We start from the raw sequence: 143,406 nt of genomic DNA on the forward strand, positions 1-143,406 counted from the left end.
ATATTTTTAACTAAACCACATTTTGTAGTTTTCTTACATTGTCAAATAGTTTAGCATTATACATTTTCATGACATTTAAAAACTGTAAGGTTAAAAACTGTAAAGAATCTCTACAAGTCCGTTAACACCTTAGGCAAATACTTGCAACTCCTAATCCTAAACAAGATAATCACATTTCTGTCTGCAAAACCTCAAAATTGGCAGCTGTTATGCCCATCAGCGGCCAGCGCGTTTGTCCTCAGTGCTTGTATGGCACAGTTGTTGGGCTGCTCGCACGCATTCCATCAGTGATGAATAATGTAAACGTAAAGTGAAAAAAATAAATAAGGTACCTACCGAATCCTATTAAAAATTCGAATCCACTGTTCTAACTTGCCCACCCCTACAGTTATCAAGAATTGTTTCTATTTTTAATCATCAAGTGGTTGCCAAAAACAGCACTTTTAAGCTGTTGTAACTTGTAAGCTTCAATCTTTTTTAGTTATGTATCTGGGCATTGTGACCACTACACCATGCAAGATGCTGGTCATTCAAATAACGAGTCATTATTTGCAATAAACTTAAAGTTTACACTTTACTTGTATTACGTATGCTTAAAGTTTGTACCAAGGAAGACCAGCACAAAAGTTTATGCGAAGGCTTGATCCCTTACAGAGCACAGCCCTGAAGAATTATGACCAAGGCTAAGAATTGCCAATAATGGAGACTTTTTACTAACGCTATTTTGCTCCCAATTGGTGTAAAATAAATTACTATTATACTGCACCACAGCATCATGAAGACTTGTTCTGTTCAAATTTGCTTAGGATGATCACTATGTTTACAATAACTTTCTGATTTTAGAACTTGGAGTGTAGTCATCTTAGTTGATAAATTTGATACAGTTTTCAATTTTTCTTCTAAATTAAAAAAGAAACAGACCATCATGTCAACCACCCTAAAGCCATACTTGAATGCTGTTCGGGCCACTTTAAATGCAGCAATGTGCTTGGAGAATTTCAACTCCCAAGTTGTTGAACGTCATGTCAAGCCAGAGGTTGAAGTTAAAACCAGCAAGGAGCTCTTGCTCACTCCAGTTGTGATTGCCAGAAATGAAAAAGAAAAGGTTTTGATTGAATCATCCATAAATTCCATTCGAATCAGCATTGCTGTGAAACAAGCAGATGAAATTGAGCAAATTCTCTGCCAAAAATTTATGCGTTTCATGATGATGAGAGCAGAAAATTTCATTGTTCTTAGAAGAAAGCCTGTAGAAGAATACGACATAAGCTTCCTCATAACCAATGTCCACACAGAGCAAATGCTGAAGCATAAGTTGGTTGATTTCGTGATTCATTTTATGGAAGAAATTGACAAAGAAATAAGTGAAATGAAACTCTCTGTGAATGCCCGAGCTCGTATCGTAGCAGAAGAGTTTTTGAAAAAATTTTAGAAGCAAAATATTTTTATTCTTAGTAAGATATTTAGAAATTATCATGCAGACCCACCGATAATTGAATTGCAGTTTACAAAAGTTTATCTTTGTTGCAATGGTAAATTCTAGCAACTTCAAACAATGATTCGGTTTGATGTCCAGTTTTATAGTTGTTGTACCACAAACAATTTTATGCTATCGCTATCAAAACGACCATTCCCTATCGAATGTACTGCATTCATCAACCGTATGTGCAACTGCGTTGAAACATGGTTTGTTAAATTGATCATTTTGAACATTTAAAAAGTATAACAATTACTGAAAAGCAGCAAGAATCCTTTTTGCCCAAGAATATAACTTTTACACAGAAACTATTACACTGAACCGTTCAACTACAAATAGCCATTGTATTCTTGTGGAGAGATTCTTGTGCCTATTGACAAGTGGAAAGTTTACTCGCTTGACATGATGTGTTAGGGAAAGATCACATTTACTGTTATTGTAGTTTCATAATTGTAAGTTATACCTTTAAAATCGTTAATTGTTGACAAATTTTTCTTTTGGTTATTATCATGGCATATAAATTTATTTAAGATCGATGAAATGGTGGTCTTTGTGTAAGTTGTAGACGACGATGTGGGCAGTGTTAAAAAAATCATGCATTCCAACTCCCAACTTTGTTAGCGTTTAGCACTTATCATGCACTCTGCACTACTAACATCCGAAGATTTCCTGCAACTATTCACATTTATACTTCATTTATGGGTTTAAGTGAATGACGTCACACAATTTTATTACGTCATTTTTTATTTGATTCAACGCAAAGCTTTATGTATATACTCAGTATTGCATTTTCTAAAAGTTCAATAGGTAGTTTTATGACGTGCAAAATTATATTTCCCAAACTCGCTTGACGACTTGAAATGCTTGCAAGCACAATTCCGTGATTTGGTATTTTCGGCTTTGCCACTGTTTGCCGTATCCGTATGTACTGTATGTATCTGCTATAACCAAAGAAGTGCATATCTAATAAACGGCCAGCCTTAAATCATGTTGTTATGTGTGTGACGGTGTGCAACACCAACAGAGTGTCATTTTTTGAGTAAAGTTGCATTTTACGATCATCCGTACAAAAGCTGCATTGGGCCAACACGTTAACCGTGTGCGCGAATGTACGGGGCCTGTTATGACGCCAGTACAGTGCCAATATAAGTTGCCGATATTGGCCGTGTACGGACATTAGCCTATGCAGTCACATGTACAAAGACTACATTGGGCCAACTGTATGCACAAATATACCGGGCCTGTACAGTGCCAATACAGGTTGCGTGTAGGCCTACCAACCGGCAATAGGGTAATGTTTGTGTAAGGATTGTTAGTCATTAAAAAAATTAAGACAGACTAAAAACGAATAGGCCTTTAAACTAATTAACAGAGACCATGAGTTGTCACATTCACAATGTGATGCTGAGCTGACTTTGAAATGCGTTGCTCAAGCGCATACCTCGAGAGTCGTTTATAAATTCGGCCGCTTAACCAACTGAACTATCGGGGAGGTTTTGCAGTGACGTTTTTTTGCTCTGTTGTATGCCATTGCATTGTCGCGGTAATGCCCAATATGGCAGTTTACAAATGCTGGTCCTAGTCCATAATTTTGTCAAAAAACTAAATCGCCTGCAGCTATATTCTATAGCTAAGCATAGCCTACAAGTCAAGTTGCATATTAAGCTAGCTTATTTACCCCGCTGACAGCATACATTGGTCGTCCTAGCTCTACGATGGTCAAGTAGGCTAAGTTAGGTTGGCTAATGTAGCCTATAATATGTCGCGGGTCGCACGGTAATAATTTTTTGGGTGTTCACTTTTATTCGCATGAACAATGCACAGGCAGAAAAGATTGACGCGGCGTGATTTAAGGATGGCAATGCACTCTGGAAGAGGTCCACCAGCGGGAGCCAGACTGGGGAGTCGAGGTACCTGTCAGTGCCGGTCTTTGGGGTGTGCAAACCGTGCGATCGCACAAGGCCCGCAAATTAGGGAGCCCGCAATTTACTCAGAAAATGCAGTAATTTTTGTCATTTCCAATAGAAAAATTCAACAAAAGAATTAGCAGCAAGAAAACATAGAGACACAACCTATTTCGTCCCCTGAACATTTGGTACCCTGAAAAGATCGAGAGAAAAAAACAACAGAGCCGAAGTCGCTGATCGGAGTTGCCTCAAGCATTTTAAAATTTCTCTCGATCTTTTCAGGGGACGAAATAGGTTGAAATTCGATTTTGTTGACACCGGACAGCACCATTATACAGCAATATTCATACCCAAATTTTTGTTGAACATGCTCTCAGAATGCCCCACATTCAAAGTAATTGTTCAAACTTTTCTGAGGGAGGTCCCCCCAAACCCCCCGCCGCTGGGTGTCGCCTTCGGCGAACGCACCATCAAGCATCGTCCACCGACCGTCAAACCACGCCCTCCTATTTCAAAATGCCTAGCTACGCTATTGAATCGGATCATTGTCATTGGGGCCCCGCAAAGCATATTCCGCACAGGGCCCAAAATATCCTAAGACCGGCACTGTACCTGTGGAGGGAGAGTCTGGATCGAAAACTCTACATGACCAGTCCGCTAATTTAGAATGGCTGCCAGGGAGACAGGTTCTTTTCACCTATTCCAGAAAGTCGGTCGTGTTGTGGCTGGAGCCGACAATAGGCCTAATTGGCAGCTTCCACCTCCCCTTCACGCGACCTCAGCACAAGTAGACTAAGCTACGTTTGGCTCTTATAGGCTAAACGGTCTGCTTGTCTTAGTAGCCTAAGCCGAACGGATAAATTTGGGGTCTCCCACGAGAAAGAAAAGTTATGCATTTAAGGGAAACTTAGCTTTCGTGCAAGACAAATGAAAATCTGGAGACGAGGCTCAATTGATCAATGGTAAAAACTATCGATTAGGCCAGGGCTTCCCAAACTGGGGGTCGCGACCCCCCAAGGGGTCGCGTAACGAACTTCAAGGGTCGTAGAAAGTATACCAATTTGCAAAACATTTATGAGGTGAAATGGAATCGGAGTTAAAAACTCTTTTACTGCATCGTAAAGTGAGGTATGGCTTTCAAAAGTCAAAGCTTTAAAATGGCTAGCCAATTAATGCTGAAAACCGAAATCGTATTTTTTCCAACAGAATAAAATTCAGTCTTGGTCCACTATTTTCGCAATAACGGTGGGATAGCGCAGCGGGTAAGGCGTTGGCTTTCCAATCATGCAATCCTGGTTCGACTCCCGGCTTATGCTGGTTGTTGACAAACGCCGCTCACCTCTACCCAGGGTGTAATAAATTGGGTGGGCGTAGTTGCTGAAATAAAGGCGGCCGAGAGAAAGGAACCGGCCACCCTACTCTCGTTAGTGCCGATGGCTTAGTATAATGAGAACCTTATTTTCTCATGCCCGATGCTTGGATTCAAGTATGGGACTCACTTTGGTCCACCATTTTCGCAATAACATGTAGCTTTGGAAATTATGTCAAACGTCAGATTAGCTTGAAAAACTAAACAAATTAATTTGTCCCTCCGAGGAGAAAACATCAATATTTTGCATTGAAATTTAAAATTGATGCGTTCATTAAAAAATTGAACATCTGGAAACCAAAATTTCGAAATGATTTATCTGAAATGTTTTCACTTCGCATACCATTCCAACCTAAACAACATTGAAACCGTCTTGAGACTTGCATTAACAAACCTTGAGCCACGGCTGGACTTGCTTTGTTCACATAGAATAAATGTGTTTGCTTTTTTGCTTTGTTTCCAGTAGGCTACCCATAAGCTTCGTCGTTATGGTCAGACTCAGAAATAAATAAAAACAAACTGAACTGAGAACGGTAAATTGTTTTTGATTTTCGTTACATTTAAGCTTTTCAATAAATATCCACAAATGTATATTTCGCACTGTTCGTTATTTTAATCGTAAGGGGTCGCGAAACATTTTAGAAGATTAAAAAGGGTCGCGAGCAAAAAAGTTTTGGAAGCCCTGGATTAGGCTACTTCCTTTAACAAAGGTTGTTTTTTGAATCTTTATCGTCGGACTGACAAAGCCTTGATAGGTTATTAATGGTAGTTTGTTTTTTTTGTTTTATTTATCTTTGTTTGTTTATCTTTATCCTGCATTGCGGGAAAGCGGACTTGAGCGCTATGCATCGGTGTACGCCTTCCGACGTAGGCTACACCTGACCCACGCTGCAGCCGACTGCAATGTCTGTTTCCGGTTGTCTACTCTACTTATGACTTAAATTTGGTACTACCCATTACTCGAAATCGATCACTGGGTAGAGGCAATTATCGTAAAGTTTCTTGCCCAGAGAAACAACAGCAAGTGCGAGTGGCTGGAGTCGAACATGTAGGCTCTCGACTACGAGCCCAACGCGCTAACCACTCGGCCACTGCTGCCGATATAGCCTACCGTATTTGATTGATTTATTTTTCATCCTTGGACTGGGAAAGTTTATTGCAAAGCTTAATTCTGGCAGTTTCGCATGCTTGTAAAGGCTTTGAATCACTGACGCAGGCCAGGTCACCGAGATTGACAGAGTGAAGCTTCCGATTGTTGAAGTCTTGTTGCTGGGAATTAGCCTATCCCCATTCCATCCATTAGATGCCGCTGAATAGAGAGCATGCATCTGGTTAACAGAAAGTTTTATTTTAATTTTTCATTACAGTGTAGGCTAAAGCTGAAAATACAAGGGAAGCAATGAAAGTGGTGGGGGGTTAGAGCGTGCCGAAGGCACGCGTAATCTAGGGGGGTCCGGGGGCATGCTCCCCCGGAAAATTTTTGAAAAATTACACTCAAATAATGGATTATAGCGCTTTCTAGAAACACTTTTAGGGTAATATTTGTATGAAATTTATTAGCAGATAAACAGCTATTAACTTATTAAAGGTAGCTCTTACACACCAACGGGCAAACACTGCGGCTAAAATTAGAGAACACCAAAAACTCAGCTACACAAAAACTCAATAACTACACAAAAACCCAACAGAGTAAGCCTTTCTGAAATTGCTTTCACAAATTAGTACAAAGAAACGTAAATCGCGTAAATTTTGCGCGATTTACGATTTGCAAAATTTATTATTGTCTTTCTGTGTGTCTAAAACAAGTCCTTGGAGGTGTTAATAGCCAGATGTCTTGGAAAACGTTACAAATTTCTACAAATTTTATTACATTTTCAACAAAGGGCTCAAGTTCAGAATCCAAACTTGGAAAATTTGGGGGGGCCATGGCCCCTTTCGCCCCCCCCTGGCTACGCCTATGCTCTAGACCTTCCATTGTTTTGCTCATCTTCATTAGCTATAGCCTTAGTCCTTCGTTTGTGCTCAGTCCACAAAAGCCACGATTTCGTGACCTTTCCTTCTTGTCACTTTGCAAGAACAATTTTTCCACTCTTGAACAGCAGTGGTCCAAGCTCCATTTGCTCAGCTGGAAAGAAATAAATGATTCGCAAGTAGAACAATTTTGGGCTGATGTATTGCTGTAGGCTACACTGTTGCAACAGGGAAACACCCATTGGAAGGCATTGCAAAGTTTGCTTTGACGATATTGTCCCTCCCATTCAGGAATGCAGCTGTTGAACGAAAGTTTTCTCAGATGGCCATGATAAAGACTAAACTTCGTGACAGGATGCAGCAACCGCTATTGGAAGCTATACTACATGTCTCTACATCAGACATGTATCAGAAGGCGAAAAATGGTGCAGACAATGAACTTGACTTTTAGACTTTTGAGTGACAATAACGAAAAGCTATTCGTTGCAATGGTTATCGTTGTTTTGAAGTACTATATATTTGATTATTTGGCAACTGTGGTGTTGTAAACTGGGCTAGTTTGAAGTTTTGAAGGTGTTGTAAACTGGGCTAGTTTGAAGTTTTGAAGTTTTGATTGTTTTGAAGTACTATATATTTGATTATTTGGCAACTGTGGTGTTGTAAACTGGGCTAGTTTTTGTCACTAATTGGGCTAGATAAAATTTCAACATCTGGCAACACTGGCGAGAAATGCTTTTACAGTGTAAGAGTTCCTAACTTCCTGTTTTGTGTTGTTAGTGTCATTGCATTATGTAGGCATTTATTGTGCGTTTTTTACGGGTTGTTTCATTAGGTGGGTCGCGCAGGATTATTCTGCCAGAAAGACTGTTGCTTGAATTAAAATATATAGCTGGTTTACAAGCTCCCCCTTTGGTTAAAAAGGCGATGACGTCACGGAGGAGGTATCCGCCAAAAAAATAGTAGTAAAGTGGGGTGAAATCAGTCAACCATGACGATAAAAAGCATGCAAGAGTCCGCCTTTAGTAAATTAGTTGTGATTTGCTTGTTTCTGCTTCAAAGGCGGATTCTTGCATGCTTTTTATCGTCATGGTTGACTGATTTCACCCCACTTTACTACTATTTTTTTGGTGGATACCTCCTCGGGACGTCATCGCCTTTTTAACCAAAGGCCAAAGGGGGAGCCTGTAATTTGTAAACCAGCTCCAAAATGGTCACAAGTACAAGGATCATTCTGCAGTTTTAAACAGTCACTTCTGTCCGTTTTTTTTTATATATTTTTGTGTCATCCGCAAATAACTTAATTTTACACTTTCGGTCATGTCATTAATAAACATGCAAATAAACTTGGTCCCAATACACTAATACACTACGTAATGCAATCCCAATACTCTACGTAATGCAGTTAAAAATTATGAAAAAACTCTAGCAGCCAATATATCTTGTAATCCAAAAGGTTTCTGGAACTATGTAAAATCCAAAACAAGGTATCAAGAAGGTGTTGCAGACATTGACACTGCTTATGGAAGAACAGATTCTGATGATCTCAAAGCTTTGTCAACAACCTTTTATGAGGCACAGTGTCAAATGCTTTCTTTATGTCCATGAAAGCAACATCTACATTACCACCTTGGCCCAAAATTTCAGTCCAGTTGTCTAGTGCTTCAACTTGTTGAGTCATACATGACCTTCCAAGCATGAAACCATGTTGGTGTTGAGAGAAAAAGCCATTTTTTTCATGTGTAGTGTAATTTGATTTCTCACAAGTGATTCCAGAATTTTACCAACTACTGAAGTGAGACTAATTGGTCTGTAATTTATTGGACAATGCCTGTCACCCCCCTTGAAGATGGCTGTTACGTTAGCTTGTTTCCATTCATCTGGAAGTTGTCCTGTTTTCAATGATTTATTAAATATTTTTTGTAAGGGATAGGTGATTTGACACCAAGCTTCCTTTAACAGTCTGGGATGCACTGCGTCAGGTCCCATCGCTTTGTTAACATTAAGTGCTTTGAGTTCAGCTCCTACCGGTACTTGCTCAATAGTTATATGGATTGTTTCCATTTCATGAGTGAGTGATTTAGTGCTGAATGAGGGAAAATCTCTTTCATTCCCATCGCCCTCCTCATTTACAAATACACCACAAAAGGCACTATTCAGTTCGGCAGCTTTGAGATCATCAGAATCTGTTCTTCCATAATAGGGTGTAACACTTTTTGAAAAATATTTTCACTTTGTTTCAATAATGTTTCTAACAGGTGGGAAATGCCTCACTGATAGCAGAAACCAATTTTTAGGGATTAAAAACGATTTTTTAAAGTTCCACACTTAGGTTGAAATATAGTGCTTTCGGATACGGTATGCAAATTAGGTAAAATAGGGGCTTATTTATGTTTTACACTTAATTTGTTGTTTACAAATAATTGCAAATTGTAGGAAAAGGGTGTATAATATCACGTAACATTATATTATCGAAATGTTATAGGCTACCTATTCAATAATACTTATCAAATCATGCTTTGCAACATATATTTTGTGTGTACCTACTGTATTATTCTGTAAATAACCTAATGTGCATACAACATTTGCAGTATTTTTTTTACATTTTTGCACTATCTTTTTGTACAATTATCATCAACACTGAAATTTCTACAAACATACATTAATAGCAACTGTTTGTCATTTATGGTTCCTTGGTTTGGTTGAGATAAGTATATGTATAGTTACTACCGTCAACCGGGGCAACTTTGTTCTGCGGGGTAACTTTGTTCTATTGGGGTAAGTTTGTTCATATATGACAACATAATGGAAAATTAAATAGACATCAAAAACAGAGACTAAAACATAATGGTATACTAAAGAGACAATAAGCAGGTTGATTTATTGCTTTACTGACGTTTCGTCCACCTTGACAATGCGCATCCTCAGCGATTAACACACAAAATAAAATTTACAAAGTTATATACCGCAGTGCGGTGAAACGCAAGAAAAAATGAAACACACATTATTTTAAAGATTGGCCAAGATGTGTGAGCGGTTATTTTCGACGTTAAATTACGTAAAAACTTCCAATAAATATAAATTCGAGACGAAAATTAAATTACAATAACGTTTCCAACTGTGTTCAAATAGGCATGCAGCCTGCCTGTCAAGATAATAACGATTTATAAGCTTTTGGTAATAGATTTCCATTGTTCCGGTTGAGTACATTGCAATGTTGATGAAGCAACTTTCTGCCATGGTGCGTTTCACTTTCATCAGATGAAGGATGCAACTAGTGCTAGAAACGATAATTGTCCTGATGAGCATTCAAACTTTTCAGTTTTCATACTAAAGAGAATCAAAATTTAGTGAGATAAATCTGTGTAACGCTCAGGTATAAGCTTCATTTTTAAGTTTATTTTTATTTTCAGGAGTGTATATAGACTATAATCGATTACGGTACTTTTGCTTTGAAAATGGTTCGATGCTACAAGAGGAAAGCCGGTAGCAGGAACTACTGCACCGGATATACAGAAGACGCATTGCAAGCTGCTCTGAATGACGTCAAAACTAACAAGATGTCGATTCGAAAAGCAGCAAAACAGTATAAGATACCATTTGGAACTTTGCGCCACAAAGTAAAAGGACTTCATTCGGGAAAGATTGGACGCCCACTTAGACTCTCTCCCGAATGTACAGCGCAGATTTTGGAGTCTATAAATTGTCTAACAATATGGAAAGTTCCACTGACCGGGTCCGATATTCCCTTGCTTATTAAAGGGTATTTAGATCGTCGTGGTGTTACAGATAAAGTCTTCAAAGATAATCTGCCAGGAAGTGATTGGCTGAACAACTTCATAAAAACACATGGTTTAACCAAACGCATTGCCGATAATGTGAAAAGTAACAGAGCAGAAATCTCAACGGACACCATCAACAACTATTTCGATAGCCTGGAGAACACTATAGAAGGAATTCCACCGGAAAATTGCTATAATTACGACGAAACAAACATAAGCGACAATCCAGGTTCAAAAAAAGTGATTGTACGTAGAGGGTTGAGAAGAGTGGAAAGAAAGGTGGAGCATTCCAAGCAATGCATCAGCGTGATGTTTTGTGGCAATGGCAAAGGTTCTTACCTGCCGCCCATGGTCGTATATAAAGCTCTAAACCTGTATACAAACTGGACCGTGGGCGGCCCTTCTGGAACAGTATATGAAGCAACAAAAAGTGGTTGGTTCGATTCTCGAACTTTCGAGGAATGGTTTATGAAAGTGTTTGTTCCAAACGTTTGCAATGGAGATCGTGCATCAAGTCCGATACTATTGATAGGGGACAACTTGCCGTCGCATTTCTCTACGCTGGTGATAAATGAATCTCTAAAAAATAATATCATCTTTGTGACCATGCCAGCAAATTCGACACATTTATGCCAACCATTGGACGTGGCGGCATTTGCTCCAATTAAAAGATCTTGGCGTCGAATTCTCGACCAATGGAGAAGCGAAACACGTTCCAAGGGAACCATTCCGAAAGCACAGTTTCCAGGATTGCTCAAACGTCTGTATCAAACTATTTCATCATCAAATCTTGTTGCTGGATTTCGTGCATGTGGAATATGTCCACTGGATCGTAACCAGGTGCTGAAAAGGTTACCTTCAACCTCAGCAACCAGAGATCCTGGTGGTGAAGGTACTTCATCTGCTTTGAATGAGTCTGTACTTAGTCTACTGCAGACTCACTGTGGCTTGAACCAACAACCGACTGAAAAAACTCGCAAACGAGGAAAAAAGATTGTGCCTGGAAGAAGGATTGTATCGTTGCCAACCCGTGATACTCCTACTTCACTCAACCATGAAGTATCTACTGATACACATGAGGAAGAATGGGTGTGCAACAGCTGCAATAAAGCATGGGAAGAAGATGGAGACGACCGTTGGATCGTTTGTGATGTTTGTCACAAACAGTACCATCTTCAGTGTTCTGGTATCGATTATGAAACTCAAGATTACTATTCGTATGATATTGAAGGAACGGAGTTCCAATGTGAAAAATGTTAGAGGGACATTATATGAACCAGTTTTCTGTGGACTTGATGATCAACTGTTGATCTTAATATGTTGTGTTTTGTAGACTACTTAATTTTTATTGATTGCATTTCATTAAAATGTTTTTTTTAATGCTTTTGTTGATTTTGTTGAATGCTTTTGTTGATTGATAAAATGCTTTTGTTAAAACAAAAGCATTAAAAATACATTAAAAAGGCTGCTTTCTTCAGTTATTGAACTCATTCAATTAAGGTAACGAGGTCCGAATAGGCTAAGAGGAGCTCTCCCTCTGCGGTGCTGTGCTCTACCTGTCATCGTTCATGGGCTTAATCGCTATGTAGCCTATGCTAGGGTAGGCTGAAGTCAGTCCACTTCCACTCTTTTCAAGTGATAGGCTATATGGTACCCCTGTATACCTCACGTCGTGATAGGAAAGCATTGCAATATGCGTTTGCAATGATGAACCGTACCGTTACAAAACATACGCTATCACGCATACCGCTGCATATCGCAAATGTTATTTCTATGTTAGAATGTCACGCTCCGCACGTAGCCTACGCATTTCTTTTATTTATTTCTAAGTTAATTTAATTCCATCATATCGATTTTATTGAAAACAACAATAATATCATTAAGTAAATAAAAAGAAAGTGATGCTTCTTGTTTCCCTTCTTCGCGTTGCTCCAGAGATACCGGTTGGCCTACATCATCTTTCCAACAATTCTTTGCCATTCTTCGATCACCAAGAAGATATTATCTCAAAGATTGGCAGCAACTGCAAATAAAGTTACAAGTAAAATAGATATTTTAATGATGTAATATCACATGCAACAATGGTAGTTGCTAGTACCCCTACCCAACCCTTTTATTGCCTTAAAATTATCATCCAACTATTCTATAGTGATCACAGTAGTCCCTTACGCATTTCTAAATAATGTACAGGTTTCTATTTTCTGATGCAACGAACAAAGTTGCCTCAAAAGGCAGGTTACTTTGTTCACCTAGAGGTTTCAAGTTAGTGATCAAAGTTGCCCCAACGATAGGGGTAACTTTGTTCAGTAGAAAACTAGAAATTGTGCCGTTATGTCACTAGGACGACGAACGCAAAATTTTTTCTTAGATAGGTGGGACCTGTAATGTTACGTTTAGCATGGCAACACTTTTTTAAATTTTGTTCAGAGGAAATTAGAAACCGAAAACCTTGAAAACTGAACAAAGTTGCCCCGGTTGACGGGTATAGTATATACATATTAGAATATATGGTATACACTACTACTGTACAGGGTCATCAATAATTAACGTTACAAGAGATCCAATTCAAAAACTGGCAAAGGAGGCCAACGTAGCCTATGGAATCATGTTCACAGTTCTCAAGAAGGGTTTGAAGATGAGCCCATTCAAATACATGGAGAAACAGTTGCTAAATACCAATACCATTGAGAAACGTCTTTTCAGAGCCAAAATTCTGCTCTCGCGCATTGAAGAAAGAGGCACGCTGCCAAATCTTGTGTTCAGCAATGAGAAGAAATTTGAAGAAAGAGGCACGCTGCCAAATCTTGTGTTCAGCAATGAGAAGAAATTTGATGTCCAGCATCATTTTAGTAGTCAGAACGATCGTGTTTGATCAAGAGATGGTGACGTTGAACCCCGGGTAGTCATTCGGAGACAAGGGATGGCATCAGTGATGGTGTGGGCCACAGTCAATGAATCAGGAAGGAGTCTATTGATTTTTGTGGACCAATGAGTGAAATTGAACCAAGAAAACTATCAAAATGATAGTCGTGAGGGTTCATTGTTGCCTTGCCAGGCAAAGAAAAACTTCAAAAAACGGAATTGGCCATTCCAACAAGATTCTGCCACTTCACATGGAGCTAAGAAAACACAATTACTGGCTTTCAGCCTATGTGCGGTGCTTCATTTCCAAGGAAGAATGGCGTCCTTCATCCCCAGACCTGAACCCCCTAAACTTTGGCATCTGGTCTTACCAGGAGAGCAAGGTTTTGACTAAACACCACCAAATTAGACCAACCACCTGTTAGTGTTGAAAATGTTAAGAAAATTTCTGTTCCATCAATTGACACCCAGAAACTAGTTTGGAAAAATAGGCCTATGAAATCGCTCTTTGATATTACAAGTAAATGTTCTCCAGCTATTTCAATTGGTTCACCTGGTGATTGGAAATCATTCAAAAACAATCAAATAGCAAATGAAAGGCTAATTGGGTGTGTAAAAAAATGCCTAGAGGAAAAGAAGGTGAGAGCTTCGCTGAGCTTCGACAAGCATGACAGCTTCGTTGAAGGAAATAAAATAAGATTTGATTTGTCGTTTGATTGCAACTGGATTTTTTGTTGGTTACTTTTCTCGGACATGTTGTTTTGTGCAAATTAAACATATCTGCTGCCTTAATATTCGTTTTATTTTAGATTATTATCACCGTTTGCATTTTACAGTAAAATGTTGTTAAATTAAGAGTTTTTGAAATTCTTTATGCCTTTAAATTTAGGCCAAGAAAGCTAGGAAAATGTCAACTTAGTTATTTTTAATGACCAGACAAACTTAAAACTCTCTTACACATATACAACTGTTCTACAATGACAAAGACTTTGTCAAAAACGATAGTATGAATAGGTCGCGCGACATTTCATAGCTAAAAATATGAATATTTTCAAGTTAAGTGTGGAACCTCAAAAATTAATTTATTGTCAAAAATCTTTTTAGAGCATTTTAGTATCACCACTTCCCATCTATAGAACATATTATTGACATACTTTTGGAAAAATGTTACACCCTATTCCATAAGCAGTGTCAATGTCTGCAACACCTTCTTGATACCTTGTTTTGGATTTTACATAGTTCCAGAAACCTTTTGGATTACAAGATATATTGGCTGCTAGAGTTTTTTCATAATTTTTAACTGCATTACGTAGTGTATTAGGATTGCATTACGTAGTGTATTGGGACCAACTTTATTTGCATGTTATATTAATGACATGACCGAAAGTGTAAAATGTAATATTAAGTTATTTGCAGACGACACAAAAATATATAAAAAAATAACGGACAAAAGTGACTGTTTAAAACTGCAGAATGATCTTGATGCATTGAATGAGTGGTCCAGAAAATGGAAATTGAAATTCCACTCAGAAAAGTCCTGTATTTTAAGAATGGGAAAAGACCCACCAACATTCAAGTATATATACCATGATTCAAGACTATACTGACAACTCAAGAAAGGAATTGACATTTGTAAGTGACTATAAGGACCTTGGTGTAGTTATTGATCAGGACTTATCATTCAGAAAACACATAGAAAAAATGGTTTCTAGAGCTACCAGTATGGTAGGACTGATTCGACGTTCTATATCTCATTTTGATACCACAGTAGTTGTCACTCTTTTTAATGCATTAATTCGTCCAATTTTGGAATACAATTTATTTAATCTGGTTCCTAACATATAAGTAGGCTACTCTGTAACTGTAGTAGAAAATGTTCAAAGGCGTGCAACCAAATTGGTTCCTGGATTAAGGCATTTGTCATATTCTGAAAGATTAGAAAAATAAACTTGCCTACTCTAGCATTCCGACGTCTTCGCCATGATATTATTCAAGTGTATAAATATTTAAATGGTTTTTATGATGTAAATTATACTGTATTGTTTCAAATGAATCCAAATACCTATGATACAAGGGGCCATAACTTAAAATTGTATAAGCCACAAACTATGTCAAGGCTGAGAAGCAACTTTTTCACAGTACGTGTAGTAAATGCCTGGAATAATTTACCACCAACAGTCATAAATGCACTTAGCTTGAATGCATTCAAGGCAAGGCTTGACAAGCACTGGAGCAGTGATCCATTGAAATTTACCTTGAAATCATCTTATGATGTTATGTATTAAGTGACAGTACTATTGTGTATGTATTTTTCATGTACATATGATCGTATTTTTTTCATTTTCTGCTCCCACTAATATGTCTTCTAAAAGTTTATATATGTTATCAGATGTTATTGATGGTTAGAATTATTAGTTATGAAACTAGCTGTTAACCTAATTAACAGCAAATGCGTTATGTATATCAGAATGATGAAAAAACACCTCGGTGCTTACAACATCAAATATATATTTATTATTTATTATTATTAGTACACACATGAACTGTATGTTACTGCAGACAGTGCACACCATTTTGGCCTTCCGGCCTGGGCAACACTAAAAGGCGGAAATAAGCTGAAATAACTTTAGAATTAAAACAGTCATAGTATTTAATGATCTCACAATTGCTTCTAAATAATATCTTTCAATGATATTTCAACATAAGAAAATGTTCGGTATTGAGTTGTGGCTAAAAATCGCTTTTCCGCCTTTTTCCTATTTCAATAAATTCCATTAAATTTCGAAATTTAATCCAATAACTGTGGAATTAAAACAGTCAAAGTATTTAATGACCTCACAATTGCTTCTAAACAATATTTTTCAATAATATTTCAACATAAAAGTAGGTTCGGTGGTGAGTTGTTGTTAAAAATCGCATTTCCGCCTTTTTCCATGTTGCAACATTTCATTCTTTCATGATGAAGTTATCGCTATGTTAAACAATATGGACGCCAAGATCGTATTTCCGCTTTTTCCACATCGGCATTAAATCGCTACTTCTGCGGACAATACGCCATTTCACGCCTGGCTTATTTCCGCGTTTCCGCCTTTTAGTGTTGCCCTTCTGGCCTACTCAGTACAGTAAGTACACTGGGTATGGCCACGGAGATATATACTTCAGTGTGACGTTTTCCCATTTGTGAAACCTAAGCTCCAAAAATGGTATTAACAACCTTGCCAAAGTGCTCAAACTGCAAGCAGTGAGCTTTGCGCAATGCACAGCAAGGTGCCTCCTGTAGAACTATCTATAACATAATATTATTCCAGGATTTTGATTTTTAAGGGTACAGGTACATACTAGGTAACTAGCCTAATATGTTGTAAATGTGTCAGTCTGGTTATGCACACTTTTATGACAAACCTTTAATGAACTACGGACAATCAAAATAAAGATGCAAGACCTTGACAGTATGCCAGTTTTGCCAAAAAAGGGATACTTGAAATGTTGCTCAGTGTTAAGTCATATAACTGTGGAGCCAATTTTTTTCATAAGTTCATTTACTTTTGTAATGTATAGCACTATCAGCAAACAGTACATCTACAACTATTTTTCCAACCAATATCATTTAACGAATTCTAGTCATGGAAGTGAGTGTTCCTTGCAAAACTACACTAATGCAACCATTCATCTCGAAGCAAAGGTATCAGCAGCCTCTAGCAATTGGGTACTTTATCTTAACATTGCAGGTAAGACACATTTCAAATCCATGTAACGTTCCACCGAAGGCTAATGAAATGAGTTTATTCTTGCTCAGCAGCAAGGTGTCCAACTGTCCAAGCTGGGTCTGCTACTATTCGGTGAGTCCGATTCGGTGAGTCTGATTCGATGAGTTCCTAACCTCTAACCCCTAACCCTAACTCCTAACCCCTAACCCTAAAACGGCAATGATAATTAGGCCACGGTACCCGATAATTAAAAAAAAAAATTGAAAAAATCCCCCGTTAAGGGATCGGACTCACCGAATCGGACTCATCGAATCGGACTCACCGAATCGGACTCACCGAATCGGGCCATTCCGGTCCAAGCTAGCATTGAAAATGTTGCTATGTTTATAAATGCAATGGAAGTATATTACAGTAAGGATTTGTGCTTGTTATGGTGTAACAGCATTTTTAATTAAATGTCTCATGTTGTTTGCAACAGTCAGTTATTGCTGGTATTAATTACACTGGTCTACACGATTTTTGCTCTGTGAACTTTGAAAACTGATTTAGAGTAATTTTGGGGTGCTGAATCCGAATATGACCTCAGATTTATGCTATCACGTCAGGTTTGTGAGATATGATAACAGCATATTGTTACTTTTGTCAAAAGTGGAAGATTTGACGTTGCGTTTATTGCACATACACATTGTGCAAGATCCAGAAATCCAGGCCATGTGGTGCATAAGTAGCTGAAATACTCCTACCAATTATAATTTTGATACCAATTTGTTTTCTAAGCAACATTATTAACAAGGCAGTAATAACAAGCTAAAAGGGAGGCTATAAGTGTAACTGACCCCCTCCCCCCGTCAATGTTTTGCATGAAACCACAAAGATTTAAGCAAGCCTATGGCAATGCTTGTTCAGTAACCATATTTAGGCTGTTTTGGCCTGTCTAATACTAACCTTTCGTTACAGCACTGCATATGTTGGTGGTAAACGCAACGCCAAATCTTCCACTTTTGACGAAAGTAGCAATTTGTTGTTATCACATTTCACAAACCTGACGTGATAGGATAAATCTGAGGTCAGATTCGGATTCAGCACCCCAAAATTACTCTAAATCAGTCTTCAAAGTTCATAGAGCAAAAAAAAATTCTTTTTTTGTAGACCAGTGTTATCAATCAAAATTTTAGTTAAGGCCAATTTCTGCCTCTTTGGATGTATGTAACATTGTTTGGTCAAGTAATAAAAGTGCTTTGGGTGTTATCACCTTATCTTTAGTGGGTAAAAAATCGTATTGTCACAAAGTATTAAATGTGTATCAATAAGCCATTTTATTTGATTTAACTTTATTTATGTTTTTAGGTTTTATTCCTGGTTTCTTTTCGACAGTTCTTATGGGGGCATGGGGTGATGTTGTTGGAAGAAAGCCCCCATTGTATTGCAGTCTTTTTGGGTTTTTTATGTTAACAATTATTTACATAATTGTTGTTGAGTTAAGTCTGCCTGTGCATTACCTGCTTGCCGCAAGACTGCTGTCAGGACTGTGTGGAGATTTTGGTGTAATTCTCTCATCATGCTATTCATACTTTGGTGATGTTTCCACACAAAGTAGCAGAACATATCGTGTTGCAATTGGGGAAGCAAGTTCTGGACTAGGTGGGGTTATTGCCAGCTTAGCAAGTGGCGTGTGGATTGATGCACAGGTATACTGCTAGAGAGTTTGATAATATATGGATATGTTAAAGGGGTTTTATTATACTTGCTCAAATGCTCATGCTCATTTGTTTGCAGAAAACAACCTCAATACAGCACAAATAAATCTATTCAAAGGCATATTACATTCAATTTCCCAAACATTATTTGCATTTTCTACATACTGATTGTGCAATTTTTCATATCAGGTTTTGTGTCTATCTCAAAGAGAACTATATATGCTGCAGCTTAAACACTTTTGAAAAATATGTGTTTAAACGTAGTCTTTTGTAGTTTAAGCGCAATTGATTGTGCAGGTACTTGCTATTAGGCTCCGCAATGACTGACAGCGGTTACTGAGGTTTTTGTGATTCATTTGAGACCAACATTTGCTAATGGGAATTTATTTCAAGAATGATTACCAATTAAAGTTTCACTATGCTTTGTTTACATGCAACCATAATTTGTTGTTTTGACTTTAAGATTGGTAACATTTTTTGCTGTCTTTATCATAGTTGGATGTATTGTATGTTATTAGTTTACCATACTCTCTGTTACAGGGCTTTGGAGCACCTTTATACATGCTAGCTGGTCTGATGTTTTCTGCACTCATGTATGTGATGTTTTTTCTCCCAGAGTCTTACAGCTTGGAGCCTTTTCCATCTTTATGCCAACGCATGAAGTACAATATTCGTTCTTTTGTTTGAAATTATATTTTTAAACTGGTTTGCTGTTTTTCAATTAACTGGGTTTGATTGATGCTTATGAGTAGCCTACATTTAAATCTTGTCAATTAGACCTGTTTTGTTTTATCATATAACTTTGTCTAAGCAGCATAGTTTATAAGTTCAATTACACTGGCCAACAAAAAAGATAAAAAATTTTGTGTCTGCAATGTAAGATGTGATTTGGGGTATATTGAGGCTGCTGATTTCAAAAATCACATCAGATTTTACCCATCACATCAGGTTTTTGCATGATATTTTTTCTCATAATATTGGCTTTTTGGCGGAATTTTCTCTTACTGTTACCGTTTTATAAAGACCTTATGAGCCAATAGTGTTTTAAAATTTGTCATATAATATTCATGGAAATAATTTTATTTTGTATCATTTGGAGATGTATGATGACACCATGACCATTGGAGTGACCGACTTACCTTCAGAAGGTACACTAGTCAGAAGCCCCCCTAGCTAGATGGTCCACTGGTCAAAAGAGTCACCTAGACCATCTGGCTAGTGGACCATCTGTCTATGGTAGACCATCCAACTTATGTACCTTCTGGGAACTGTCCATAAACCACCCCTTACAGGCAGGGTTACATTCACTTTCGCCTGAATGCTTAGTACCATTCTACTTTTTGATATATAACATCGGTTTTATCTTTTTTCCTGAACGTGGAGATTTAAGCTTATGTGAAACTTGTCTATGACTCATTCTTATTTGAGTTTTCATGTATTCAGATTTCTTCATATTAGCAAGGTGTTAATTCTGTTTGTGGTGTAAATAAGTAGCAGCATGACATCTTCAAAAAAGTGTGAAAATGACCCTGATGTTCTTTGTTACATATGTGGCAGTTATAGGCTACTGTGCCTAAACAAAGGCAAACCATAACAAGTTTTGTGAAACAAGCATAATTATATTACATACTTTAAAATTCGCCTGGGTAATCAGGACAAATCATGGGCTCAACACATGCTGCATGTAAAGCTTGTGTGGAAAACCTAAGACGATAGATCAATGGAAATCCTAAATCCACTCACAACATTCACAAAAATCATGCAAGCGAAAGTTTGTCCAGAGTAACGTTTCCCAAATGTGCATGTGAATTTCCTTTTTTCTGTAGAATTGAACCTATTTTTAAGTGTCTATTCTATTCAATTTCTTCAATTTTATTTTTCTTTGCTGGCGCAAACATAATAGCGAATAACATTACAAACACACAACTGTAGCACCAACAAAAGGAAAAGATGGCAGAACCAAAAGGTTTAAAATATGTACTGGGGATTTGCAAAGCTACCAAACCTACTTCTTAACACGAAAAAAATAACAATGTAGCCTACTCTCATAAAAAAATGACGTTGAACGTTTAGTGTTAGCAGATAAACTTTGAAGAATTAGGTTCAAGTTACCACACTTCAATAAAATAAAAAATAAAAAAAATAAAACAGGTCTTGAAATACCTCAATGTTTTCATTAATATTATGTTTGTATCTCTTGTGTAGACTTTAGACTTTATCGTGATGAATTTAGACATTATCACAGACCTTGTTGACAAAAAATAGTTCAAATTCCATGAAACGCCATAGTCTACCAATATAGATCAGGAGTCGATTTTACCCATTTTTACCAAAACAGCATTCAGATATCATAAAATCCTGATGTGATACAAAAAATCTGATGTGATTTTTTAATTCAGCACCCAAAATATACCCTAGAATGACATTTACTATGCTGACATAAAAAGTGTGTTGGCTTGTGTTATGGATAAAAGGCATAAAATGCAGTATATCATATTATTATAATAAGTTTGTTTATTCATATTAGAATGGAATTATAAGAAATCTTGATTCTCAAACTTCCAAATATTGAGATCTGTGTTTGTAGACACTACGGTACACTTGTATTGGAGTATATTATCACGAAACATTTTTGCATGAAGTTAATGTAATAATCAGTAAACGTGCTGTGCTTTTTCCATAGCTCATGTCAGTAACATGATGCATTTTCTGCGTAACATATCAAACAGCAATCTTTTCACTTTGTTTAGAATCTTGTTTGCCTGCAAACGTTTTACCGGAATATGGAAGATGTTATCTCATAGTTGGGGAAAGTGTTGGAAGATTTTAGGAATGGTGTTTTGCTACTTTTTGTCTTCTGGCACTTTTGCTGGGGTTTTCAGTTCAATAATTGTATATGAACTAAGTCCACCACTATGCTGGTCATCAACCTTGGTTGGGTAAATATATAGGTTTGCTTTGGACTCTGTTAGTTTTCGCTGATTGAGCACTTTGTTGAAGATACCTTGCTGTGGCATTGCGCAAAGCTGACTGCTTGCAGTTCAAAAACTTTGGCAAGGTTGGCGAAAGTACCAATTTTGTGGCCTTTTTAGGGGCCACAAATTGCTAAATCGCCATGTGGGGTTTATAAAGCTCCTTGGTCTTACCCAGTGTATCAGCTGCACTGATGACTTGATGAGGCTGTCAGGCCGAAACGGTGTGCTACTGTTTGCAGTTAGGTTTGGTTATGAATATAATGTGATGTTGGACTATGTCAAATTGGCTGGATCAAGCTATTTTTTGTATCACTTGAACTATTTAAAATATCAGTCATTATTTTCAAATTTATCATGGCGAGAAAATTATATCACTGCCTGAAATACATCGCAAATACTTTGAGTTAAAAAATTTGTAATTTTGTTTGAAAATGTATATACTTGACTTGTGATTGTTATAGCTTTCTATTTTTGCAGGTATGGCACAGCATTGATATCTGGTCAGTTTATTACCGGAATGATAGCCATCAAAGTTTTTAAAGAACACTTATCAGACGTGTATTTGGTTTTAATGGGAGCAATATCGACAGCTGCTAGTCTTATTATTTATGGGTTTTCTTCTGTGACATGGATGATGTTTTTAGGTAAGATAGTAGCTGCTCATGCATGGATTCACTGAAAATGCTTCAAGCATAAAATGGAGTTATTATATGATTTGTTGCTTTTTGTTACATTAACGCACAGAATCCAATCCCTCATTGGACACAGTGCTATTTCCTCACAACTATTTAACATTGCGTGTGGTGAGAGGATGAAAAATTGTCATCAAAGGTTTCAGCAGGTATAATATTATATAATGAAATAACAGCATGTGCTGCTTATTGAACAACTGTTGTTTTTTAAGGTTACGGAGTCGCTGCTTTTGCTACAATAGGTGTCACTGTCATTCGAAGCACAGTGTCCAAGGTAGCAGGACCACAAGAGCAAGGCGTTGCTTTTGCTTTTCTGGGTTGTTCAGACGCAATTGCCAACCTTGCCGGGTCACTGATGTTCAATGGAATATATTCAATGACAGTTAATACAATCCCAGGAATGATCTTTTTTCTCGGAGCTGGAATTCAACCCATATTTTTTCTTCTTTTTTGGTGAATATGTTTTACTTTATTTTAATGTGTTTTCTTTTTATACGTGATGCAGGCAAGTCGAAAACGTTTTGGTTGAGTCATTAAGATTGGGCAACACTGCAAACGTGCGAAGATTCTGAAGCCCACTTACGAGATGTTAACATTTATCAAATAAATTCACCTTTATCTAAACAAGATTGTAAAGCATAAAAGATTAAATTAGTCACAAATTCACAGTGTCAAATAGAATCCGATCTTTACGTTGAAATGTTTTGCTTAGTGACAAGATGAGTTCTGATCGCTGTTGAATGAAATATCTGACGAAGTCTGGCGTTATTGAAAATGTAATGAAATTTTTAGGCTCATCTACAAAAAGGTACGAGTTGATTTGAATGCTTCCCGAATGGAAGAATATAACAGGTTCATGGATTCATATCAGCCACAAGAGGAATGAGTTCAGGATCTGAATTCTGCAAAAATTCCTTCTAAACTTACCCCAGCTTTAGAAATATATATTGATATTTCTTGCATTTCAATGTAGAGTACGAATGAAAAATTGTCGGTTTGTTTTCAAAACCACGTTTTTAGATGTATTTAATTTGACATTTTAAGGCACAAGCCTTAAAAAGTAGCCTCAATATGAAGTGGTCGTCTACGAGTACGACAACTGAGATATTTAATTATCTCGTGGAACGATAACTTACATTAGAAAATTGTATGTGCTAGCGGTCCACATAGGATGATGTATATATACCATTTGTGGTGATGTTTGAAACACAATGAAATCTGTAAATAAAATGAAACTTTGGTACAGTATATCCTTATCCATGTTCGCATCATTCTGTAAGTGGCTTATTAGTGCAATGACATCATGTTACCTGTCTTTGGCCATGCAATGTTTTATAGTTACAAATGCTGTTTTATTTCTGCAATATAGTTTGTGCAATTCTATTTTACCGACGCAGTGCAAACTTCACGTTTTTATAACACAGATCGCGTTTGTAGCACACACAAGCTTGTGCGTTGACTTTTTTTTGCTGTTTTACTTTTAATGCTAACAATAAGAACAATCTTCCACGTCAACCGAAGCAGCCTGAGGCATAGAATACCACAGTGCCATTATCGTCCTGATATCTTCTCACATTAGTTGTTTTTATTCCTATTTCCAATAGGGATTAGCACTTTTCAGTATTACTTATTCCTTTCAATATTTGCGACGTCGGCATACCTTCTATTCATATTTTGACACAAGACCAATCGTATTCATTTTCCATTTTATTCCGAATGAAATGGTGTTTCGTGCGGTTACTTTGTAATTGAAACCCTTACTGCTGTCCTTAATTGATTGAATTTGTGTGCTTTAAATAAGAAAGTCTCAGTGAAAGGTTAAACCTGCAGTTTCGCATGTTTACAGAAGCTGAAACCACTGACGTAGGCCCCTCCATCGAGATTGGCAGAGTGAAGTTTTAAATGGTTGTTGTAACAGCCTTTGAACTATTTTCATCCACAAGATGCCGCTAAATAAAAAGTTGTCCTTGAATAAGGGTAGCCACTTTAACAAGAAAAAACTCAGCCGAAACCTCGAACCAATCAACCAATCATAAGGCACGTTTTCCGTGACGTGAAAAAGAAGATGCAAAGCAAATCAAGTGATGGATTCTCTATCAGCTGGTTGGCTTGGGCGTTAGGGCTAGAAAGTATTTATTTCCACGACATGGGTTCGATTACCACCCTTACCATTAAGCTACTCTTTTTTCTTCTGTAACTACCAAATAAAGCTCAAAACAAGAATCAACTCTCTGGCTGAGTGTCACAATTGGACGGTAGCCTCTTACAACATTTTCTGATTGGTTCGAGGTTTCAATGGCAATAGCTCAATTCCTTCATGTTAAAGTGGCTTTCTTGAATAAGTGCGTTCCCAGACAGCAAAACAACCGTTTTTTACATTAAATTAACGTCTGCATACGTTGAACCAATGTAAAAAACGATTGGTTTGCTGTCTGGGTTGGTCTAACGCCAAGACCAAAATCATATTTGCTTATTTTTTCTGTTTTTTTTTTTTTGCAAAGTTGGTTGCTTTTGCGCGTGTCTAGTTTGTCGCAATAGGAGTTTCAAAATCTCTTGCATAGAATCGAGTGTAGTGCACGTTATAACATAATACTGGCTACTTTGTCATCTTCTGATTTTAATCTGTAATGAAGAACTGCTATCTGCAACTGTCACAGTCGATATAGGCCTACGCCTTTTCTTTGTTGCATTTTCATATGGCAGTAGGCTAGCCTACACGCAACAACGAAATCCTTGAACAACCTCTTATTTTTCATGTGTTTTGTATTGCATTATCATTCGCCTTTTGTGCCACATTTACGTTTTATAATACATCTCAAAGAGCATTTGCTGCTTTGTGTCGTGTTAAAATCTGCAAGTTCACAAACGCTCAATTGCCAATTTTTTTTTTTACAAATTTAGCTTTTTATTTTCTGTCCATTCCAAGCTCCAGTTCCGAAAAACGGAAAAGTTTTCCAGATTGGTCTTGAATATAAGCGTATTGGACAATTGCAAACGTCCAAGTTTTTTTTTTCTACTTTACAAAAGCTACTGAGTGGCGTGTGTTTGCGGTCCTGAGGTTTTCATCAGAAAATTAAAGTTTTGTAACAGTCTCAGAGTTAAATTCAACCTTTCCATTGATCTGAAGCTTTCAGACGTCGAATCAATGTAAAAAAAGGACTTATTTCCGGTCTGGGGTCAGGGATATATCCAGATTACATCATAGTTCACTTAAAGGCAGTTTTTTGGATGATTTGCAGTCAGAAATACACAGAAGGTCTATAATTCCTTTCTTTCGCTCTTCAAGGTAAGCGCTATATATTTCTTGTTCGTCATGAAGATCGACATAGTTGTAGCACATGATCGAAAATCTAGAAATGCAACAACAACAAAAATTCAGACCAATTTTTAAGTTTGTTTGACCCTGCATAAGCAAGAATTGCCGTTGTAGCGGTGGGTTGACATCCAGGATAGAAAAATCCATCATTTACATTGATTCAACCATCATAGCATGGGCAGTTAACCTGATGTCTGGTAGACCACATAGAAATGATCAAATTTACGTGTGTATTGTAGGCTACCTGAATTCATAAATCTATCATTGAGTTTTTATTTGCTCAAAGAATTCATCTCCAAATATATACTAGACCTACATAGAGTTGGAACCTGTTAAATATTAGCCTTTGAGGCCATTTTGCAAGAATGTAAGGTAGAGTTTAGTGTGGCTTAATGGCCTAATTCAACATAGTGCTGGCCGCTCTAACAGTGACGTAGCCTAGTTGGAAAGAAAATTTTAGAGGGGCGAAAAAACTTTTAAGCTGGCCAACGTCAATCAATGTGAATTACAGTGGTACCGTATTAAAATGTTGCAATAGTAGGCTAACAAACATTTTTTGTTTGGCAAGATATAATTTTCCCCATGCTCCCCGAGGTTACGTCTTTGCTTTCTAAACTTCCAAACTGGAAAAATGAAGGCTAATATAAACATTCCTGCAATTGCCAAACCCTTCAAGAGCGGCATATAGTATTTGAAATGTCTTAGCTAGCCTAACTGCTGGAGTTGTGGAATATCACCAGGCCTACTGTGTTTAATGATTACAAACTAATCATATGTGGGCCTAATTGAAAAAACGTGTTAGGCTAGGCTATTTGCAGCCTGCAGAAGTAGGCTAGGCCTATTGGACCACTCTAACTAGAAAAAGGATAAAAATGATAGTTTAAAGACTAAAGTATTAAAACCTTTTAGGCCAACGTCCTTTAATCCGAGTAACGCCTGGTGTTTGGTAAAATTCACTCTCAGGGTAATGTAGATGCTTCACACCATCTATGTCTTTCAATCCATAGTCATCCGTCCAATGTTTATCGCCACAAATTTCTTCGAATATTTCAATCAGTCTTGCTTCACTAATTTTCATTTTGCCAGCTCGAATAGATTTCGTCTTATTGCTTTCTTTCTGAGAAAAAAATAAAACACAAATTTGGCATTGATGTTGTTTGTTCAGTTTGTTTTTATTTCTAACCATCACAGCGAAAACAGTGCATGCTAACACTGTAACACAGAAGAGGACTAAGAAAAGATGGAAGCTACAAGGGAGTATGGACGTAGAGCAGCCTAGGCTAGCCACTAGCCTACTTAGCCCCCACCTACCTGCAATACTGCCGTATATCTTGATGCAATGGCCTTGCAAGCGTCACAACGGAGATACTGAGGCATAAATTTGGCATGCTCATCCTCATCAGATACGTTGTGTGAACCTGCAGATGTTACTTTTGCTTCTAGTTTGTATCCGTCAATATTTGGAGCGGATTTGCTTGCTTTTTGACCATAGCATGCCCAAAAATGACACAGTAAAAAAATAAACCGTGTGTTATCACTGATGATTACCATTCCAATAAAAAAAAATAAGCCTGTAGCCTAATCAAGCAAACTGCAATTTCCAAACCTGTCTACATGTAATAAGCCATCAGTAGGCTATTAGGCTACAGCCAGGACCGTTGCTTGCTTAGCTTCGAAACGAGTTGTGAAGAATTTCTATTCAAACTTCTAGCAATTTTGTTTCATTAAGCTTTCGAAACAAACAAGAATTTCGGAAAGTGCCCTCACATCAAAAGTTGGTTGTCTGGTGCGAAGTCTGTACAGGAAATGATTATTGAAGTATTCAAGCTTACAACGATTGAAAGCAAAAATATTCGCAAATTCTCAGTAAATCAATAATTAAATTTTTCTTTGAAGAATTTCTTTTTTTTTTTCAAACTGATTTTCACAAGAAAAACATCATTTTATTTCAAGGAAAATCAAAAATAATGTTTAATATTTATTTATTTATTTGGTTTTTGTTTCAGACACAAGTAGAATAAATTGGTCCATAGGATACAAACCAGGGATACCTAGACACTAAGTCTAATATCTCTAATACAAACACACAAAGAAAACGAAATACAACACCACACAGAGAACGAGTAGCAGCTATCGGTACTACGCAAATATTAACCACAAGTTTCAGGCTGGAGAGCACGATCACGATGCTGGAAGAAAGCAGATTGATAATAATAACACTCGGAATTCATCAAATGCTGAATCCACGTATTCGATGTGTTAAAGCAGCGATCAGTAAATTGATATATACTTTTACGAAGGAGAGCATGAAACGTCGTAATTTTGTTAGTTACCATCACAGAGCTTATACTTATACGTCTCGGAAGATGAAATATAATTCTATAGCTGTTATTATACGCTACACGTAGACGATTGATTGTAAGAAAAATATTTACACCACAGCTGAGAACCATACATTGGCATACAGTAGGATCGAAATAGTACGTTTTTGACAGTGGTAGAACACCTGGAGAATCTTGCTCTCAGCATATTGCCAGAGCAGTAAAGTGACCAGAGCTGTCTTTTCATGTCTTCATCATCAGACAGCATGTTGTTAATCACAATGCCCAAGTACTTTACTGTCGTTTCAAAACGAATACATTCATCACCCAGATAAACAAACGGTTGGAAATCAAGTTTTAAGAACTTGATTTTGAATATTACTCTAACAGTTTTATTACAATTAAATATAATGTCATGCAACATAGCATACTGCTGGCACGCATTAATAAAACCGTTCCATAAAAACAAATAGCGTGCTAAACTGAAATATAAATTATTCAAGCACATAAGTTATCCTACTTAGATTATAGATTTCTGCCTTTAACTAGGCTACTGTAAGCTTATAACCAGGGGCGTTGACAGGGGGGTTTAGGTGGTACTTTTAGACCCGGGCCCGGAATATTTAAGGGGCCCGGATTTAAAAAATTCCCCGCGACTTCAAACATTATCAAGATCTTAATATAATTAAATCTAAAGGAATTTCCATCAGAGGTTAAAACAGCCCCTTCAGCCGTCAGATGGTAAAGTACCGGGCCCACTTCAGCTTTCTGGTGGTAAAATAGCCACTTCTGCCACTAAACAGTAAAATAAGAATTTAGTCTAATATAATGGTTTCCCTAACCACGAATATTAGGCTACCCGAAACACGAATTTCAAAATAAACAGGTTAATATTTGTTCGAACTCAAAAACTGAAATGGCACAGGTAAGAAAATTACTATCTCTATTTCTGCACTAAAAATTAGATCAAAACCGCTTTTCCGATTGCAGCAATCAGCAAATGTTTGACCTAGGCCCAAACACCTTTCCTAAATCATATTGAAAACTTTCTGACTGTCTGCAGTGCTATAAATTCTCTTCTGGTGAGCCCAGAGTGACAAGTGAAACATCAATGGAATCGGGAAGTAATACTCTAGCGCCATGTGACAAATAAAAGTTCAAAAAAGCAACCGCTAGATAGAGATAGTAAGTTTTGCGGTTCAAGAAATTTTAAGATTGCTCAAGGTTTGTTAAATGACCATGCTTAAACGACATCAATAAAAGTTTGTACACAACCTTTATTCATAACTTTGTCGATGAAGGGGGCCCGAAAATAAATTGGTACCGGGCCCGAGATATCCTGTCAACGGCCCTGCTTATAACCTGAACTGTGTCATAACGGGTTTCTTTCTGAAGATTAGGCTACACATACAGTAGCCTACGTAGATTGATCACTGCGCATGGTTGATAGAATAGGCTATACGACTGACATACTAAAACAATAGGCCAATCAACAATCATTGAATGAAACGATCGTTTTATGGTAGCCTATTTCAAAGGAAATTGCCACGCTACTGTAATATAACAATTAAACAAAATGTACATCGTAGCCTAATCTGTAGGTTTGCTGAATTCGAATGACTAAGAGCTGCTATGAAATCGAGCATGTATAATCTATCGGCCAGTGGTTTATATTGTTAAACAGCGACTCAAATTGTCTATCAGTAACCTATAATAGATCCATCTTAGCGTCCACTTTGTAAAAGCACAAAACATTTAGCTTATGGTAGGCTACAAACATTTACTGGCCTATTTGATTCTTTTAAAAAGTAAACCCGAAAAGATCGAGATGTGTTTTATAGAGATCAGATGCCGAACTAGCAACACGTTTCAAAGATAGGCCTGCTGGGCTACAGCAGCCTACTCACACCAGCTGCATTTTTTAATTTGATGCATACCCATCACTCAACTCCAGGGCCGTTGAGAGGATTATTTGGGCCCGGTACCAATGAGATCCTCGATCCCAAAATCAAAACTTTCTAAGAAAACACGCTATAACCAAAAATTAGGCAACACGTTAATTTCTTCAGGTTCCCGGGCCATTTGGAAAGGTTACGTGCTTCTAAAATCTTCCCGCTTCCAGGTCCAAAAGTAACCTTTAAAGTCTAAACCCCCTTTGTCCACGCTATTGTTCAATTAACTCAAACACCTAGCCTAGGCCTAGCAGAAATCAGGTGTGGACATCCTAGCCAGTTTTGATAGGCCTTTCAGGCCCGGAATTAGGAGGGAGCAGAGGGTGCAGGTACACCGAGCCCCCCTTTTAAAGGGCCTCCCCGCCTCCCGACGTGGAAAAAATGTGACTTTGTGTTTTTTTTTCAGCCTTTGAAGTTTCTGCAAAATGCTGTAGGCTACAGTGCTGGATTAATGCTACTGTGGATGTAGAGGTAGTTTTTCGCGCCGACAAAATTTTTTTTGCGCGGGGCCCCCCGATTTAAAAGTGCTCCGGGCTCCCCATCAGCTAAATCCGGCCCTGGGCCTATTGGGTCAGATGTCACTAGACCAGGACGTTGGCTAGGCTATGAAATAAGTGGCTTAAGTTAAGATAGGCTAATAAATCAATCGGCCTGGCCGACTTTTCTGGTCGATGTGAATACGATAAAACTTAGCCTACTGACCTTTCCAAGGATCGGTGGCCTAAATAGCCTATAAGTTCATGCAGTTTGTTTTTACTTCTGAACTGGTACTGTTAAGTTTTTTTTTTTTCAATTTAATTCAGCCTACAATTTATTTTTCTTTGTTGGAATGCGGAAGAAATGATATTGTGAAAAAGAAATAGCCTACAGTAATAAAACCAACAAAAGGAAAAGGTGGCAAAACCTGAAGACGTGCAAGAAAAGATCTAATTCTACGGCACGGTAGCCCATATGCATCAATAAATATAGTTAAGCACGGCCACCAAACCTGAGACTTTAAACAAGTAGATGAATTAGTCAAGAATCAGTCGCCTCCTCGTTCCTGAAACAACTAGAGCTCCAATTGTTGAAGCAATGAGAACACGACTGAACCAAACAACAACATCACAAGAACAAACTAATACACACACACATATTGTAATTAGGTGATTATGGAAACTAACGAAGTATGAAAACAAGGACTATTTACAGATTTTAATCAGAAACAAAGTGTTCGCAGCAACGGTAAAGTAGCCTGTAAATTGCAGAATAGACTAAATCCACAATGTGGCAGCTCATAACCAAGATAAAATAGTTAATAAAGCTTTGTTTTTTAAAAACAATTTCCTGCACATGTAAGAGCATAAGAAGCATGATGATATAGCAACGTGTTTTTGGTATCGCCAACTTGATTGATTGATGATTGAATCTTTATCTTCGGACTGGGAAAGCTTCTTGCAGAACCTAATCCTGGCAGTTTCGCATAGCCTACTTGTAGAGGCTTTGAATCACTGACGCAGGCTTGGTCACCGAGATTGACAGAGTGAAGTTTCCGATTGTTGAAGTCTTGTTGGCGGGGAGGTATTCAATCCATTAAATGCCGCTGAATGAAGAGCAGTCCTTAACGTGCGTTGCTCAAGCACACACCCCGAGAGTCGAACCATCATCTTGAAGCTTCTTCGTTCACGAAGCCACGCTCTAATCGAGTGAGCTATCGGAACTTGGATTACATAAACCTGTCTTATGCAGCCACTTTGTAAATGGGTAGACTTACTCATATTTGTCTTCATAGCTAAATTTTACTAAGATGATGGTAGGCCTATAGGTATCAAGATTTAAATATTACAGAAAGATGATAAAGTAAACAAAGTCGAAATATCATATGGTATAAAATATTTTGTTGAAGTGCAATAGGCTACTTTTCAAAAGTCAGTAGCTTATAGCCAGCTACTTCAGTTCTTGATTAAACTTCTTAGCCTAATCAGCTGAGTGTAGGCTATTATTTTGACATTCAGAAACTTGGTTAGGTGTTCCGTGTTTCAAATTTAGTACCGTACTTCTATTTTTTGTAGCAGGCTTTTCTTCCCAAAATCCGCTATTTTATTGTTTGGTTTTTGTTTGGTTTATTTATTGGTTTTTCTAAAAGTTTTTTGATGTTCAACCATTTTTATTTGTATGTATGATGCTAACTTATTTATTATTACTTACAATCAGGGCTGGATTTCAGCCGAAACGGTCCGGAACGCCGCTCCGGAAGCTCCATCAAAAAGTTGACTTGTCCTGAACGGCGTTCCGGAAGCTCAAATATTTTATGCTCTTATTATGCTTTGCCCTGTTCAGAGTAGCGTTAAGATGGTATTTGTAATTTGTATCATTCATTTGATCCGTTATTGTGCAACCTTGACTGTCCTAGCGCCACACCTTGACGTTTACACTTCGATATTTTATTGAGCCACCTTACTACGTCACAATTAGTTTTTCCTGTATTGTTCTAATTTTATTACTGTTTCCCGCTGCTTGGCACCACTCTTAGTATGCCTTGCCCTATTCATAGTAGCCTTGTATGTCTGAGCAGTCGTGGTATCAATTGCAAATTGCCCGCCAATCAATCCCGACATCTTCTATCATCACTTAGGAAATTCCATCCAAGATCGATTGTTGAATTCAACAGACTCGTCATTAATTAACGCATGCAAAATAAGTTACTTGATCCAACTACTTGGCCAGAGGACACACGGAGAAAACGAAATCATTCGAGTGGCAAAGAGATTCCGCTTATGATGAACGCGAAGCTGTGAGAGGACTTCGTGATTATCGTGAATATGTAGCTGCGAAAAAAGATCTCAGAGTCTTCAAAATCTGATGTCACTAAAATTCTATCTAACTTCATCGAGCGAGTGTGAGCGCGGATTTTCTCAAATGAACCTCATATAGGCTACTGACATCTGACCGTGCTTCTCTACACATTGTAACTGTTTCAAGTTTACTCTTTATATGAATGGTCGGTCCTCCACTGAAAAAGTTGAGACCCGAAGTCGTCAAAGGTCTTATGGTTTTGAATGCGATGAATGTCTTGAAAAATTGTGGGTAATGGTTTCACTAAAATACGAATATTTGCATTGAACAACGTTATATCATCTATAGACTATGATACTTACTTCAGTAACGTTTTAAATACGTAGCCTACATCAAGTGTGTTGTTTCAAAGTCTTACAAGGAAATAATTCTTAATTTCTTGTACGGCACCTAGCGCATTTAGAAAGTAAAAAAATAACGTTCCGGAAGCTAATCTTCTGGAAATCCGCCACTGCTTAGGCCTACAATCTATTTTCGTAGGTTATTATTTCATGTGTCCTGTCAGAGAGCTTGCAAATGCAATATGTTTGTGATGTAACCTTGGCAATGGGCCGTTAGCTTATAGACTACAAAGTGAACCAAGAGCGAAACAAATTTCACTGAAAAAGTAAAAGCCTATTGCCAGAGACAATACATAGATTTCATTTTGACTTTCATGGATTTTTGCAGTATTAACAAAACCAGAATAGTCAGTTTATTTTGCTTCAACAGCGCCACATTTTATCAAACAAGCAGAGTAAATATAATTGTCAAAACAATGCATTGTACAACTGTTGGTTGGCGCAATCAGGATGTCAGCGAAAGACCATAAGCAGTCATCAGGTCAGCCACCACCCCATATCAGTAAATCTAACTCCACATTAGTACACGCAGGTGTGCATCGAGTTCCTGGTGCAGAGGCAGGGACACTTTCAGTGAATAATAAGTGTTCGCAACTGAGATTGAGAAACAACTTCTATTGGTTTGAATCTCCATTCTCAGACTGAGTAAGCCGAAGATGAAGACTCAGGGGCGCCGGAACGATTTTTGACTGGGGGGGGGGGCAAGATTACGAAAAAAGGGCACTTTTGTTTACTAAAAGGCCAATTTTTTTTCAAATTGTAAGATAAGATATAGCGACAATGCTAATCTATCAGCTCACTATGTATTGAGTAATGATAGCCTACAAGTGTCCGGTATATAAAGAAAGGCATCATGCTATGTTATAATGATGTAACCTACTGTCAAGCCTTAAAGCAGCCTGCGGCCATGGCCGCTAAATAGTGCTTGAATGACCGCCGGTGCTACCTCCTCAATCGGCCAAGTTTGGCCGCCGGTCTCTTCTAGCCAATTATTTAATTTCGCAATAGAATGATCGTGGATTAACTGTCGAAAATATGTACTTATGTAGTATCAAAGAGTGACGCAGAATTAGGTCAGCGCGTCATAATCGCTACTGTTGGGTTAGCTACTGTTCTGTTCGCTACTGTTCCATCAGACCATCAATATTTGTTATTGATGGTCTGATGGAATATATCCATCTGCGATCACCAGCGCTGTAAGTCTTGTTTGTAATTCCCGACGTTTATTTTAACAAAGTCTTAATCCGAAGTGCTAATTTACGTCGGCTGGCAATATTGTCGTTTTTATGTCGATTCGATGTTGTCGGACATTAAAAAGCAGAACTAGGTTAGTTAGGAAGGAGAACTAGGTTAGTTGACATCCGAGGGGAAAACATTTTTTGATCATAGGCTATTTTGCAAAAATTATGCTTCTTTTAGTAATGTCCTTCACATCATTGAAATACTTATTTTATTACCTTGCCGTCATCGTCAACATATGTCGAACGTTATATTTCGTTGCTAAAGAGAATTCTAGGGGAGTGGCGAACTTCCTTAAAATCAGCCACATTGGAGACACTCGTGCGAGTGTCGTTAGATAGTCCCGCAGTAGCCTACTGGGTTACAATCCCGATAAAGCAGTTATTGCGTGGTGCAACGATTCTATTGTAGGACGTCGCCCAGGCCCAGACTTCAACAACGCTAAGTGATCATTTTTGCATTGTTTCAAGTTTAATTCTATTTACTTGTGCTATCGTTATTTTGTATTTTGGTCTCCAAGCACGCAGATTTGGCCGCCGAGAAGGAGCACCCGGTAGGCCACGACGGCTGCCGAAAAAAAAAACGAGTTTTAAGGCCTGTAGCCTACTGTGTTGCAAAATTTTGTGCTGTAAATATTATTTTGAGGCAAAAATGAATGATTATAATTAGGCTAAAAGCGAATAGCAGAAATTGTTATATTGCAAAATGTGCAGTAGCTTACATGAATTTGAAAGGGCACCATTGCCCCCCCTGCCCCTCCATCTGCAGAAAAATTGAGGGCAGGGGGGCGGCCGCCCCCCCTGCCCCCCGCTTCCGGCGCCCCTGTGAAGACTTAAACCAGCGACCAAGAATTAACGAACGACCAATATGTGATTGTGTGGTAGAATAGGCTACAGCACTCGCGAAAGTCCCGGGCGAAGGTTTTCCTGAAATAACGGGGAAAATACAGAATAAACTACAGGTTCGATTTGTTACAATTATTTCCAAGCTAAAATTATTTTATGGTCAACCAGTGGGGATTTTCTTCTTTATTAGCTGTGTTGGTTCGTGACAATTAATGTAAGTTTTTTTCCGTTTTAAATTACCCCTAAAATTTTATCCGCATTTCCGTCTATTCCTTTATATTATAAATAGTAATTATTTTCTTGATTTTGAGAACCAACGTCAAAGTTTATTTTCGATTTTTTTTGTTTCTGGTTGTCATCAGACGGTACGGTAGTAGGTTGACTGGGCACCGAATACACCAAACAAAGAGAAATCAGTGCTCTCTTAATTGCTTAATATGTGGTCTCTGAAGAGGGCCAAAAGGTACTTACCTCACTGGGCCAAATGCAAAAAGCCGACAAGTGTTGGCTACTGCACTGTTTGTTTGTTTGTTTGTTTATCTTTATCCTGCATTGCGGGAAAGCGGACTTGAGCGCTATGTATCGGTGTACGCCTTCCAACGTACACCTGACCCACGCTGCAGCCGACGGCAATGTCTGTTTCCGGTTGTCTACTTTACTTATGACTTAAATTTGGTACTACCCATTACTCGAAATCGATCACTGGGTAGAGGCAATTATCGTAAAGTTTCTTGCCTAGAGAAACAACAGCAAGTGCGGGTGGCTGGAGTCGAACATGCAGGCTTTCGACTGTGAGCCCAACGCGCTAACCACTCGCCATTGCTGCCGACTTGCAAACAGCCTCACCAGATCAGCATGCATTGACAACCAACAGTGTATGGTAGGCAAGAGAGACTACGTAGCTTTCCATGATAGTAACGCTCATTAAAAGCAATAACTGCAATTTAAGTGTTGGCCTAAGCCAGGAAAGTGTATTGTAAAATTAGAAGGCAAATTTATAATTGGCTAGACTAATTTTAAAACTGTGTATTTTTATACTTTTTTGATGAAAAATGGTAAGGTAAGTGTAGATTGTTTCATACAAATGTCACAACTGTGATCACATTTTGGTCATATGAGTCTTGAAAAATCCAAACACTATTAGGACGGATTGAGTCAGGTAACTTTATACTTTAACTAACTCAGTAAAGCTTGGATAGTATCAGGGCCTATGAGAAGGGGGTACGGAGGGTACGGCGTACCCTTAAGGGCCCAGGCCTGTGTTTGTTGGGGGGCCCAAAATTGTGCTAACCCAGTTTACGCGCAAAAGTGTTTGATTAAAACCATTTTAAACAACTGATTTCAAGCATAAAAGTTGTTATTCTTTAGTCTTGGAGGGCCCGTAATCTAGCAAAAGGGCCCAGAAAGGTAATCGAGTGCCTTTCGAGGAAATTAGGAGCCCAAAGTTGTAATTTAATACTTTACGTGCAAAAATATTCTGCTAAAAGCACCCTAAATTAAATCATAAGAGTAAGTTATTCTCCTGTCCTGGGGGGGAGGGGCATAGTGTAGCAAAAGCAGGTTTGAGAAAAACCCAGGCAAAAAGCCCGGGTGTTTTTTTTTTTTTGTTTTTTAAAAACTATTTGACAGAGTTCACGCTTATTTTACTTCAAAATGAATTTCGGAATCAGATGATTAACTTGATTATGTTTTAACAAGATGTTATGTTTGAGCCTTGGTAGAGAGCTTGGCTTTGTAACAGATACATAAAACACCCAGTAGGCTAACGTTAATGGATTTAACATTAAACACACAAAAAAAAACATGAAAAAACTACTAAATCCAAATTTTCGACATGACATACCGGTAGTGTCCTCTTCAGATATAATTATAAGCTACATCTAAGAGAAATAAAAAAATGATTATAGAAATTTTACGTTAAAGATGTAGCCTGCAATAAGCGACACCTCAACAGTAGGGTGGCCAAAAAAAATTGAAATTTTTTATTTTTGTTTGCACACCCTCTCATTTGAGGAGGATTCATGAAAAAATGACACTGTGGAAATTTGAAGTGAATCCGACAAGAGGAAGTGCTTTCCCACCGACCTCTAAATTTGCTTTCTTCGGCATAATTCGTCAAAATTCCTTGAATATTTGAGGTAATTCTTTTTTGACTTATCCACAGTACATTGCAGTTGCAGCATTTTTGTTTTAACCATTGTTTTACTCTGAATTTATGATATAATAAGTGTTTCCACATGCAGAAAAACAGAAATAATGCACATAATAGATCACATTAACAAGCGTTTGGTATGAAATTAAATGCACTAAACTTTAGCTAAAACCGCATAAAAGTACGTTCACCAGTCACGATCGCAACACTTCAGGTGACAACACATTGCCCAGAAAAAGCAAGAGAAATGTTTGTAAAGAGTCAAGCCATTGATTTTATTTAATGGAGCTGTTGGCTTTTACTTGCACTTGTTGGAAGCAGCTTTCTGTGGTGCTCGACTACCTGATAGAGGAGCTGGCGCTGTTGTTCATTTTCCGTAAGGACTTCATTGAAGTCAGTAGCTAATTTGACTGCCCAGTGCCCGCTCTGCACAATCATTGACGACTTTGAGATCATGGCATGCAAGAAATAGCAGCCTTCGATTAAATGCCTGCTGCACAGTGCACAACAGTGATAGCTCCAGTGTGGATTCTCGTATTGCTTGATGTCGTGTCAAAACAAAGTGCAGCTAAATGCTCTGCTACAACTCGTGTATGAATTCCACTACTTTTTGGCCCATTAGTGATCCCGTTCCAACAGGCAGCTTCGGAATGCCAAGCAGTATCTCAACATGCGTACCAGAAACTACAATGGCCAAAGAGTCGCACTTTGTGCCATTGACATTAGTCAAATGTTTACCATGAAAATGAGCAACAAGTGGAACTGTTGGTTTAAATTTTTGCCGCACTGCAGCTGCCAGGCTTTCACGTGAGGTGTTTTGAGCATTCATGACAAAGGAATGTGACATTGTCAATTCATTTATATCAATTCCAGCTGCAGCAACAGCAAGAGTGACAATCATCATTGCTTGACGACTTGATGTTATAGTTCTGATCAGTGCTTCATTAAACAGTGGATTATCGATAATGCAGCGTTTTGGTAATGGCTGCTCCTACTGGGTTTTCTTTTGTTTTGGTGTTATTTGGATTTACGGTGCTAACAGTGGGTCACTGGAAGAATCTTCATCATCTGCTGATCATTTTTAGATGAGAAAGCAGCAGCACTTGATGGTACTGAATCAATGCGATTTCTGTTGCGTCTTTGTTCATCATCTTTGTGCTTTCTATACTTTGCAGCAGCTTGCCGATGCATTGGGTCCTCTGTTGTCATCAGTATCTGTCATGCACCACATTGGTCTATCAAAAACTGGCAGTCTTCTGGTATTGTTGTGCGGCATTCCCAGTTAGCATGTGCAATATCAAATAATGCACTTAAGCTCAGGGTGAAGTCAGCTTCTGAGGTCAGCTGGGAAGCTGAATTTCGCCTCTTTTTGTGCTTTGATTCTCTTATATGCTCTTGATGGATGCGTTTTAGTTTGGTAACAAGGTGAGTCTTTGCAGTGGTAGCCATAATAGCTTTCACTCACAAGAACTGTACTGCAAGCAAGTGGCAGTGTAACCTTATTGATCTTCATCTTGTAGTAGAGGTGGTGAAGAACCACACGTCCCATACAGGCAGCTGACATAGCCCCTCAAGAGAGTCAACACTAGAGAGTGGGTGTCCATTTGTTGACTCTCTTGAGGGCCATGTCAACTGCCTGTATGGGGTGTGGTTCTTCGCCGTCTCTACTACGAGATGAAGGTCAATAAGATTACACTGCCACTTGCGTGCAGTACAGTTGCAGATGAAGTAATATTAACTACTAATTACTATGCCACTTTTTGGTTTGCAGCACCTACATCAATATCTGCCCCAACAAATGACCTAGCAATGTTACCACTCACAGAGAATTATAAAGAGGTTGACAATGCAATTTCTCAAGTGGCAGAAAAAAGTTGAGGTTGCGCTTGTGGTACATCAGTGAGGATCTTGCTGCACTGCCTTTATTCAGTGATAATAACACAGATGATGAAAAGAAGGCAATCGTTAATGCTCTTGAGAAAGACCCATTTCCCGAAGATGTTGGTCGTGTTGCCCCAAACAAAATTGTCAAGTTTCAACGTCTCTCTTTGGCACAGTTTGTAACACAGCGTTCACTTAACCTTTTCGAGTCACTGCTTCTGTCGACACATGGCGTGATTGTGACGATTATAAAGAAGCATGCAAAGTTTGGCGTCATCTCAAAGCCGTCAATGATTGTGCAGAGCGGGCACTGGGCAGTCAAATTAGCTGACTGACTTCAATGAAGTCCTTACAAAAAATGAACAACAGCGCCAGCTCCTCTATCAAGTGGTCGAGCACCACAGAAAGCTGCTTCCAACAAGTGCAATATAGTCAACCAATGGTTTAACTCTTTACAAACATTTCTCTTGCAATTTCTGGGCAATGTGTTGTCACCTGAAGCGTTGCGATCGTGACTGGTGAACGTACTTTTATGCGGTTTTAGCTAAAGTTTAGTGCATTTAATTTCATACCAAACGCTTGTGAATGTGATCTATTTTGCGTATTATTTCTGTTTTTCTGCATGTGGAAACACTTATTATATCATAAATTCAGAGTAAAACAATGGTTAAAACAAAAATGCTGCAACTGCAATGTACTGTAGATAAGTCAAAAAAGAATTACCTCACATATTCAAGGAATTTTGACGAATTATGCCGAAGAAAGCAAACTTTGAGGTCGGTGGGAGAGCACTTCCTCTTGTCGGATTCACTTCAAATTTTCACAGTGTCATTTTTTCATGAATCCTCCTCAAATGAGAGGGTGTGCAAACAAAAATAAAAAATTTCAATTTTTTTTGGCCACCCTACTCAACAGCAGTAGGCCTACAGCACCATCAATAACTGACACACGAATTCAATGCAGGATACAGAAATTGGCGAGGGTCAAATCACATGATATGCACAACACAAAATAATAGTTTTATTGCAGCCTGATACTATTATTGCGCACAGATGTCCAATTCTGCAGTAAAATGTTGTGTGGTGTGCAATACGCCTAAGCAAACATCACACTTTTTGCCCAAGACAAAGGGGGCCCGGAGTGAGAGGGGGGCCCGGAATGACTCTTCGTACCCCTAGTGAAAATTTCTCTCAGAGGCCCTGGATAGTATAAGGCTACTCCCAGAAATCCATCTGTACAATTGCGAAATCCAAGTAAATGAATCACATATGAGTGTATTCTTTGCAAAAAATTAATCTGTTAGAAAGACTCCACTAACAGATGTAGGCTACTGACTCTGCTTCACTGTGAAAACAATACGATTATGATTTTTTTCAATATAATACAGTTTATTTTTCAAGTTACTCTAAATCAGTGGTTCCCAAAGTGGGCGCCAGCGCCCCCCTGGGGGCGTTGGCGACCATGAAGGGGGCGCTGGCTATAAAGTGGGCGATTGGGGGGCGCTGGGAGTAAATCAGGGCAAGAAAAAGTCTGCAAAGGATTTTTGTCATGCAATCATGTTGGCAACGTCGCTTCGCAGTGCCTTACAAGTTTGTTGAGGTCGTAACGCATGACTTACTTTGAAGCACTGCGAATATGCAAACCCGATCTTTTGAGCGCTTACTGCTCCACACCGAAGTACGATGGCTTTCCAAGGGAAATTGCCTTGCACGATTTTAATCGCTGTTTGAAACTGTCGTGAAATTTCCATAGAGTTGTAACCCTGGCCTTGCGAATGACGTCTTGGTTGTGAGAAATGATATCGCCTACTTGTCAGACATATTTTCCAAATTTAATGAGTCTATCCCTTCACGGTAACGAAGTAAATCTAATCAAGGTGAAATCGGCACTGTCTGGGTTCAGTGATAAGCTCGCGTTCTATCAGCGAAATTTAGCTAGACGAGAATTTTTCCAAATCTCAAGCTTGCATCAATTTGATACCAGTGACAGAGGCATATCTGATGTTGATGAAGACACGTACAGCAATCATCTTCAAGAAGTACACAAAGACATGGGAGTTCGATTCCATGATGTATTTCAGTTGTTTGTTTGATCTTTATCCTGCATTGCGGGAAAGCGGACGTGAGCGCTATGCATCGGTGTACGCCTTCCGACGTACACCTGACCCACGTTGCAGCCGATGGCAATGTCTGTTTCCGGTTGTCTACTCTACTTAAATTTGGTACTGCCCATTACTCGAAATCGATCACTGGGTAGAGGCAATTATCGTAAAGTTTCTTGCCCAGAGAAACAACAGCAAGTGCGGGTGGCTGGAGTCGAACATGCAGGCTCTCGGCTGCGAGCCCAACACGCTAACCACTCGGCCACTGCTGGCGAGTCTGACTGGATAATCTCTGACTGGATAATCGACCCATTCTGTGATATTTCCCAACATGGAATTCTTGAGAAGGAACTGATAACATTGCAAGGCGATTTTGCACTCAAACCGAAGTTCAATATCTCGCACCAATCGTTCTGGTTACAGAACCAAATCAAAGAGAAATACCCTCACGTGTGGAATCGGGTCAAATTTTTTATCATAGTCTTTCCCGGCTCATACTTGGTGGAGCGTGCTTTCAGTGCCGTGACAACGCTTCTGGATAATAAAAGAAACCGTCTTGACATACTTAGATAGAGGGAGACTTAAGATTATTCCTATCCAAACTGGAGCCCGATGTCAAGAGGCTGATGACATTGCACCAACCTCATCTGTCTCATTAGAGTTGGACTTGAATGGAAAATAACTTTGGTTTTACTTTTTTGTCGAGGGGGCGTTTGATACTCTGTTTGTTGTCCAGGGGGGCGCTATTAAAAAAAAGTTTGGGAAACACTGCTCTAAATTGTTAATTTTATATAGACATTATAGAATTATATTCACTAGGTGCTGCTGAATGGGGAGCAATTTTTGAAATGCCCTGAGAGTGAAACTAGCATTCTAGAGCTTGTATTTTTTTGCTTATGGAGTGAAACACTTACTTATTTACTTACACACTTACCTACGTATATATCTAAACCATCTTAAAAATAAAAAAATAATGAAATTTATACCTACTGAAGATTCAAGCTGTTGTTGGTTTATTGTTGTATATATCTCATAAAATTAACAATTTCTGGCTAAATATATATTTTTTATCATTGGTGAAGGTAGTTTATTTATAAAACTTTGGTAAGTTTGGAAATATGAAAATCTGTTTTCATTTTTTTGAAATGCTAGAGCTTAAACCAACAATAGATTGTTAAAAACCTTAATTTATAAGAGAACAAACAATAAATGAATGTCCAGCTCCTGCTCATCTAACTCTGGTTTATGATAATTCTTATGTTATCATGAAATCATCAACAATGGATGATCCTACATTAGCTAAAGGTAAGACGGTACAGTGTGGAATCGTCTTTTAGTAAAATTGTATGCAGATTTGTTCACTTGGCTATAGCTGGTTATTGTTACTACGGTAATACGGTATGTTTTTAAAGTACCAACATGCTGATTGCTGAGTTGAATTAGGTTTTCAGACATTTTTTTCTTAATTTGGAAAATAAAAAAAACTATGTCCATCCAGAAACTGTAAAGCAAAATAACAATGATTTTGGTTGGTGCTCATTGTCATTGTGATAAGATAAAATACAATTGAAAATGCAGCACAAAACACAGTAAAAAAGCACTATCATCATCCAATGAACAAAAAGCCCTTCCAAGCTGTGGCAGACTGCAGCTTCTATATGACAAAAATAGCCCCTGTGTTAAAAATAGAAAATGTTTATATCATTTAGCAAAGTTAACTATTCTTAATGCATTTGTGTTATACAGATTCTGACTGCTTGGCTGAAGGTATGACATGTGAAACAGCCAAAAAGCAACTTGCAAATACACAAATACTGATTGATGTTATGGCAACCAAACTGGTTGCCATCCGTCGGTTGAGGCTCAGTGATTTCACTTTGAAAGAAATTCGTCTTTTGGAGGTTTGTGGGCAATTGCTTCATCAACATCATAATTACTTGTGGATTTTTATCACCAAGTCATTTTGTGGTTAGAATTGAATGTAGTTGCTTAGTGCTGTAAAATAATGCTTCATGTTCTACAAAATAATAATAATAATCAATCACATTAAAGTTGAGTTTAGTCAATCATATTGTAAAGGCCCGTTACCCTTGGTTTTATAAGCTGTTAAGATATTTTCAAAACATTCCCCAAATCCACAACCATGCTTAGATGAAATATGGATCTAAATGTAATTATGACAATGCTTGAACAAAAAGTCAAGCTGTCTGACATCAATGGAAAATTTTGACACAGAGTGTACCTGTACCACAAATAATTGCTTGTGAGATGAGGTTGATTTTGCAAACAGTTGTACATGTTCTCCAAATTATAAAATCTGCAGATATTCTGTCAAATATGTGTCTTTTCAGGGGAAATTGATGAAGCATTTTAGCCAACAGCTGGATGCAAAACAAAAAGTGGATCCTCGCGACAAACACAACCTCAATAACTACCCGTCCATTGCACAGCTCTTTATTGTTGCTGGAGTTGAATCCATATCATTACATGTGAGTTTTAGCCAGCCATGCACTTTCTAGTGCATTTGATGATACTGGGGTGTATCCTTCTCAAACTTTATTCAACTTGCATTGCTGGTTGATCACATTCTTTCTGAATAATGACCAAGGTTTATAAGGGATCGTGTCAATGTTTTTTATTTTTATTAGTAATTAATCTTATCCTTCTAGCTTTTAATAAACTTTTTTTTTCTATTTTAACTTTATCTTAATCAATACGGTACATTTTCATTTCAAAATCAATGTAGGCTGTGGTGTTTGGTTTTGTCCTTTTTCTGTATTATTGTTTCTAGTAGTTTTTATGTGCCGTTTGTAATTGGCTATTTGTATTATGCTAATTTCTTGGTTTGTGTCATATATATATTTTTTTTAAGTTCAGGTTAAACAATTCAGTTTGATAGTGAATCCGTTTAAAGACCTAGCTCTTGGCCATAACACACTTGTTTTTCTTATGGTACTATATTCTTTTATATCAATAAAAATTATGTATTTTTGCTTTCTTGATGGTTTATAAAATTTTTATAGTTTTTCGATACACCCAGATTAATATTTTTTTGTATTCTTATTTTTTCAAAGCGTCACAACTCACATAATATTCTATAGGGAGTGAAAGATCAAGGCCATTCTGTGGAAGATTTAATGAAACTTTCAGACGTTCAGCTGCAATTAGTTGTAACCAAGATGGGTGGAAATGCTGAAGATAGTCGTAAATTGACTTCTGCTCTTACTCTTCTCAAAAATTGCCAAGGTCAGTCTCATATTACTTAATTGTACTTCGCTTGCACAGTTGATGTTTATGTGTCTTCTTGTTTTAATGCCCGCGTTGGTTGCAGATATAGTATATTTAATCAAGTATGAGACTATTATAGAAATCAATACATGTCCTTTTTCTCAAAAATATATTTATTTTTCAGGTAAAATTATATTATTTTTTATAGAAAATCTGGGTAAAGGCGCAAGCAACCAATACTTTGGTACTTGGTCAAAAGACGATGAAGTGTTTAATGCTGCCGATGCTAAAAAGCATGATTTTAATGAGAATTTAAGTAATCAACCAAATCCTTTGAGAAACGGTATGTTGCTAAGATTGCAATGTGTTGATAATAATTTTACCAACCATAGCGTTACCATGTTCCCAACTTACTAAACGATTTCTTCAGAAAGATTTCATACCTTGTTAGTTTTGAGCCAAGTATTTGCTTATCATGTTTGTATGGGTTCAATTGTTTCACAATAAAATAGTGATTCTACTGTAATCCTGGCATGCATTTGCCAGTTGGATAGGAATTCACAGCAACAAAAAAAATAGACTGCAGGATAAATTTACAAATCCTTGCCAATAGCTCGTAGTCTAAAGGTGGTTTAGAAACTTTACAATTGGATAGACAAAACTTTATTAATAATAATAAATCTTTTTATACAACGCAATGGTTTTTTAATGCCGTTGTAGTTTTGTTACTTTTACGTGTATTTAGGTTTGCATGGTACTTCTCGTCATGAATCAGAGACTTCTGGTTCACTTCCTCCGGACAGCAGCTCATTATCAAGACTATCTTCGAATAATGATTCATCTGATGCCAGCCTTTTCACAACACATGGCGCCCAAGGACAGCACGGTTCTCAAATTTCTTCAACAGACAATTTTAGTTTTTCTTCACCCAGCCCCTCCCCAGGATCAAGTACTTCTCTGGAATCGGATCTTGACTCTGGTGGAGTCCATTGCTCCTCTACCATTGGTGCATCTGCGACTCACACACTCAGCACCACGTCTTCCTCCACGCCTGGTACTCCTCTCAAAACACCTCTTGATGCTGCCCCACCTTATTTTAGAGCAAGCCTGACTTCAAGCCCGAAGTCGCTGTCGCGTGCACGGTTTTCTTCTTCCGGAAGGTCGCTTGGTCGCTCAAACAAATTAAACCCAAACGCGGTGGCTCCTCCGTTCAATCATCTAAAATCATCCAAATCGTCAGAGTGGCAGGTGGGGAATCACCTCTTTTTCAAATTCGTTCAGCCTGCCTTCCGCTCCGCATCAACGTTTTTTGATATGCAGTATGCACATTGCTTAGAAGGGAGCAACGATTAATGATTTACTGCACAAATAAATTTGTTTAAAGTAAAAACCTTTGTTGAAATATTCTGTGCTTCGCAAAAGAACATAATAATATTGAACAGAGCTCATACGTCATAACCTGTTTTTTTTTTCGATTATTTATCGGTCATTGACCGATTTTTTAGCGAAATGTCGGAAAAAAATATAGTCAATTCGGTCAAAATTTTCGAAAACAATTTGAGGAAACGTTGAAAGAAACGTTTGTCTATTCTAACTTTTCTCAGATAAAACACGACAACGTTTCTCAGCGAAACTTAATGTTGTAGCTAATCAGGAAGTGCAAATTTTGGTTTGCAATCAGCTACTTGAAAGGAAATATTTTCGTTAGAAAAAATGTCGTTTCGGACAAATGACCGAAAAGTCTCAGCGAAAAAAAAAACAGGATGACTGATCATGTCACAGAATACAAGATGAAGAATCTTTATACCAATGAGCAATGACGGAGCTCTGATAAAGAGTTTACTTTTACTGTGTTGTATTCAATAACATAAAAGCAAGTATAAGAATGAGCTGTTTTAACCGGGTTTATCTTTTGTGCTTACAGGTTGGAAACCGAATACATTCAAGCACTTCTTCAGAACGTGCAACGTCCACCAACCAAAGTTCAGTGCCAATTTCGACTAATTTGTCTGGGGGATCTAAGCTCTTTTCTTCAAGACAAGCCAAGAAGAACTCACGCCCAAATGAAGATTTTGTGTTGCGCAATGACAACTTTCCGGACTTCATTGCCTTGTCGCGCACAAGTAACAGCTTTAGCTTTCAAGTGTTATTTTCGAAGCAGTGACTGTTGGACTTTTAGCTTGTACCTATAAATAAACCTTCGTACATTCCATGACCTCTTTAGCCTTCGTGCAAGGAAGTAACATCGTTACCAAAAGCAATATGTTGTCATGGGAAGAAAGTCGAAAAATATTGTTTTCAATCATTGTTAAAATAACGCTTAACCAATCCTATATTTTAGACTGATTTCCATAGATACCCTTCGCCATTTTATTGAAGATTATGACTTTCTTGATAAAACAATCAAGTCACTGAGCCATGATTATTATTAAACTTCTGCTATCTACCGCGATCATTTATTGACCCTTAAAATGACCTCATCAGTCTTTAAAGGCAACATTTACCACATTAAAAATTCTTGCTTTAATGTTTCGAACATTTGCACACGTCATCATATGTAAGGTCAAATCATTTATGGCGTACCTTGATGGCCTGAGCTATGTTGCGGTTTAGCAATGCTTTTGCACTTCCTCAAAAGCACAAGCCAATACATGTTGAATGTAGCCGGCTGCGTGTGGTTTGTGGAATAGCTTATCATTACGAAATTTAAAATTCAACGAAAAACAGCACTGAAGTCACCACAACTTACTGGCCGTGAATAGCATGGGGATTGTATTCGCAACAGGATTGTCTATCCATAAAAAACCTAATTTTGTTGCACTGGTTCCATGCTTTGCTTTGCCATATTCCAACTTCAACCTCGAGTGAGAAGTTATTATTAGACTTGAAGAACACGTAATGTGTTTTAAAAGCTCTACTAGACCACTTACGAATAACAGTCACTCTCAACTACATCAAACCAACTACAAATTTGTCACCTTAGATCTATCGCTATCTGTGGTTACGTGATTCACTTGCAAATGTTGTCACCTTTTTTCTAGCTTCTGCAAGGCGCAGTTCCATTACTGCGTCGCCAGACCCGAGCGCGTTCAACAACGTATCTCCCATGTCTCCCAGGTATGGTGGCGATGTTTTTATTAAAATTCTTATTTGTTTCTGTATAGTGCTTAATCAAATTCCCGTACTGCTTTTCCTCTCGTCTTGGTATTCCATTTGCAATGCAAAATCATTTTATGTAGACACCTTGACAGATAGAACTGTTATTACCCAGACAGCAAATGCAGCGTTTTTTGCATTGATTCAACGTCTGTAAACGTAAAAAATAACTGATTGCTGACTGGGTAGAAACTGACTCTGTTGTTTATCAAACACTTTGTATTAACAACTTTTGTGATCAATTTTCTGAAAGTTGACTGACTCGGATTGACTTTTATATTCCAGGACACCTTTGACCCCGACCACACCAAGTAATGTTGATATGTGGTCGAAGAATCGTGAGGTGGCCTCACAAGTGATGAGTGTTCCATCTACTCCTAAGACGCCTAAGTCTGGCCTGAAGTCAATTCGAGCCTTTTTCACTAAAATCGGAAGAAAACCAAAATTAAAGAGAAATCGTAGCTCGGATCAAATGCTTGGTTTGTGTTGTGGTTGTACGCAGTTCCTGTTTAGATTCATGCTTGACGTGCATCAGTATGTGTAGTTTTAGGAGCAAAATGTTTTAATTGTAGCTTTTGGAGCTATCAAACATTTTCTCGTTTCATTAGAAAGATTTTCATCGAAACATTTAAAAGCGTTGATTTACCAAAGCAAAGACAGATAATAGTATGTTGCGAGTGCTCAGTTTACTTTTGCGCAATCTTTATTTCTACTTGTCTGAGAAATTTTTGTTTGTACCTACTTGTTTCAAATACAGTATTTGTGTGGAATAGAGACAACGCTTTTGAATGCAGTCTATGTTTAGGGGACGAACCACCTCTCCATCTGTCATTATCAAGTCCACATAGAAGGAGATCAGATACACTCCCCTCATCCAACAACCCTTTAACAATTGCAGCCAAAAAAGTATCTGCACCAGACACGCATTCTTTGTGCTCTCCGGAAACTAGCAAGCCCCCTTCAAGCTCAAGTGGGTCACAAGCAGTAGCCCACCAAGTTTCAAAAAAATACATTTATTAATCAAATTTTTAACAAAATTGTTTTTTCTTTTGCTTTAATGTTCGGTTTTGAACATGAAGACAAACAACTGGTCAGTATGTGACAGTAGCGGAGCAGAAAGAAAAAATTGGAGGCATGTGACCAATTGCCCCCCTCTGGACCCATTACGGGTGTGTAGGTTTCTTAGCAAGGTAAAACAGAAACGTTGCGTCATTACTCATTAGTTGGCAAGTTTTTATTGACCTATAAATCTTAAAAAATTGACTTAACGAAAATTTAACTACCGGTAAATGAACCATTGTTTCTTGCATTTTATGTTTAAAATACGGCTGCTTGAAACGAACAAAACTCAATGAAAAAACATTGAAATTCTCAACAGAATATATTAGGCACAACTGAAGGCTGTACAAGCAGGCAACTAATTCCACAATGAACATCACGTTCACTAATAACAAAACTTGAAATGTGACATAATGTTCAGCTCAGTAGGTCGTAGTCCAACGAAGGGCTGTAATAATTTCTCCCTAGAACAATGTACTGCTCATATTCATGAAAAAAATCTAGGGCTATAGTCGAATGGGTGCCACTCCTCAATCGATGGCTCACCTTTCGGTGCCTTGCCAAAGACACAGCCACATGCTCTTAGCGGTATCGAACCGGCACTCAATCAACTTTCTGGTCTTTTTATGTCCATTATTTTGGAAATGTTGTCATTGTTTTGAAGCTAAATGAAGCACAGTTTAAGACTGATAAACAAAAAGTTGTCAGTGTTAGTTTTTATCAGCATTTAAAAGAAAAGATTTGGATTGGACATGTCAAATACATGAAATTGACTTTATTGATCTAAAAATGACCAAACGATAAGAAATTGACTTTTTTTGACCTACCAAATTAAGATTGTGAAACCTACTTCTTGTGTCTAGAACTCTTACCTAAAACCACACCGCATTAAGTTGCTAAAAATACGTGACTTTACTTGCCCTATAGACTAGTATAGTCCTTAGTAATTCTGCTTAAGTTTCTTGCAAACACTAAAGTGAAAATGGTAACCTTCATACTATGTAACATTGTTTTGGAATTTTTCATTTGGTTGCTCAAAACGATTTTGCTGCAATGCTTTGACTTTGATTTTAATCTATAACTTAGAATTTGTAAGTTTATAACCTATTTGTTTACCCTGCGTTGTATTTCTTTCATTTTTCAAAACGTGTAGTAACAGTAACAAAGATTTCATATAGATTTAAAGCATTTCAAGCTCCAAGTTCCTTAGGTTCACAGTCTGCGAGTCGTCCACCTAGTCTCATCGACACCGACAAAACATTGGTTTATGATGCTGCTGTTGGTGACCAATCAGATACGCTGGTGACAAAAACACCGACCAATGAGATAGAGTCAGAAGTTGGCAGCACCTTGAGCGAAGATAAAGACGGTCTGGATAAACACGACTTGTTCCAGAAAGGAAATGTGAGTATGTTGTTGTTTTGTTAGTGGCAATGGAAACGGACGAAACAATCCCCGGTTCTATTAACCTTTCGTAAGCACAGAAATCTCAAATCGCAAGACAACGTAGAACTTGTTATTCCATGCCACACACACATCAGTAACGTTACTGGATATAACATATTTATTAATGCTTTTATGATGCATTTTTTTGACCCGGTAATGTTATTTGGCTTGATATGTTGGTTGGTCCTACAAGGCGAACTGTCTACCAAAACTCTGCTTATTCTGTGCCGATAAAGTTTGGTCTTTGGAAGCTGTTTTGTTTGTTTCATTATCCGTGTGCACAAAGTTGTAAAGCGTAGAAACGAAGCCTTTTTGTTCAACAACTATTTATAGAAAATGCTTCGATTCTATTTGAGCAGTTCAACTTTCAAAGTGTTGTCGGAACTCTGCAATCAGACGGGTAGCACTTGACGTGGAAGAACTTTTGGCTTGATACTCGCTTGCACTCGTGACGGTTTTGTCACGTGACTACGTTTGGCGAATGGGCGTTTTGGACGGCTGTGGAAGGTTTTATAAAACAATAGAAATGTCGCAATTTGGTGTCGCTGTCTTGTAAATATTCAATTTTACATCTAAGAGGTTACATCACATCATTAACACTGCTGAAAGTGCTCAATGCCACGCAAAGCGAATGAAATCGAATATACAGTAGTTGCAATTTTCTTAAACACCGTAACCGCGTGATTCATCCTTGGTAGGATCCTCAGAAAGTTCTTAATCAAACAGAATGAGTTTTTATTCGAATTCTATTTGAATAAAAATTTTAGAATATCTACAAAATGCGAAATAGGCTGTCAAGGTTTTTAGGAGAGTGGGAACTATGTTTGTGGTAAAGTATTTTTGTGGAGAGTGGTAACTATGTCGTAAGAGATTGCATGTATTGTATAGTTATATACTTTTGTATCGGTTTCACATAGAGCCAATACATTGTCTGTGCAAATAGACATTAAGAATCTGAGTGAGAATTCAATAAAATAATAGCTACTCGGCTCCAGAGAGAACTGGCTGATTCAGGAGTGCGGTTGAAGCGATTACCACCCTATAACATTGAAGAGTAATTTTATCACGGATTAACTCGTGGTCTTTATACTAACCATTTCGTTGCTGGTTGTTTCATCTTGCAGCATTATTGTACAATCTCTGCTTCTTTGCGCCCTGCAACGCGTGGAAGAGCCACGCTCCAAGCATCACTGCTTTGACACATAAGCGCGATTGCTATATATATATTATATATATACTCAAATTTCCGGGCACAGGCTATAACATTGATTCCAGGCTTTGGTTGTATTCGAAATGTTAATTATTTCCTGGACGACCACGTTTCAGGTCTAGCGCAATTGTGTTCTTTTTCAATCGAATAAAACATACGAAAGCAAAAAAAAAACGAACAAAGTAATAGCAAACACAAAGAAGACAACTGTGCTAGATCTGAAATGTGGTACTGCATTATATTTTATTTCATGAACTCAGTCTATTTTTAGGAAAACATACAGTTCTCTTAGTATGCTTTAACCTATTTTAGATTTGATAACGCTGAATATCGTTTCTGACTCATTTATTGATCCATGCAATATGTTAGCTCTTAGTCCGATCATTTTCGACTGTGATACATATGCAATGGTTTCAGTTTCAATTTGTGGTTTCGACAGATGATGCATTCAGAAGAATGGGACATTCCATTTTCCGAACTCGAATTCTGCGAGAAAATCGGTTCCGGTCGAGTGGGTTCTGTGCACAGAGGTAACTGGCATGGTGACGTAGCTATTCGCGTCATCGACGTCGACCACAATGAAGAAAAACTAGAGGCCTTCAAAAAAGAGGCGAGTTGCATACGTTTTTGTTCTAGCCATGACTCAGACAACAACTCAACCGTTTTTTACATTGATTCAACCACATTCATCGACATCAAACCGTGTTTCGCTGATCACAATTTCCACTTTGTTGCAATAATACGACAATTGTGGTCGACTAAATAGGCGAGTGGTGAGAGGTTTGGTACGGCACTCGAAAGGTCGCTGGTTTGACTCCGCTGAAGAGCATGCGGCTATGTCTTTGGAAAAAAACACTCAAAGGCATGCCTGAAGGTGGACACAAAGACTGGCTTTCTTGCCTTCCCGTCCGCTTAGTATAAATTTTCAACTACAAGGCTTGGATATATAAACCTGGATACGACAAAAAAAGAAAAATTGGTTTAAGGCTTACGTCACAAGATTATTGGGTCTTTGCACAGACGTCAAATGTTTACAACTGTTGTCGTATCTTCTGAACTGGCTGCAGTGACGATTCTTTACACTATTTGTGCTTGAAGCAATGTTATTTGTGAGTTTAAATAGGTCTCACAAAGGTATTCGGATCGTAAGAGCAACAGAATAGGTACATTTGCAGGGCTCCAGAAACTCATAGTAGTGCTTGGTGTAAAAACACGACCTGACTCTGACGAATCCATTATATTTTCAAGAATTCGAGTGATATTGTTTTTGTGATTTAGATTATGATCTACAAAAAGACAAGGCACGAAAACCTGGAGCTATTCATGGGCTCTTGCATGCATCCGCCCCGGCTTGCCATCGTCACTGGCTTCTGCAGAGGACATTCCTTGTACAATTTCATACGTGCCAACAAGAAGCAGTTTATCAACGTAAATCAGGCAAAGATCATAGCGCAACACATTGTACAGGTGGGTTTAGATGCAAAATCGAAGAAATTTTTAAGCAGACTAGTCATTTTTACATTGTTTCAACGTTTGATGACGTTGAAGCGATGTAATAAGGCAACTTTTGCTTGATGTGTTTGTTTTAAATTTGTATGAAGTTGGTAGTTTGATATTGTGTGATTTGTAATCCTTGACTCGGTTCAGTATGTATCGTTTAACAATCTTTTATCTACCGATAGTTCTGCAAAAAAGATGCACAAAATACTCATCATATTTTCTATGTTTTTTCAACAATATAATCTAACATTTTTCTAAAACTACTGAAAACTAGCAGCAAAACTCGTCCAGTTTGCATTGATTGAACGTCTGCGGACGCTGAATCAATGTAAAAACGGCGGATTTTGCTTCCTGGGAAGCCCCAACGTCTTGATGCTTGCGTTTCAACAGGGCATGGGATACCTTCATTCGAAAGGCATCATTCATAAGGATCTGAAGTCGAAGAATATTTTTGTGGAAGGGAAAAAGGTTGTAATCACCGATTTCGGCCTGGTCGGCTTGCACGCCGTGTCGTCTGATAACTCTGGGTACGTTGGTAACTTCTCCTGCAACAGAATGTATCTGGTGTAACAGAATGTAAAAAAGCTTAATTGAAATTGTACCAGTTAAAGTTAGTGTGTTGGTTGTCTTTTGATCATCGCTTTAGTGATTCATATTTTGAAAGAGAGTGGCCTGGCTGCATGTTGTCAATGATGCTGCAATTACTACCCGTGTTTATTCCGTCGATACTGTAGCGCCTGGCTACTTGTCAATGTCCATGAATATAGTAGAATATAATTTCAAACAAATAATATCGTATAAAAATTGTGATTTAACAAGTGTTTTAAAGATGGATATGAAATGTCTTACGGTAGTTCCGCTAATAAACATATAAGAAGATCTTGTTTTTACGAAAAGTAATAATCTTTTATAAGCAATAAACAAATGAAACCAAGCAACAACACGGCATTTAACACGATGAAACAAACAAAACTTGCGAACGTTTTTGGCTATACGTTTAGCCCTTGTCAAGCCTCTGAAAAAAAAATGATTTACGTCGCTCAAATAGAAAATGCTAGAGGATATATATACAGTTTGGAGCAGAAAAACGGTTCAAACAGTTGAGATATCTACTTTACAGTGCTCAAACACAATTTGATACAGAAATGGTAACTCTGCAAAACGGATCAAGCATTTAGAAAAAGAAAAAAAAAAGTTAATTTGTGTTGCTGAGATAAGAAATGCCAAAGAATAGGTTAATATATAAATTAATAGAGACTAGAGAGAATAGATTACATCAACGCATCAAGCTGGATGGAAGTATAGTACATTTAACAAAGACTATCATCAAATACGAGGCTCCATTGGTAAACAACTTGGTTAAAAACTAACATCTCGACCCAAATTGTAGTAATCTTTTGTACTTTACACTTTAACAGTTTTTTACGACTTAGTTCAACTCCTGGTTTGTTGATGATCCCGGATGGCTGGCTCTGCTACCTGGCTCCGGAAGTTATCAAAGCTCTCCGTTTTCCTGAGTCCGAAAACGATGAGGTCATCTCTTCTCTACCTTACACCATGAAGTCCGATGTTTACGCTTTCGGGTAAATATTCTTAAAACCGAAATTTTAGTCGCAGGAGTGTATTCATGCAATTTCGAAAATACAATGTGCAAAGGCTAACAATCTGACATTCAACTCTGGTTTCCATTTATGCTGTTAGCTGTGGACTGTGATTGTTTTGTCTGATATCTTATTGTTCATGCAAACAACATACCCAGACAGCAAATCAGGCGTTTTTTACATTGATTCAGCGTCTACAAATGTAAAAAAAACGACTGATTTGCTGTCTGGGTTGCCATTGATAGTCCAATTAAGCAAACATGGTGAAAATGTTTCAGAGCTTTGTTACGTCATCAAACGTACATTGACGTCGGTTTCGGTTGCTCAGAACTATTCGGAAAAGTTTCATAACAACAAAAATAACATAGCTGTTCATTGGTATGCTTCGTCTTTCACAGAACAGTATGGTATGAGCTGCTAGCGAAAACGTGGCCGTTCAATGGGTACTCGGCCGAGTCCATCATCTGGCAGGCTGGCAGCGGTAAGAAACAGAATCTCAGCCAATTGCAAGGTGGAAAAGACGTCAAGGTAACGTGACGTCATCGTGACGCAGTGCATTTCGAATTTTCATTTCAAAGAAGGGTACGATCTTGATGCGAAATTACCTGTCTTAAGGTAACAGCGTCTTTCCGTTTTTCAGGACATCATCATGCTAGCTTGGTCGTATAATCCGGAACAGCGGCCCGACTTCAGTGACAATGGGATCATGGGAATCTTGAAAAGGCTTCAAACACAAATCCACCGATCTCTTTCGTCACATCCTCATCGTGGAGGGGTGAACCGCGGGCTTTCCCACGAGCGGTTGTTTGACGGACACTTGTCAAGGCATGCCCCCTTTTCTACAATGCACGATCTCGCGGAGTAGTTTTCAACCCACAATGCTCAGTTTCGAGCAACTAACTTCTTGTTAGGATGACTAGTTTTGGACTTGAAATTTCAAGAGTGGAGTTAATGGGGACATTTCATGTGTTTTCCTTCTGGCATTGATTCAACAGAACCGAATCAAAGTCACTTATTATCTTTCCTATCGTTTCCTTTTGCCTTGGTTAATGTCACAGCAATCTATATACACAGGCCCCTACCAACGTGCGAACCTATAATGACTACAGGCCGATAAAATTTTGATTTTTAGGCTAAGTAAATATGCTTCATATTTCTTTGATATGATAATTTTGAAAATACGAATTACCAAAGTGTGATCGTTGAATCTCAAATCACTGCAAAGTTTTACGTTAAAAAAAAAGACAAGTATTTCCGTTAACAGTGTTGCCAGATGCTCTTCAGATTTCCAACACAAGTGCCAAAATTTAGTTCAACATTCGTATGACAAGAATAGCATATACACAAATATACACAAAGACTATAGGGTCATGCGGGGTCAAACGGGACACTTTTTCAGTTTTTTGAATGCCACATAAAACTTATGATGAAATTTAAAAAAATAATATTTACCACAGAGCATTACACCTTTCAGCATTGAAATAAGACATTTTTCAGAAAAATTAAAAACTTGCAAAGACATAAAAAAATGTGCTAAGCTGGGATAGGTGTGGCCCATTTGACCCCATCAGCTGCGGGGTCAAATGGGCCACAACTTCTATACGTCTAAATAGTAAGGAAAGAACTTTATTTTTGCTATTTTATCACAGACCTGTTGGGTGGCATGTATTTTGTTCAAGTGATGCTCAACAATTTTAGCAATAAAGGCCTTCTACGCCCTTTTCAGATAAAGGTAGAACACATAATTTGCACTGCTCTTTTTTGCAACTAAAATTGAACGGTATGAATAAGGAAACATTTTACAAATGTTCAATTTTAAACGAGCAGTCATAAACAGAGTAGAAGGGGCCAAGTCAAACAGCAGGGTCTATAGTTGATAATTGAAATAGGATACTATACAATAGGGTGATTCATGAATTGGGGAAAAGTTAAAAGTTTGAAATTCAAATCGGGCACCCTCTCGCATCATGTCAATACCTGAAAAAATAATCCTGTCAAATTTTTGGGGCAACTGAAAACATTTTTAAAGTTGCTACCTACTTTGAAAGCTTCACAGAATACACTAATAGCAACACGGGATTACATGATAGGAATATAATGACAAAATTACTCAAAATTAATTAGTTCAGTGTTGACAGATGTCCAGAATGTTATTAGTTATAGTTATTGCATCAGTGTAGACTTTTTCCTATCTGGATAAAGCTGTGTGAAGTTTTAGACTTTCATGAGGAGGAACTACTTTTGCTCTTTATCATCAGTGTGCAGAAAATTGTATTTGCTCATCACGCTCAAATTTGTATTCGCCACACTACATTCAGTTATGTCATTCACAACTCTCATGCCAAGTAGAGTCGATTTTGTAGCAATGTAGGTGTCATTGGGTTCCTAAAGAGGTGGGTCTTGTCTTGACTCAAAAAGTCAAAATGCAGTTCAGTAATTTTTTTATATCGTGTGTTGTTTGCTGTGATGAAGTCCTGCAGTTCTTTCCTATTGACAGTCATCAAGTTCACAATGGCACGTTTAGAAGGGATCTCAAATCTTGGACTTTTCAAAGCCTTTACCACTTTCAATTTATGCTTTCTATTTTCTTTTTGCTCAAAGAGAAAAGGCATGTCTAGAGCTAATCATGCAACCAACAGCTATGTCTAGGCCTGTTTACCTAAAAAATACCATATAAATTAAATAGAATTAAAAAAGTTATGCAAGTGAGCTATAACTTGTCAAAAAGTCAGTGTGGCCCATTTGACCCCATTTCATTTAAACAGAAAAATTACAAAAAGTAAAAAAGTGGGACTATTAATATTTTCAACATACTAATTCAGCATTCTGGGCTGTATGCTGTTCAGTAAATTTTCATTCCAGCTTAATTAGTTTTTGTGGTATACCAAAGTTTTTTTGGTAAATTTTCAAATTTTAAGATTTTCACATTTTTTGGCCACTTTTTGCATCATCTAAAGTATATTTTTCAAATGTACATCTGTGTTTGTATTACATGATGTAAATCTATGGGAAAGCAGCTTTAAAATGAGCTATTAACTGCCGATTTTGGAAAAGAATATGTAGGGAAAAAATGTGATAAGTAAACAGAGTAACAGAATGGCCCGTTTGCCCCCGCGTCCCATTTGACCCCGCTTGACCCTATTCATCAACTACTGCTCAGACCATCAACTTACTCCAGCGATTCTGACTGCTACCAAGCTTACCAGATCGGCCTCCAGTTAAATTTAAAGCTCGCACGTTGACATGGCCTGTGTATGTAGGACTGTAGGTCATCATGGTTACAATGTTTCTTTCTACCGATCGAGTTAAAAATTTCTTTTCAGAAACGCTTCATTCTCTTAGTATGAATCTGATGCTTAGGTGCGTTGCAACATTAAAAGCTTCCAGATAAAAAGCACGCAGCCCAGGGCAAGATGTATTGTGAGGAACAGGACCGTAGACCATATGAACGATTGCAGAATCTTTCACACACTAAGTGTAACCTATGGTCCGCCCCAGACAGCAAATCATTCATTTTTTACATTGATTCAACGTCTACAGACATTGAGTCAATGTAAAAAGCAGTTGATTTGCTGCTGAGGCCTGTGTTGAATGATGAGATCGACTGGGTGCTCTGTAGTAGGCTGGCGCCTGGCAGTGTAGACCGGCAAAATCGTGAACCTGGGTTGGTAAAAGGATAGACCAACGGCCCCAGATGCCCAACACCGCTTTTTTGTCGTAGTCAGGCTTACGCCCGGTATTGGAAGATTTAGATTAAGTGGACGGAGCGGCAAGGAAGCCAATTTTCAACTTCACCTTCTAGCATGCATTTAAGTGTCTTTCCAAAGACACAGTGCTCTTGAGTGGTGTCGAACCGGCGCCCTTCGAGCAACGTGCCAGAGCTCTCACCACTCCGCTATGCAGCCGACGTAGACGGACATCGCTAAATCTCCTTTGTTACGAGTCACCATCTGATGTCATCGATTTAACTGATTTACGATCATGACATTTTTAATTACCTTTGAATTTTAACGTTGCACTTGCTTTGTACTTTATTAGCTCTGGTGAATATATTTTTACAGCTTGTTTTTTTATATACACTTTAAGCCTATTATTCAGCTTAGCTAGTTACTGCCTATAGCTTAAAAATGCTTGAACATGAAATGGAACAGCGACCATGCTATTTTTATAAATTTTTATCTTGAAGACGCTGCTGCGTATAGAGTGTTTATGGAATTCATTTTTAAAGGCAATATTAAAAAAATGCAAACTCATGTAGGAAATTATTGCTAATTTTGTTCTAGCAATCATATCAAAAGCAATTTCTAACAGAACTTGTATCGTCTCTTAACATCGCATATGGATTTTCAAACAACCGTTTTGAGCAGCAATTAACTCCTTTATCCTGGGCTGATGTTTAAATATGTTTTGTTGAGGTAAAAATACCGCGTTTTGTTGTATCTCTAACCGTGTAGTCAGCCAGTTAGCAAATCACGTTTAACATTGATTCAACGTCTGCAGACTTTAAATTTATGTAAAAAATGATTGATTTGCTGGCTAGGTTCTCTTTCATTTCGATATCCTCGTTGAAAATGACGTTTCCCTGTCAGAAAATCAATCCTTTTTTACATTAATTCAACGTCTGCAGACGTGTAAGGAGATATTTGATGGCTGGGTCGTTTATCTGAATCCAGTGAAATTCTTAGACCGTTCAACAAACAGATGAATTTGCATCTTTCGTAACGTTTTTTTTTCGATTAGACTACGTCTTACCGACTCAACTTATCGTTTGTTTGTAATCCTCGCTCTGCCGACTTCTTCTGTTGGTCTAGTTCGTGTGTACCATCTTGTCAATGTATCTATTTTATATTTTATTTAACTTTTTACAAAAACAACAGTTTATCCCAACGAGCATTGCACTTCTTCTCAATCTTCAACGTCATCAAAGTTTTCGTTATGTTTACGTTGAATGGACATTATCAGACGTTATTTTTACGTTTTTTTAACTTTTATTGTAGTTTCTGGCTTTATTCAACTTATTCTCCAGTTCAACTTGAGCTGTGCATCATCTGGTGTCAACTTAACGTTTTTTTGCGTTAGATTGACGCAAAACTACGTTCATATTAGCGTTGCTTCTCGTCTCGGTGTTCTTTAAATTTAACCAACTTTTTCAAGCTTTAGTTTATGTGCAGCACCTTTTCCGTTTTTTCAACGTCGTCTGAAGTTGAACTGACGCATTTATCTCGACGTAGCTCAGTCCTACCTGGTGTCAGATCCTTGTCTGTCGTGAGTTGCATGTTGGTTTTATTTTATTTTTTAAAGGAGTTCTTCACTCCTGCATGAAAAGAATAGAACGCAAAATGCAAAACGAAAGATCACTGGCAATAAAACAATCCCAACCTGCACATCGGTCCTTTCTTACATTGATTCAACGTTTGGATACGTTGAATCAATGTAAAAAGGGCCCGATTTGCTGGCTGAGAATTTTTATTGTCAAACGATTTTTTTGCGTCTAGGGTCCATTCTTTTCATGCAGATAGATCAAGCATTTCAACCATTTGCTTTTTTTTAAACAACAAATGCGTTTGAACAAGCAGTCATGGAATTGTTTCTTGGGCAACATTGTATGAATAAAACCGATCCAATTAGTTGTCATTGACATAAAACGAACAGTTTCACTCAAGGTACATGCAGTGCATTGAATATCTGTAGACGTGAAAACATTCGTTGGTGACGGGTTACTGTCTTGTCCAACGAATCAGTTCTTATTTTCATCATTCAAATGTTTTCTAACATTCCACATAGAAAAAAACTCGTCATTTCTGCATTGATTTAACGTCTGTAGACGTTGAATCAATGTAACATGACGGATCTTGCTTTGTCTGCTTGAAGCGATGTTAAAAGGATATCCTTTGTTGGCTGAAATTTTCCTGTTTTCTAGTTTTTTGCCGAAAAACTCTACTTGTAGCAGCTCTGTAATAGTAAATGCTGGATCATTTAGTTTTTTTTTTTATTATTATTTTAAACCTATAATTTTTACGATTTTAAATATAACATTCTATTTGTGATTACCGCAGAAAATAGTATTGCCAACCACATTTGCACCCACTACACGTGATAGCATGTCAACTACCCTGCTTGCAAACTGTGTCCATTTTGAGATTGATTCAACATTTGCAGACGTTAAATTAAAGCGCCAATAAGATGGACTGTGCTAGTTGTGATGCCTACTTGATTTTTAACGTTTTTTAATTTTCAGAGGCAAGAGTGAAACTGACCTTACAACGCTAACGGACACTTCTTTTCCGAAGCCAGGACCCAGGGTGCACCAACTTCTCCGGCCTTCGCTCAGTTATTCTTTGGGAAATTCAGCAAAGTATTAACTGAGCTTGCAGTTCTGCGTTTGGTTTATTCATTGGCATTATCAAATATTTAACATCGTTTTATTGCCATAAAACAACGTCTTTTGATGTGATTTTTATAAACCAATAGTATAAGTTGAAGCAGTGCAAATATAACCAAGCAACCACACGGCGTTTAACATTACACAACTTTAAACTAAAAATTGCAAACGTTTTCGGCTACATGACATGTTAGCCTTTCTCAAGTATCTGGAAAACTGGTTTTATCTGCATTTGGTTCAACATAGTTACCTCTTTACCAACATTGTATCATAGTATATGTTTTACATTATACGTTGTTTTTGCGCAATTGAACGTTTTGTGGACTATGAGTCAAGCTAAGCTGAAACGTGAAGCGTTCAATGCTCAAGGGCGCTTTCTGTTGATGTAATTGTTCCAGAACTACGTCACGAAACAATAGTTTGTATTTTGATTGAATTTTATACAGGTAGTTGTCACATCTGCAGACTATTCGCATCTGAGGTAGTGGAAGCATGGGCTAGATTTTATTTTTGCCATAGAAAGTGCAATCGCATTGTGTTTTTGAAGTTTTACAGTGTTTTTGTGATAATAAGTTAATAATAGTTTCCATGACCTTGTTCTGCTGATGCGTAGATATTCTATATTTTGATTGGCTGGTAAAATCGTTAGTTGAAAGGTTTTAAACAGCCAATGTAAACTTACAAGATTTAGCATCTTTTAGTGCAAACGTGCTGACGTTTTCATAATTTTTTTTTTACACGGAATGCTTTACTAGGAGAGATTTTGTTGTCAATGCTTTTAACTGTTCATAATTAACGAAAACCCGACAAATGATCATCATTTCATTCTTTTGGCCGCAAGTCTCTGAAAAGTCGAGACTAACAGCTGCATCTTTGTTGTAAGACCAGTTCCCTTAAGTGCAATGCCTTTGTTAAAGATCTTGTGCATTCGTGCGGCATTTCGTTTGGTGTTCATTTAGATGGTGGTAAATTTAGATAGGCTACATTATTATTTCGACTTTGTCGACTTTTAGCTGGTTGAGTTCATGTGGCTGGTTTCTTGTTGAAGCCAACATGGATAATCTAAACAACGCCAAAACATTTTTTTAATTTCAAGTTTAACACTCACACGACAACAGCCAATAGCTGTTAGTTTCATTATTCTTGTTCCTTGAAAGACTTTGTGATGCCAGTTTTATCGTACAGTAGTCTATCTCACGTAGATGATATTTTCTCTATTTTATCTTGCGATTTTCTCTTGTACAATAACTTATACGTTTTTGCCAAAGGATGTGATTTTTTAATAACACTTGTGCATGACCATCGCCCAATGCGTTTCATGATACAACCTAGCTTACCTTTTTCTGTATTGATGTTGCAATATTATCGTATATTTGGTTTAGTTTCAAAACTAAGTTATATTCCCCTAGTATTGACCTGTTTGATTCAACAAAGAAACAATAGTGGTGTGATATTAACTTTACTCAAACTAGTTATATTCCATCATGGAGTCTGCAATAAAAGGCTAACCTGTTTTTTTTCCAACAATCCGTTAACATGCCTTAAAAATTCAAAGATCCGGTTTGAACCTGTGGAAACAGGCTAAATCTCGCCACTGGAAACGGTGTTGAGTAGTAATAACCCTTTTATATCACTGGTTGGAGAATAAACTGTAGTTTTCAAGTGCTGTTGGTTTATGCTCTCAAATATGAGCACGTCTTGCAAAAGTTATATCGTGTTTTAACAGTTTATTGTGGTGTTTTCGTGACTGCCGAGTTGTAATTGCCCATCCCTAACTACAAGAAATGGTAGTTAGTTCTGTAGTAGCCTATTGTGTTGTATAGTACATTAAAAATTCTGTTTTTGGTGCATTGATTTTAAAGTCAAGAATGTTTTATTGAAACAACCTTAACATTTTGAAGATCAACAGTCAGTCGCAGCGTAGCCTAGGCTACTGGCTTACAGTAGCCTAGCCTAATTGTTTTCATACATTTCGACTCCAGCATAATTCTAAAATCATTGGTGGAGTTCGTTGTTAGTGTGGTACGTTAGTCTTCTAATATCGATGACCACTTGAGAGTTTTAGTGAGACTAGGCTTCATAACCTACGAATTAAGCTTATGTATTTACCTAGCTCTAACTGTTATTCGATCGTAGGACGTAGCTCCTGGATGCATCAAGACATTTTCTTCGAGTTCAAGAAGTGCGTCCAATTAACCTACAGTAGCCTAATGGCTAATTTGCGTTATACAGAGTCAGTTCCAACATTACCTCAGCTGCGTTGTAATATCAAGAACTGGTGAGTTATGTCGGCATAACAGTAAACCTGCCTAGCCTATGTCATGTCTCAGAAAAAGCTTTTTGATTTCTCAAGAATGTGCAGACTACTTCAGAGTTCAGTAGCCTACTGTTTAAAGCACGCGTCAATCTGATTAAATTGGATATATTTATGTCGAAGCTGACAAGCTTTTTTTTTTTATGAATCTTGGTCCTGACAGCTTCGAATAAACTGCTCGAAAAGGCATTGAATTGATGACGCAGACTCGTTCACTAAGGTTAATGTTTGTTTCTCGGCAGCCGATTTGTAGCAAGAATCATAGCATCTTTTCACAAATTGGGACTAGGTGGGCAAATTTTAAAAAAAGGGCACTTTTCGTGCGTAAATAATGGGAAAAAGGGCATTTTTCCCGAGCGTAAACTATGCAAGCTTAAAAATGTAGATTTCTCAGGCAAATTGTGGGTAAAAAGGCAGATTATACCTAGACTAAACATTTGAGACCCATAATTGATTCCTATATTCATCCCTGCCCACAATATTTTATAAATAATAACACAAGCCAACACACTTTTGTGTCAGCATAGTAAATGTCATTCTAGGGTAGCCTATATTTTGGGTGCTGAATTCAAAAATCACATCAGATTTTTTGTATCACATCAGGATTTCATGATATCTGTATGCTTTTTTGGTAAGAATTGGTAAAATCGACTCCTGATCTGTATTGGTAGACTATGGCGTTTCATGGAATTTGAACCCTTTTTCGTCAACAAGGTCTGCGATAAAGTCTAAATTCATCACGATAAAGTCTAAAGTCTACACAAGACATACAAATATAATATTAATAAAAACATTGAGGTATTTCAAGACCTGTTTTATTTTTTTATTTTATTGACGTCTGGTAACTTGAACCCAATTCTTCAAAGTTTATCTGCTAACACTAAACGTTCAATGTTCTTTTTTTTACAAGAGTATAGGCTACATTGTTATTTTTTTCGTGTTAAGAAGTAAGTTTGGTGGCTGTGCAAATCTCCAATGCATATTTTAAACCTTTTGATTTTTCCATTTTGTCCTTTTGTTGGTGCTACAGTTGTGTGTTTGTAATGTCATTCGCTATATGTTTGTGCCAGCAAAGAAAAATAAAATTGTAGAAATTGAATAGAATATAGACACTTAAAAATAGGTTCAGTTCTACAGAAAAAAGGAAATTCACATGCAGTTTTGGGAAACGTTACTCTGGGACAAACTTTCGCTTGCATAATTTTCGTGAATGTTGTGAGTTGATTTAGGATTTACATTGATCTATCGTCTTAGGTTTTCCACACAAGCTTTACATGCAGTATGTGGAGCCCATGATTTGTCCTGATCACCCAGGCGAATTTTGAAGTATGCAAAATATGCTAGTTTCACAAAGTTTGTTATGGTTTGCCTTTGCTTAGGAACAGTATAACTGCCACATATGTAACGAAAAACATCAGGGTCATTTTCACATTTTCTCCTTGAAGATGCCATCCTGCTACTTATTCACACCACAAACAGAATTAACACCTTGCTAATATGAAAAAATCTGAATACATGAAAATTCAAAAAAGAATGAGTTATAGACAAGTTTCACATAAGCTTAAATCTCCACGTTCAACAAAAAAGATAAAACCGATGTTATATATCAAAAGTGGAGTGGTACTGACAACGTGAACGTAACCCTGCCTGTAAGGGGTGGTTTATGGACAGTTCTCAGAAGATACATAAGTTGAATGGTCTACCATAGACAGATGGTCCACTAGCCAGACGGTCTATGTGACTTTTTTGACCAGTGGACTATCTAGCTAAGGGGTCTTCTGACTAGTGTACCTTCTGAAGATAGGTCGGTCACCCCAATGGTCATGGTATCATCATACATCTCCAAATGTTACAAAATAAAATCATTTCCATGATTATGACAAATTTTCAAACACTATTGGCTCATAAGGTCTTTACAAAACGGTAACAGTAAGAGAAAATTCGGCCAAACAGCCAAAATTATGAAAAAATATCACGCAAAAATCTCAAAAACTTGATGTGATGGGTAAAATCTGTGATTTTTGAAATCAGCAGCCTCAATAGCCTATACCCCAAATCACATCTTACATTGCAAACACAAAATTTTTTATCTTTTTTGTTGGCCTGTGTAATCTAATAAAATTTAATCTAGCGACATTTAGTTGCAGAGCTCTCTTGTACTAAAGTAAAAAGAAACAACTATGATAATAGCCATAAAAGAAACAACGATGATAATACAGTATATGAAACGCAACTGCTAAGATAGTACAATGAGTTGAATCTTTGCAGAATTAGATGATTCTAAAGAGCTGATGGTATTTTATTTTAATGAAAATCAGGAAACAAACTTCGGTAATTCAGACATTTAGAATCTCACACAAAATATGAGGTACTCACAACACAAATTGATAATAATTAATCTGCTTGAATGGAACATTAAGGATATTATAAGTAAAGTCAAAGGTAGGCTGATAAGTTCTAAATGTATGCTGAAGCTTTCCATTTAGTTGTTCATTCTTTAACTTGGATCTAACTTAAACAAAAATTAAGTCTTAAAAATTGCCCACCTAGTTTTGAACTAGGTGGGCAAAGAAAGGGCTAGGGGGGCAAGCAAAGGGACTAGGTGGGCAATTGCCCACCTAGTTTATATGTGAAAAGATGCTATGGCAAGAATTGACAGCGATAGACACGTGTTTCGCCCATGAGGCTGGGCTCATCAGTATCGCACCGTATTCTGCCACAAATTTATTCGACCACCGCTTTACCAGTCAGTTTAACTCTTATCTTTTTGTGGAAACAAAGAAAGAGCCAACAAAACCAGCAGGCGCCAGGGCAGAGGACATGTGAAGAGAGGGGCGTTCTTCCCAGCTATCAGCACAAGGCTGAGCACTCGCTAGTACAGCGAGCAGCTGCGATTCGCTCACCATAACGGTGTAGCTTCCACGCAAGCCATTCAGACTTTCCAATCAACGATATGTTTCTCGGCAGCCGATTTGTAGCAAGAATTGACAGCGATAGACACGTGTTTCGCCCATGAGGCTGGGCTCATCAGTATCGCACCGTATTCTGCCACAAATTTATTCGACCACCGCTTTACCAGTCAGTTTAACTTTATATTAACTCTTATCTTTGTTTCCACAAAGATAAGAGTTAAACTGACTGGTAAAGCGGTGGTCGAATAAATCTGAAACAAAGTAATGAAAGCAGCTATTTTTTAATAAAATTATTTTTGTCTTGTATTTATAGGTATACTGTGTAACGGTCCAGGAGTTACTGCGGTCCAGACGTTACTTTAAGTTTCAGAATCAGACTGTGTATTCACAGTCCAGAAGTTATTGCCAGACTAGAAGTGAACAAACAAAGGTTGCCAGATTTAATGATTCCAGCAGCTTCAACAAAAATAAGATGAAAGTTAAAACACAACCTTGTGACAAGAATCAGAGCTGGTATACTGTACAAGTCTCCGCCCTGATGAAAAACATGTGATGTCTTAGACAAGAATCGACCAAGACGCATGGGTTGAAATGTGTGAACAGTAAAGCAAAGGTAAAGTAACTTCACTCCATAAGTTTGGTTGATTCCTGTTTATGATGTCATGGTATCTTTCACCAGGGGAAAACTTGTACACCAGCCCTCAAAAATCATTGTTGTGTTTGAATAAAAAAATGTTTGAAACAAGGCATTGCTTAGTAAAATGTTCTTCAATACAGATGAATCATTGTAGTCTTCAATACAGACCTCGGAGCTGGTTTACAAGCTCCCCCTTTGGTTAAAAAGGCGATGACGTCCGGAGGAGGTATCCACCAAAAAAATAGTAGAAAAGTTGGGTGAAATCAGTCAACCACGACGATAAAAAGCATGCCTTAGTAAATTAGTTGTGATTTGCTTGTTTCTGCTTCAATTTTTACAATTGAACCAGCCCTGCAAAGCAGAAGATCTCACCTATGCAAAGCAATGTAACACAGGCCCGAAAAACACCACATATCTCCTTAGAAAAGAGTTAAACTTGACCAAGTTTAACTATTTATCCGAAGAATACTTCTAAAGATACCAGCATTTAATCAAGAACATATCTCAGTCGTTTCTGCTTCGATTTTTACAATTGAACCATTGCTGGAAAGCACGAACTATCATCTACCCAAATAAAGCTAAGCCAGATCCTAGAAGTTAAAAATATTTCCTAGGTAAAGAGTTGAACTTGACCGACTTTAACCATTTAGCCTATACGAAAAATACCTTCAAAGATACCAGCATTTAATAAATGCTAATCTAAAGAACATATCTCTGTCTTCTATTCTATTTCTATGATTGAAACTCATGAGACAACCTGGCAACACTAGTCTAAGTAAAAATTTTTTAATTTTTTGAAAAGTAATAGGCCAACTAACGTTATATATAGGCTAAATTTCCTCAAATTTGCATATTATCGTGTGCAAAGACAAGGTACTTATCTACAAAGCATGAAAAGATATATACTAGTTAGGTTTCAAGAAGTCCTTTGAAAAAATGTGTCTGTAAATCTTTAAACTTCTCTGCATTGCCAATGACTTTATCAACCATAGTATTGCTGTTTACTCTAAAACCTAGATATAAAATATGCAAAAAAAGCTTTATCTGCATCATAATCTACTAGTATTTGCACGGAATGGCCTGTTTCGGTGAGTCCGATCCCTATTCGGTGATTTTTTTCAATTTTTTTTTTAAATTATTGGGTACCGTAGCCTAATTATCATTGCCGTTTTAGGGTTAGGGGTTAGAGGTTAGGAACTCACCGAATAGTAGCAGACTCGTATTTGCAAGTTTTTTTCAAACCAATTTCGACACAGCATGTCCCTTGCAATAGCAGTCATTTTTGGACTGCTACAGCTGAGTGGCAGTCCAAAAATGACTGCCAGACCAGAAGTGACAAGAGCTGCGTCGGTGAAAGATAGAAAAAATAAAATTTAGTAACTAAGTTAAATTAACTTGTTGCTCTTAAACTAGTGCATAATTTTTCGGTTAAAATTAATCAATACTTAAAGTTGTCACTGTGACGTTGTGAAAAGTTGTAAACTTTATTATAATATTTTTCAAAAAATAATAAAATATTTGGCAACTCTGGTCAGTGGTCACTTCACTTCTGGACCACTACAGTAGTACCGGTACCATAGATAAGATATCTATGGTAGTACAGCGCAGCGGTACTTCACCAAGAAAGATTTAATCATACTGTAGGCTGAGTTTATCTAATAATATTGGTAAATGACAAATCACAATGGTGTTTCACAAGGATCCTTGCGGAATATTTTGCATTATATTGACATATGGATTGGTGCTATATGCTGACTATGTTGTTATGCAACATGTGTTATCAACTACTTTAGCAGGAAGGTTGGTAATGTGGTGAATTATATACTTCAAATTCTATCTTTATTTTTTTGGGCTTTGTGATGTTGTGAAGTAACTTTTGTGTGACTTCTGTAAGCACAAGCAGTAACCACACCACTGCTTATTTTTTAAGCCATGATATACCGGTACATGTATATCATACAGTCCAAATCGGTCAATCGCACAGTCAATTTTCCAAGCTCTTTTATGTGATTAATCATATTCATTGATTGACAATATTCTGGTATCCTACACGTCAATACCGAACGTTCATTTTACACAAAGGCTTGAAAGCAAACTGCTAGATATTTTTACCGTTTATGCGATAATCTACAGCTTGTAGAAATGAATGCACTTCTGCTACTGTTACAGTTGGTTGGTTTTGAATCTTTATTCTCAGAGTGGCAAAGCCATGGTAGGTTATTCCTGGTAGTTTCGCATGGTTGTAGAGGATTTTAAAACAGGGTCTGAATGGAGAGCACTGAGCAGTCTTGAATGCTTTGCTCAAATGCACACCCTTAGGGTCGAACCAGCACCTCTTTTACTCACAGCACAATCCAATCACAGCTCCTATCTTCAGTGTAGTGTCTTGTATTTAATGGCTGCGGGTCTGGGGAGATCTTGCAACGATTTTTGTCTATTGGTGTGAGGAGCATGAAGGCTTGAGCAACACTTTATCGAAGGAAATATGCAGCTAAGTGTCAATGCAAGTCTACAAATCAATGAAGAATTTATATTCTATAGTTGAATTTTCTTTCCAAGTGAATAAAAATGGTTTGGGATTATGCATTGCTATGCTATAAAGTGATTCATGCCTTTTACCGATATGTGATTAACCAATTTCGACTGTATTGATTTTATAAATCAATTCTGCATGGTGCATTTTTTTGTAAATTTTAACTAAACCTCACCTTTTATGTCTGCACCATCTAACTATCATTTACTATAATTTATGTGGTATATATAGTGAACAATTTCATTTAAATTAAAATCTGTTTTTGTAGTTTGCTATAGATTATATTCCTTCGTTGTTTTTTTAGTTTGGACAAATTAGTTATATAGTTTTACTGAGGAAACTAGTTAAATACCATGCCCGTTTAACGTTTTTGTTATTTAACCCTTTGATTGCATTTAATTACACAGTTAGGCGCTGGTCAAACAGGCGCCCACACTGTGACGTCTTGTGACGGAATGGCCCGTTAGTACTAGCGTCATCAAATATGCGCCCAGACATTGGAAGGATTTGTGCTAAAACTCAGCTCAAATTTCGCACTGACTTTGTTTGAAATGAACTTCATTAAATTGTACATGATATGATACGGAGCTGTAGTTAGTTTTGTTTTTGCGAAAACTCTTTTTATATATGTATTTTTATTCAATGCAGAACCTTTTTAGTTTGACTGTGGGTGCCGCCAAATGATTTGGTTGTTTGCAGGGTGACTCTTTCCTACTATAAGTTATTTCTACTACTGAGCCTCTTGAATGAAAAGCAGTCATTGAAATTTGCTGTTAACTTGCTGATAGCTAAACCTGTATCATCATTTCATGGTCTTGTCTTTTCTTTATTGGTGGAGTTTTCTGTCAATGCGTGGTGTGTACTGCAATTGGTATTTTTACAATTTGCATTGAACATGTGGCTACAGTCTAACATACAGCTGTTGATCAGCCAAGACAGTTGTAAGGTTTGTTTAAAGTGTGCAGCTGCCCTGGAAAAGTATTAGTTAAAATAACATTGTGTGTAATTTATTTCAGTTTATGGGGTCCACTTCATGCCATTTTGTTTAATATGGTTGTGTTTGCATTACTTTTTGCTCACACAAAAGCTGTCTTTTCTGATCCTGGAACTGTTCCATTGCCTCGGATGGGGTTGGATTTTTCTGATATTCACATGCAAAAGAACTTGAATCACAATGATCAGGTAAATATAATGTAATTGTTACAAAACTATTGTTATCTTGCTCCTATGTTTGTTGCATGGAAAAGTTTTGTTATCTTGGAATTAATGAATGGCTCATTGAAAATTTATGAAAAGTTGTTACTGGAGTTTGTTTTGAGAAGCTGGTCATTGGTTGACGTTTTATTCAATCAAATACAGGATTTTGAGGTGTGTGTTAAATAAATAATTTTATGCAGACTGGTAAATCAGAAACCACTATTAATCTGTCAATTCACTAACAGAATGTTACATGGAAAATTTTTTAGATGTTAAATGGAGAAGATTGGACAATATGCCAACGTTGTGAAACATACAGACCTCCTCGTGCTCATCACTGCAAGGTGTGTAAGAGGTGCATACGAAGAATGGATCATCATTGTCCATGGTATGTGCGCATATGCCACTGAACACATTAATTTTCAGTGATGCATTTGTAGTTCTGTTTTCCTTTAGGACTTGTTTATACAATTAGTAGAATATCCTACAACATTACTGGTAAATCCAATTCAAATTTAATGTTAAGTGTTTTAAAATCAAAACCTTGTGTGGGTAAATCAGATTTACAAGAATACAATCATAAGTTTTCGCTTCAGTTCAAACAAACCAAAATATTCAATTAGGATGAAAGCACAACATTTTATGTTTATCCAATATAGTAGCATTGTTTTTACTGTACTTGCAAATAACAAATCCTTCAATTTATTGCAGGGTAAACAACTGCATTGGTGAAATGAATCAAAAATATTTCATTCAATTCTTGTTCTATACAGGTAATTTACAAACAGTTTGGTTGGCATCGGTATTACCGAGTTTTTGATACAACCGAGTTTAGAGCTCGACCGATATCACTTTTTCAGGCCGATACCGATATTTATGAAATTTTTAGGCCGATACCGATATATATCAGTTACGAAAAATTTGTTACCAACAAAGTTATTAAGCAACAAACCAGTCCAAGAAAGTTTATGCATTAGTTGGTGTAACGGAAAATCATTCTTAACACTAATCACAAAAAAACACCAAACAAAAAAGAAACAACCCAGGCCTTGAAATTCGTTTTTGCTAACGGCGGACAAACGTGTCCGGTCTGAATTCTTCGCCATTTAAGAGCTGTGGCTACGGTTTGGAAGGCTTTTTAAAATTTCGGCGAAGGCTTTTATCAGACCAACGAGGTGCGCTTGGAGAGTCAAAGCGCCGTGTAGCTGCAATACACCGCATAACTTTTTTTTTCTTGCGTTACAATGCTCTGGGCACGGGTCGGAAAACTTCTACAATGACGCTACTATTTTCTTCTGTGCAAAGTTTCACTAGGCTTTTTTCTTTGGGTTTATTTTTGCATGTCATGTGAGCGAAAGTTAATTTTCCCTGGGCCTTTTCTTTCTTACTGTAATACCAAAACTTGACAAATTTTGCTGCATCTTGCTGTGATAGCCTACTCGTATGATCTAATTTTGTAACGAATCTTGCCTTATCAATATCACTCGGAGATCAAAGTCAGACATTGTGACGTAAGACTTGAAATAAGTTGCGCGTGGGTAGTGTAGAAGTACACCGGTACTCCCATCGATTCTTAGCGAAAAATTCACCTAAGTTGTTACACTGATTCAATGTCATCAATTGTTGAAGCAACGTAAAACTCGAAAGCTTTCCTGCTTGAATGGAAGCTGCTAAGGGATACAGTATTAACATTTTCTAGATGCGCGCGCTAGAATGGGCGGGAAATTATATTCTCGCAACAATTGTTCGTGCTATGCAAGCACGTTTGAGCAACTTGTGTTTCTTCTAAAGGCATGTATGGCTGGTTCTGAGTTTGCTTTTGCTGGCTGATGTTTATCGGCGAAAAATAGCCGATACAATATATCGGCTACACCTGATATCGGCTGACCGATATATCGGTCGAGCTCTAACCGAGTCCTTGATTTTGTTTTAAACAATAAATGTGTCAATGTCAGAACATAATGGCGCAAAAGTCTGATGGCATGAGATTGATTGATTGATTGACATTTTATTTGTTGCGAGTATAAACACACATATTCAACAAAATCGGATAAAACAAACGATAACGTAAAATGTATTATGTGTGGATACTGCAACGGGTGGCTGCGAAGTGACCTGGAAGGTCTTCTAGTCGAGCAGCCACCCTCAAGAAAAGAAAAAGTAACAAATTAAACATCAATGAAGCGAGGCAAAAGAATCTAAAACATAAATTTACGGTATAATTGCTTGAATGAACACAAAATACATCATGTAATATAAGTTCTACATAGTCCTGAAGCCATCATCATTGGTAAAATGATAGTAGTAAATTTTTATAAATTTTTTTAAATGAATTAGGTGATTTTTTTCTTATTTCCAATGGGATTGAATTCCAAATTTCCACTCCTGTATACTTGAAACTACGTTGAAGTTTTGAAGATGAATATTGAGGAACATAAAAATTATCCTTGTCAATTGCATTTCTGGTATTGCGAGAATGTACATTTTTTGCTTTTTTAAAATAATTAGAAAAAGTACATGGTAGTGAATTGTTTTCATATTTGTGCATTAATTTTGAAGTTTCGAGTTTGAACAAATCTTTTATTTTAAGAACATTTAGTTGTTTAAAATATGGAGTCACGTGATCCGACCATCGACCTCCCGCGACTATTTTTATTGCTTTGTTTTGGAATGTTTGGAGTTTGTCGACATGCGTCTTAAAAGTGGAGCCCCATATTGTTATTGCATATTGTATATGAGGATGCACAAGCGAGTGATATAATTGAAGTCTTGTTTTCGGAGGAATGAAAGATTTCAATTTATACAAGATGCCGACGGACCGAGCAAGTTTCAATTTTATATCATCGATGTGGGGTTTAAACGAAAGTTGATTGTCAATAGTTATTCCAAGATATTTAGCGTGGTCAACTATTTCTAATTTATCACCGTTGTAGAGAACATTGATTTTATCAAGATTACTGTAGTTTTTTTTTGGCGGAATTACTAATAAGTTTGATTTGGAAGCATTGACGTCGGCAATGAGATTGGAAGTCGAAGTGTATCCATCGCTTACTTGTAGATCCGGCAGTCCGCTATATTGTTACTGGTTTGATAAAAGATGTTTTGTTTAAAATGTTTGAAATATACCATTCAAAATACAACTCATGTTTCCTAATTTTTCGGTTAAAATGATTGTGATAAAGTAACCCACTGTGATGTGATAGTTAAATATAATTATGTAGTTAAAAACGTTATATAAAATCACTTATATGCAGTATGCACAGGAATTAGCATTATTGTTAAAATCCCCAGTGTTGCTTTGTCTTGTATAGTGGCATTGTGCCAAGCCAAATCAAACTCTCCAAACTTTGATCGTTTTTATTAACGATAGTAGTGCCGAGATTAGACTGTCCACCTAAATGTTGTCTCATATCTGTAGATCTAGAATCAAAAGTTAACAGCTGTTAGAAATACCAGCGTGATACTACCCAAACAGCAAATCCATCATTTTGAAATTGATTCAACATCTGCAGACGTTAAATCAATATAAAAATAACGAATTCTGCTGTCTGGGTAGTTGGTGTTAATCAATGTTTTATTCTACGTTTCACATTCTTTTATGTTACATGATTTACTATAAATTTTAATAAGGATAAAAACTATAAAAGAAAGTTCATTTTGTTGTACTTATGTTTTATGCATTTATTTTTACAGGAATGCTTTGTATCTATGCCTTAATTCTCAACATTGCTAACTGGATCTGGCTCTTTGGGCAGGGCAGAACTACCAACGCTGATCTGTTGTCTAAAAAATCTACTGTGTAAGACCAAGTTCACTCTTCTCAAGTTCATGATGTTGATAATAATTTGTTTCTAATTCAGCAAACAGAATGAGAGTTGTCAATAACTACTACGTAGCTGTAAGCGGTGAGATGGTGTGGTTGGCAATCGAAAGGACATTGGTTCTACACCTATTCAGAGCACACGGTTATGTTTTGAGTTTTGACAAGACACTTAGCCTATTGACTTGCTTGCTTTTCTACTCTCCTGAATCTAAATTTTCACTCACCAGTCATGAAGCCTGCGTAGGCTGCTAAAGAAATGACTAATGCCAGAGCGCAGTTTCATTTATACGTTTAAATAACCTGAAATGAAAATACCGCTGCACAGAGTGTACATCATAAAAGGTAGTGACAAAGTGCTGTTATAATCTTGTCTAATGCCGGTTTGAAAAGTTAAATTTTTTTCGAAAACTGCTTTTCAGAGACTAGAAGGTATCTTGATCAGTTGTGATTAAATGTAATTACAAATAAAAAATCTTCTATTTCTAATGCATCAGTTGATATAAATATACTTTCATTGCGACGTTTTTAACAGTTATCCATAATTTAGGGCGCATGGAATCGGGCTTTGCATTGAGTCAATATTGTTTGGCCTCTTTGTGATTGTTATGCTTGTTGATCAGGTTCGTATAAATCTTTCAAATCTTATTATATCTAAATGAACATTTTATATGCGCTTTGTTATTTTTCATGAAAGTCACTGGACGCTAAAACTTAGTGATAGCAGTGGATTTTTAACAAAGTAATGTTTCGGTTCCCATTTCTGAATGAACTGCTTTTAGTTATTTTTTAGCGTATTCAATTTTTCTAAATAAATTTTAATGACATTTCAGGTAAAACCATTTGCACAACTGACAATGGTAATTTGTTATTTTTTAAAACTGGCATCCTGTAACTAACAACCAGCCAAACTCTTCTAGTCAATGGTTGTTGGGATAACATCTCTCATCAGTGTAACTAAGTATTGCATGGTTTGTGCTGACAGGACGGTAGAAATATTAAGGTACAGTATGAGACACTTTATTTCCATCATCACGTGATGGCAACTGCCACCTACACATTGTTTACACTAAAATTGTATAAAATGGATTAGCATTATATGCCACAGTCTCACTTGGCTTGTTGCAAAACTTGTAAGCGCGCATGTATTGTGTAGGTTGGTTTTGTGTCGACCAAAACGCTTCAAACTAGTAAGACGAAATTTAGATATTTGATCTATAACTGTACTTACACTGCCCATAGCCTACACTGAAGCTTATTCAGTCTCGTTGGCCATATTCGGAAATGAAGGGGCGAACATCAACTGTACTGGCAAAAATTATTTTTTCATGTTAAACCATTGCCTGCATTCCTTGCATAATCATTTACTGCACAGGTTATTGCAGCGGTCGCGTATAAGTGCTTGGCAGTGTAGTTGATCACCGTCAGCATAACTATGCTTAAAAATATATTTGGCTCTTATTTAAACCTGCATTTTATTTATCTATCAATAATCTAAAAAAGCTTCCCTGGTTGCATCTGAATCGGGAAGATATTATGAGTATAGTAGGCCTACTGGTACTTCATAGTTTCATCATTTTGATGTTGAATTTGAGTCAAGTAGTTTGTTTCATGACATAGAATTGGCACCCTCTGATAGCTATCGCAGAAAAATGGCTTCGTCTATTTGCATATACGCTGTAAACTTTTTTAATAACGTCGTGTCACGTGCTTTTGGCTCTTATTTCATTACAGCGCAGAAGTTTTGAGTTCTTTTGCATTAGCAATTATAGTAACTTTCTGAAATTCAGTGCATCTGATCATGATGCAACAGCTTGTTGTTAAGTGACTTTGCTGTAAAATGACTTCGGTGCGACAACCTGCTTGAAGATTTCTGCAGAAAAGCTGACATCGTACCATTACTTTTCCCATAAACGTTGCCTTTCGCTTAGAGACGTTGAAACGATGTAAGCATGGTCGACCATTAGAAACTCAGAACATATGATCGACTGTAACAACAAGTGAAACTTACGCAATTACACAAAGCACACATTTAAGGACTTAGAATATAGTCTTATGAATTATGCATATTGATTGTGACACACACGAACACTAGTAGTCTCCAAGCAATGGCTGGAAAATAACAACTTTCTAAAACAAACTTTCATCTCAATGTACCACCAACGCACTTTGTAAAATGTTTGATAAGTAACATTTTATAGCATCTTGTGACAATAAACTTGAATGTGTAATTGTGTATAGTATCCTTTGTCTCCTGTGGATAATGGGTATTCGTAGACCGTACGTTGTGCTTTAGAATAAAGTTGAGCTCTTGATTGAATTAGGTGTCTTCAATTGTCGGAGATGAAACAGCTGTGGAGTACACCATACACAAGAGCAAAAAACAAAAGCCTCCTAAGCCAAGAAGACCAAAAATGGCGCTTCTTCGTGAAGTGTTTGGCTACGGGCCGATTTACAGCTGGTTCCTGCCCTGTACTTCTGCCAGCAGCAGTGTTCGCTCGGTGGCGCCTGGAAGTTATGACGTTTGAACTTTGAATTGTCACGAGAAGTCAAGCAATGAATGTATTTTGTCTGCGGATGAATACTAACAGTGCCCAGTGAAGCTTCTGTTGCCATGAAAACTGGGTCTACACAATGCTTCTTCAGGTTTTCTGTATTAGCCCCATCAGTCCATTTTTACATCGTCTGTAGACGTGAAAGGTTTATTTCAGTGCAACGTCTGCAGATGTTGATACAATGTAAAGCTGGACTGATTTTCTAGCTGAAAAGGTTTTATAAAGCGTTTCATAAATTTACCCAAACAGCAAAATCCGTTATTTTTACATTGTTTCAACTTCTGCAGACGTTGAATCAATATAAAAATGACGGATTTTTCTATGTTTCTGTTTCGCTTGTCTTGCGTACTTGAGAATTTTTAGCTGTTAAAATGTCTCAATCTTTTCAACTTAAAGAAAGTCAGTTGCTGATATTTGTTAAAACGTAGAAAATAACAATTTATCAAAACTTTCTATTTTCTGTTCCAAACAAGACGATACACGCTTGAAAATCCTTCATTCATTTCCAACTGTGATTTTATATGTAATTTTGTTTCCTAAATGTTGAGCTATGGTAATTAGCTTGGGTTGTGTTTGTGAAAACTTTAACGATTTGAGGGCCGCACAGCAAGTGTCCAGACAACAAATTCGTCATTTAAAAAAATAAAAATGACGAGTTTTGTTGTCTGGTATAATGCATTGATTTAGCCTTATGACGATGATTAATCTGCAGCTTGCAGTTGTTTTACAATTATTGCATGTTTTCCACCAGTTCTTTCAAAGTAAGTATTATATTGAACATTTCACTACTATATAAATTATTATGTCAACGAGTCGCAATGACAAAAATTTGTTTTATTGATGTCGTTTTATCTTATAGCGCTTTATAGTAGGTTCCATGAATCCATGGTGTATGCTTGATTAGAGAAAATTCGCTCGGAAGTAGCAATTTCACACATTTTCTGTATTCCCCAGCGATTTTTTATCAAAGCTTATATCCTAAGTTGATATTGTTACTTAAAAGTTCTATATTGCCGCAAAAAAAAACATTTAACCAACACAACATCTTTTAAATTTCACAAAGAAAGACCTGGAAACTTTGGAATGAAAAGTAGTAAAGCATCGGTAAACTTTGGGTGTTTAAAGCGTTTTAAAACACGTTATTTAAAAGTTAACATTCTCATCAAACTGGTGCTAATAATAATAACAATAGGCCTACCATATAAAATTATATGGTTCTATGGTGATCTTCCATCAAACCGCAGCTAAGCTCATTATTGTTATATTATAGAACTTACTTGTCTGTTTATTGTCGTCGTGTATAGTCGACGCGGCCTTTGGTAAACCAGATGTTGAGCTTCTGAATTTTGCCAAAACGTTAGATTGATGTAAAAGTAGCTAATACAAGATTGAAACATCACGGCTAACTTTATTGATGCCACGAAAAAACGTTTGGAAGTGTTTTGTGATGCCTGATCCCTTGTACCTTGATGCCATCGCCTCATGCGTTGTACAGTTGTGTCTTTGGTGAAGTCTGGTGAAGTGCTCAGTCCACAGAAATTCTTGCATACCTTTCTTGTGGGTTTTTACCTAGCAAACAGATAACCATACTGAACTTGAAATGTGGCATTGATGGAGTAATGAGTGTTCAAACGTTGTCTATTTTACATTGTTTTTCAAATTTGAAACGATGCAAAATCGGTCAACATGTGTCATTTGCAAGGTTGTCAGTTTTTGTCACCATCAATCAATTGCCTATTTTTCTTTAATTTCTGACGGTTCCGTTGTTCCATTTTCTTTTGCCGGTTTGTAAGTCACCTGCGTCACAACCTCACCTGATCCCAGTGGAATTAGATATAGAGCAGGCCTACAGCATTGCATGATCAACACCATATTTTTCTTTTGTTTATCTCACTGCAACTGACAATGTTTGAATTGCTTACGATTAATTAAACTGGGTGGTTCTTTTCCAGTGTTTTTTCACTATGCTTTCGATGTTACACATCAAATTCCACAAAAGTGTGTGCAGAAGACCCGGAAGAAGCTATAAAACAGCAATCTCAGTTTTAATTCTTTTATTTTTAACCGTGGTATTGAAATTATTACTTTTATGCTTGTGTTTCTTTTAAACTTTGAAAGTGATGCAATGGCGTATCACAAGTATTATTTTTCTAGCTGTAGCGATTTTTTCACTAAAATCGGTTACAAATTCTTTCGGCTTATGATAGAATTACAATCACCTTGACGTATTGAGAACCCCCTTTGTTTAATTAGTTTGGATGCCCCTGATATTGGTGGTTGCCGTTTTCTGACTGCCTTATCAGGAAGCGGGATTAACATTCGGCTATGCCAGTGCTTGTGCAGTACCACCAGACAGAAAAATACGTCGTTTTAAAATTGATTTAACGTCTGTAGACGTTAAATCAATGTAAAAACGACGGATTTTGCTGTCTAGGATGAATGTATGTTTTTTGTCATCGTTTTATTTTGTATGTTCGACACGATTCAATTTTTCTTCACTGACTTACATTCCTCATAGTCATGACATACATTCAAGGTTTGACATTACCCAGTTACCGACGTTTTTTATAGTGCACGTCTATCGACGTTGAAACTTTCTTATAAAAAGTTTAATTTTCTGACTAGGCCAAGTAGGCCTAGTTGCGGCTTTTTAAACTTCACGTGCATGTGGAGTAGCAGTCATCAAAGCATTTTTATTTGCTTTGACGGCGACAGATGTTGAAACAATGTATCTGTATCTACCCCAAGTTCTTTGTTGTCCATAATGTGGAGTCTTTATGAATTTAATTTTCAAGCTCATTGGTTGTTTGTATTAATATCAATAATAATTTTTCCAATAATAGTCCGACATCTTGTTTGGAGGGATCAATAAAGAAGTTTTTGTTTAAAAGAGTACGCGGGACTAGAAAGCGTTTTCAAACTTGGTTTCAAGTAGGAATACCGCAAGAGCAAAAGTAGAGTGTCATCATATTGCCCAGCCAATCGTGCTGTTCAAAACCTGGACGGAATGTGCAGCGCTGTACTAGTAATGTAATCTTAGAGATTGGTTTATGTATTTTCATTGCATTTTCGTTGAATGTTGTCACTTTTGCAAGTATTTGAATTAAACGTTTACGTTTAAAAGTTGTTGAAAGAATGCATGGGACTAAGTCGTGTAGACCTAACAATAGAATTAATGAGTTGCGGTAAGAAGAAGTATGACATCAAACAACCCAGCTGGTTTTGTTTTCGTTAACTGGTTTTTGTAAACTGCAAAAAATGATTAACCTACGATTTAAAAAAGTGAGATGCAGTAGTAGCAGCGTCACAGCAACGACAGACCGCGAAGAGTAAGACCTTCAAGTCAAGCAACCACTATCTGCCAAGTAGTCTGTAAAGCAGCTGTGTCCAATCAAAATGCCTCCTGTTGATCACATGGTAGGCTATATTTGGTTTCATATCAAAATGCTAGTGATTTGAATTTTATTGGTTAAAATCTTTCGAAAATTGAAATAAGATCACAGTTTACACTAGCAGTCGAAAAGTGCACAAATTTTTAGTTTGCTTCATGCGTAGGCCTACTGCTTGCATCAGCACTGCGGGCTGTAGGCTTATGTGTGGGTACAGCGGATTCACTGTAATCTCATCGCGGTAATTTCATCACATGGTAATTACATTGTCATCGCATTGTAATTACATCGCAAGACACCGCATCGTCAGTAATTTAATCGTCTTCGTCAACGTCCACCCATTTTTTTTTAAAGTGAAAAGGCGGATGATAAAGTAAATGAAACCCATTAAAATTCAAAGTTCAAAGTTGTTGTAATAAGCAAATTAAAATGAAGTCACCATGTTAAAAATATCTGAGACAGTTGCTTTTTAATCAAAACGACAAGTTGCGTGCAATTCCTCTTAAGAAATCCAGAGTTTTGCGATTTTCAAAATCGTTGACTATTCTTTAAATTTTAGTACCTAACCCTTGCTGGTAGCTTACGCAGCTCTCATACTGCGATGTAATTACCTGACGATGTGATATGCTGCGATGTAATTACCATGCAATGAAATTACCGTGATAAAATTACCGGACTGTCAACGCTACTGACTACAATTTGTTCTCTGTCAATGAAAATTGAGTGCAATGATGTTACTACAGACGACAACAAAAAAAATTACTCTGTGACTCTTGTGAGATGTTTCTCTTCAAAGGGGAAAACTCGGATCACATGTTATGTCTGCTTATTTTTACATGTTAAACTTTTTTAAAGAGGGCTATAATAACTACCTGGTCTACTTACTTCAATAAAACATTTATATGTTTTTTGGGCGGCTCTGGAGGTTCAACAGATTTCTACAGTTCCCACCAAAGAGTGGTTCCTCGTTCTCTCCACGTCTGCTAGATTTGTATTCGAGAAACCGTCGCAAGATGACGCTATTGTGTTACTAATTGTAATTGCGTCTGCTTTGTCAATTGCGTCATCCAAAAAAGAGCAACCACTGTTTGTTGAATTGTTGGTCACAAGTTATCGCGTAAAACGTCATGTGAGAAAGATTCTTTCCGAAACTGCAGTGGCATTTGACTTGCAAGTGGCAGTGTGGTGTGAGTGAGGTAAAGTTTTAAAAAGTATAAACTTGCTGACAATAAAGCCAACAATGAACACAGTCAAGTACAGGAAGCTACCAAGTTACGCTATGCAAATCGTTAGACATCCTGTAACAGGTTTTTGTTGGTAGGATACGGTACTTTTAGTGTTTTTGTCCTTCCTCTCTTTTTGATTGTTTTTGTCACTGTGATTTTTGTATAATTTACTCTTGCAAGGCCTGTGAGCAACATCTTGCCCACCCCCCAAAAACCACCACCACCACCACCCGCCCCGATAGCTCAGTTGGTTAGCGCGTCACTTCTGGAACGAAGAAGCTTCAAGATCAAGCGGCGCTGCTTCGACTCTCGGGGTGTGCGCTTGAGCAACGCACGTTAAGGACTGCTCTCCATTCAGCGGCATCTAATGAATGGAATAGTTCCCCGCCAACAAGACTTCAACAATCGGAAACTTTACTCTGTCAATCTCGGTGACCGGGCCTGCGTCAGTAATTCAAAGCCTCTACACCTCTACAAGTATGCGAAACTGCCAGGATTAAGCTCTGCAAGAAGCTTTCCCAGTCCGAGGATAAAGATTCAATCAATCAAATCCACTAGTGAGCCCCTATTTTTTCATGTGGGGAAAAGTTTACATTCATCATTTTAGCAAAGAGTACGGTACTACCCGTAAACAAAGATTTTCTAGAAAAAATAGTTAGGCCTAATACGGTAGGCTACGGTATGTCTACAATGCAGTAGCAGATATAGAAAAAAGTTGGGGAAATCAAAGAAAAATGAAAAGAGGTGTTGGGGGTTTGCCCCCAAAAAAATTTTAACAAATATCACCGTCCATGTTTTGATCACTTTTTAGGCATTTTTAGGAGCAATAATGTGACATCATATTTTGACTTCATAATCCAGAAATTTGTCAATTTAATTGTTAATTAACTAGGTTGTTTGAGTGCGTAGCGTTTACTTCAGAATATTACATCATTTTGTTAGTTATTGTGAGACACAAAATACTTTTTACTCCCTTAATCCACTGTTGAAACTATGCATGCCCAATTTTGCCAGCTACACGAATAAAATGTGGTTGAGCAAGCAAAGTGAATGCCCAGCCAAGAAATTGGGAAGTAGTGAATACATTACAGCCTTGCATGATTAAGCTATTTAATATCGAGCTTCTTTAAGATAAACAAATTTATTTTCACACTAGTCAGTTCAATCATAGACAGCTAAAGATTGATTTCAATCAGCTAGCAGCTAGATCATCTTTAGTTAAGCTGAAAGCAAACAGCACAAAAATTCATATCTTAAAAGTGCGAAAGAATGAAAAATGTTTCACTCTTGCTACATTAAAATATTGGTGGAAAAGACTAACAACCAAAGGCAAAATAATGAAAAATGGCACAAATGCAAAAATTAGTTCAATTGATGAAAAAGAAAGTCTGCGATTAACCGGTAAGGTGCCTGTTTTCACAAATATAGCGACGAAAAGAATTAACTACATCAAAAGGTATCCACGAGGTAACCTGACAACTACCTGCACTAAAAAATCTTTTTTACTGACTAAATTTGCAAAATGTAAAGGTACATATTATCCTACACATCCTGCAACTGTGCCTATAAGATATATTCAACTGGTAGAACAGAAAAAACTATTGTTACGTCAAAGTTATTTGAATAGACCGCAACTAAGCACTCTATCCATAGTAGTTAAAAAAGGAGGGGGTGGCAAGGTTATTTAATAAAAGGTGTAATCATTTTTTTGAATATAAATTTATGCCTTGGTAATTGTTTGCCATTTGTTTTCATGTACCGGAAGGCCAATTAAACGGTTAGCCTACCGTAGATGGTTGTTTTGTGGAGGTGACATCGAAGCAATATTCTAGCTTAGGTCTGGTTTACAAAATGTCGCTGTGGAATTTTGGAGTAGTGTTGTAGGGATACTTTTGTGTTATTCAAGTTATTAGAGTACCGTATATAGTTTTTCCAAATTATATTAAAATAAATTTGTTTGTATTGCAAGACATGTAACCGAGTCGTTCATATCAAGCATTGTTGTGAGTTTGACACCTGTCAGAAGTTGTTTTATTTTCTTAATTGAGCTTCTGTAGCAGTTTTCTATCTTTTAAACAGTTAAAAACATTAATCAGACTAAAATGAGTGGACCCCTAATGAGCCGGGGGAGTACGGGAGTGGTTAACATAGTCCTGCAGACTCCTGCTCTTATGGTATCGACTTTGATTCTCTGCATATCATTTACTGTTTTATGCAAAATTCTATGTTTGAACAATTTGTTAGATTCTACTGTATTTATATCAGTGTATACTAGCTATAGTGTATCAAAACAGCTAATATTACTGTTACAATTCTTTGTAAATATGTGAAGGGTATCCTTGTTATGTCCAACCCTGTTGTTAGTTACATCTTCAGTTATGCTTGATTATACTTTGATTGCAGTTGCAGGTACTTGCCAGTACATTGTATAATATACAAAATGGATGCTTCATTAAATTCAAAGCAGTTGAGAAAGATATTTATTGATTTTTGGGTAGAAAAATATGATCATCAGTATATTCATTCTTCCAGCACTATTCCTTTGGATGATCCTACACTTTTGTTTGCCAATGCTGGAATGAATCAGTTTAAAGCAATTTTTCTTGGGACTATTTCCCCATCCAATCCTCTTTCTAAGGTGAAACGAGCTTGCAATTCTCAAAAGTGCATCCGAGCTGGAGGAAAACACAATGACTTAGATGATGTTGGAAAAGATACTTATCATCACACTTTTTTTGAAATGCTTGGTGTTTGGTCATTTGGAGATTATTTCAAAAAAGATACCATCGCCTGGTCTTGGGAACTGTTAACTGAAGTATATAAAATTCCAATTGAGTGTCTTTATGTGACATATTTTGAGGGAAATAAAGAGTTGGGTTTGGAGCCTGATTATGAAACAAGAGATGCTTGGTTAGAAATTCTTCCTCCAGAACGAGTTTTGACTGGTAATATGAAAGATAACTTTTGGGAAATGGGTGAAGTTGGTCCATGTGGGCCTTGTACTGAAATACATTTTGATCGGATTGGTGGAAGAGATGCATCACATTTAGTCAATATGGATGACCCAGATGTATTGGAAGTTTGGAATCTTGTCTTCACCCAATTTAATCGGGAAGCTGACGGTACACTAAAACTTTTGGCAAGGAAACATGTTGACACAGGAATGGGCCTTGAACGCCTTGTTTCTGTTATTCAAGGAAAGCGATCAAATTATGATACTGACATGTTTTTACCTCTATTTGATGCCATTCAAAAAGGCACTGGTGCACCACCATACCAAGGACGTGTTGGAAAGGATGATGTGGATGGGGTTGACATGGCATACAGAGTGCTAGCAGATCATGCTCGTACCTTGACAATTGCTCTTTCTGATGGTGGGCGACCTGACAATGTTGGAAGAGGATATGTTTTGCGAAGAATTCTTCGTCGAGCGACAAGATTTGCTCTTGAAAAACTGAATGCTAAAAAAGGCTTTTTTTCATCATTGGTTCATGTTGTAGTTGAAATTCTAGGAGAAGCTTTTCCTGAAATCACACATGATCCACAGATGGTTATTGACATAATTAATGAAGAAGAAGAACAATTCTTGAAAACTTTGAGTCGTGGACAAAGGATCATGACGAGGAGAATCAAAAGTCTTCCAGAAGGAAGCACAGTTTTTCCAGGAGATACTTGCTGGTTACTGTATGATACCTATGGTTTTCCTCCAGATTTAACTTCAATTATGGCAGAAGAAAAAGGTTTAACTGTAAATTGTGCTGAATTTGAAGTAGCAAAGGTTGCTGCAAAGCTTAGATCGCAGGGCATTGGTGATGGGAATGAGGAAAAAATTACCCTTGATGTTCATGCTATTACTGATTTGCAAAAACGACAATTTCCACCAACAAATGACTCTTTTAAATATATATACTCTTCTACCGATAAAGGAGAATATACATTTGAAAAGGCATCTGGAAAGATAGTAGCTCTTCGATTAGGAAAATCATTTGTTGATGAAGTTACTTCAGGTGTTGAATGTGGCATTATGCTTGACAACACATCATTTTATCCAGAGCAAGGAGGTCAAATCTATGATCTTGGTTACATGGTCAAATCAGATGATGATCAAACAGAGTTTACGGTGAAAAATTGCCAGGTGCAAGGTGGCTATGTTTTGCATGTTGGCACTGTTGTTGGTACACTTAAGGTTGGTGATGTTCTTGATTTATTCATTGATCAACAGCGGCGGCGAACTGTAATGAATAATCACACTTCAACTCATGTTCTCAATTTTGCCTTAAGATGTGTTCTTGGAGAGGCTGATCAGCGAGGATCCTTAGTTGCTCCAGACAGACTACGATTTGATTTCACTACAAAAAAAGCTATGAAAACAGACGAGATCAAACGAACTGAGCAAATTTGCAATGAGGTGATAGAGAAAAGAGAAAGAGTGTTTGCTGAAATTTGTCCTTTGTCAAAAGCTAAATCCATTCAAGGCTTGCGAGCCATATTTGATGAAACATATCCTGACCCTGTTCGTGTTGTTTCTGTTGGAGTGCCTGTGAAGACATTGTTGGATGACCCAACATCTCAGGCTGGCAATAAAACATCTGTTGAGTTTTGTGGTGGAACACATTTGCAAAATATTGGACATGCTGAGAAACTTGTCATCATCAGCGAGGAAGCCATTGCCAAAGGCATTCGAAGAATAGTGGCTATCACTGGGCAAGAGGCGAACAAAGCAGTTCGCAAAGCAACCTTGCTAGAAGATGAACTATCCAAGCTGCTGTCCATCGTCAAAAATGCCATCAACAAAAAGGAAAATTTGAAATCTTTTAGTAAGAAAATCACCGATTTTACAGAAGAACTAGGAACCTCCTGTATAGCTCAATGGAAAAAGGATGAAATGAGAGAAGCTGCTTCAAATCTTAAAAAGAGCATTGACAATGTTGAACGTGCTGTCAAAGCCGATGCAACAAAAGCAGCATTGCTACAGACAGAAGAAAGTATTGCAGCGAATCCCAATAAGCCTATTGTTGTCACTCAGTTGAACACTAATGCCAATGCAAAATCATTGAATGAAGCTTTAAAGATCTACAAAGCAAAAAGTCCAGAATCAGCAGTGATGCTGTTCAGCGTTGATGAAGAATCAAAGAAGATCCTATGCTTGAGTCAAGTACCTAAGGAATGCATTGCAAAAGGATTATCTGCAAACGATTGGATTCGTTCAGTATCGACAATTATTGGTGGAAAAGGTGGTGGAAAAGACACCAGTGCTCAAGCATCTGGTCAAAAGATCGATGCTTTAACTGAAGCAATGACAACTGCTACAAATTTTGCGCAAGACAAACTGCAAGTCTAATTGAGTTAGCAATAATCACATGCCGTGTCGTTATTGATTTGTGATGGTGGAATTAAATTTGCCAAGACCTGGATATTTGTTTATTGTGTGAAAACAGTTGGTGGTTTGTTTTTGTAAAGTCTAGAAAAATTTGCTTGCACCAACTCGCTTCGTCAAATGTTACTAATATGAATTCTTGTCTTTGGCATAACCTGATGTGTTATATTATCTTTTTCTATGGCCAATGTGTTCCTATAAAAATTTTACATTCTTCTTGTCTGCATATGTCCATCATCGTCATAGTGATTGACACTCACAGTTGACAAAACCATTGCTTTGAGGTTGAAATTTTTGTTGTAAAACTTTTGTTGCAAATGAATTTTGCAACTGATTTATGCAAAGTCACATATGACATGACGTTTGTATCTGTGACTTTTTGTAGGGTCAGTTGCTGTGGTAACAGGTTTGCAATATATCATCTTTGTGCATAAACTGCTCACATCATGATGTTATCCAAGAAATTTACTTACAAATGAATTGTATGCATGTATAGATGGGATCATAACGCGGTTTCAAAACTTTAAGTTTGAAACTTGACGTTTAATTAATTCCTGTGTGCAAATCCAACTATGTTGCATTTGAACTCAACTTTTTGTCAAGGCATATCAGAAAAGAGTAAGGAACATGTTTGTTACAGATCAATCGTAACTTGATGCAAAATTAAGAAATTGTCACTGGAGTCACTTCTTACTATCAATATGGTATATATATAGTATTAATATACAACTGTTGTTTTTGCTGGGTGTTGGCTTATGTCATAACCCTATGTTAAAATGACACAAAAATGGAACATTTGCTTACAAGCTAAAGACTTATGAACTTGTTGTCTGTATGTTTTGGTTTCAAAAACCTGATTTCGTTGACTTAGAGAATAGTTTTCTTTAATCGACGTTGACGCATTTTCGCATAGTCAATGCAATCTCAATGGTATTTTTTGCCCTTTCTTACTGGCTGCTAAGTTAACCTGATATCTACATAACTATTTGTTAAACCTTAAATTTAAAAGTTTAATTTGAATAACCATAAGTTGACCAAAATTGCAACGTTTTGTACCACATAAAAATACTACACCGGTACTGATGCGCCGTTCTTTTCATTGCAAATGCTTATACATATACAATAGTTCTTATTGTAGCCTAGTTGATAGATATACCGGTTTAATGGCGCTGCTATGCTAATTTGGTATTTCACCAACTGTGTGACTTGTTATGCCAATATTAAACTAAGCAGCACAGTTGGGTAAAGCTCTCAATCAATACTTCAAGGATATTAAGACCTAGTAGCATCGCATTCTTTTCTAAAAATGTTCAAATATTTTTTAAAACAATCATAGTTGTCTGGGTTTAAATTTTTGGGTGATTGTCTAACAGTAGCATGTGTTTTTTGTCATCTAGGTTATGCCAATTCATTGTTTATATACATACTATTTTAAGCTTACAAGTTTTTAAATTTTATAACCATGGATGCGGTAATGGCTTTGTGCCATTTTTGCGAACAGCATGGTCCGAGTGTTATGTTCACATGCGAGAAAGTAAACTTGAACAAACCAGAGGGTATCGTGGACGTTCAAAGCAACTATGGAAGTGAATTTTTCACTGAACCATCTTACAACGGCAGCATTGCAGACACTGATGTATCATCATCTATCGGATCACAAGAGTCCTTGGTTTCCAATCTAACAGTTTCCAGTAAAGATACGACAGTTAAGAAGACAGATTTGTGTCAAGCTTGTCGGTCACTGCCTGAAGGAGATCAAGGTTTTATCAGTCATGATAAAGACGCTGGCACAAACTATATAAGCATGCAGCAGCCTGTTAGCCCTGATGTCTATCGTTTGGTTAGACAAGCCTGTGTTAGAAGTTTGAGCTGTGAAGTGTGCCCTGGCCGTGAGGGTCCTATAATGTTCGGTGATGAACAACATGGCTATGTGATCAGCTACACATTCTATGTCAAAGACAACACAGCACGTGGACTGCAAAGATGGTACAGCATTATTTGCATCATGAAAGACCGGGTATTTCTTATCCAATCTTGGCCTTTTCTGGTCGGCTGCATTGGACGAATTATAGAAAATTTACAGGTACAGCTTAGATATAATCATTCCTAAAAATATTTAAATGATATTGTTTTTGCTCTTTTGAAGAATTTAATTGTAACTTTTACATTCTATAAGTTTTTTAGATGACAGCTGAGTAGCTGTATTAACAAGTTGTCATGAGTTCGCAATGTTTTTCTCCTGTGTAGGGTCTACTGGGTAATACAGGTAGGATTTTGGTTAATTTTTATTTAAAAATCTTGTTAAATTTTAACAGATGAAGTATAATTTTAAAAAAATTTGCAATGTAACATTTGATATGTGTAGAATATGTCATATTTATGATATTCAAAAATATTCATTAATATACCTTGTAGACCTATCATTTTGAGCCTGCATTTTAGTACCCAGGCCTCGGGGTAAAATGGGTATATCATGTATACTCAGTATATTACCTGTTTTATCGCTGTATTAGACCATGGAAAAGCGGAATGGCTCGTTTCGGCGAGTCCAATTCGGCTAATCCGATTCGGCTAGTCCGATTCGGCGAGAGCCTTTTACGGCGAGTGCCCTATGCGGCGAGTCTTTGAAATTTTATTTTTGAAAGGGAATTATCGGGTACCGTAGCCTAACTGTTTTCACATCGTTTTAACGTCGCTGAACGTGCAGAAAGGAATAAAAATAAACTGTTTGAACTATTAAATTAAAATTCGTCATGTCAGTTCAGTTGAGTTGTTTTTATTTCTGACCATCGTATCAAAAACAATACACGTCAACATAGCAAAGGTAGAAGCGACAAAACGCGAACGTTAAAACGTGCTTGAATTCGTCATGTCCGTTCAGTTGTTTGTAAGGTAGAAGCGACAAAACGCGAACGTTAAAACGTGCTTGTGACCGAAGTAAGTTAATGAGTTGAAAGAAATTTGGCACGGTCACAACACCTTCAGAAAAATTTAAGATATAAAGGGAAAATAAAAAAAAATAAAATGTTACAAAAAAAAAAAATCATGTTTATATTAGTACTTTATTAGTAAGTTAGTACTTTTGAATAGTTAAAAGGATTAGTTTGGATCAACAAATGTGTGGCCTACAGCTTAGATTGCAAGGAAATTATTGCGTACTGTAGCCTAGTTATCCCTACCAGCAAAAATTTGTTCCAAGAATCCAGTTAGCCTAACAGTTCATTTTTACATTGTGGGTCATTCCATGGCTACTGGTACAATCGTGGAACCATATGTCATAGATTTTTATGAAATTTCATATGTACAATCTCCGTGCAATTTTAAGAAGAGTGATACCAATTTTACCGAAATCAGCCCAGTACTTTTTGAGATATCGGCGATTGAAAATTGGCCCTTTTCAGGCATTTTTGTGATCGCTCATGCGTAAAAATTAACTGCAAATTTTGATTGACCTATTATGAAGGTGTTTCAAATGGTAACTTGAAAATTCCAATGCATATGAGTTATCCAAAGTAAGGGGATTCTGAAAAGATATATTGTTTGTTTGTTTTATATCACTACAGGCCACCAAGTGGCTAGTTTCACACATGACTATTTGTGATCAGTCATGCATGACGAAACTTTGATCGCTTATAGCAAAAAACACTCTACTTCGATTTTTCTGCAACTTGGCTTAAATGAAAGGTAATTTTCTTGGCTTTCTAGCTTCCAAATATGAAGTGGGATATTTGAGTAGAAATGAGGTAGTTTGCTGTAGGTTCATTCCATGGCTACTGGTACAGTCGTGGAACCATATGTCGTAGATTTTTATGAAATTTCATATGTACAATCTCCGTGCAATTCTAAGAAAAGTGCTACCAATTTTACCAAAATCGGCCCAGTACTTTTTGAGATAACGGCGATTGAAAATTGGCCCTTTTCAGGCATTTTCGTCATCGCTCATGCGTAAAAATTAACTGCAAATTTTGATTGACCTATTATGAAGCTGTTTCAAATGGTAACTTCAAAATTCCAATGCATATGAATTATCCAAAGTAAGGAGATTCTGAAAAGATATATTGTTTGTTTGTTTTATACCACTACAGGCCACCAAGTGGCGAGTTTTATGGTACACTTACTACAGCAAACTACTTCATTTCTACTCAAATATCCCATTTCATATTTGCAAACTAGAAAGCCAAGAAAATTACCTTTCATTTAAGCCAAGTTGCAGAAAAATCGAAGTAGAGTGTTTTTTGCTATAAGCGATCAAAGTTTCGTCATGCATGACTGATCACAAATAGTCATGTGCGAAACTAGCCACTTGGTGGCCTGTAGTGATATAAAACCAACAAACAATATATCTTTTCAGAATCCCCTTACTTTGGATAACTCATATGCATCGGAATTTTTAAGTTACCATTTGAAACACCTTCATAATAGGTCAATCAAAATTTGCAGTTAATTTTTACGCATGAGCGATCACGAAAATGCCTGAAAAGGGCCAATTTTCAATCGCCGATATCTCAAAAAGTACTGGGCTGATTTCGGTAAAATTGGTATCACTCTTCTTAAAATTGCACGGAGATTGTACATATGAAACTTCATAAAAATCTATGACATATGGTTCCACGACTGTACCAGTAGCAATGGAATGACTCTTGTAGTAACAGAATGCAAAGACTAACCAAATGTGTGGCCTATCGTTTTAACGTCGCTAAACGTTGAAATCGTGTAGAAAAGAGAACTTTGATGACTAGGATACGTTGCAAGCCTTAAAGCAGCCGGTGGCCATGGCCGCTAAGTAGTGCTTGAATGACCGCCTGTGCTACCTCCTCCGTCGGCCAAGTTTGGCCGCCGGTTTCTTCTAGCCAATTATTTAATTTCGCAATAGAATGATCGTGGATTAAATGTCGAAAATATGTAGTATTAAAGAGTGACGCAGAATTAGGTTTGTTTGTCGTATCCAGGCTTACACGTGGTGGTTGAAGATTTAGATTAAGTGGACGGGAAGGCAAGGAAGCCAATCTTCGTGTCCACCTTCAGGCATGCCTTTAAGTGTCCTGCCAAAGACACAGCCGCATGCTCTTGAGCGGTGTCGAACCGGCGCGCTTTCGATTGCCGTGCCAGCGTTCTCACCACTCGGCTATGCAGCCGACGTTTAGGTCAGCGAGTTCGGTCAGCGCATCCTAGTCACTACTGTTGTATTGAATATATCCAGCTGCGATCACCAGCGCTGTAAGTCTTGTTTGCAATTCCCGATGTTTATTTTAACGAAGTGTTAATCCGAAAGTGCTAATTTACATCGGCTGGCAATATTGTCGTTTTTATATCGATTCAATGTTGTCGGACATTGAATCGTTGTTAAAAAGGAGAACTAGGTTAGTTGACATCCGTGGGTAAAACACGTGTCTTCATACTTGAGAACGCTGTGGGTTAGTGACTTCACACCCTCAATGGTGACATCATAACGGAATAAATGGTCAGGTTTTATGAAAGGCGGTATGCAGTTGAAACAATTTACTGAGTTGCGAGCAGTTAAAACAATTTAGGGTCGTTAGATGGTCCCGCAATACCGGATTACAATCCCGATAAAGCATTTAATGCGTGGTACAACGATTCTATTGCAGAACGTCGCCCAGACTGCAACAACGCTCAGTGATCATTTTAACATTGTTGCAAGTTTAATGCTATTTACTTGTGCTATCGTTATTGTATTTTGGCCTCCAAGCACGCAGATTTGGCCGCCGAGAAGGAGCTCTCGGTAGGCCACGATGGCTGCCGGAAAAAAACACGAGTTTTAAGGCCTGCGTTGAAACTGAGAAACATTCACAGAAGCCCTTCGATACGTTGCATTTTTAAGATAATGTATTCAGACGTTGAATCAATGTACAAATAAACTGTTAGGCTAAATGGGTTCTTGGAACAAGTCGAAGAGCTTCTGTGAATGTTTCCCAGTTTCAACGTATCCTAGTCAGCAAAGTTCTCTTTTCTACACGATTTCAACGTTTAGCGATGTAAAAACGGCAATTTCTGCTGGTCGGGATAACTAGGCTACGGTACCCGATAATTTCCTTTCAATCCAAGCTGCAGGCCACGCATTTGTTGATCCAAACTAATCATTTTAACTATTCAAAAGTACTAACTTATAGACATTAAACATGATTTTTTTTGTAACATTTTCTTTTTTTTTATTTTCCCTTCATTTCTTAAATTTTTCTGAAGGTGTTGCGACCGTACCAAATTTCTTTCAACTCAATAACTTACTTCGGTCACAAGCACGTTTTAACGTTCTCGTTTTGTCGCTTCTACCTTTTTTTACACCTTTGCTATGTTGACGTGAATTGTTTTTGATATCATGATCAAAAATAAAAACAACTCAACTGACATGACGAATTCAAGCACGTTTTAACGTTCGCGTTTTGTCGCTTCTACCTTTGCTATGTTGACGTGTATTGTTTTTGATATGATGGTCAGAAATAAAAACAACTCAACTGAACTGACATGACGAATTTTAATTTAATAGTTCAAACAGTTTATTTTTATTCCTTTCTGCACGATTTCAACGTTTAACGATGTAAAAACGGCAATTATAATTAGGCTACGGTACCCGATAATTCCTTTTCAAAAATAAAATTTCAAAAACTCGCCGAAAAAGGCTCTCGCCGAATAGGGAACTCGCCGAATCGGATTAGCCGAATCAGACTCGCCGAATAGTAGCAGAGCCTGGAAAAGGAACCATAAACACCAGCATACAAAATAATACAGTAACAAGTTATTTAACATCAAATATCAAATTTCCAAGCAGCATAAAAGTTTGGAACAATACCTAAATAAGCGTCTTGTACAAAAAATACTTCGAAATCAATAAATGGATTAAGTAAACACTTCTTCTCACTTTTTTTGTACTAAATTATAGCTGTTGGTATAAATAACTATCACTAAAAGCAGCTCTATGTTTTAACAACAACATATGATGCAATCATTAAAATAATATAATTATCCGTTTCACCCCAGGTACCCATTTACCCCTGCAGACCCTATGTGTTGGTTTTATTTGTGTTACAGGAAGGGGCAAACATTACCTTTAGCAAAGCTGCACCCGATGCCCCTCAACACAACTCTCGTGTTAAGGCTCGGTTTTCAAACGCTGTCACTCCTCGAAACTTCCGTCAACATCGAGGAGACAACTCAAATGCTAGAGCGTTAGTTGAGTTAACAGGTAAGACGTGATCCAGTCATAGACCTGTTGCTCATACCACACTGATGGTTTTATAGGCTTTTTGCTGCTGTCACAATCAATGCGCGAGGTCTTGCGACGGGCTGCTTGTATCTCGATCGAGCGTGCTGTTTTGATTGTAAAATTCTTATGCTATAGGTCAGTGGTTCCCAACCTTTTTGTTGTCACGGACCCTTTTAGACAAATTATTAATTCTGCGGACCCCTACCTAAATTTTGCCTGACCAAAAGTGCCATGCCGAAACTTTTTCAACGTATAAGCAAATTTAATGAGAGCGCTGTTGTTGCCTTTCCTGAACTAAACGACTGAACTGTGATTGAGTTTTTGACAATGCAACACGCATGTCATCTTCAACGTCCACTGTCCAGGCAATTTCGATGTTGTTTTTATTGTAACAAGAGCTGAGAATCCTGCCTCGCAAAGGTAATTAAGTGGTTCTGAATGGTAACAAAACAATAATCGCTTGCTTTGCCAAGAATGGGTAGGTTTGCAGTTGTGAGCACCAAAATTCTTCCACGGTTTTTGAATGAAATTCAATGCGTAATAACTCTTTTGATCTCAAATCAATTAGGTCATCTTTACTGAGATCGTCATCACTAATGTTGTTCAAGTCAAAAAGAAAAGGATTTCGAATCCATGTTTCAACTTAGTTCGGCAGGTGTTCTAAATTAATATAACGTTGAAATGAGATTTGAAGGGTTTCTAACTGTGCGCAAAATTTTTTTCTCATAGAGATCACAACAGTATCTTTTCTTTGAGTTTCATCCATCAAGATCTTCTAACATTGGAAAGTTAGCGTAATTACCTGCTTCCAATCTGTGTTTTCAAACCGGCAATTTAGCTAAATACGCTTTCAGTTTTTCAGCTGTATCAATTATTGTCACACCTGGTCCTTGAATGCCACGATTAACATTGTTAATATGACCGAAAATATCGGCTAAGTAGGCCATGCCGTATAGAAAAGTTTTACTCCCAAACAATTTTGAGAGGGGACTTTCTTTTGCTTTCAGAAGAGTTGATACCTCATTTTTTAGCTGCTGCATTCGTTTTTAAAATTCTCCTCTAGATAACCAACGTACCTCAGAAATGATACAAAAGTACTTCGTAATCTGACCCTACTTCTTGACAGAGCGCTTTAAAAGTATGGTGGTTTACAGCTTTGCTATTGATGAAATTTCACGACTTTTACGCAATTCGTCAGAATTTCTTTGAGACTTGCTGGTAAAGTTTTTGCTGTTAAAATTCATCAAGGTAATCACGGACCCCCAAATGCTTTCTCACGGACCCCCAAGGGGTCCGCGAACCCCAGGTTGGGAACCACTGCTATAGGTTATCATCGGTCATTATCCTGAAGTAACCTCTGATTACGAAATCTGTATTATGTAACGTGTATTCTAGGTCATTCAATTGCTACGTGCATATCTAGAGTCTTCTTTAAACTTGCTTGTTTACGCCGCTCAGTGCAACGTGACCGAACGATGAGTTCGTGTGATGCAACATTGCGTAACCTTCTCGAAGTTACTAGACCGAACGAACCTTTTATAAATAGTGGTGTAATTTGCGTAATGATTATTATGGGAGTTGTATTATGACAAGTTGATTATGAGAGTTGTGTTATGAGTTGTGGATTGGTAGGTGGTGCAGAAATTATTGTTGATTGAGAGTTGAAGAAATCGAATACAAGTAGATGAGAATTGGTGCTGATATAAATTGTGTTCGAAATTAGAGTTATTTGAGAAGCCGTTCGTTAAAGTCCTTCAAGAAGTTAGATTATCATTTCACTAGTGGAACCTTTCGACCTTTAATTGACTGCTTTTCGGTTATAACCCATTAAAATACGTCATTGAACCTTTCCAAGTCTTTTTCCTGGTAAGAGATAGAAAGAAACCGTGACAGCTGCGGTTGATATCAGTTTGTCTACAGATAATGATAATCGCAGTGACATTAAATTACGTTGTAGCATCATCAGTGAAGAAGCTATGACGAAAACAGAAATCTGTGACGTGTATTTTTTAGGCATCAAAGAATTGTACAAGTACCTTCACACAGCCTTTACCTGGGTGATGCGAGCCTGCGTTAAAAGACTGCAAGAGCATGTTGTCCACGGTTCTCCAACTGATGAAGTGCTTGTACGGGCAGAAATCATGACCAGCGCCTCGCGATCAGACTCTCTTGTTACCAGTGATGACAAGGCCGCAATTGCTCTGATGGACGAAGTGAGCGCCATGACCATCAGACCTCTGTCTCCGTGTGAACCCGAGTCTGGAAATATTTTCCAATCTCTGCGGCATATGAGAGACATTCTTCAGCCGCCATTGTTCAGGGCCATAGCTTGGCATCTGCTGATTGGCAATCAAGTGATTTGGAGAGGGAAAGATCAAGCTTTGATCACTTCTGCCATGCATGTTCTCAAAGACATTCTGCCAATCGGTTGCGTTAAGATGTTGACCAATTCAGACTCGTACGTCAAGCCATACGAAGCAAACCTTCTTGGCCTAAAGGAAAAAGTGACTACACGTAATCATTTAAGCAACACCGAATTTTATATCTTGATTGACGTGATTCCAAAGACTCAAAAACTTTCTCAATCCTCGTTGAGCAGCATTGAATTCCGCATGGCAAGTGGTTGTATGATTCCAGAAAAAGGGCCAAGTATGCTTAACAAACTTGAAATTGCACTTGCCAACGACAGATTGTCTAATGAAGTAGTACAACATTGCTTGATTTGCCTTAAACAAGAATGGATCAAGTAAGTTTTTTTCCGTATTCAGGTTAATTCTGTGCACTGTAACTATGTCAACGTTTTGTTTTTTCAGTCGCTCATGTTTTGATCTAAACAATCATTTCACATTTGTGCGATGATAGTAAAAGTAATCATCATCATCATCATAATCCATCGTCGGTTTGTTCCCCACTAGTGGGGGTGGCCGATTGTTTCCGCGCAGCAATTCTTAATCCCTTTTCTCCATTTCACCCTGTCCCTTGCATCTTCCTCCTTCAGTCCAACTTTTTTAAACTCATCCTTCACTTGTTGTTTCCACGTTCTTCTTGGACGACCGCGTTTCCTCTTCCCATCCACCTTTAGATCTAGTGCCTTTCTAAGAAAACTTCCTTCCTCCCTCCTTATCACATGTCCATACCATCTTACTCCATTTGCCCTTGCCAGTTGGTCTATGGTCTCTCTCATCTCTAGCATATCCAACAATTCTTCAGTCCTTTTTTCCCTTCTCGTTTTCACCCCACACATTGCTCTCACCATTGACCTTTCCGTTCTTCTCAGGATTGCCAGTTCACTCTCTCTCAATACCCATGTCTCGCTACCATATAGCATTGCAGGCCGCACACAGCTCCGATATACTTTTCCTTTCATCCTTAGTGAAAATTTTCCGCCATACAACATTTCCCCACATTCCCTGAACTTTGCCCAGCCCAATCTTGCCCTTGTTGTCACCGCTGCTTCACATCCACCACTTCCATTTATCCGATCACCCAGATAACAGAAGTCTGTCACTGTTTCGATGCCATGGCAGAACTCATCATCATGGCCTTCCACTTCATTCCTTCCTTTACTGCATTTCCCACAAACAAAACACTTCGCCAATCTTGTTGCGGCTCTCTTGACATTAGCACATCTTGCATGTACCCACTTTCCACATTCCTTGCATTGAATTTCTCATCACTCTTTTGCCACATAAAAGTAATCTAGTTAAGAAAGTGGTGTTTAGAATTATTTTTACTTTACAAATTGTATCTAGTTGTTTTTTCATTACGAGAACTTTGTTTTATTTTAATTGGGCTTTGTCAGTTATTGAAGCAAGTTTGCTCCAATATTAACTTTAAATTATTCTACCCAAGTTCACCATGTTTAATCGACTGATTGTAGAAATCTTTATCCTCAACCTGAGAAAACTGGTGTGCAATGATCTGTTTTAAAACCTTTAAATATACAAATGCTTTTTACAAAGTAAATTTATTAAAAGTAATTTCATATTTTTAGTAAAGTAAAAGTCTTATACAAGTTCACCAAGATTGACAAACGAGACAAAGAAGAGACGACGAAGCTTCTGCAAAATTGTTTGAACTGTACAGAAGAGGATGTGCGGTTACTGAAGTTTTGGATGACAGGTTTGAGCGATCAGTTTAAAGAAGAGTTGCGGCAATCTGTACTTTCGCATGCCCAACAGGTCTAGTAAGACTGTGTCGGAACAACACGAAAATATGCTTTACCGTAGAGTTTCGTTGGCAGAATCAGGAAGATGCTTCTATAGTGGGGACAGGAAGAAACTGACTATCGAGACTCTTTAAACCTAAGAGCTAAACATGTTTAATCTCCGTGCGCAGCCTGGCGTTGGTGTCCAACAGTTCAGTAACGTAATGAACCCGAAGATTATCAAGGTTTTACCTCCCAAAGCCGACATCACAGCCTGCGAGGTATCATACATGGAAATATTGATTTGTAATGAAGGCCCACTCTCTTTTTCACTGGTTGAACACCGATTGTATGGAAGTTATTGCTTGTGCACTTTCGTTTTTTCACGTTTTCACACCGTGCAGTATTGTGTCGTTTATCTACAAACTGTCAGGAATGTTTTTCTTTGTATTGCTGAACACTGTGTTCTTTTGAACAAACCCATTCAGATGATGTTTAACCGTCTAAGTTAATAACTTGGTTTAAATACTTGCTGAACATTCAACCTTGACATGGTGGGTGACGTCTGTGAAACGTTGGCACTACGCGAATATCGTGTATAGTTTGCGTTACCCCTGCAGTTAAAAAACTTGGCAGTGATTGCAAGCCATTCCGTAGTTCAGTGGGACTACGTAAGCATCTTCGCATTAATTTGATGTAGTCACTACAGGCTTCGGTGGCAGGGATATCTAAATAAGGGGAAACGAAGGCTTTTATTACGTCTGACAATAGAAGGGCTCTTGTTTATCGTAAATAATCTGTGTTTATCGTAAAATGACAATTGGCACCGATAGTAGTTTAATAAATCCTGTTATGATAACTTGCATTGTGCTGTTAAATTCAGGCCTGGATATTCACAGCATGCTCGTGGTTGCTTGTTAATTCAACTACCCATCTACTTGCTTTACATCTAGCCTCCTGCAAAGGCTTTGTTATAAAAAACAGCTTACTGGTAACTTTTCAACTGTCTTTGTAAACAAGTGTTCTTTAACATTTGCTAACTGTCTTCTGTAGGTCATTGTACCAGCTGCACTACAAAACTTTCTACGATTTAAAAAAGAACCACATGTTTAAAGCACTACAAACTACCGCCCTGGCAGTGTCATGAGAATAAGGCAATCGCTGAGAGCCTTCATATCCCCTTCTCTAGATATCCCTGTTCGGTGGTTAAATCAATGTTTTAAACCCAAGACGCAAAAATTCCTTTTTGCAGCAATGCTAAATGTTGACTGATTTCATTCTTTTGACAAAGGGTCCTTTGATTCTCTTTGTAAATTTATTTAAGTGCGTACGCATGATAAATATACTTTGCTCGCAACTTTGTCAATAAAAAAACTAAGCAACTACTTGTAGTACATTCTATAAAATCAATCAATACAAGATCTGAAACAGTTTACAATCTTTCTCGAACATGAAGAAAAAATATAGCTTTTTGAAATACATTTTACATGCAATAACACTGAATATAAATACGTTTTTAGCATGTAAAAGGCGTAGTACTTGAAACAACAATAAATTTAAACTTCCATTTCGTCTGCATTAGTGTCATCGGTGTTTCGCAGTAGCATGTAGTTGTCCATATCGATTGACCGGCAGTGGCGGATGGCATAACGCATTTTTTCAGCCATCACAGCTTGACTGCTATATGGTGGAAGACGCAGTTGGAAAAAGCAGGTTTGGCTGGTCGGCAGACTGTCCGTTGGCTGGAAGAGAATATACAATTTCAAGAACATCGCAAACTGCAGTTAATTGACCTTTTACAATCAAAAACTACACCAAAATTATTCCAAAATTTTTAGCAAAAAAGTAATATTGATTACAATGTCTACATTCTACAAAATAGGGGAACAATAGGCAAATAATTGTGAAACACAATACAACACGCTGAATTCAACTGTAAGAGTAATTTTGTAAGAGCGAGCGCAGCCTAGAGAATTAGGGTTAGAGAATACATTTCAATAAAGTCATAACATAACACCCCTGTCATAACTCTTTTTTCTTCTGTAGTTACCAAACAAAGTTCAAAGCACCGATTAACTCTTTGGCTGAGTGCTAGAAGGTTCACAAATTGCACGATAGTCACTTAAATATGTTCTGATTGGTTGACGGTGTCATTGGGTCTTACTGAGATTTGACATGTTCAAGTGGCTACCAACACGTCTTATATGTTAGCAGGAAAGGTTTTCAAGCAGGTTGGGTACAGGCGTTGGAAGCGCCTCTGAACATCTATATTTTTCAATTAGCAGCAGTTAGGGCAGCAACCACTCACTCGGTCTATCTTCATAACTTGGAACCGTTGTGGCATGTCTGCAGCTGATGCGGGAAGCCGCGATCTTCCGGAGACAAACTTGAGGAAGAGAACGCGTTCTTCGCGATTGAATTCCTCCAGCGTCTTCCATAGCCAGCACACCAACTCGCTGTCTTCAGTAGTATCCCGGTACCTGTGAAATAAGGAATTTAAAAGTAGTCTGAATACATTAGGATGACATCGAAATTAGATTGAATTGCTACCAAGATGTTGTGACCGTGTCAAACCGTTTCAGTTTCGAGCACACTTTAACATTGGCGTTTTGTCGCTTCTACCTTTATCCAGACCCTGCTATGATACAGATAGTAATATTTTTAGCTTTGATGGTCAAAAAACTAATATTGTCTGTCGTATTCGAGAACTTGTTTCATTGTGATTGATTTAACCCTAATCGGTACAGGAAGTTTTTCAACCCCGCCCGTACCTCATGTTTGTTTTGAGGATATCAAAGTTGACATCCGGCATTCCGCAGACGAGCTGTTCGAGCCTTGATGACGTAAGCAATGTGGTTAGGGGTAGGGGAATGATCCGTGAGATTCCTTCACGGACCCACTGAACCTGGGGAGAGGAAAGTTGGAAGATTAGGCCTATGCCAAATATAGCGTTTCTTGTTACAAAATAATAATGCACACAGTGGCTTCATAAGAGCTTTGGGGCTGCATAAATATAATCCCAGACAGCAAATAAGTCGTTTATACATTACAGGTCTTGCAGACATTGAACATTGGTTCAACGTCTGCAAGACCAGCAATGTAAAAAACGACATTTCCTGTCTGGGATATGACGCTAATTTTACACCGATAAGAGGGTTACCTGATATTTGAAAAGGCGCTTAGAATTTTAACTCAGTAATCCTATCCAAAAACTCCATTCTGAAACAACCTACCTGCCGGTCCATTTCATGGAGACGGAATTCTAGCGCCAGGTCCACGTAATAGTTTCTGTTGGAAAATGTAAGCGGGATTCCATCACCACCAGCTACTACCGCCACAAAACTCCCATCCCAGCTCTGAGCCTTGAACGACTCCAGAGGAATAATCTATACAGGCAATGCGTTTTGTTACTTTAGCGAGATTGGCTTTGATAAATGAATCTTCCGTTTTTACATAGCGTTGCATATAGGCAGTGTGAATTTAAGGGCCCGTAACCTTCACAAGAGCCCCAGAAACTTGAAAACGTATTCTTGGAAGTGTCTTGGTTTGTGGGCCGAGGATCTCATTGGTACCGGGCCCAAATTACCCTCTCAACGGCCCTGTATATGGGTGGCTCTCAGCAGACAATGTCAGCGCAGCCGAGTGTATTATTTGTATCCATTCCAAGATTCAAAACCACTTTTTAAAAGTATGACCCGACAGAGTATTGAACCCGTGTCTACTGACTCAGAGGCAAATACCTTAACCACTAGCCTAAGCTAAAAACATCAGCTGCCTTTTGTAAACGTTGTAAATTAACATCATGTTACGAGTGCCATACATTCATTGATCAAAAGTCCACTTGACAATCAAAGTGCTGTTTTGTTTTAGAATATTGATTTAACCTCGTTGAAGTTGCTGTCATCAACTCCAGCGCTGTCTATGTCCCGAAGAGCTTGCAACATTTGCACGAATAATTCATCGGATTCTTCTATATCGTGGATGGAGGCGCACATACCTGCAACAACCATAGCAATGGTATTAAAGAACCACAACACATGTTGTCCAATCACAGCGACCGACATACGCAGACCTACAGGCCTTACCAATGTGCGAACCTATATCATAACTGGAAGCCAGTCTTAAACAGTAAAATTTGAACCTGAAAATTGTATTATTAACTTACCAGCAAGTAGCTTCCAGACAATAGGTGCAAGATGGAGATCAAGTGGTTTCTTGGTACGGACAGCCACACCAAGCAAGATGCCGAGAAACCTGAACGACTGCGCGTCTTCATATGTCGTCAACGCGGGGTTGAAGACAAACCTGGAAGGACAATATTCGAATCAGTTCGCTACAGCGAGAAAGACGATTTCAAAGTTTGCAAACTTGAATATCCACCTGTCTCGGTGTTGACCAGTTTCCGATGTTGCGTTCGGAGTTGGAATCAACAAATTGACAATTCCATTCTCAAGCTCCTGTGGGGAAAGTTAAAAGATTTTGAACTCTACAACATAGTAAATATTTTATTTGGCAAAAAAATATATATATATGGTCATGGGCAGGTCATATAGCAAGACGTCAGGACAACAGATGGTTCTTCAACAAATTAACAACTCGGACATCCTGGGAAAAGAAACGCAAACGAGGAAAGTCAAACCTGAGATTGACAAAGAATGTGAAGCGACAAACTAGTACATGAAAACACACGATCGGCTGAATTGGCAAAAAAAGGGCAGGTCTTTGCTCAGCAATGGGCTACCACAGGCTGAAAATGATGATGATATGAAAAAACATATTGGGTAGAGGTAAACGCTCTGTTCAATGCAAGTAGACAAACTACATAACTTTTCTCGATCTTGCATCATCTATGCAACTGACATGAGTTACGTTGTGCAGTTATCGCTGCAGATAGTACAGTAGCGTATGTCTATTATCTACACTCAAACTTTTGATGCCAGATACATGCATCTATGACGTAGTCGGATTGACGTCATTTAGTTCAGTATGTTTCTGACCATTACAAGTAAAGCAGTATACGCGGTGACGTAATAGGGGTCAAAGATGCGGACTACCTGACACATTTCGGTGATGGTGTCATCAAACACTCCTCCTGCGTCATCTGCTCCCTCTCCTACCAACTTGATCTTCCAAGCTCTTGCTGGCAGTCTCAGATCGCTCCCTTTCTGTCGGATGATCTTTAAGAAAAAAAAGTTTTCGCAAAAAAGAAAGAAAGCAATCACTGCTTCTCCACCTCTGCTATTGGAGGAAACTGATTCAAAGTTCAAATATGTTCAAAGATGCAATTTCTGTTCAATTAACGATTACTTTGATGCAAGTGATTTGCCAAAAGTTGAGACATTGTTTGTAAAAAGCTTCAAGTATCTACTCACATGAGTCGTGACATTAGAACAGGGATGCTTAAAGTTTTCTATTAATGGGACTAACTGCGGGAATCTCAGCGGGCCGCATTGGTTCTTTTATTAATGCTTGTCCTTGGATCTTAGGTTTTAAAATTGTAGTGGAGATGAACCCAGCTAAAGCCGCAGAAACTCTCCTGCGCACTGCACTTTGAGCATGTATGCGCTAGAAGCTTTGAACATTATGAAAAATAACAGACAACCAAAAGTTTTCTTATTTCTAGGAATAGCTTACTTGGTGTGATATTTGACTGAATATTGGCGCAACTTTCTTCCCGTTGACTGACAACCTTCTCACCGTGATCTGCGGCCCGTAGTTTTTCCCCTGCACCATGGTCTTACCTTGAAATATACCAAAAGAAATTAGAAAAGCGATCCCGACGAAAAGGACAAGCACCTCCACGACTCATGACTTACCCAAAGCCCGTACAGTTGGCAGGCTGGGTACTCGTGGAAAGAGAATGGAACGGACAGCGCCACTGACGAGACCGTAGCTACCAGCAGTGAAATTGCTCAGTGTTTGGTCTTCAACGTTCTACACAAATATGCTTGTAGGTTGAATAAATAATTTTACTTTTCTGAGCATTAAATCTTCTGTGATGTGAAGCCAAGTTTACTCCCAATGAACTAACTTACTTATTTCTTCTTTAAATAAGAATATTCTCGCAAATAGCTTAACAAAAATACAGCACAATAAAGTTTTATGATAATTTGTGAGTCTAGAATGCACAGATGGGGCTGAGAACTCCATCAAGTTGTAACTGCAGCGCCGAGCAACTGCAGACGGGTTACAAGTAATTTTTTAGCATAAAGATCTCCGATTTCCTAATGACTTGGAACTTCCACATGAATTAAGTAAACTGTGGCTAAGTGACAAGAAAAACTCCTCTCACCAGTTTTGGTTTGAGGTCAATCAACGGCCATGAACCAGCCATTAGCTCCGAGAATTTTCTTAACACCGACATCCTGGCCCTGGCCTCTGGTATGGTGAGGTCCGACAGAAAGTCTAATTCGGCCGGGATGCTGTCGGGCTGGCCCAGTTGACGAGCGCCCACTTGGTGTCGCTCTGCAGTCCAGCAAGCGGAGTGGGTTCGGCCGGCCGATACTTGACAAACGTGCTTGTCTGCCAGAGCCTCGATGAGAGTCGGCTCTTGCACGGCGTTCGTGTGCCCCAAGCCAAGCTGCGAAACAAAAGAAACGCATGAGAAAGGAATTTCAACCGAAGACATGCTCATGTATTGCTTCACCGCATACCTGACCGTCTGTGTTGGAGCCCCAAGCAAATACGAGGTGGTTTGACATCAACGCCAGAGTATGTTCCGATCCAACTGCTACGTCTATGACGTTGTGTGACGACAGAGCGGCCACCACCTGAGGACGATAGACCACCGCTTGGCGATTCTCAGGGTTGCCACACATCCGGTCTTTATAAACAAAAAGTAACGGATGTAACAATGTCAAGAAGCCCTGTCTGTCCAGCTTTCATTAGCTTGCGGAATGCTCTCATAATATTAAATGCCCTAAAAGCATGAAAACACTTCCTGGAGAAGGGTATCGACCTCGACAGTATTACAAAATTCAGCAAACACTTCGAATGCGTCTTGTATAAAGCAATAACACTTATAAAGAGAATAAAAATAAATTATTTAAAAATAGTTGATGCGTATGTACAATATACATTCACAGCCTTCTTGGGCTATAAGAAAAGATAGGTTTTATATTTTAGACAGAAAAAAAGGATTACGCCTGCAAACATCCATTGAATTGGCCCATGATTCGCAAACAATGCAAGCTTATTGGAGCAAGTTAACAAGCGAAAAAAAATCAGCTAAGGTGGCAGCTTTTCTTCAGGTTTACTTGTTTTCATTTAGGCTTCCTAAAAGAACAAAGTCTTACCTTGACCAAACATATAGAGCTTTCCATCCCAGGTGAGCGCCACAGAAAACTGCGCGCCACAGTCGATCTTCTTTATGCCGAGTCCACACAAAGCTTCCACTCTGACTGGGGATGATTTTGGAGCAGTGCTGCCAAGTCCTAACTTGCCGTAATCGCCATCTCCGAATCCCCACATAGTCAACCCATCTTGCGACAAAGCCAAGGTGTGATTCAGCCCACAAGACACCTTTGAAAAGAGGCGTTATTCAATTCAACATCGCACAAGTGCGTTTCCTGCTAGTTATAGCAACGAAGCAATCCTTTGATCATCCAGTCAACCTTACACGAAAATTTATTAACTGAACTCCACATAAAGCACATAGGCTACTGAAACAACAATATGACATTTTTGTTATTTGTTAACATAATATACAGGTATCTTCTGTTTGCTTCAGATGTAGATGATTATTTTCCTGAAGAAGGGAGAGCAGCCTCAAGCCGAACAAAAGAGCCGCATTGAAGAACGACTCCCTGACTTCAACAGCATTTGTCATAGCACATGACTAGGGAACTGTGTTCCGAAAGCTAATGCAATTCGATAATTACCACAGCGAACTCGCAGCATCAGGCAAAAACAGGTCGTTAAAATCTACATTGTGAAGTAAGCAACGATCGTGCTGCTAAAAGCAAAACTCAACTAATTGCATGTTTTGTAATGTTTGGCATCTGTGTATACAATAATATAGCAAAATAAACAAAAGTTTAGATGAAGTACATCAGTCAATAAAAGTTTCCTTTAGTGACTTGAAACGATGTGAAAATGAACGTTTTGTAGATTGGGATAATATCGCTGAGCATACCTGTCCTACTGCATGGGAGTCCAGAGCGGCAACCCGTTCTGGAACCTTCTTGTTGGTTGTGTTGCCATGCCCAAGACGACCGTAGTCCCCGTAGCCGAACGTTAGCAGTTTCCCATCAGCCGTCACCACAGCAGAGTGCTTGAAACCGCATGCCACCTTGAACCAAGAAATTGGGTTAAGAAACCTTGAGGGTTTTTTTCATATTCTTCATTTATTAACTTTTTCTAAAAGTGTTGTGTCCGTGCTAAATTTTACTTGATATCTTATTTCGTTCTCGGACACGTCTTAGCACTCGCGTTTTTCCGTTCCTTTTTTTTTTCGGAAAGTTTTGGTGCCGCTTTGACAGTCATAAAAACTGAACTGAAGCCGTGTCGAGCCGGAACCCAACCAACAAAAACTGTTCTCTTCATATCGAAAGTGTTTCTCTTTCAACCACACTTCACGTCGGTTTGCGGAAATCAACGTGCTACAGCCGCCATTGCATCAGGGGCATCCATGTTACTATGACGCCACCATTACTCATGACACCAACCTGCACAACTTCCTCTCCTCTCAAAGCTTCGATTTGTCGAGGTCTTCTTTGTCTGTCGCTGTTCCCATGTCCCAGCTTCCCGTAATCACCATCACCCCACGAGAAGACCTCACCAGAGTCTGTAAGAGCGATTGAATGTCCATCGCTTCCCGCCGATGAAGCCAACTGCTTCACTAAGAATCCTAGATATAAAACCATTTGCAAATTTTTGCTCATTTTGTGGGTTTTGTGTCTTAAAATACGGCAATATCAATCAATGAGAAGTAGGAAGTAAAATTGTTTGACAGGTTTTAATTCCACAACAACGCTTGATAAGGCAACTCGAATGTGATTCATACCTAATATAATAACAAGTTAAGAACAATTCGACATAAGGTCACCTTCAGTTAAGCTTATTCAAACATATGTTCACTTGACTGAAAACGATCTCTTGGCAATAAAATCGAAATTTCTGGTCAAAACATATACAAATAGCCAACACGTTTCGATAAAAATATCGCCCACCACCTTGCAACGATGATATAATGGTCAGCCTAGGCAGGTCATCAGAGTTCCCTTGTCCAAGCCGTCCGTAACTTCCCTCGCCGCAAGACAGCACACTGCCTGTTGCTGTCACCATAAAAGTGCAGTTCTGTCCGCATACGATCTGCCACAAATGACCATTACGTTTAACGTCGCAGCATGCAGATTTGTAGAAACCAGACAGCAAAGACCGTCGTTTTTACATGGATTCAACGTCTGCAGACGTTAAATCAATGTAAAAATGACGGATTTTGCTGTCTGGGGTTGTCAATAGAAAAACAGTCAAGAACTAAGCATACTTGGAAAAACACAGTTTGCTGACGCACACAACGTATTTATCAACAAAGAAACACGTTGAAAACGTTAGAAATATTATGGCATGACATGCGCATACAAACTGGGCTTGTTGAAACGAAGGCGCTATGCTGGGCGAGAGGCTGTCAGCGGATGCGTCACCAAGTTGGCCATGACGTGACGCGCCGAACAGGTAAGCGTTGCATCGGCCACTGATCTGCCAATCATCCGGACGGTCCTCTAGCCAGGAAATCAACTGCTCGTCGGCAGATGTGCTCCACAGTGAGTTGTCCTGAACGAGCAATATCAATAGATGTTAGTAGAGTGGCGTGATAAGTTATGTCGACTATAGTCGTTTTATGTTATTAAATATTAAAAAGAAACTTAACCTTACTCACGGCCATTGCAAAATGAGATGATTCAAAGAGATAGAACTCTGTAGAGATGCAGCGAACCCAAAATGTTTATCCGCACACCGCACCGCAACTGAATCATCTATCCGCATACCGCAATTTATCTGGAACTTTGACACTGCACCGCACCGCAAATTACAAAATGTTCAAAAACTATTTTAACGCGTTATTTTTTAGAAAGTCAATTGTGGCAAAAAGCACCCATGGCATATACTGTAAAGCACCCATGGAGTATACTGTAAAAAAATATATATATATACTGTAACTGGTAACCTACCAGTACAGTTGTGCACTAATTGACTAGGCTAACCAGATCATATTCTCTTATCAGCAATGCATCTAAGTTCTAAGACATCATGCTTTTTCAAATAGAATGTTCCTGGATCCAGTATCAGGACTTTTGAACACTTTTTGTAAGCAATAATGCAATTTTAATGTCAGTGGCTGTATGAACTACACACACAAGAGTAAAACTTATAGCCTGAACTCACTGGGCTAACTGTTATAGTAACTAGTGCGGTAGTTGCGCTAGGCCTATAGCCTGGTAACTGGGAGCTGAGCTTATCAGGTAGGCTATTCAGGTAACCAAAAACACTCGTACAGCTTCCCTCACAAGCCAGCCTCAAAACCCTGTCAACTGCAAGCCATTTGCGTAACTTTCCAGCTTAGGGTTTCCGAAGGAAAAAAACTGATCCGTGTTTCCAATTTAAATTTGAAGTTTCATAACCGATTTTCTTGAAAAGTTGAAAGTTTACGTTTACGAAAGTTTAATTTCTTGAAAGTTTACGCGGCAAGCGGCGCGGCTTTGTTATTTCAACCTTCCACGCGGCGCGGCACGCGGCGAAAAAGTCAAAAGCGGCCGCGTACGCGACGCGGCTTGCATCACTAGAACTCTGTACTTAAGGTGTTCAAGTAGTGATGTAAATGTGCGCAAGATGGTGTAATTTTCAGTTTAGACTACATAAAGACATTCAATCACAAAGCCAGTAGGCTACTTTTAGAATTATAAATATTGCTCAAGCACAAATCACAATTTTCAAAACCAAATTTATTTTACCCAGCAAGCAAAATCCATCCTATTGACATTGATTTAACTTCTGCAAACGTTAAATCAGTAAATGGACAAAATTAAGTTATGAAAATGCAGTACGAACAGCTCATGGTCGATAACAATGGCCCATGCTATCCAACCCTCAATACGAGGAAGAAACATTATGATGATGAAACGTTAAATCAATGTAAAAACGTTCGATTTTGCCGGCTGAGTAACAACACGTTCAAGGAAATAAACTTTTGTTGCACAGTGTAACTCACGAGAGGGTCTCGGCCGCTAGTGACGTCAGCAACAATTTCATCGTTGAAATCGTCACCAAGTTTCGCGCGAGTCGTGAACGATCGAACTGCGCTGCAAGTGGAGTTGAGGTTGGCAAGCCATGCCCACTCTGACGACGGTTGATCCATCAGTTCGGTCATCTAACCAGACAATGGTTATTTGAAAGAAAGACGTAACCTGAAGAGTCGTCAGCTCTCTCAGAAGGCTACATATAATTAACTGCGGGCACAGCGAGAAGGAACTGAAAGTTCCCGATCGATTTGACACTTTAAGAGCAGAAAAGCAAATTCCCTTTCCACCACTAAATATCAGTCACAAACAGCACATCAACATGTTGGCTAATGTGACAAGTTATTTCTCACACCAGAATGGCTGTTTATATCGGCCTCAATAACTAAAGCTTATGTCGTCTTTTCCATGTAACTGTAGCCTGTCTTCTCTACAAAAAGAAGCAAAGTATACGTTAATATTACGCAATTTTTGTTTGTAATTACAACACGGAAAAGCGTCATCCACAAACTATCACAGCCGCAGCTCCAACTAACAAATATTTTCCTTTTCACATTGACCAACGTCTGCAGACGTTGAATCAATGTAAAAAGTCAGCTTTTGCTAAATGGCTTCCCATAATAGTAGCTTCCGATTGATGAGATTCATGAGTCAAACATGAGAGCACTCACCTTATGATGAGGCGGTATGTTGGTAGGGTAGCAGATGACGTCAGTCAAACCGAACCCGATCGCCAGAGAAGTGAGGTTTTGTAGGAAGGAGCTGTACATCAGCTGATCACCGCTCATGATGGATGGCTTGAAAATAACATTAAATAACGTTGTAAAATCGAACGAGACTGTTCAACAGACATGTAATAAATATAACTCGTTCTTTTGGTCATTATAAAGGAAGCGGTGTCTACCACAAGATTTTAAGTGCTCTTGGAAACCAAACACAACTAACCTTGAAGACGTCAATCACTTTGGTCACGAAAACGTTAGTCGAATCAATCACGAAACGTTAGTCGAATAAACACAATGGTGGGTTCTTACAATATCTTGTGATAGTCTAGCATCACAAGGACGTATGGCACTTTAAGATATCTTGAGTTATAAACAAACTCCATGTCTCAATACTATGACCTTGTTTCCGATGACGATTTAGATTAAATGGACGGAGGGCTACGAAAGTCCATCTTCGTGTTTATCTTCAAGCAAATTGCTCAGCCTAAATTAAAAACAACTGCGTGCTCTCGAACCGACGTCCCTTGAAGTTTAAAGTATCGGTTGGTCGGTCATGACTGATATAATGAGGCCACACCATCAACGCAACTAGCCTACAAGCAGACGAGCAACAATGAAAGCCAATTGCTCGATAAGCAAGCAAAATAGGCTGACACACCTTTTCATATGTACGCTGTTCTTTGATCATGTGAGGCAAGCGCTCCAGAACGGCTTTCAGTCTCTCAATGTGGTCAAAATTGAATAATCCAAGTTGCCTCAAATTCTGACGAGCCTTGGCGATGAGATGGTGTTTACTTATCCAGCTCTCTGGAACCTGCAAGAGTAATTGATTTTTCAGCGTTATTTGACGTTGCATCGATGTTGGCATACTAAATGTTGTTAGTTCAATCGAAATCAGATCGAATATCTATAACTCACTGAAAAAATGGTGATGTCTTTTGATTGTGAGAATGACGTCGCCAGCAGATAATCACTCAACCATGTCAAGCTAATCACGTGACCGCTGTCCTCCTTCGATTGCAGCAAAGTTCCGTCCTGTGTGGAAAAGTCGATTGAAAAAAAACTTGCAGCTTTAGAATAAACTGCTACAACATCCAGTGACAAAAAACTAAGGTTCGAACTTTTTCGAACGGTTTTTGAAAACATTTCTTCTTTGTATGACCTCCTGGTACTAAGGGAATTCTACCACCCCAGATTGGCTATGGTTTCCGGACTATAACGAAAGGCTATTGCCACTGGTGAGCAGCCAGTTTTGGGTCTCAAAATCCAACATTCGATACAGGGCCGGATTTAGCTGATGGGGGCCCGGAGCACTTTTATATCGGGGGCCCCCCGTGCAAAAAAAACTACTTCTACGTCTACAGTAGCATTAATCCTGCACTGCACAGAATTTTGTAGAAACTTCAAAGGCTAAAAGAAAAAAAATCACACAAAATCACATTTTTTCCACGTCGGGGGCCCCCTTCAAAAGGGGGGCCCGGGGCACCTGCACCCTCTGCCCCCCCTAAATCCGGGCCTGATTTGATAAAATGTCACAATGACAAGCATTCGATCAAATGCAAGTAAGCTGCAAAGATATACTTTCACTTTCTTGGTCAACGATAGTGCTTGACTTACATGCAGAGACCATATGCTGAGTCTGCCTTTGCCATCACCGGTGGCGAGAAGTAAGCCGTTAGTATTGAAAGAAATAGAAGTGATGACGTCACCATAGCCACGATCCAGCTTGAAAGCGACTCTGTGCTTCTCAGTTGAACTCCGTGGCTTCGGTGGAGACATATCTGCAACGAAAGCGAAAAGATAAATTTGTAGCAATTACTGAGCACTGAGCAGTTGTAAAGATGTGATGAAGACTTCGCTTCCCAGACTGCAGATCAATGTTGTTGACGTACTAAACGCTTATACTAAATGCTAAACGATTCAACGTCTGCAGACGTTAAATCAATGTAAGAAACGGTTAATTTTCTGTCTGGATTTGTTGCATCACCGCATTAATACACCTGAACATGCCTTTTCGAAATTGTGATTCATATTTCCACAACTTTCAAAAATGTCTCTTAAATTTCAACTAATTTTTGAAGAGAAAAAGAGTCACAAAAAGCAAAGATAATTGACACTGCGTTTTTTGCAGATGTGACTTTCACCTCATAGGCCTACACCAGATGAGAAAAATCTGCATTAATTATCGCCTTTTAAACTTTATGTCCTAAAGGACACGGCTATGACCCAACCATCACTAATCTACCAAAAGTTCAAAACACAGAGATTCTAAAACAAGCATCCATTGTTCATACCGTCAACATTAGATGTACTTCGTGATTGCCTGGGGCTTGTGGGTTTGTACTTGGCGAAGGTCTCTGATGAGGTGACCCTTAGCTCGCTCTGACCTTCAGCGTCAATGGGTTGGGCCAGCAGCCACACATGTACCGTGCCATCCTCACAACCACTAAATGCACAACAACATTATATGTACATGCTGTAGGTTGATTAAGTTTATGATTTTAAGAAACTGGAACCCAATAGTTGCCGGTATGAGGCAAACAGCATAGGGTTTTTTGAAACGAAGGGGCAGGCAATGTATATTTTTTTCACTTCTCAAGTTCTACCACACTTACTTATTCATCAGTGTATTTCTACATTGCTGGCTGTAGTAAATACACTGTCAAGTAACAGGAAGTATAACACGGACACTCTTTTTGATGCCACATTTTTACTATACAATACAACCCAAAATTAAGCAAAACTAGATAATTTTAATAGAAACAGACGTCAAAAGTGTACGGATCGCCGTCGTGTATCGGCCCTACACTGCTCAACAGTAGAAAGAACAATGATATTGACTTACGTAGCACACATCAGATACGGAGACTGTGTTGTACTTAGCAATGGACACCACGCAAAGTTTGTGACGACGCTGTCATGCTTCAGTGAGTAGTCGTCATGCCAACTGTCCCCGGATACATGCCACAACTTCATCAGACTAGAATCCAGTGCTTGCGCGGCGAGTATAGAGCCTACAAGGTAACAATAGAATCAAATAGAACCCAACGTAGAGAGAAATTTTTAAGGGTCTTCTCAATTGATGATAGCACACTCTTAATGTTAGTGGTTGTGCGAAAAATGTAATCATTTAAAATTGAGTATGTGTTCATTACCATCATTACCACCACGTACATTAATGTTTTACTATAACTGCAGCTTTGCCGAACTGCAGAAGTTTATGGACAGTTGCACGAGTTATGAAGAATAGAGAGTACAACTGCACCTGTTGGGTCCCACACAAGGCTGGAGACCTTCGACTGGCAAGCATCTATGGTAGCGATAGGAGATTCTGGGTCGCGAGTGGCCAGCAACACTTTCCCGTCAGAGTAGCCGATGGCGAATGCTTGATCTTCACAAAACCAGGCAAGGCTTGTCACGCTCACTGGAACCAAGAAGACATGTAAACCTTTAAATCTCCGCTTTAATTTCTGGTAATTTTATCATCAACGCTGTAATTACCATTGTTTCTGGTACAGTGGAGGAGGTCGGTCCAGTGAAATGTGGCAACGTCAAACGAATCCAACATGGCGACAGATCCGTTCCCTCGACCAATCAGAAGAGGGTCAAAACCGGTACCGACGCCCCCTTCCACCGGCCCTTGTTCTTGGGGCCAGGCGAGCGCTGTAACGGGGTGGGGTTGCACGTCGACGTGAGAGTTATCACCTGATTAGCCAAGAAACATGAAATTAGATCATTCAAAGACATGCTTGAAGACAACTAAAAACATAGACTTGCCAAGAAGAGTTTAATGTTTTTAGTTATTTTTGTAACTTGTTTCGCACGGTATCTTAGTAATGGCCTGTTTGAATCACTTCATTATCTTAAAAACAACACGCCAGACAAGCAATGTATGGATATGACCTAAATAATAGTATCAATAAAATTAAAAATTCCAAGTAATTAACTGAGTGTAGAACTTTAATACAGACGTTTTGGTCACTATTTCGTACTTTTCCTGTTGTTTTAGGCTGTGTGTAGTTTTATGCTCCTGCTTCTTTCATCAATGAAATGACGGAGAACACTTAATTTCAAGTTATCACTGCACATGCAAAAAATGTAATAACAAGACCTGACGTTGGCCAGATGTTGATCACGTGATTGACAGAGGCGGCAAACAACTTTCCGCTGGCGTTCCAACAAGCATTCCGCATCATCGTGTCTTCATTGTCCTCCGTGCTTTGGAATTGGAAGGCTCGTTCCAATTGGCATCCGGAAGAGCTGTTCAGCTTCCCGGATACTGACCAAAACCTCAAAGCAAGATCGTTTCCCCTGGTTCAAATAAAATGCATCTAATGAACCGAACTGATCCGCATGACACGAAATTAGATTTATGGAGTTCATACCGAATGGGAACTAAACCTATACATTAATAGAAATGAAAAGATTCTGGATCTAAACTGGATATATGAACATGGTAAGAAGGTTTATCATTGCTCGAAAGCTGCAGTACTCAACGTCTGACTCTCTTCAAGAGCTTATCGCCGGAATAAAGTCGGGTATATAAATGTGTTTCCATTAGTGCCTTCTCAACTTACATAGTTGCCAGAAGCTTTTTTCGATTATGCCAAATACAGTTATTTATATTTCCATCGTGGGCTCGTACTGTCTTCACCGCCGTGACGGGAAGTCCGCGCCCATCGTCTTGGATGGGACGCGGGACCACTGACGCCGCGTGGACAGACAGACTGTCAACAAGATGGTGTACGGCCCAAGCCCGGGTCGCATCAGGAAGATGGGAACTGAGACAACAGGAAGACAAAGCATCTAGAAGTTGCACGAATCCTAAAAATGATCAGAATAACCTAAATTAACGCAAAAATAAAGTTTGTATTCAGCCTAGATTTGAGTCACGTCAATGAAGCAGCCGAAATGGCTGCTAAATGAAATTCGTGTACAATACAATAAACATAACATTTTGTAGGCTAAACTTACGCATCTTTCCTTACTGTATTATAACTTTCACAAATTGTTCTGAAGTTAAGTAATCCCCCACGTGTGCCTTTGCCAGGCACAAATCTAATATGAGATCATAAACGATGAGGTCATCAATTAATATGACGTCACAACTTTATAAAAGAATTGCTCAAGTCATTAAAGAATATAAGAAACAATGGTTTAGAGATTTGAACAATTCAAAACATATTAAGAAAAACAATTTATTTTGTTCTACCTTTCCTATAACCGTCACTATCAGCGATATTGACCGTTGGCCTGGCTAGCAATGACGTACAAGATTTCGTCACAATGAAATCGATCGAATCAAAGTCTTTCTTGTAGAGCCCGAAAGCCGCCGAAAGTAATTCCTGAGCAGAAAAAGATTATGAAAAGTAAGCTCAATAAAAGACTAACAAAAACTTAGAGGTTTTGAAAAAGTTTACCGTGTTGTAAAAATACAAAGGTGGTCCCATACATGACAACATGATACTAAGCATCGGGGGAATGAATAGTTTCAAATTTTGCTAAGCCTTGGGCTCAAACGAGAGTAGTGGCCAGTTCCTTTCTCTCGGGCGCCTTTCCTTCAGAATAACGTCCACCTAATTTATTACACCTTGGGTAGAAGTAAGCGGCGTGTTTTCAATGACTATCTTAAGCCGAGAGTCGAACATGCATCGCATGAAAAGAAAGCTAGCGCCTTACCACCGCGCCATCCTTGCACTACAGTCATGTGATGTCACAAGGCTTAGTCTTGTTAAGAATTTAAAACAAAACAAAAGTAATGAAAATTATGTAGGTCACCTTTGTGCATGTCTTGACCAACATGTTGTAAGTGTTGAGGTCGCATGAGGCAAGCATTCTTATGATGCTGCATATGTGCTTCACATATATACTTTGCTGCTTGCGTTCTAGCTCGGATCCCTGGTCAGTGACAAAGTTGTAAGCAAAAATTGAGGTTGTAACCAACAAAATGCTGCTATTAAAGTTAAATACTGACACCAGGTTATAAACTATAATCGGCTGCTTCGCGATGGGTTCTTTGTCTGAAAGAAGAAATTGGGTATCGAGTGCTTAAAGATTGGTTCCTCAAGACATTTGGTCGCTTTATAGTTTACAACTTATCCAGGAGTTTGCATTTTTTAGTGGCGCGTCGTTTGGCGACGTCAAAATGACTGTTACGTATAGAAATCATGTTCATAACCGCAAAGTAACATGGGGCTGATGTACATGTAACGCACTATTTGAGAGGTGATGGCAACAGACCTTTCCATTTGTAGATGTGCCACTTCCTGATTGGTGGGGGTGACCCGACTGGTCTTGCGTCAGCACTCCACTCACTGCGAGCTTCATCAACTGTAGCAATATCCTGCAACATAAACTTCGTTTTCATAAACTAACATCAAAACAACGTCTTAGAAATGATTCTTCAGTTTCTGGCTCAGCAGAGAATATAAAGAAATGCTGTTGCAAACAAAAGACTGCAGTTAATAGGTCACACTTCAAACTTACAAAAAGGAGAAAAGATGTTACTAAAAAACGATATTTCCAGCACATATCATAAAAAATATGTTTGTAAATTGTTGTAAATAGAAGATAGTTATCTACTGTGTCAAGTTCGTATCATTACATAGAATAAACCTACAACAACTTAACAGCAAAGGTCAGTGAAATAGGTGCATTCCCTATAATTTCATAGTAAGAATACGATTTGTTGACAACATCAAACCTTCTCGCCCACCTGATGTCATCCAAGCCCAGGGTTTGCAGGGCGGATGTGACGTCACCCGACTTCCGGCTGACGGCCAGTATCATGATGAGCCTCGCCACGACGGATCGCGACACAAGGATGCGAGCCGCGCGGTATAGTTGGGAGATGCTCCTGAGGCGATGCGAGTGTGTCTGCAGCCTGAAACATGGAAGTTGTAAAAACCAATGCAATATTACAATCTGAGAAGCAATAACAAAACATAGACTTAAACAAAGGCATTAAAACATTTACGTGTATTTACGTCACATTACGTGTATGCTGCTCTTAAATAGACAGAAATAAAAAGTCGGTGATGACAAAAATCATTGAATGGTTTCAACCAAAATCCAAGAGAATCCTTTCTTACCATATGACGTCTAACAAGACTGAGTCTTGCTGAACAAAGCTATCTGTCGACCGATGGAGCAACTTCACTGAATCATCATCCTGCGAGATCGCATGCGCTCCGAGAGGATCGCTTCCTTCAAATTTAATCGGAGGAGGAGCACAGCACTGTTCCAATCCTTTGAGGAGAGGAAGGACACCTGTTAGCATAACGGAACCACCAGCCACAACATCATCCAAGGATTGCTCTGAGAAAATGAAAAAAATTGTCATTTTTAAGATACAATGTTGATGATGCTGAACGTTAAAACAACGTCTGTGACATGTTTGTGCAGCCATGCACTTTTTTGTTGGATACAAAGTAAGCAGCTTTTACTGAATGCAAGTAATATTTTTTGTGATTTAGTTAATTAGGAATAAATCCGTCGAAAATCAACATCACGCATTTGCATTTTTCTATTTATTACCTTGAGATACCTGTCTGTGGTTATGAGATACCTGGCTTTGCTTTATTTCAGGATAAATTCAAACCCAGAATAGACAACTTGTGTGAAATCATGTAACTTTCGAGGAATTAAAAACTAACCAACTGAAGTAAAACACAAATCACCTTTGGCGTTCTTCTCACATCCTGATCTGTCGGCAACGTCTGAACATGATTGGTCGTCGCCTTCTGTAGGTGATGAGCAACTCTGAAAGGTTGCTGGTACGTTAGTTGAGAACATTAGCAGCAAAACCCGTCATTTTATATTGATTTAACGTCCACGTTTACATTAATTTAACGTCTACTAATGTAGAAATAACGGATTTTTCTGTCTGGAAACCAACAAAATTGCATATACCTAAATGGCAAAAATTTATCTGACTAGGTTACGTGAAATAATTGTTTAGCCATATTTTTTTTAACGTAAAGTATCAACCATTACATACAATGTAAAAGCGTGTTAATAAACAAAGAAAAATGAACCTTACAGATTTGGAACGTGTAGAAACAGTTGTTTGAGTACTGAAGAACATATCTGTAGCTAGCACAGCTACAAAATTACTAACTAGTTATATTTGAAAACAGACTTGTTCAGAAATTAGAGGTATGTCGTCAACTGACGCAATTCGTCGAATTGTTTCTTCTTGCTTTTTCGGCATACGAATACTAGTGAAACAATTTTTGAGCACAAAAGAACGCCAATTTTATATTTTTATGCAAAGAGCAAATCAGATGCTTAGATGAGCAATAAAAAGAATAAAATTTATTTCCACTCACCAGAGTTGGTTTTTCATTTGCGTTATCAGCACTCAGCGCCAGCGACGACTCTGCTCGTTCGTTCTGTACAGTTTCTTTGAAATAAAAAAAACAAAAACGATATGATTGCTTTTATGATTTTTCATCGTATACAAGCTTACATTCGTTAGTTGAGGATTAGGTTGAGGTATAGGAAAGGCAAGGAAGTCAATTTTTGTGTCTATTTTCAAGCATGGCACTAAGTGTCTTGCCAAAGACACAGTCATATGTGCTTTAGTGGTGTCGAACAGAAATCCTTTCTTTCGATCATCGTACCAGGGCTCTCACGACTCGGATATGCAAACAACTTCATAACTCTGAAATGGTGAACAAAATTTTAGCGAGCATCAGGGAAACTCTGAGCCTTCTAAATAAAGTACCCTGGGTCAAGTTCTCCCAAGTTTCGTCGTCGTCTGTGAAGGGGTGATCAATCATCCATAACGCAAGCATGCTGACGTCACGAGTCACGTCGACTTCGGTTCCGCTTGAACGGTTTCGAAAATCTGCGAAAATATACACATGAAAAATGAAGAGAAAGGAGTCAAAAAAGTTAAAGATACAATGAAATAAGGCTAGTATATAACACACTGCTGCGATGGATCAAAACAAATCGCATTGAAAGTGTGGTACTTTTTTATCCTTCCTTTTAAAACCATTGCCACGGTTTTTCATGGTATGCCAACTGCCAAACCAAGAAAATTTCGTCCATTACTATCGTGTGGCACTTTACGCAATGGGCACTCAAGTGTGATATGAACAGCAGTTTGCTTCATCCACACCGCACTCACGAGCCACCAAAAAACAACCTTTTAATAGAAGTCGGAATGGTATGCCAGCTTTAGTGATTTGGCAATTCAAAGACGCGACTCCATGTTGGGGTCAGTCAGTTTTTCCCAATCAAAGCGGAATTTATTTTCGAGAAAAACTTGGCTGAATAAATTTATCTATGCGTTTGTGCATTTTATGCTGTTTCTTGAATCGTGATGATATATGAAGGATTAGCCTAATAAGTTTCTAAAGCAAAAGTTAAAACAACCCGATCAAATAATTAGGAATCAGTAAGATGAAGTTTGAAGAGAGTATCGCAAGTTAATCAACCAGAACTCTCGATGTGGGTTGTGTGGTAGTGATCGACTTTTGATACTTCCTGTCAAAGTGCATTGCTTCATACGGCTCAATTCCCCGGGTATCCAACAAACCTGATTCTCTGACTGCTTTCATAATATGAGGGCTCCAAAAACCCATGTCCAACAACTGCTGGATGACATTGGGAGCAACTATTGGTCCAGAGGATTCACTGTTTTCTAAAATACAAGTTTACCGTGTCAATTCCGATCGAATACTTCAATAACTAATAAAGCTTGACAGTTTTTTGCTAAACTTTCAACATGTAACGTTAGCTAGTTATATCTTGCACTACACCCAGCAATGTAAAATTTCGGCTCAATTTAAACAAGAGATGAATTCCACATTAAATCGATACAACCTTGATTTGTTATCTTACGTGAGGATTGTGTTGATGTTTGGCTTGTCTGGGTTGTCGCCGGGGCCGATGCCTGGCCCTCAATGGCGGGTAGAGCATGGGGCGGGGGCGTACATGGACGACGGGGCTGTGGGTTGTTGTGGTAGGGTCGGGGCATCATTCTGGACAAGATATAAATTAGATGAATTATCATGTTATAAGGGAGAATGTAAGTTTGCTTTATCGTCGTATTCAGGCTAATACCCAGAAGGGTGAAAAAAGGAAATGAACCTAATCCACTTTAAAGCACGCCCTAAAATACCTTTCAAAAGACACAGCTGTGTGCTCATTGTACGTATTGAACCGACGTTGAACCAATGTACAAAAAAACGACTGAGTTGCTGCCTGGGAAATCACCACAGGGGTATGTTTAACCAAGGGCACATCGTTGAAAAGAGTAATATGTTACATATATAAAGGTTGACCAACATAAAGCTACAGTACTTAAAAAAGTTGAAATATACGATAGCATGCAACGGGTTGCAAACACAGGCCACCACTCAACATACACAAGGCTCAACCGAAAACACTAAAACCAGTTTTAACCATGGCCGCATGACGATATTGACTGTTGCTCATGAGAACAATGTTCTCATAGATCGGTTGTTGAGAATTAGCAGTTTTAACAAATTTCCAGTTTCGATAATAAATGTATAAAAAGTGAAGGTGTTAAAAAAATGAAAAGTTAAAAAAAAAACGATTTAAGTGTGAGCAGGGTGATCCCACAAAAAGAAACACAAATAAACAAATTTGTCGGTTTAAGCTTTTTTTTTACGATATATTCTAATGATACTTTTTTTAAATGATGTTGCTTTGAGTCACCCTGTGATTGTTAACTTTACTTGATGTTTAACCCACCTGGCGAAACTCCGGGAGGACCGTTCGTTACTGCTACGCTCTTCATTTCTATAAACGTACCAGGAATGTCAGGCTTGTATCACAAATAGTTTGACATTATATTTTTAATCGCTGATTGTATTTAAAAGTAAAAAATAAATGAAACATACCTAGACAGCAAAATCCGTCATTTTTTCATTGATTGAACGTCTGTAGACGTTGAATCAATGAAAATTGACGGATTTTGTTGTCTAGGATAACTTTTTTCATGAGGATCCAATTTTTTTGGAATAAAAATAAATGTTTTTTTTAAACGCTTGAAATAAATCAAAGCATGTAATTCAACACAGGAATGCTTTAAGTAGAAAATCAAAATGAAATGTTTAAAAAAAGAATTCAAATTGCCTGCGGCTTCTTGAACCAAGCTGGGGCCTTCTGTGCATGCCGCGGTAGATTGGCCCCATGGAAGGATGCATTCCAAGCAACTCAAACTCCATGCCTCTGCGCGCGACAAACCGAACGACAAAATAAACGACAAGACGTGTTAATGCTGGGGAGATACTGGGGAGATACAATCCCAGCAAGCTCAAATGAAGTCAAAATGACGGATTTCAACTAAATCGTTGTTAATATTTAGAAAGCAACAGCAAGACCAGTTAAGTTTGTGTAAGAAATTGTTGACTGAAATAAAAATTGTCGATGAATCAAATAATTCAAGCCAGATAGATTGAGACATCAGGAGATTTCAAACAATAATCGTAGCGACGTAAAATCAACATAATTACTCGGTTACGGATTCGAGTTATCGATTGACATAACATATTTGAACAAGCAATGAAGATTTAGTTGCAAAATTGCCGTCATAGAATTATTGCTATTGGAAAACTCAATGAGCATTCCGGTGAAATTGATTCATACGATTCATACGCAAACTTATAGAAACAACGTTTGCAACACGGCTTCAAAGAAACAAGCACCACAGCCCTACTATGTTATTGCCATCAAATATCAAAAAAGAACATTAATTCAACAAACTAAGCAATAGCCATGCGCAACATGACAAGCATGTATGAGCTTCGTACAAAAAACCGTTCTTATTTTTAAAAAGCGGATTAAAAACAAATAAAAAGATCACTTTTTACTAATATACCGCGTATTAGTAAACAAAAATGAAACAAAAAAATCTACATGAAGCTAATCCACTTAAACATGACATTTTATACGACATAAAAGATATCGTTTGATGCAGTCACTATAACTGATGCAAAAACATGATTGAAAACAACAGAACATCGCTCACGTGAATATGGCCTGGTCGGAGAAGTCGTCCGCGTAGGTGGATATCGAGTCTCTAGTGCCAGACACCGACTGTTGTGCTATACCTGGGATGTAATGCAAAAAGTTAACCCCCCTAGCTGTGCGATTGAGCAAAAACTTTGAAAAACAAACAGACTTTGGAAGTGTCTTAAAGTACTGTAACGCGAAAACAACACAACACAGTATGCAAAATATACGGAAATCGTTATTACGCGAATTGCTTGTACAACGATAATAATACAATATAGTTTTTGCAGTGAGCATCACATTTCCATAGCAAACTATTATTTTGTAAGTGTTGCTTGGAGTACTTCTTTACAGAAAGTACAATTTTGTTTGTGATCAACATCAACGTTTGTATTTTCAAAAAAGTGAAATCTTCACCCAGTCAGCAAATCAGTCCTTATTTTTATGACGTCATATTCGCAACACTTGTAGACATTGAATCTATGGTAAATAAAGACTAGTTAGTTGGCCGGGTTATTGCAAGTTAAAAATACTTTAGTATTGGTACGTACTTAAGTTGTCCTGTTCTATCATGGCGTCTTCAGCGTATACAGATGCGAATCCTAAACCGAGCTTCTCGCGCAAGATTGCATTTGCTGAAATCTGGGGATATTGATATAAAGTCAAATATAAAGAACTGTGGCTGGTGTAGGAAAGATATTAAGCAAAGGAAATATATCACTTCTTCACAGCAAGTTTACAGAAAGAAATTTATCGGAAAAATATGTAGAGATGTCAGGTTTTAAAAAACTACAACACTTAGACGTGATCACTTGGGGGGGAGCACTTAGGTATGGTCACTTGGGGGGAGCACTTAGGCATAGTCACTTGGGGGAAGCACTTAGGCATAGTCACTTGGGGGAAGCACTTAGGCAAAAACACTTAGGGGGAGCACTTAGGCATAGTCACTTGGGGGGGGAGCACATGGGCGGTCACTCAGGCGCGATCACTTATTTGCCTGTCAATTTAGGCGCTGGCGAAATGCGAGGTAAGTTAAATAGGTAACTTTACAAGTTTATTTCACTGACCCTTAGCAAGACCGAGCAGGCTCTCTGCAGTTCGAATGCATTGCAATTGCTGTCGGTTTTGATGGCATGTCTGACGACGCAAGACATCGCTTTGCGGACGACATCACGTAGCTCCTGGGATCATAAACCACTTTGTTATCAAATAAACAACGTAAAAAGACGTTACAATGACGCAAGACAAAGTAACTTTATCATTCTCAACTAGAATATGGAAACTAACACTAGGGAACTCAACTAGGAAATGGAAACTCAACTGGAATATCAACTATGGAAACTCAACTAGAATATGGAAACAACTAGAATACATGATGGAAACTAACAAACCTCTTGACTTTCGTAGTCGGTTGCTAAAGTTTGGTGGCATTTCTCCTTGTTAGAATCTGTCTGTGAAGCACTCTTCACAACAGATTTCTCGTTTTTCTTCGGTTTCTTAGACGACAGCAGCAGCTCGATGTATCTAATAAAAAATAAAAAAGAATAAAAAATAAATGTGATAATAGGCTAAGTTGTTTTACTGTTTGGAGTACAATAAAAACCTCATTTTGCTGAGGTATCTTGAAGAAAAACGCTTGTTAAACTTCATATCTTAACAACTAGAAAAGCACAGCAAAACCTCTTAACAAAACACAGCAGGATTAACTTGACATGCGTTGGATACTCACCGACTGCTGGTGAAGATATTCTCCAATGCTGACAGGGCGGCAGTCCTGATTGCACCAGCGCACATGATCCACCACTCTTCATCCGCTGTGAAATACAAGTGAAATCGTGAAAACACATTAAAGCATCTAAATATCGTTGCTTTCCCGTTAATAGATTTAATTCACCTGGTGAGAGCAGTGTGTGGTGTGAAGCGGATGGACAAAAGAAATACTGAAGAACTTATGAACTTGTTTGGGTCGAATGAGAATGTTGATGAAAGCGAAGCGAAGAAAGTTGGCGAAAGCGAATGGAGTAAGGTGGTATGGGCATGTTTTGAGAAGGGATGAAGATGATGTTTTGAGAAGAGCGCTGAAGTTGCAAGTGGAGGGTCGTAGAAAACAAGGAAGACCCAAGAAAACGCAGAAAAGGCAAGTTGAGGAGGAAAGCAGCAAGATGGGCTTGACAAAAGACGCGTTAGACAGATCAATGTGGAGGCAGGGTGTGAAGGCGATTGCGGCACTTGGAGTGAATCCGGCTATCCTCGGTAACGGGGACATCACCGGATTAAAACTGGACTACTACTACCGAATAAGAGAAAAACAAGCCAGGTACCTTCCTTCGGTGACACTTTGTCGCTTTCATCGTCACTGTCCGTAACGTCAGATCGGCTTTCATCGGTCGCCGTATTCTTGACACTGGCGTCGTCTGCGGCCGCATCTTCACACTGATTGGTGAGTTCCTGGTAGTCATCATTTATCTTCACCGCGATATCGTGGTCGAGCTGTCTCTCGATTTTTCCTTTTGGTAAATTCTGGTGAGAAATGGAGACATAGACGCTGTTATTGAAGTCAAGCTTAACAGTTGCAGTTACAAGTGAACGAAGCCATTAGAGTAATAAAAGTGACGATTTTTGCTACAAACGTTGAATCAATGCAAAAAGGGGTAACTTGTTGGTTGTGTAACTCGTATCACCTCTCGCTGTTCGTTCTCTAGGTTGACAATGCCTGATAGGCGGCACACGGAGCTGAGCGTTGAAGGCTTCAAGAGGGGAAAGTCAGTCATGAGAAATGCAGCTTCTGGCATCGCTTCCAAAGAAGATATTAAGCAGTTGCTGACTGTTACCTAAAAAAATAAATGTAAAATATACATCTATTTATAAACAATAAATACTACAAAAAGTGCTCAATGCCAAGCAAAAAGCCAAGCAGAGCAAATTACACCAAATATAGTTACTGCTCTCTAAAACCTCTAAAGTCTGTTTCACTTAAATGAGGACCTTCTGATGATCCCCCTTTTAGGGTGAAACAAGCTGTAGAGGTTTTAAAGAGTAGTAACTATATTTGATGTACATCTATTTGTATAAACTTTTCTCAGAGATTTATGGGGCAAAGAGTTCCCATTGACAGTGAATGAGCAATGATTACGATAGTTCGCAAACATACCGTTGAATTAAAGCAACACAGCTCAGCTAGTTTGAACAGACAACACTGTCAATCAACAGAAAGTATTAAGAAAAGAGCCGGGCAAAAACTTGGCTCAATACTATTGATGGAAGACTTACATCGCTGGCATCATCCCACTGTACTCTCATCTTGTTATCATGCGTCATCCCCAAGAGGACTCCGCTCTTGGAAGAGTTAATCACTCGGCATTTTCCACCAACTCTTAATCCTCCATCTACACCTGATATCACGCAAAGTACCGGCCATACCTCCCACATCAGCTGCCTCCTGCTCTCGGAGTCCATGTCCAAATCTGCAACATCATTTTAAAGTCACCCGATCTAACGTAAGCAATATGAAGGCCACAGAGTAGTATCTAATAAGTTAGTAAGTAAGTAAGTAAGTAGTAAGTCCGCCTCGATAGCTAAGTTGATTAGCGGGTGACTTCGTGAACGAAGAAGCTTCAAGATCAAGCGGCGCTGGTTCGACCTTCGGGATGTGCGCTTGAACAAGGACTGCTCTCCATTCAGCGGCACCTAATGGATGGAATAATTCCCCGGCAACAACACTTCAACAATCGGAAACTTCACTCTGTCAATCTCGTCGAACCGATGTCCTCACGAACGTAAGGCAAAAGACGAAACCACTGAACCAAACACGCCAACGAAAAACGTTTGCATTCACGCGGTATAAATACAAACTCTATGCGAAGCAACAGAAAGTTCGTGGGAAAAAAATTTCGCGACCGGATCTGCGTCAGTGGTTTAAAGCCTCTACAGTCTACAAGTATGCGAAACTACCAGGATTAAGCTCCCAAAGAAGCTTTCCCAGTCCGAGGATAGAGATTCAATCAATCAATCTTACAAGACGAAAGAGTTGATGATGGCGCATGAGCGATCTTTCCAGGCTAGATTGAACTAGGAGTTGAAGGAGGAAGGAGTTGAACGTATATGACTGGCTTATAGAAACTGCAATTTTCAACCCGTCGAAAGTGACGAATGTTAACCAAACGATGCAACATTGGCAATTTGCTGTAAGCTGTATTGGGTTATGCTGTGATGTTTGGGTATGGGCTTCCGGAAAATACTTACTTGAGCAATTCTCAACGGATAAGCATTCCGATTCCTTCAACAAGTCCGGCATCTTATTCAACCTTCTGATGACTTCATCAGTAATGACGTCATGCCACTGTGTGCCTTTCGAAGCGTGGAGGTCGCATAGCAACTGCACGCAAGCTTGTGAGATAGTGCCGTGCTCGGTGGAGCACATCGGGTCGCCAACTGAAAGGTTCTGTCCGCTCCCAAGACTCTGATGAGAGACGAGAAAGATAAAGATTAAAGTTGACAAAAAGTAATACATAAAGATGGAGAGTGGTTCATTGCTACAAATTTTTCGCTAGACTGTCTTCGCAATCGTTATGAGTCACTTTCACATTTGGTACTATCCAACTAGTTTTTAAAAACTATGCTTTAACATCAGTCCTATCAACTTGTAACGCCAAAAATTTTCCAAATAGGATACAATCTTTAAGAAATCTGACAGTGAAAGAATTAGTTGAAGGTTTCGGCGTAGGAAGGAGGCCGTTCTATTCCTTTATAACTTAAAAACTTCCAAAAACAACTGTTACGCACCGCAGCAAGATAAATAACGCGGCGACTGCTCGACACTGGAATCGAACCCGAGTTTCTAGCATAGGAGCTGAACGTGCTAACCACAAGGCTACAACCAACCTGGAAGTCTGATATCTTGACTTGTTCACCGAAGTTGCTGCTGTAGAACATCACACACGGGTAAAGTTCACGTGACGTGTCAATATCGCGGAAGGCGATTTCAGGGGAAGCCCCGTTCAAACCGAAGCTCAATGTTCGCTCTCCGGCGTCCATTACGCAAGTTATGACGTCACCTTTGCTGTAGCTACTGAACTGATGATTGTATTCACCGCTGTGGTATAGGTTACCGCTGCGACGAGAAGCAAAGACAAAAACAATTGGTAAGAAACAAAAAATCTATTGTGTGTCGTCTCTTTAATAAGATAAAGAAGATCTCAAACCTGATTCCAAACACTCGGCAAGACGATTAGGTTCTCAATACACTGAGCCTTCCGCACTAAAAGTAGGTTGGCCAGTTCCTTTCTTTTAGCCACCTTTCCTTCAGCATTACGCCCCCCCCCCCCAATTGATTACACCCTGGATAGAGGTGAACCGGGTTTTTTAACAACTAGCTTAAACCGGGTGTCGAACCAGGTTTGCAAGGTTGGATAGTGGGCGCCGTATCCGCTGCGCCATCCCATTTAATAAAATACTGCAAAATTGTCGACAATACTATAGTCACCTGTAAGCCCTGTAGAGCCACATGTCCGAAGTTGAACGGTGGCTGAAATCGTTGACAGGATAATGAGATATCCCAACGCACGTTCCTTCATTGCCCTGGTTTTCGTTCAGAATGTGGAACTGAGAAAGATGAAGCACCAATCAAGATAGGTGGCATTCTTGTATAAATTTACAAGTAGGCTAGTTACTGAAGAAAAAGATAATAAAATGACGCAAAAGTTGGAGGTGTTTCCCAATCTGTGCTATAGAGGTTCGTGCATTGAAGAAAAGCAAAAACATGAACAAAAACGTAATTATAGACGTTACTAAGTTTCTTTGTGAGAGATCTTATAAAATGACCCAGCAGAGCTCAAAGTAAACTTATTCGAGTAGGAAAACTTTGGCAATGTAAAAATGACTGACATGTTGGTGGAGCAAGTAAAGTTGTGCGGGTTTGTTAAAACGAAAAATACCCAACCTTACACATTCAGTTACATGCGATGTCACTATAAGTCTCTTATATTTTTGGAAAAGTGACTTCGTAGAGTGTCGAACCCGTGCCCTATTAAACTCTAACAGGACGCAATACCACTACGCCACCAAAACCGATAATCTGCCGCAAAGGCCTCACCTTCCATTTGTAGCAGCCGCGGGAGATTCCGTTGATGAGCATTCCGTAACCACGTCCACCGCTAGAGTGCACCAGGGTGTGTTGGTCTCTCACAGACGAACAAACGCACTTCTCAGTGTCGAAGTAGAAATCGTTCGCAAACGTCAGAAGATCTTGCTCGTTCAGTTGCGACTCGTCGTACAGCTCTTCTTCGCTGTTCATTTGCTGCAATTTACGTAATATTAACGTAGTTGTACGTCCAAGCAGCTGTGGTAATTAGGGCCGGGTTAACCGCCCCCCCCCCAAAAAAAAAGTTGTTTGTATCCAAACAAACTAACAAAATGATGCAATATTTCGAAGTTAACAATGCTCACTGAAATAGCCCCGTTAATTAATAATTAAATTGATAAATTCCAATGTGAATCGAGATAGGTTATGAAGTGAAATGCTATCAGTTCAGGTAAATTTTCTAAGTTCTTAAAGGCGACACCACACTAGACTATACAAACTTTCAAGAAATGAATTATTGAAATCCTTCTGTGGTTGTGAATACAATTTTTTGATATGGTAGGCTGACTTAAATTTTAAACAAAACTTCTACCTCAATCCAATTTTAATTTGAAAAGTTTGGTTACATACAAAGTGTGCATCTTGATAAAAAAGAAATATTGTTCCTAAAAATCAAAAAGCATAAAAAGTGACCAAAAGAAGAATATCTTTGTCAAAATTTTCTAGTGGGCAAGTCATTTGAACTCTGGTCCTTCCCTAACTTTCTTCAGATCCGCTGCTGCATTGTCGGCATAGCCTATTAACTATTTGTTTATAGAAAATCCTTAAGAGTTTGCGCCCTAAACGCTTTCTGGTCCTATTTTTAAGAGCAATCACTAAAGATAGGAGCCCACTAGTGGATATCGGGGGGATAAGAGATGGTGCTCACACGGCCCTGGTGTTAATAATAACCACACAATAAAAGAATTTAATTGAACTGAATTCAACGGAAAAAAACAAAAAAATGAAAAGTAATACTAAAATGCACTACCGCCATCACTGCCGAACATATCAAGCAGTTTTACATTGAACTAGCATCTGTAGATGTTGAACGGAAATGGGAATGTAGAATGGGAGGCCGCTTTCCGAATCGAACTATCAGAGCTCGCAATTCTCTCTCCGAGCCCAATCGCAAGCTGTAATCTTAGTAGCTTGCCACCCCCGAACAAGATTCATCCTAAGTCTTATTTACGGCTAATACACACCTTCAGTTCTTCCTGGTCGCATTCTAGCTTCCCTTCAAAGCACTGTTGCTTCTCAATGGCTGGCAAAGCAATCCAATGCGAATGTGCAATGATTTGAAAGAGACAACACACCACCTTTGACATTACGTCACTGCAAGGTAAAAAGAGTGAAAGTGGTCCCATACTTGATTTCAAGCATCAAGAGGCGAGAAGATAAGATTATCATTATGCTAAGCCTACGGCGCTAACAAGAGTAGAAAAATCAGTTCCTTCCACTCGGCCGCTTTTCCTTCAGAAATTACGCTCACCCAATTTAAGTGGTGTTTTCAACAACCAGGTTAGGTGTCGAACCAGGGTCGGATGATTGGGAAGCGGGCACCTTAACCCCTGCGCCATCCCATTTGAACATTACACAAGGCCGCAGATCTAGTTTTCATACTCGATTAAAAACACAAGTTATATTCAGTGCATGAAAAAAAATCTATGTACCGTAATGCTAAATTGAAGGAACTCATGTAACGATTAAAGAGTAGGCTATAAAGATTGTTTGATATAATACTGAACAAGATAATTAATTATGCTTAAAACAAGTACCGTACAGATAATTACACTTCGTTTAATTTTCCCTGGCAACTGCTCATGATTCCAGAGAACATTGCTTTAGCCAAAAGTGATTTCACAAGAAATACTTCTAGAAGGTACGAGGATATAAAATGCAGTTCTTACTACCTTTTAAGTTAAAAGAAGTGTATCTAATCACAAAATGGAACTATTAGCTGTTACAAAAGATCATTTTACCTTGCCACAATATCTTCATACAAACTGGGAAGGATGGCTTGAAGTAGATGAATGGCAAGCAAACGAGTTCGTAGGCTTGCAATCACAAACGTACCTACAAAAAGTACTTCGAATAGACCTCACGCAACAACTTTGTGATCACTCGAGTACAAGTTCGAAACTAAATTATATATTCAAAGCTGATTATTTGCTCAATCATGTCTATCTTTTGTGCAGTTGGTTATGTTTAATTAACGTACACTGTTGAGACTTATTACGTCAACAGTGAAGTAAAGCTTCCGACTTATCACAGTCGACTGCCAGTATGCATTTGTTCCATCAAAGTTGGGGTTAGCGACGTTGTTCGTTTTGGTCGGCTGCGTGGCAGTGGTGAGAGAGAGAGCACGACAACGTCGGTTCGACGCCGCGGAAGAATACGTGGCAATGTCTTCGCGGGACACTTAAAGCATATAAAAAAGTGAAAGCAGTTGATTCGATGTTGCATCCATAAAAATGCAACATGTAATACAATTTGTTATAACAAAGACGCAAATTGAACTTGATTATTTGTTATCCGAAGCTTACCATTGGTGTTTAGCTGTCCGGCTATTCCAAGTAACATTCCAATCCAGGGTCTGGTGGCAAGCATGCGGCACATGGTGTCACTGGAAAGTAACAAGCGGACGAAGACCAAATTATCTCCTAGAGAGTTCTCCAGGTTCTTGCGCAAACTTCCTCGTTGTCTGCATAAGAATAAGACATAAATCCAGTAGCAGTTTTGGGAACTCAGATCATATGACAACACCAATACGATGCGTACCTTTTTGGAACGGAAACCTTTTCTACGTTCCAGGGATCGCAAGCAGCCTTTTGTGGTTCCATACCAAAGTCTTGGCCACCGAGGGAGTGGAACAGAGTTTTGATAATGGACAACAAAACGGCAACAACTTCATCAGCAAATGACTCGTTGATGCGGTCGATGTGCAAGCTAAATGTACGCAACATAGTTTAAAGATGATCCAATAACATGCCAAAGTTTTAGGTTAGAACTACAAAACAAGACATCGATTAACGTTTAACGAAATTGCACGCGAGGGTAAAAAAACTTTGTCGAGTTAAGTCTAGCCAGAAATCAGCTAATTTTTACATTGGTTCAGCGTTGAATCAATGTAAAAAATAACTCATATGCTGATTGGAAAGTAAACACGGCAGGGGATACCGAAATCCGTGAAAAATCAGTGTATCAGCGGCAACACTTCCTACCTGGTTGAAGCTGCAAGCGATCGAAACAAGTTGCTAGCCACGATCTTTGTCATGGCAACGAGTTTGTTATGACAACTGGAGGAGCTGAACCAATGAAAGAGCGACTCCTGTCCAACGCCAAGAGATAGCGTCTTGCCGGAGTCGCATAATTGAACGAGCGAGCGGAGAGCGTCAGTGCTGACGATGGAAAGGTCATGAGCGTGGTAACGGAACGTACCCAGCGCAAATAAAGACGTAACCAACAGACGTAATTCTTTCCAGTCTACAACAACATAACAAAGGTTTGACGTTTAAGTATTTACGCAAAGTTGACGCATTGACATGGTAACGGAACGTGCTCAACGCAAATAAACACGTAACCAAACGAAGTAATTTTTCCCAGTATGTAACAATATTGCAACGGTTTGACTATACAAATTTGACGCAAAATTGACGTATTGATGCTAAATATTTGACGCTTATTCTCGCTAAAGTATTATTGTCAAATTTATTGTGAGCATTGGCTATGAAATATGCTTTTGCACTGCATATGTAAATCACTATATTCAACACAATAACAGTCCAAGACGTTGAAAAGATGTATAAAGACGGCTTGTTAGTTGATATGTGCTACTTAATGACAGCATTCGAAAGAAAACTGAAAACGAAGGAGGCAGAATACTGTCAGTTAATCACTATCTATTCACTCACAATTTTGAACATCAGTCGGTCTTACGATGAGATAACATTATGTAACGTCTATTTTGTTGTGTGATTTTTAAATAAAATCCAAACAGATGAAACGCAAAAACTGAGTCAAAATTATTAATTGTGTAGAGTTTGGAAACAACAACTGTGAAAACATTAAGGGCTAAGGAACAATGAAAATGGGCTTGGAAACAACACAATAAGATTAAAGCGTCATTGTTACTACCAAGACAGCAAATCAGTCGTTTTTTTTTACATTGATTCAAGGTTGTAGAGTAGACGTTGAATCAATGCAAAAAGCGACTGATTTACTGTTTGGGTAACGCTATCTTACGACCAATTGTTGTTGTTGAAAAATATATCATTAATTATTATTAGTGTTGGCACTTACTTGAGCTTTTACATACGCTAATAGACATGATGTTGCTGTACAAAATATCTCGAATTGAATTCATGAGATCTCGGATTTGGTCTTGATCGGCTTTGCAAGCTGAGGTTGTGCCCTTGTCTGTCTCGAGCATTCTGCATTTGGCGGAAATGGTTAAAATATTAGTTCATCAATATGTACAAGCCTTAGAGTTAATGTAATCCAATGCCATTGTAGGTAAAGCAAATGACATTTCATCTGTCAAAAAATTAATCCATATAATAAATAAGATCTTCTTTTGCTAGATTCACAAAGATGAGCGACGTACCCCGACGTAGACATTTTGAGAAACAAACGCTTTGGATGGGCAAGAAAATATTAACAAATCTGTATCAACGTTGAAAGCACTATTGTCAGAAAAGGAAAACTTCACCACCCTCCGTTTTCTCTTCACCCAATAAAAACCCAAAAATAGCAAAAAAGTCTTAAAATGTGCCACTTAACTGGTTCAATCAAACAGCAGTAATACTATGGATAATTTTGAATGCAAAAGTACCAACCCGGTGGTCATGTGTTCCCTTGTGAGTGGTTTAATAGTGGCTAGGCCAAAGCATCCCACCATCAATTGGAAGTACGCTGACGGGAGCAACTTCCCAAACTTGCTTTCTTGGTCGGTGTTTGACTTGAGAAGCCGCCAAATTTCGCGCAGGGCAAATATACGGTCCTGAAGCACAAAGTCATAGGTTGACCAACCAACAAATCAATCTTTTTTGTTGAATCAATGTGAAAATGATCGATCTGTTGGTCGAGAGGTCGCCACTGAGCAGAAAACTAAGCTCTTTAACGAAAAAGCTTTTACTGCACTGTTTCAAGCATTGCTATTACTCAATCGTTTGTGCACATCAATTAGATGAACTTATGTGCTTTTGAGATCATGCTATGTTGTTAAAAGATAAAGGTAAAACACCACATTGGCCATTTTTCACGTTTTATATTTCGACAATCCGTCAAAACATGGTAAGTCATATTTTTCATCATTATTCGGTTCGATTTTACAACAATTCACTAAATAAAGCAAGTCGTCAATGACGTGACTTTAAAAGGCACTTGCTGTTAACGTGCGATGATGAGTTTCATTTTCTAAATCCAGTACCAGTACTTGGCATTGTTGTTAACGTACTTTGGCTCTTTGTTGCTGGGAATCCATTGCTTTGGCCAAAGACAAACAGTTGATCGAACACTTGGCACTGAAGACCGGTGAGTTGTCACTGCTAGATGGCGATGAAGCTTCGACATCAGCCTCGACGCAGCAGAATTGCAAAACAGCCAGGCAGATTCTAGAAGAAACGTTTTTAAAATTAACAACAAATCCATACCGGTTTTATTCGACAGACATGCCACAATTTCAAGCGGAAACTTCACTCTGTCAACCTCGATAACTACGGAATGGCCCGTTTCGGTGAGTCCGATTCGGTGAGTCCGATTCGGTGAGTCCGATTCGGTGAGTCCAATTCGGTGAGTCCGATTCCCCATTCGGTGATTTTTTGAATTTTTTTTTAATTATCGGGTACCGTAGCCTAATTATCATTGCCGTTTAAAGGTTAGGGGTTAGAGGTTAGGGTTAGGGGTCAGGAGTTAGGAACTCACCGAATCGGATTCACCGAATCGGAATCACCGAATAGTAGCAGACCCCGATAACTAAGCCTACGACAGTGGTTCAAAGCTTCTATAAGTATGCGGAACTGCCAGGATTAAGTTTTCGAAGTTCACTTTCATCAGATGAACGTTGCAACTAGTGCTAGAAACGAAGCTTTCTTAGCACGAGGATAAAGATTCCAATAAACAATCGATCGAATTGCAAAGCCTGGTCTTCTTAATGAACTAAACGCACGGACACAGCAATTCCTTATTGCGCTGTTCCAGTTTTTTTTTTACTTTATGCAGTTTTTCAAACATCTTTTTATGAACAATAAACAATATCCTCAATAAATATCTTCCATACTTTCCGTGTGGTTGAGAGTCATTCAGTTCCACGCTTCTTTCCATGGTACTCTGCTGCGATCTGCTCCCAGCAGCCGTTTCTCTACCGCCTGTAATGTCAAACGTGCTTGATTCAATAGTCATTAGTCATGTTATCAGCTAAATATTAACTTGCATTGCAATTATACAACTTATTAAACTGAATTTAGATGTCAAAAAGATTGAGTCACGAAGTTGTAGAACATCGTATCTGTTTATACGCTTTTGTTTAAAGAATTTAGTTTGCAAATGTAAGACAAAACTACACAACACTAGGATGTGACAATATCACAATCATCTAGCGGGGGCGCAACCAAGATTGTGGAGTGATTCAGAATGGAAGACGATTTTTCAACACAACACTTTCACAAATTGCGGCTCAAAATTGCTTAAACGTCTTGAACTAAAGAATGAACTTATGATGTACCTACCCTGACCAGATAGCTGTGACAGAATGCCTTCAGATAACGATCCTTTTGGTGTTCCCACTAGAATCCTCTCTTCTGATGAGACAGAGGAGACGTCATGTTGAGGACTGGCATTGACTTGGGATGGCATTCGTAGGCTCAGATTGGACGCTGGCTCTGAATGACGATTTTGTTTTTGTCACAATGAGATGTCGACAACAACAAAGTCATACATAGGATCAGAAGAAGCGTTCGAGATAAGCGCTGTTGACGATTTGTGACTTTCCAGACAACAAATCAGTCGCTTAAATGATATGAGATGTTCTACTGGTGCAAATTAAGCTAAACTATCACAAGATGTATACAGTGACAATCTGCTTTTATTCCGACGTTTCGTCAATCAGACACGACTGACTTCTTCAGGGGGCTAGACCAGGTAGTGACTACCTGTCTAGCATGGCAAAACACAGGACATATTGCTGAAAACAACTAAACATGCAAAATGAAAATTCAACTTCTGGACAAAAACTTATCGCGCGCAAAGTTTGAAATAAGTTAGAAAAAAGAGGGGACTTAATTGCGGTCAACAAGAAACTTAAATAACAACAAGATAGGAGAGTGAACGGCATGAGTCATGAATCGAGTTTTGTACGCACTACTGCACAGTTTTACAATCAGCATAAAACCAATTTAAAAAAAAGGGAGTTTCTGAAAAAATTCGGCGTATCTTAAATGAAATTGGTGTAAAAGTCGCTTTGAAACCTTTCTTGACAATAAGTGAATTTTTGCCGTCTTTAAAAGACCCCTTGAATCAAAGCGAAATCTCAGGTTTAGTGTACCAAGTTTCTTGTGATGATTGCAATTTAATTTATGTTGGCCAAACAAAACGAGATCTCAAATCTCGCATTAATGAACACAAAAGAGCTTTCAAATATCAACGCCCTGAACATTCTGCTCCTTGCATGCATGCCATAACTTCAGATCATAAAATAACTTGGAGCAATTCTAAAATTCTAAAAGTTGAAAGTGATTATAAAAAGCGAATGTTTTCTGAAAGTTGGTTCATCAATCAAAAGCCTCATGTAATGAATCGCAATGATGGCATCTCTTTTCCCGCTATCTACCAAAAACTATTGTAAGTGTTGATTTGACGTTTTTTTAAATTGGTTTTATGCTGATTGTAAAACTGTGCAGTAGTGCGTACAAAACTCGATTCATGACTCATGCCGTTCACTCTCCTATCTTGTTGTTATTTAAGTTTCTTGTTGACCGCAATTAAGTCCCCTCTTTTTTCTAACTTATTTCAAACTTTGCGCGCGATAAGTTTTTGTCCAGAAGTTGAATTTTCATTTTGCATGTTTAGTTGTTTTCAGCAATATGTCCTGTGTTTTGCCATGCTAGACAGGTAGTCACTACCTGGTCTAGCCCCCCTGAAGAAGTCAGTCGTGTCTGATTGACGAAACGTCGGAATAAAAGCAGATTGTCACTGTATACATCTTGTGATAGTTTAGCTTAATTTGCACCAGTAGAACATCTCATATCATTTAATTTAATGCCTGGTGAACAGCCTCATTCAATTTTCAGCAAATCAGTCGCTTTTTACATTGATTCGAAAATGTTCGAAATCGAATCTGTCAATTTGTTTCGAAACATTTCAAAGATTTTAAAGATTTGCTTCAATTATGATGAAAAAAAAAACAATCTCTATTTATAAAATTATTTTTACATTAATTCAACAAATTGCCGAGTAGTGAGAGCCCTGCTACGGCACTCGAAAGGGCGCCGGTTCGACACCGCTCAAGAGCATGTGGCTGTGTCTTTGGCAAGACACTCAAAGGCATGCCTGAATGTGGTCACGAAAATTGGCTTAACGGTGCATCAATAGTACACAATAGACATTTTGTGATCTGTGGAATACCTTGCTATTAATAGGTCAGAAAAAGTTGTAGTTTATTCATAATTTCAACATCCACAGATGTTGAAACGACGTAAAAAAAGACAAGTTTTGTTGATTGAGGTGTTCGATTGATGCCAGCACATTGGTATCCACAAACAAGGCAATAATAAAGCTCTCACCAGTTTCAGCGTTTTCGCTCTGTGCAAGCGCAGGGGCGACTCCAATGAGAAGAAACGCCGCTTTCTCTATCACTGACAGACACAGTCGTGTGTAGGAGTCTTTGCTTTTGTCGGCTTCTGCAAATGGAAGGCAAGACAAACGGTGGCAATATTCTATATTCAAAATACCTTCTTATCAGTTTTGTTGAAAAAAATTAAATAAAATATCAACTGCAGATAGAAGAAAATGTAGGATAAATTTTAAACTAGATGAAATAAAGAAATGAATTAGACATAAACGCAACAGGCTACTTATTACGATTAGCTAGTGCAGTGCATTTTGTTCGAATGGGGATAGTTCAAGATTACGGAGCTGCAAAAACAATCAATTTGTGCAAAGGCGACTCGGTCACTGGGCCTTTGTTTTAACTTCCCAACGCCTTCAGCTCACCTTCATTCTTTTTACTTTGAAGGTTGAAACGCTTCTCGGGATGGAATCGAGGATTGAAGAAGCGATAACCTGGAACGTAAACGGAAATAACAAATTAAGAATCACCAGCAGAAAATACTTTTAGCTAAACGTAATTTCCCACAAGGGTGAAACAGCCTGTAAAAGTTTTTCGTGACTGAATTTGAAGTAATTTGCTGTGCTTGGCCTTTGCTTGGCATTAAATACTTTTTTGTAATATTAATAACATTTAATGTTCTTTCCCTTTATGTAGTTCAACAAGGTTTCGGTGGGGTTATGACTCTGACGTCATCATATGTGCTGAAGGTTTGTTGAAGTGATTGGCGGAACAAACCCATACCTAGTCACGCTTAGGTAAAGGCGCTTTTAATACATTTTCTGTATAAAACCCTAAGCACTATCTTGAAATAAAGCAAAGAAATTGACAGAACCATCAGCTTAAAATGCAAAAATTGATCCCGTCTGGTTTTCATTTAAATCATGTAATCAACTAACAGGTGACACCAGCAACAACTTGTCTTGATTAAAAGGCAAAGCCAAGGTCAAGAAACGGCTCATTTACTCCTTTTTATTTCACACACTGGCGTCGTCCACAATGTTTTTGGAAGCTGAACGACTGTTAGTTGATCGATTCTACGAGTTGATCTCGTGTGCATACAGGGCAGGGGTACTTAACAGGAGGTGCACGCACCTCTCAAGGGTGTGCGAATGCTAAACCATCGGGGTTAGTTATGGAATGGCGTTAGAAACTTTGCTTGTTTAGCGGGCTTTTACCTAATATTCTGAATATTGTAGGCGACTATTACTTTTCAGCCATTCTAGGAAGAGGTGCGAGAACTGGTTGGTGATTTCAAGATAGTGCAAGAAAAAAAGTTAAGAACCACTGATATAAGGGCTTGGAAACAACACAATACGACAAAAGCATCCTAGTTACGTTTCTGAGCGTTGGCTTCAGTGCTGGTTGCAGGGGTAGAGTCACTAGACGGTGTTTCATTGGTTAGCGGCTTTGTGACGTTTCCCAAACATAGCGAACGCTGGGAGAGGAGATATGCACGAACCTGGGAAGACAGATGACGTTGCATTGATGTTAATTTACGTAAAATAAATAGAATTTGCTTTAATGACAGCTTAAAAATCACCGCAATAAAAATCGTTTGCATGTTAATTTAAATGCTTAATTTAACAACGATTGAGGTCGCACGTGCACATTCAAACAAGCTGATGGTTTCAATCATTGTGGCAATAAGGAAGCAGACGCTACTTTTAGAATGGCACTATCATGTCGTTATTCAATCACCTATTTTCATTCTGACCTTAAAGACGGCTGTGTACAGTGGTTGCATAGACAGGCCTTGTGGGTCCACACCCGTGTGCTTTATAAGTGCAGCGAGCACAAACCGTGACGCAAATTCTAGAAGGTCGTCTTCACCGCCATTGTCCAATCCGGTCCATTCTGTTAATGAGATATTTTCCATTCATCGATTTTTATTTCATTCATTTCACAAATTCTACTTGTCGCAAGGCTACTGGGTTGACTTATGTACAGAGCAAAACAAAGTGACATTCAACGTAGCTAGCTTGTAAAGGGCAATTTTTTGAGCTAGAAACGTGTTAACTTGAAGTGGTGTAAATACAGCTCAATGTCAAAAAGCCTACACAGAGGGCTCGTCCGTCTACTCAATAATCAGAAAGCATACAAGTTCACACGGGTTCGTAGGCGATAAACAGATACAAGGGCTACAATTGGCAGCACCTGAATATGAAGTAAACATAGCGATTTATGAAAAGAAAAACATTGTCCGCAACCTATGCATCAAAATGCAATTTAACTGGTATCAATATTTTACTTGGTGTTTTGTTTTCAGAAAAAAAATATTAATTAATCTAAAAACTTCGGTCAGCATGTAGCCAGACATGTCTTCAAAGTTCATTGCCGTGCTATCAATCGTGGCCACGTTTGTAATTACGAAGTGCACCGCATCAGGTTCAGACAAAAGCCGTTCAAACACTCTACAGTACATGTATAATTCAGCTTTCAAAGATTGACACCAGTATCAATGCAGCATGTATGAGGTTAAGAACTGAGGAATATCTTGAGCTGAACATATCCTACCTCTGTTTCTTGCATAGTCGATCATGTTGTTCCACAAATGCTGTGATTCTTCGCAGAATCCTCCGATAGTCAACTACAAAGCAAATAGAAAAGCATCTTTGTGAAAAAATAACCTACAATGCCACAGTTTCTCGGCAGTCGAGTGTAGCATTAACTCAGCGATAGACACGTGTTTCGCCCATGAGGCTGGGCTCATCAGTATCGCATCACATTTACACTCTAACAAGCTGAGTACAATAACTTCAGAAACAGACACGAAAGCTTCTAGGATTATTCTGTTGCAAGATATTTGCCAGGTTGTAATCACAAGACAAATGTGGCAGTGAAAAAGATAAACGAACGGCAACAATATTAAAAAAACTGAACAAGAAACAAACGTAATTTAATATAAGTTAAGGAAAAATGATGCAGGCTTCCAGTACAGCTCTTTGTTGGTCTTGGATTCAGTCCATTTATTTGTAATGCTTTGTGATTTTTGGTTTCAAACTCTGACTGACAGTTGCAAATACTTTGAAATGAATGTAAGTAAAAATGCCGTTGCAACAAGCATCTCAATTGTAAATATAGTCTTTGTGCAATTATTGCACTTTGTGTGTTGGTATCTGCAGCTAAAAGATGTTCGTTTGTTCTTGTAGCCAAGTGTCTGGTAGACACACCAATATATGCCATATTTGTATTTGTCAGTTTGTCGAACTAACCAGACGAGATCACACCAACGTTCTTCAGTAGCAACTGAAACAAAGCAAAAACCGATGTGTTCACCACACTCTAGCACTGCTCGATATGCTATATAAAGCAGCTTCACCTCTAAAAACTAGTCAAGTTAACCAGCGTCCAAGGACAAAGCAAATATGCAATTGCAACCACTCACGTTAACAAGTAGTCTTTGGTTTCCAAAAGAATATCCTTCCAGTTTTTCTTTGTTGCCAGTTTGGACAAAATCCATCAGAATTTGAAGACGCTCCACTGGTACAAGATAAAAACGTCAGTGCAACATTGTAATTGTTCAGTCAACAATTGCTTGTGAATAACATCAGTAAGCATTCTTAGGTACAGGTGTTGTGGAGGAAAGTTAAAATATAAAGAAATGACTATTTTGCCCTTTGGTGATTCATACTAAAATATGGACTTCTGGACTTCATGACTAAAATAGATTTACTTTTTTGGAAATGTAAGTTTAAAAAGCTGGAACACTTTGAAAAAAATAAGAAAGCATTTTCTAAGTTTTTGAAAAGGCAGTTTTGCTGGTCGTAACAACTTCTCTGTAGTTCTATTAGCATGCCTCGTAGTAGACTAAGTGAACTGGAAGACAAGGAAGTCAATTTTCCCCTGTACCTTCCAGAATGTAAAAATTTGGCAAGAGCATTGTAGCGCGCGCTGTTTGGTTATCCAGCAGACTATCAACTTAACAACAGAAGCAACATTTTAAAAATCAGCTTATTGGCTGCAAACGCTATGCTGCTGAACTTTGAATACGGAAACTATTATGCAAAGGAAATTACCTATAGATTGGCAGTCCATCTGCAAGCCATTGCCGAGTATAGGCATGGTAAGTAAAGCAACCCCTTCTCTTTCATCATCTGTGTCTGTAATTTTCCCGTGAGTCAAGGAGTTCAAGATACGGCCGACAAACAACGCACACGAACGCTCTATGTCCATCATCCATGTCCAATCATCTCCTATACAATGGCACATTGTAATTGCAAAGAATCTGCCATACTGAACAGTGAACATACATCTTGCTGATCAGCGATGTGTGCAAAAGAATCGTTTTTGTTGAGCAAGTAAGCTGTTTTGAATATAAGCACAAACAACTAATTGGGTATTGATAGGATCATCAAATTTAAGAAAATTATCCCAGAAACCAAAAAATGCGTAACAAGCTGCCGTTTTCATAAGCAGGGAAATTATTTCAAGATATTTTGAATCGCCGCACATTTCTTTGTCTTGATTTCGTGTTGTGTCACGTTAATTTGTTGTTTCGAAAAATAAACATCGCTTCGCATGACGTTTGATATGGTGATAAAAAGTTCGCATGGTAGCAACAAATTGTCGCTGGAAATATACGAGTCAACGCTACCTTGAGAAAGAGTTGGCTGGTGCCTACTGACTGGCCAAGTCAGCTCCACCGAGTCGTGCACTTCTGGAGCGTCTGAAGTTGCTCTGGAATCAAGAGATAATTCAACAAAAATCGTGAGACTAAACAAATGTCTAAAAATCAATGTAATTTAACGAAATTGTGAAGAAGCCACTCGTTGGAAAATTGAATGTTGACTGGGATGGTGCAACAAGGCAAACGAACAAAGGGACGACGAAAAATGAAATATTTTGACAATGTCAAGCAAATTACGGGAATGAAAAGCATGCCGGAAGTATTACTAAAAACAAAAGACAGAACAAAACGGAGGGAGTTCATATGGAAGATCACAGCTGATCAAACATGATCAGTATGTAAAGAAAAAGTAACGAATTGGCCCAAAAATTTTATTTTCTATGTTTGTTTTTTGTTTTTTAAACACACAAATGATGCAAAACAATAAAATTATCTCCAAAAAGTCTGTTTTGAAAACAATACGTCACCGATTGAACTGGTCAATACAAGGCAGAAGATCAGTGAAGGCCTGTAGAAGAGGCATGACGTCAGTCAGTCGGCATAGCAACAAGGAGTTGACAGCAAAGCCAAGCAGATGACCGCTTGATGAATTGAGGAGCACATCTAAATAAACAAGATGTAACAATGTATACTTGCAGAAATGAAGAGGCTTCTACGTGACCAGTTAGCGAAATTAGTCCTATATTACATTGATTCAACGCTTATAAACGCAAACACACAAACAAAACGTTTTTGTGGCAAAAACTTACTGCACAAAATTAACATGCTTAATGCAAACCGGTGAAAACAATGGAACTACACAACACTTTCCATCTATCCAATCAGCCCATGTCAACAATATTTAGAGAACGTTGGATTAACGAGGGAATGAATTAAAAAGTAAATCACTTTCTGGCTGGGTTAAAATCAGTAATGACATGATTCCTCACCACGTTTTCAATGCACTAAACCCCCCCCCCCCAGCTAATTTAGCAATTTTAAATTCCGTACACACCTCTGAGTTGAAGTGTTTCTGCCGAGCTCATTTTCGGCAAAATAGTCACCGCCTCACTCAGTTCGACATTAGCTTGCTTTAGGAGTTGCAAAATGCATGCTTGCATCATTGAAGTGGCCTGCGGTTGGACCTGGTAACACAATGATGTCATTGTCGAGCAAGACCCAGAGAGCAAATCAAGCGTTTTTTACATTAATTCAACTTTGAACCAATGTAAAAAACAGTTGATTCGCTCCGCGGACATTCTTCATTTTTTTTTCGCATATTTTTGGAGCAAAATTTACAGAGTTAATAACAAACAAATTCAACTGCGTACCAAATGTGATTTGCTGTCGGACTGAGTTATTGCATCACATATTGCATTATTGCACTTTTGTTAATTGTGGTGTTTATCATCACCATCAACCAATTTTGATTATAGAGGTCATGAACTAATCCTCATGTCGAGGGTGTGGCCTGTCTGTCGAGGGAAAAGTCTTCTTCTCCATACCTCGCGGTCCATTGAGTCGGAAGAATCAATGTTCAAGGCTACAAAGTCACGTTTAACGAGTTTTTTC

At 38.3% G+C, this 143,406-nt stretch overlaps 7 protein-coding genes and 1 pseudogene across 7 annotated transcripts in view; 6 read left to right on the top strand and 2 right to left on the bottom strand.

Moving 5' to 3' along the window:
• The first annotated feature begins 836 nt into the window (after positions 1-836).
• LOC145784293 (actin-related protein 2/3 complex subunit 4 pseudogene) lies at positions 837-2,462 on the top strand (annotated as a pseudogene).
• A 12,367-nt stretch (positions 2,463-14,829) lies between these two features.
• LOC145784796 (proton-coupled folate transporter-like) lies at positions 14,830-25,113 on the top strand. Its single transcript, XM_082596643.1, has 7 exons — positions 14,830-17,093; positions 18,420-18,760; positions 19,310-19,431; positions 21,520-21,708; positions 22,222-22,388; positions 22,649-22,889; positions 23,229-25,113. The coding sequence occupies exons 1-7, from the start codon at positions 16,799-16,801 to the stop codon at positions 23,320-23,322; spliced, it is 1,449 nt and encodes a 482-aa protein (XP_082452769.1). The 5' UTR covers positions 14,830-16,798; the 3' UTR covers positions 23,323-25,113.
• Positions 25,114-25,359: 246 nt separating this feature from the next.
• On the bottom strand, positions 25,360-27,426 carry LOC145784797 (marginal zone B- and B1-cell-specific protein-like). Its single transcript, XM_082596644.1, has 3 exons — positions 27,064-27,426; positions 26,655-26,869; positions 25,360-25,786 (listed from the first exon to the last, which is right to left on the bottom strand). The coding sequence occupies exons 1-3, from the start codon at positions 27,301-27,303 to the stop codon at positions 25,636-25,638; spliced, it is 606 nt and encodes a 201-aa protein (XP_082452770.1). The 5' UTR covers positions 27,304-27,426; the 3' UTR covers positions 25,360-25,635.
• Positions 27,427-43,188: 15,762 nt separating this feature from the next.
• Positions 43,189-55,484, top strand: LOC145784013 (uncharacterized). Its single transcript, XM_082595770.1, has 16 exons — positions 43,189-43,320; positions 43,771-43,908; positions 44,521-44,665; positions 44,856-44,990; positions 45,393-45,895; positions 46,572-46,770; positions 47,689-47,764; positions 48,089-48,282; positions 48,609-48,773; positions 50,073-50,266; positions 51,958-52,128; positions 52,797-52,985; positions 53,409-53,545; positions 54,452-54,601; positions 55,018-55,147; positions 55,260-55,484. The coding sequence occupies exons 1-16, from the start codon at positions 43,189-43,191 to the stop codon at positions 55,482-55,484; spliced, it is 2,883 nt and encodes a 960-aa protein (XP_082451896.1).
• Positions 55,485-68,429: 12,945 nt separating this feature from the next.
• Positions 68,430-80,096, top strand: LOC145784728 (palmitoyltransferase ZDHHC3-like). Its single transcript, XM_082596582.1, has 7 exons — positions 68,430-68,664; positions 70,414-70,579; positions 70,864-70,982; positions 71,306-71,367; positions 74,288-74,393; positions 74,965-75,037; positions 76,739-80,096. Exons 1-7 carry the CDS (start codon positions 68,549-68,551, stop codon positions 76,940-76,942), a joined length of 846 nt encoding a protein of 281 aa, XP_082452708.1. The 5' UTR covers positions 68,430-68,548; the 3' UTR covers positions 76,943-80,096.
• Positions 80,097-84,024: 3,928 nt separating this feature from the next.
• LOC145784274 (alanine--tRNA ligase, cytoplasmic-like) lies at positions 84,025-88,358 on the top strand. The gene has a single exon (XM_082596064.1). It carries the CDS (start codon positions 84,025-84,027, stop codon positions 86,923-86,925), a length of 2,901 nt encoding a protein of 966 aa, XP_082452190.1. The 3' UTR covers positions 86,926-88,358.
• Positions 88,359-88,393: 35 nt separating this feature from the next.
• On the top strand, positions 88,394-99,645 carry LOC145784514 (folliculin-like). Its single transcript, XM_082596347.1, has 4 exons — positions 88,394-89,044; positions 94,009-94,162; positions 96,197-96,929; positions 98,178-99,645. The coding sequence occupies exons 1-4, from the start codon at positions 88,424-88,426 to the stop codon at positions 98,368-98,370; spliced, it is 1,701 nt and encodes a 566-aa protein (XP_082452473.1). The 5' UTR covers positions 88,394-88,423; the 3' UTR covers positions 98,371-99,645.
• Positions 99,633-143,406, bottom strand: part of LOC145784513 (putative E3 ubiquitin-protein ligase HERC1) — a 61,191-nt gene continuing 17,417 nt past the window's right edge. The window contains exons 21-92 of the mRNA XM_082596346.1: positions 142,850-142,979; positions 142,323-142,458; positions 141,823-141,905; positions 141,245-141,421; positions 140,614-140,708; positions 139,743-139,815; positions 138,943-139,082; positions 138,564-138,687; positions 137,612-137,680; positions 137,182-137,298; positions 135,130-135,282; positions 134,682-134,769; positions 133,860-134,016; positions 133,240-133,403; positions 132,704-132,834; positions 131,626-131,887; positions 131,183-131,350; positions 130,948-131,105; positions 130,384-130,477; positions 129,607-129,736; positions 128,375-128,578; positions 127,766-127,884; positions 127,165-127,393; positions 126,526-126,742; positions 125,554-125,747; positions 124,965-125,114; positions 124,605-124,803; positions 124,013-124,097; positions 123,675-123,807; positions 123,351-123,464; positions 122,835-122,925; positions 122,300-122,381; positions 121,405-121,500; positions 121,021-121,068; positions 120,145-120,284; positions 119,840-119,944; positions 119,021-119,143; positions 118,623-118,696; positions 117,972-118,053; positions 117,384-117,609; positions 117,008-117,175; positions 116,533-116,635; positions 116,071-116,190; positions 115,505-115,637; positions 114,870-115,116; positions 114,404-114,603; positions 113,794-113,997; positions 113,558-113,716; positions 113,138-113,306; positions 112,587-112,738; positions 111,910-112,073; positions 111,211-111,327; positions 110,951-111,106; positions 110,239-110,364; positions 109,540-109,698; positions 107,913-108,104; positions 107,504-107,642; positions 106,997-107,178; positions 106,465-106,620; positions 105,626-105,851; positions 104,984-105,153; positions 104,623-104,910; positions 104,147-104,264; positions 103,965-104,071; positions 103,385-103,507; positions 102,711-102,787; positions 102,496-102,635; positions 102,215-102,327; positions 101,564-101,716; positions 101,102-101,235; positions 100,639-100,810; positions 99,633-100,072 (exon numbers count right to left, since the gene is read on the bottom strand). Coding sequence (XP_082452472.1) covers positions 99,887-100,072; positions 100,639-100,810; positions 101,102-101,235; positions 101,564-101,716; positions 102,215-102,327; positions 102,496-102,635; positions 102,711-102,787; positions 103,385-103,507; positions 103,965-104,071; positions 104,147-104,264; positions 104,623-104,910; positions 104,984-105,153; positions 105,626-105,851; positions 106,465-106,620; positions 106,997-107,178; positions 107,504-107,642; positions 107,913-108,104; positions 109,540-109,698; positions 110,239-110,364; positions 110,951-111,106; positions 111,211-111,327; positions 111,910-112,073; positions 112,587-112,738; positions 113,138-113,306; positions 113,558-113,716; positions 113,794-113,997; positions 114,404-114,603; positions 114,870-115,116; positions 115,505-115,637; positions 116,071-116,190; positions 116,533-116,635; positions 117,008-117,175; positions 117,384-117,609; positions 117,972-118,053; positions 118,623-118,696; positions 119,021-119,143; positions 119,840-119,944; positions 120,145-120,284; positions 121,021-121,068; positions 121,405-121,500; positions 122,300-122,381; positions 122,835-122,925; positions 123,351-123,464; positions 123,675-123,807; positions 124,013-124,097; positions 124,605-124,803; positions 124,965-125,114; positions 125,554-125,747; positions 126,526-126,742; positions 127,165-127,393; positions 127,766-127,884; positions 128,375-128,578; positions 129,607-129,736; positions 130,384-130,477; positions 130,948-131,105; positions 131,183-131,350; positions 131,626-131,887; positions 132,704-132,834; positions 133,240-133,403; positions 133,860-134,016; positions 134,682-134,769; positions 135,130-135,282; positions 137,182-137,298; positions 137,612-137,680; positions 138,564-138,687; positions 138,943-139,082; positions 139,743-139,815; positions 140,614-140,708; positions 141,245-141,421; positions 141,823-141,905; positions 142,323-142,458; positions 142,850-142,979 — 10,413 coding nt within the window. The 3' untranslated portion in view covers positions 99,633-99,886. The remainder of the gene's footprint in view (positions 100,073-100,638; positions 100,811-101,101; positions 101,236-101,563; positions 101,717-102,214; positions 102,328-102,495; positions 102,636-102,710; positions 102,788-103,384; positions 103,508-103,964; positions 104,072-104,146; positions 104,265-104,622; positions 104,911-104,983; positions 105,154-105,625; positions 105,852-106,464; positions 106,621-106,996; positions 107,179-107,503; positions 107,643-107,912; positions 108,105-109,539; positions 109,699-110,238; positions 110,365-110,950; positions 111,107-111,210; positions 111,328-111,909; positions 112,074-112,586; positions 112,739-113,137; positions 113,307-113,557; positions 113,717-113,793; positions 113,998-114,403; positions 114,604-114,869; positions 115,117-115,504; positions 115,638-116,070; positions 116,191-116,532; positions 116,636-117,007; positions 117,176-117,383; positions 117,610-117,971; positions 118,054-118,622; positions 118,697-119,020; positions 119,144-119,839; positions 119,945-120,144; positions 120,285-121,020; positions 121,069-121,404; positions 121,501-122,299; positions 122,382-122,834; positions 122,926-123,350; positions 123,465-123,674; positions 123,808-124,012; positions 124,098-124,604; positions 124,804-124,964; positions 125,115-125,553; positions 125,748-126,525; positions 126,743-127,164; positions 127,394-127,765; positions 127,885-128,374; positions 128,579-129,606; positions 129,737-130,383; positions 130,478-130,947; positions 131,106-131,182; positions 131,351-131,625; positions 131,888-132,703; positions 132,835-133,239; positions 133,404-133,859; positions 134,017-134,681; positions 134,770-135,129; positions 135,283-137,181; positions 137,299-137,611; positions 137,681-138,563; positions 138,688-138,942; positions 139,083-139,742; positions 139,816-140,613; positions 140,709-141,244; positions 141,422-141,822; positions 141,906-142,322; positions 142,459-142,849; positions 142,980-143,406) is intronic.

Source organism: Aplidium turbinatum, chromosome 15 (genome assembly GCF_918807975.1).
Source record: "Aplidium turbinatum chromosome 15, kaAplTurb1.1, whole genome shotgun sequence".
Classification (NCBI taxonomy): Eukaryota; Metazoa; Chordata; class Ascidiacea; order Aplousobranchia; family Polyclinidae; genus Aplidium; species Aplidium turbinatum.

Bases quoted from the DNA above. Each gene is read 5' to 3' on its own strand.
- LOC145784796 (XM_082596643.1), top strand. From the start codon at position 16,799: ATGCAAGACCTTGACAGTATGCCAGTTTTGCCAAAAAAGGGATACTTG. The intron at 22,389-22,648 runs GTAAGATAGTAG...TTGTTTTTTAAG, and splicing joins GACATGGATGATGTTTTTAG to GTTACGGAGTCGCTGCTTTT. The intron at 22,890-23,228 runs GTGAATATGTTT...TGAAATTTTTAG, and splicing joins ATATTTTTTCTTCTTTTTTG to GCTCATCTACAAAAAGGTAC.
- LOC145784797 (XM_082596644.1), bottom strand. From the start codon at position 27,303: ATGGTAATCATCAGTGATAACACACGGTTTATTTTTTTACTGTGTCAT. The intron at 26,870-27,063 runs GTAGGTGGGGGC...TTTTTTTCTCAG, and splicing joins GATATACGGCAGTATTGCAG to AAAGAAAGCAATAAGACGAA. The intron at 25,787-26,654 runs GTTTTAATACTT...TTGCATTTCTAG, and splicing joins AAAGGACGTTGGCCTAAAAG to ATTTTCGATCATGTGCTACA.
- LOC145784013 (XM_082595770.1), top strand. From the start codon at position 43,189: ATGACATGTGAAACAGCCAAAAAGCAACTTGCAAATACACAAATACTG. The intron at 44,666-44,855 runs GTCAGTCTCATA...TATTTTTTATAG, and splicing joins TCTTCTCAAAAATTGCCAAG to AAAATCTGGGTAAAGGCGCA. The intron at 52,129-52,796 runs GCGAGTTGCATA...TTTGTGATTTAG, and splicing joins TAGAGGCCTTCAAAAAAGAG to ATTATGATCTACAAAAAGAC.
- LOC145784728 (XM_082596582.1), top strand. From the start codon at position 68,549: ATGGTGTTTCACAAGGATCCTTGCGGAATATTTTGCATTATATTGACA. The intron at 70,983-71,305 runs GTATGTGCGCAT...AATTTATTGCAG, and splicing joins ATGGATCATCATTGTCCATG to GGTAAACAACTGCATTGGTG. The intron at 75,038-76,738 runs GTTCGTATAAAT...TGATTGAATTAG, and splicing joins TTGTTATGCTTGTTGATCAG to GTGTCTTCAATTGTCGGAGA.
- LOC145784274 (XM_082596064.1), top strand. From the start codon at position 84,025: ATGGATGCTTCATTAAATTCAAAGCAGTTGAGAAAGATATTTATTGAT.
- LOC145784514 (XM_082596347.1), top strand. From the start codon at position 88,424: ATGGATGCGGTAATGGCTTTGTGCCATTTTTGCGAACAGCATGGTCCG. The intron at 89,045-94,008 runs GTACAGCTTAGA...TTTGTGTTACAG, and splicing joins GAATTATAGAAAATTTACAG to GAAGGGGCAAACATTACCTT. The intron at 96,930-98,177 runs GTAAGTTTTTTT...TCATATTTTTAG, and splicing joins CTTAAACAAGAATGGATCAA to TAAAGTAAAAGTCTTATACA.